The sequence below is a fragment of the Mytilus galloprovincialis genome, chromosome 3 (assembly GCF_965363235.1).
Source record: "Mytilus galloprovincialis chromosome 3, xbMytGall1.hap1.1, whole genome shotgun sequence".
Taxonomy (NCBI): domain Eukaryota; kingdom Metazoa; phylum Mollusca; class Bivalvia; order Mytilida; family Mytilidae; genus Mytilus; species Mytilus galloprovincialis.
In genome coordinates, this window is record NC_134840.1 from 106,295,162 (window position 1) to 106,414,691 (window position 119,530).

At 32.1% G+C, this 119,530-nt stretch overlaps 3 protein-coding genes and 1 long non-coding RNA gene across 4 annotated transcripts; 2 read left to right on the forward strand and 2 right to left on the reverse strand.

Moving 5' to 3' along the window:
• Positions 1–10,203: 10,203 nt before the first annotated feature.
• Positions 10,204–38,019, forward strand: LOC143066867 (2-oxoadipate dehydrogenase complex component E1-like). The gene is made up of 8 exons (XM_076239678.1): positions 10,204–10,237; positions 11,139–11,278; positions 31,033–31,189; positions 33,706–33,806; positions 34,801–35,148; positions 35,731–35,794; positions 36,412–36,497; positions 36,943–38,019. The coding sequence occupies exons 1-8, from the start codon at positions 10,204–10,206 to the stop codon at positions 37,042–37,044; spliced, it is 1,032 nt and encodes a 343-aa protein (XP_076095793.1). The 3' UTR covers positions 37,045–38,019.
• On the reverse strand, positions 20,886–28,595 carry LOC143069703 (uncharacterized). The gene is made up of 2 exons (XM_076244475.1): positions 28,505–28,595; positions 20,886–22,650 (listed from the first exon to the last, which is right to left on the reverse strand). The coding sequence occupies exon 2, from the start codon at positions 22,635–22,637 to the stop codon at positions 20,904–20,906; it is 1,734 nt and encodes a 577-aa protein (XP_076100590.1). The 5' UTR covers positions 22,638–22,650; positions 28,505–28,595; the 3' UTR covers positions 20,886–20,903.
• An 18,592-nt stretch (positions 38,020–56,611) lies between the features above and the next one.
• LOC143066868 (2-oxoadipate dehydrogenase complex component E1-like) lies at positions 56,612–103,648 on the forward strand. Its single transcript, XM_076239679.1, has 16 exons — positions 56,612–56,618; positions 60,634–60,707; positions 65,409–65,546; positions 66,355–66,470; positions 67,548–67,623; positions 68,718–68,909; positions 69,717–69,818; positions 77,416–77,547; positions 78,060–78,180; positions 78,706–78,845; positions 92,154–92,310; positions 98,941–99,041; positions 100,330–100,677; positions 101,255–101,318; positions 101,925–102,010; positions 102,452–103,648. The coding sequence occupies exons 1-16, from the start codon at positions 56,612–56,614 to the stop codon at positions 102,551–102,553; spliced, it is 1,956 nt and encodes a 651-aa protein (XP_076095794.1). The 3' UTR covers positions 102,554–103,648.
• On the reverse strand, positions 84,187–91,813 carry LOC143069706 (uncharacterized). The gene is made up of 2 exons (XR_012976466.1): positions 91,657–91,813; positions 84,187–89,505 (listed from the first exon to the last, which is right to left on the reverse strand). It is a non-coding gene; the product is annotated as an uncharacterized LOC143069706 (long non-coding RNA).
• Positions 103,649–119,530: the final 15,882 nt, after the last annotated feature.

Sequence of the window (119,530 nt, forward strand, 5' to 3'; positions counted from 1 at the left end):
GTACACCTCTGAGGAGCTAACAATTTCTAGAATTAAATTTTTTATTAACCTGATTTTTGGGTTAATATGACTGTAAAAAATAATTGGCGAAGAAAATATCATATGGTGGTGCTCTTGTTTTTTTTCTACGGCCCTTCTAAAATACCTAATTTTGATGATTTTCCCATTTTTCATAATTTTTTACCTATTTTGGGGCTATTTTCATGAAAAAAATTCAAAGTTTCACAATTAAACTTTTGTTCATACTTTCAATAAAGATGACAAGTGGACCAATCTGAATAAATTCAACTTTATAAAAAATATAGGTAGGTGTTAATATAAGAAAGTGTCGTTTGTTTTCTCTTATTTTTGAGTGTGAATTCACATTACAAGACGTGTCACGGTACTTCTCTATCCCAAATTCATCTACTTGGTAATAGGATTTTGTCTAATGCTTAGTCCGTTTCTGTGTGTGTTACATTTTAATGTTGTCTCGTTGTTCTCCTCTTATATTTAATGTGTTTCCCTCAGTTTTAGTTTGTTACCCCGATTTTGTTTTTTGTCCATGGATTTATGAGTTTTGAACAGCGGTATACTACTGTTGCCTTTATTTATCATATTTTGATGCGTTTTTGTGTCAAATTTACCATGCTGTCAATTTTGTAAGTTTGAAGTTAAAATTCATTGGTATCTTCCACTTGTATCACATGTTTTGGAAATAATTCCAGAACGAGATTTCAACGAGACTGAAACGTCAGAAGAATACCTTTAGCTGTTTTTGTAAACTGTCCTACACTAATTTTACTTATTGGTTGTTATTCTGTGGTTAATCTGTCGAAATGTTTTATTATATTATTTATTTCTCTGACTTGTGTGTTCGTCCATTTATTTGTGCTGTGTTCCCGTTATGTAATGTTGTCGTTTTAGCGGTATATTTAACATTGATATTTAGTGTGGAGGTTTGGCTAGCCACAAAGCGTCTTAAAATGTCATGTACTAAGTCAGGAATATGGCATTTGTTATCTAATAGTTCGTTTCTATGTATGTTGCATTGCCTTTTGTTTTTGTTGCACTTCAGTGTTCTGTTGTTTCGTTATTTTCATCTTATATTTGATTCGTTTCCCTCAGTATCTGGTTGTTATCCAAATTTGTTTTCTCTCAATCGATATGTGACTTTTGATCAGTGGTATACTACTGTTGCCTTTATTATGCTTCACGATACAAATGCATGTTATTTCAATCAATAACATGCAGCGATGCATGGATGGATCGGTATTGGTTTTGTTTCATAGGCTCAAAAACATTGGACAAGAATTAAAAGTCTTTTCAGAATGATAATCATTATCTGAGATAATGGAAGAAAAAAACTCATCATAGATACCAGGATTAAATTTTGTATATACGCCAGACACGCGTTTCGTCTACAAAAGACTCATCAGTGACGCTCGAATCCAAAAAAGTAAAAAAAGGCCAAATAAAGTACGAAGCTGAAGAGCATTGAGGACCAAAATTCCTAAAAATTTTGATTAATCCAGCTAAGTTTATCTATGCCTGAGGTAGAAAAATCTTAGTATGCCAAAAATTCTAAATTTTGTAAACAGTTAATTTATAAATGAACTCGATAACATTGCTCTCAGTGCATAGTTCTTCTTAAAAGTTTTGCATGCGGTGCTATGAGCTTGGAACTGTTAATTGTTTTTTTCTTCAGTAAGGCGGATCAGACAAGTTCAAATATATTCAAAGGCAACAATTAAAAAAAAAATGCAATAGGTGTTAATTAATATTATTAAACAATCTTGGTTTTACTCATTGTTGATGGCTAACCTATGATTTCTTACATCGACTTCAATTAAATTCTGAGTTTAGTTGTCTCACTAGCAATCATATCCCATCTCCTTATGTTTATAATCATATGCAGTATAAAATGCCATCTTAGTAGACTTCTGGCAGTATTTCAAGAATTTACTTTCCTTCTACTATTTTCAAAGATTAGTTTGGCATTGTTTTATACTTCAAGGATTTGTTTTCGATGGTCATGGGTAAAACTGTCTTTTAAAAACAGTTTATCCACATAAGATCTAAAATACTATCATAAAATCCCCTACATTGTCACTGCAAAAGGCAGAAGCAATAAAGTGAGAAGACCACATGTCACATTTAAACACAAATACAAATATTTTAAAATATTTTATTGGATAAAGCACATATATTATATGATGATTCGTAATCCAAGTGTACAACATACTTGACATAACAGATTCATAATAGGACAAGGAAGTCCTGTAATTTGATGCCAATTCCAATAAATAACAAGGCCCAAAAAGAGAAAAATAAAAGAGAACATTTACGAGTAAATGCACAGTGGTCTATATCTTCTTTTTATCGTTTGTTTATGACTTCAACAATATTTAAATTTCATGTATTTTACGGTTAAAATCATACGAGCCACGTGGGACTTGCCTTCTCATGTTTAATGGTCCTCTCGTGTTGATCGATTTTAAGAAATCATCGTCTCTGTGGGATCTGAAACCACTTTCACCACTACTTGTCCTAGATGGCGGCAAGTATGAATCTTCATGTTTTAGTTTACTGTCTTTCTTAGAGTTATCAGTGGATTTCAATTCTATTGTCTGTTTTGGTGTTTCAATGTTCATCTGCTTGTCAAACACAGAAACTTGCAGCTGATTACCATGTAAAGTTATATTCCAGGAAGACTTATCCCATGGAATTTCAAATTCAATTACATTCTTAACAACTTTTGCAGGTAGTGCCAGGTGAAAATCAAAATCTTCCAATAACCTTACCTCTACATCTGCTTCTGTTGGAATTTGAGATTCATCAGTGAGAATAATGATTCCATATTTATTTGTCATCTCTAGCACTTGTGATTTAAACGATGAAATCTTGTACATCTCAAAATTCTTCTGAATTTTCTTTACACCTTGTGACGATGAGACGCTTGTTGTGTCTCTTTTTCTTTCTACTACATTTTTTATCATATTAATGTCGTCTTCTGTGAGTGGGCTACACAATTTAAGCTGAAGAACTATTGTAAGAGGTGAGTCAGTATCGATATTTCCAGCGTGTACAATATCTGACAAGAGTGATTTAACAGCTGAACGAAACGACTGTTCACTTTTCAATACATATGGTGTGCATTTGAGATTTAGTATGATACAGCTTTGTTTAGCTGATACCACTTTAAAGTTGTCTTGATTGTCATTTGTGTCACTACGTTTTGTAATGTTTTCAACAACCAATCTTTCATCAATGTTTTTATTATCGATTCGACCAACTGCATCGACCTTTTCAGCATATGCATGAGTCTCCATTGAGATGGCATGTAGCATTTCTATGATAATCCCTAGTTTATCGCATATCTTTCCCTGTTTATAAGCAAGTTCAACGTCATCCTCTTTTAACGCTTTTACATCATGTTGTAAGCTTTCTGTTTTAGTTATGAATTGAGAAACAATTCTACTTCCTGACTCTTTAATGCAGTCCTTTGTTACACCATTTTGATTAATAAATTTACATATTTCCTTCAGCATTTCACCCTCGCGTTCCACTTTTTCTTTAAATGTTTCAATATCAGCACTATCAAACTCAACTTTCTTTAGTTTGCTTATTTGGTCCTTCAGTAGATTTCTCGACGGCGAATCAGTCAGTGTAAAAGACGCTTCACTGAGCTTTATCCACAAACTTTCGAGATCTTTTGACTCGAAAGAAGTTGTATTTCTTACATGACATATTAAGTTTCTTACGGCAACAACATCATTTAAAGAAGAAAATTCTTTTGGTGACAGAGGGAAAAAATTTTCATTGTTAAAGGCCGTATGGTGACCTGTAGTTGTTGATGTTTGTGTCATTGTGGTATTTTGTGGATAGTTGTCTCATTTGGCAATCACACCACATCTTTTTTTTTATATCCCACTCGTACTTTGGTGTGTCAGTGTCAGATCACCTTCTGGCCTCCCGCGATCAGGGTGATCTGACACTGACACACCTGCGTCCTCATGGGATAACTATTAAAGAAATAATAACATGTTATATTTCCGCTACTATTTTTTAAAACTCATGTATGTACAATTTGGTTACGGTACTGTGATTTGAAATTAATCTACATTTGTACAGTATTACTTAAAAAATTAAAGTGTTTGGTATTTTAAATGTAAAATGCCTGCTAAATTTTTATTCTCAGGAAACGACAATTAAAAATCATTAAGGGACATTTTTTTTTTTTTTGAAATATATGTATTAATGTCTATATGTTGCTCTCAAAGGGGATTTTATTATTGGCAATCATTTTGAGTATAATTGTGTAAATAGCACTACCCAAAATATACCCTGTTCTGAACATGCTGAACACAAACATTTTGAAACATATACCCTGTTCTAGACATGCTCCTGTTTTGGACAGTTAATATGTTGAAAGAAAAGCCCTATTCTTACCAGCAGGACATTAAAGTAAAATTACCCTTTTTAGTGGCACACTCATTCTGGTAAACATAATTATATAGCCTAGGGAGTACTCACTAGCCCTTATAATATAATAATTTTTAATACAACATGTACAATAGTATATAAAAATATAAAATAAAAACAATAAATGCATCTTGCAAGGATATTTTTTTAATCTTTAGTTGAGGTTGGTGTCATATGAAAAAAATAGCCTTGCAAGTACATCATGATAATGGCATGAATTAATTGAATGGCTAAGGCCTTTACATAATTTGCTGTTTTGAACATGTAATACTACACTGGGCAAATGGAAATTAAAAAAAAGGTTATTTTTGTTAATCCAAAAGTCTCATGTTTCAGAAAGAACTTCAAAGTCCCAAGAAAATTCTCTCTGCAACGCAAAAATTATATGTTTTGTCCACAGGCACTTGTTTCTATCCATTGGAAGACCCAGTATCAACGTAAGTGCCTGTGGTTTTGTCATGATTTATCATTTATAGATTTTGAAAAGACCGCCAAAAACAGACATTCCGTATAAATTTATCTTTGCGCCTTTCAAACTGTTTGGTATACCAGTTCCAAGTGAATACTAATTGTTAGATACAAGATAATATATTGAACACAAATTACCTGTGGCTATAAAATATAATCGATGACCTTCTTTGTTCAGTTGTAGATGTTGTAGTTGTATCGAACTCCCCGGAAGTATGTAACGGATTGTAAAGTACAAAACGAGTACGGAATTATCCTATTCCGTGCGATTGCGGAACCGAACTATTCAAAACGATTAATTATCAAACCCGGACTCGCTTAAAAAAAATCAAGAAAATAATTTGATATTCTATGTCGGTTGAGTTTAACATGAATTTAATCCTGTGGATTACCATTGTATAATATTTTGAATAACCATTCTTTCATTTTTTTCGATTTTCACAAAGTACAGCCGCCAGATGGAAAATTACAACATGGTGTGCGTCCTTTCCACTTTTGGTATAAATAATGTTTCTCTTCATCTTCGAACTTATAAAGGCAACCCCAATTCTTAGCATTAGATAATATTTTAGAATTCATGACTTTTCTAAAAACCTCAGTAGATATGTCCATAGACAGTTTAACGAGCTAAAAAAACTTTTTTTCGGCTTCAGGTTAATGACGTTTCTATCGGTTGAATTTTTCAAATATCTCCATCCCCACATCGATACCTTGGAGACCTATACAAATATTGTGACAACGTAAGTCAATGTTATTGTGTTTTCGTCGATATTCAAACTGAAAATATCAAGTTTAGAAATCTTTAAATTGATCAATCCCACAAAGAATGAAGGCATTGTCATTACGTGAAAACCCAGAAATTTTCTATATTCTTCTTCCGAGTATATAAGGCCTTAAAGAGATCTCTCGATACTAAGAAAAGACCACACCACTACAAAGAGAAATATCATACGTGGAAAACGGAGATAAACTATATTGGCGTCTTAGCGTTATTGTTTCGACAACAATATCTGCTTACTATAAAAAGCTTGATCGATAAGCATGATAAGGGTCACCTCAAAATATGCTGATGCAAAACAAGTACCTTAAAATTTATTAGTTGAGTACTCGTTGGATTAACAATGGAAGTGATATTTAAAAGGAATAACAACGACTAATTAGCATGTATTAACGGCCTGCAGAGCTCTGTACTAAAGTCTTATGACTTTATCCAATTATAGTCTCAGCGGCAAGACCCCTTTGGGTTACTATCTGTGATACCGCGGTTGTAAATTTTCATCTGAAATTTCTTATCAGTCACGTGATTTTATCGAGTCCAATAATTAAAAAGCACCTGTGTGAAATCTGAGGTTTATTAATAAGAAGGTTGCGCTGTATCACATAAATCCCCTACCTTCAGAAAGAAGTCGTATGACGTAAAAAAGTTGAAAAACGGACGAGAATTGTTCAAACTACAACAGTTTAGCATTGGAAATTGTATTTAATTAAGCATATTTTTGCTTTTTACCGTTTGTTTTAAACTGTTCTAAAAGTATGTTCCGGTTAAAAGCGGATCCCGAGTAAAACAATTAAATACCGATGAATCGATCAGGATTCACATGATGTTTAACAAAATAATGTAGACAAATCTAGACATAGATTTTTTTACTGTTTTAATGTGCAAAGTTTATCGAGATTTAAAAAAGGATATTTACTTTCAAGTATTTTAAATTTATGTATATGGCAAAATGTCATTGATTACATTATTGAAAATGAACAACTAAAACGGGAATAATATGTTCGTAAATATATATATATTTTAAAAAGTGTTTATAGTCCAGTCAAACTAAGTTTTAACCTCAAACAAATTGCAACAGAAAATGGTTTAGTTCTAATCTACAGCATTAAGCCGTAAATATACACAGAAAAGAGTCTCATAAAATCTAACTTGAGGAAAACTCAAAATCAGCATTTTAAATTTCCTATGGAAATTAACATTAGAAGGGGAGATAACGCTGCATAAATGAGTCTTCTTTTGACAGTTTTTGGTTGATTTTTATCAAAAATTATGTAACGTATGATACCTTGATGGGATTATAAGTTCACATTTGACTATATTATATAACCTTCTGCTCATGAATGTACAAAACCGAAGTGTTATGGGTATTTTTATTTTTTTGGGTGCATTTTTTAATAAATAAATTTGGTGTATTTACTGTCTTCTGATTGGTTAAAATTATTAGTTTTATTTTCAATGTTGTCAATTTTGATGGCGACACGCCCACTCTGACGTTGTGTATTCATACGCCAACATGTGTGTACTTTGTAATTGTTAATATAAATAATATAAAATGAATGAGCCTTATTTTTGATAGAAATTTATTTATAATGAATGGCAATAATTTATTTTGATTTTATTGAACCATAAAACTATTTTTTGACCCTTCACATTTTACATAATCCGCTTCGCGGATTATTCAATGGGAAGAGTAAAAAATTAGTTTAATGGTTCAATAAATTCAAAATAGATAATAGCCATTCATTAATTAAAGAAATTTCAAATTTGTGGCTTTGTGACCATTTTGAAAAAAAAATGTGAAAATTTGGTATTGTTTATATCTGTATATTATATTTGTTCAGCATCTGTCGTGTTTAAAAAAAATAATTAAGCAACAAAAAGAAGAATATAGGCTTAATTATTTTCTTATTAAATTTGAGATTCTTTACCTTGACATGTTGGAAAATTCAAGAAATGGTCAATTAATGAATTATGAAATATAGATTGTAGCTTGATAAAAGTTATGAAAACAACTTTAGAGTTGTTTGTTATACTCTACAGACGGCTAAAATATCAAGAATCAATACATTCTGTTGAAAAGAAGCGGTAAATTTATAATTTTGTAACAATTTTTGTTGATATTTCTGCCCTTTTTGCAGAGTTATCTCCCTTTTCAATACACATCTCCATAGGAATTTTAAATTGTGATTGTTTTTAGTCTTCCTCAAGTCAGATTTTTCTGTGTATATTTGGGGTATAATGCTAAAGATTAAAACTTAAAAATCTTCTGTTGCAATTACTTTAAGGTTAGGGTCAAATTTATGCTAGATTGACTAGGCTATTATTGTGGAATACTTGTATTACCATAACAAGCTACAGCAAACATTAAAACAAACCGACAAAATGAGCTTGACGCTATATGTCTTACGGCAAATTCATTTTTACACAAATAAGCTTATATATGAACTATGAATTAAAGGATAGAACCGTTTAGAATTGTGAATATTTCAATTGACTAATACACAAAAGATTGAATGACTCTATTCGGCAGCGTACATTAACGGAATGTAACGAATGGACTATTCGGGTTACTTCGCACGTATATACGACAAAAACTTGTCTGTTCGTAATTCTCTGTGAACACGAAAATGACCGAAAAGAGTTAGTGATTTGATCGATCATATGCGGAGAATCAACTTCCATGCCGCCAGATATTAATCAATTAACGAGTTATTGAAAAATGGGCGGTAACGCAGATGAAAACTTTGAAGTGACGACGTTGTTATTCCTTTCAATATTACTTCCATGAATTTACCAAGCGATACTCGAGTACTCGCTCGATAAAACATGGAAACTCAAAATCATACCCATTTTAGGTATCGTTGGTCGTTGTTTTATGAACGTATAACCCTCAATACCATTACCTCGGACTAGATAATAGTCCATGGAATTTTATGCCACAATTAGTAGCTCATTAACTACATGGACTAATTATGTAAACTGGCATTAATCTAATCAAGTAATTAATTAATATCTATAGACCTTTTTTTTTTTTTTAACTCAAAAACAATATTTGGGAACCGTAAAAAAAACACATTCAATAAACAACATAGGGGTGAATCTTTATTTTACTCATGCCTTTAATCAATTTCTGAGGGTCAAGACGGGGCACATCGAATTAGTTCTTATTCAACAGTTTCATCTAGTCTAAGATTAACTAAAAGTGTAAGATTTGGAAAAGTGCTCTTGTTCATAGTCTACCTCTGTTTGGGAGAACTTTATATGACAGTTAAAAGCAAACTTAGAATCCTATTTTTATTTTTATTTCATTGAGTTTGATTAACATTTAATGTCCCGGAAGGCGTTCTAAAAAAAATGTTTGGTTTAAGCTCAAATCCATATTAGAAAAACGAATTGTTACAGAAGAGTGTCCACGATGGAAATTATATATACATATTTTAGCTAATCTTAGTCATTCCCCTGTTTTTAGACCGTCAGTACATATACTTTCAACAGCCAGACTAATAGTTACCTAAAAAAGTTGCGAAATCGCCTCGTTCCAGAAAAAGTTGACTAAATGACACTGTTGAATAAGAACTAATTCGATGTGCCCCGTCTTGACCCTTAGAAATTGATTAAAATATGAATAAAATAAAGATTATTATCATAAGTTCTGATCATAACCCCTTTGTTGAGTATTGAATGTGGTATTTTTACGGTTCCAAAATACTGTTTTTGAGTAAAAAAAAATTCTAACACGAGATTGATTAGTCGAGTATCATTTTGGTATTCAATAATCGGTTCTACCGAGCGATACTCGAGTACTCAAGTACTCGTTGACATCCCTACTATTGAACCAAATAAATTTTTCAATTCATTAGTATAACAGTCGGGAACTCCATAATATTATGGAATTGGCTAAATTCGACTGCTCCATGAAAATCCATAATTTTATGAGATTAAATAATAGTTCCAGTAATATTATGCGAGCCCATAATTTTGAATATTATTGAATTTCATAACTATTCATGAAAAAATAAAATTTGATGTGTCCGAAAAACAATGTTTTGGGTACTGCTAACAAGTTCCGTATTTATAATTCTTAAAATGCTATTTTAATGATCATCTATTGCTTATATTCATCCGACAATCGTCGCCTTTCTTACGTCATCATTATAAATGCTTACGTTTCGATCGTCTTTCATCTGGAACAGTATTTTGTACAAGAAAGACAACTCGCGTCGTCTTACTAGCCATATTTTTGTAAAATGTGTTATCGTTCCCTTAATAATGAATACATCGTCTTGTAGAAAATGAATGTAGAAAATAAGTGTGTCAGTTGATCTCGTTTACAATACATTAGTTTTATCAGGGGGGGAGGGGGGATGTTATAAAAAAAAATAGTACACATCCTTCAGAGGTCTTTTTAAATTATTAATGACTATATACACATTAGGTATAGAAACACATTACTTTCGCTTGTTTCTACGTCTTGATTCGAAGAAATTTAATTAATGGTCAGACCAACAACTACGATCAGCCAACTCAGTACATGGAATTGTTATTGTTTTAAATTCAGTTTATGTTGCAGACCGTTTCAATGCTACTTATGTGTGTGTTTATATTGGGTAAGGTGGGTATATTAATTCGATTACACATACAACGTATTTTTCCTGTCAACATCAAATTCGAAATGTTCCTTTTTAAAGTCTTTGAAATTTAAATTTTCTCTGTAAATGGTGTACACTTAAAAATGAATGACCAGCAATTAGTTTTTAGCGCACCTGGCCAACAGGGCCAATTAATTGAGCTCTTCTAATCTCTTGGTGTCCCTTATCATCCTTTAAATTCTACAAAAATCTCTATCTCTGAAACTACTATGTCATTTAAAAAAAACTTGTAAAATTTGCTGGATTATTTGTGATGTTCTGACACATCTAGTTTCTTTCAAAATGTGCATTTTCCCTGAATTTATGATTCCTTGGAGAAGTAGTCACTGATGTAGCAAAATGCGATTTTGTTTTTAAATGTTAAAGAATATTGAGTGCACATGGAAAAGTAAAATCACAAAAATACTCTAGGGTAACCAACTTTGATAATACAATCTCGGGATTTAGTGGACAGAATGGAGGGCTAAGAATATTTAGTCATTGTCATGGTAACCGAGGTTTTATTTAATTTTCAAATATATTTAATGTAGGGCAAGAGATTATGCAAGAGATTATTAGTCATCAACATGGTAACTAAATTTATTTTTGTTTCCATACAGGTTTTAATGTAAGGATAAGTGGACAGGATGTAGGTCGAGGTACATTCAGTCATCGTCATGGTAACTAAATTTATTTTTGTTTCCATACAGGTTTTAATGTAAGGATAAGTGGACAGGATGTAGGTCGAGGAACATTCAGTCATCGTCATGGTAACTAAATTTATTTTTGTTTCCACACAGGTTTTAATGTAAGGATAAGTGGACAGGATGTAGGTCGAGGAACATTCAGTCATCGTCATGGTATGATAGTCGACCAGAAGACAGACAGCGTTTATATACCATTGAACCATGTCATTGATAATCAAACAGGATTTCTTGAGGTTGGTGAAAAAATATTGCAAAAAATCAAATAAGATTTCTTGAGGTTGGTGAAAAAATATTGCAAAAATCAAATAAGATTTCTTAAGAAAGGCATCAGTTGGTTACTTTTACCACAAAAGTTATGTTGATAAAAAACCTCCTGATCTAAGATCTAAACTTCTAACATAAATTTCCCAATCTCCTAATCCGAGTTTTACAGACCATCATATGTATGTGTTGGAAAAGTGAAGTAGATAGCCAATTGTAAAGCATTATTTAGCTCACCTGGCTTAAAGGGCCTATTGAGTTATTCTCTTCACTTGGTGTGTGTTGTCTATGTCCATTAACATTTACAAAAATATTCTCCTCTGAAATTGCTGGGTCAGACTTTGATACCATCATCATTGAGGTATCAATTTAAAAACATGTGTCCCATCACCCCAACTGCAAACCAATATGCATGACATGACTTTAGTATGGTCTAATATCTTGGAAACCACTACAGAAAGAGAAAATCTGATGAAACAGAAATGTTCAGAATGATGTCAAGACAGGATCTAAACATAAGTCAAATATGGCTGGTTTAAAGAGAGTTACACAGTTACCTATACAACTAATCTTTTCTGGCGCTCACATGAATTACAATTGGTATCAAATATAATGTAGCAGGCGAGGACTTGAGAAGCTTGACCAAAGTTTTAACTCAATTTATATGAATCAATTCTATTGCTCAGATAGGATACTTAACTTCCTTTATTCATATGAGGCTAACTTCATACAGGAATATCTTAAAAAGAAAGAAAAGAAGTAAGCAGTGTCCGTCACTTTTACTTTTCCCTATATAGATGATGTTCACTCACTAAAAAATTCAAAATTTGGTGACTATGTTAAACCCATCTATCCGATCGAAATAGAGATAAAGAATACAACAGATACAGTAAAGTCTGCTGTATATCTTGACTTGCATCTAAAAATTTACTATGAGGGTTGGTTGAAAACAAAAATTTATGACAAAAGAGATGATTTCAGCTTTACAAATGTGAACTTTCCATTTCTATGTAGCAACATTCCTGCAGAGCCTGCATACTAAGTATATATCTCCCAATTGGTTTCCAATTGATGCGATTTTCCGGGGGTTGTATTTCGTATCAAGATTTCCTGTATAGAGGTTGCTGCTAACAAGGAAACTATTAAACCAATAGTTCCAAATGGTGAAGTTGAAATCATCCCTTCGTAAATTTTATGGACGCCATCACTAGTTGGTTGGTCATTATGGAATATATCATTTTCACAGATGATAGTCAATATTTTCCTTTTGTTGTAACTTCAATCCCATTCTCCTTTCATGAATGTGACCTTCAAAAGTAGACTTATCACTGGGTTTGTACTAACATGAGCAACATGACAGGTTCCACATGTTGAGCAGGATCTGCCTACCCTTACGGTGCACCTGAGATCACCACCAGTGTTTGGTTGTTTCATGTTGCTAAGTCTTGTGTTTTGTTACTATTGTTTGTCTATTTTTCTTTTTTAACCATGGCTTTGTCAGTTTATTTTTGATTTATGAGTTTGGATGTTTCTCTGGTATCTTTTGCCCCTCTTTTGTAGGTTGCTGGTCAATATGATATGAAATGATATGGTCAGTTTAGGCATTTGTTAAAAGCAGCCATATATTTGAATAATTAAATTTTATTCATATAGAGATATTTTAATTGATATTCAGTATAAACAATAAATAATTTTAGATAATAAGATAATTAAAAAAAGACTTCTAGCTGATGTGACAAGAATCTACTCAGTATAGTAATTCATTTCTAAACTCAAAAGATAATATATATCAATAAAATTATTGCAGGATACATATGTCCTAGCTGCGGAATTGTAGCTCTAAGGTCCTTATGTTATTTTTTTACTATTTGCAGACGGTCCGTAAATAATAAAAAAAATAACATACAGACTGAAGAGCTACAGTTCCACAGCTAACTATGTCCGTGCAATTTGATTTAAAGAATTACACTATTTTTATTACAAATATATGAATGTGAGTTGACTATAGGTGTTACCGTTTACCTGTAGCTTTTGTTCAACCAGATTGAAACATTGACAATACAATTGGGACATTTAAATTGACCAGTTGGTTTGTAAGATTAAAATCTACCGTGATGCTACCTGTAAAAAAAAATTATTCACCTAACCCAAAATTTCAGCATGCTTTTTTCCTAAAAAATTTCTTTACCTAGGATTATTCTATCAAAAATTTGAAAGGGTAGACATGTTTTTAGGTTTTCATTGTTTTAAATCCCCAGTATTGAGAATATTTCTAAAATTTACCAAAAAATCTTAATCAGTAAAATATTTTGTTAACTGCATATTAATATGCATGAAAATTAAAACTGTTTTTAAATAATAAATGAATCTTTAAATTTGTAACCCTCATACATAGTATTGTCCATTTGTCAGTGACACATGAAAAAGCTATCCAGGCGATTTCAGTTTCCATTTTCAGATGGATTATATGTTGTGCATTTCTTTATAATGTGCCTTCAAGATTTTCATTTTGGATTATGATATTTGCAGTGTTTTTCTTTGAAATTTATTATAAGAGAATTTTTGTGGAAAAAATACTGTGTTCATTGATGGAAATTCAATTTGCATAATATGGAATAGTTATCTAAAAGGTTATAAATAATCAAACGTGAATGCAAGAAGGAGAAATAATTGCAACACATTCATTATAAATTTTGGGATATATTATAAGATTGATTCACCTGTTTAAATGGAATATATATCATTGGAATTATCATGGCAATGAAACAAAATGTTAAATTCATAAAGTGGATATAGTATAATGTTGTGATAAAGTGAAATGAAAAAGTAAATTAATAATATTCAAAATATTCCTAATGTCGGGATAATATGAATGTGAAATTGGAAGTAATCATTATAAAGTTCTGGACCTTAAATTGTTTGATTGAAATATATACATGTAAATGAAATAAAAACTCAACACTGTGGATATAAAAAATCAAGTGATATAGTGAAAATATATGAATAAACTTATCCAAAATATTTGTAAAGTGAGGATACTCATTCTAAATGTGATAATGGAAATAATCAAATATTGCAAAATTCTGTACCTGATTTTAGGATATATATCATGGGAAATTTAACAGAATACTCATATAGAGAGAAAATCTAGTTATATAGTCAAAAGCATGAACAAATATGCGAAAACTTTCATCATCTTCATAAAATTAGAAAAATGTTATAAATTATTTCTGATAAAGAAAATGGAATACTGGATGATCAGATGTAAAATATGTAGAGTAAATAAAATAATTCATTCAAATATGATTTTGATATTTCAATATGAATATACATTAACAATATGTACAAGGAATATGTCAAAAACAATTTATTTTGAGTTATTTCCCATTAAAAAGCCAAAGAGATATTAAAAAGGTTTTTTTCAACAATATACAAGAAATCTAAGCTCTCATAGTGTTTGGCTATTAAAACATTAAAGAGGAAATGTAGTGAATTATATGACATGCAATTAAATTCCCTTTTAAAAATATATATGTTGCCCCCTTCTAAAATTTTAAAAGACAGTAAAAAAAAATCTCTTTTTCCGTCTAAATGTTATGTTTTTTGGCATTTGAATGATTAATTATTTCAGGGAAAACATCCATTTCCATAACAAAAAGACTTATAACAATGTTAATTTCTTTACCTGTTTTAGGATTGTCTAATACAAAAAACATGAGAATTTTTTATAAGTTTAAAAAAAAACTATCTCAGTTATACTACAACAGTAACAATTAAACAGGTGAAGTGATAGGATAAGAAATACTTCAGGAAAAAAGCATGCTGAAAGTTTTGGGTAGGTGAATGAAAAACTGTACAGGTAGCATCAAGGTAGATTTAAATCTACCAAACCAACTGGTCAATTTAAATGTCCCTATTGCATTGTCAATGTTTCAATCTGGTTGAACAATAGCTACAGGTAAACGGTAACACCTATAGTCAACTCACTGTAGTATGTTTGCAAAAATACACAAAGAGCCCTGCTATATTACTAAGAAAAATTACTTACATAAAACTTCAGAGAATTTGTCATAATAAAAACTAACAATGAAATACAGGTTATACCTTTATACCTTTATTACAGCTTTTACATTAATGCTAGCAAGACAAATCTTTGTTTGGCTTGCTTGCTTTGTTTGTATCAGTGTTTGCTCAAGCATGGTAATTAAGATAGGCGGGGCTTCAGCTTGTATACATCATACTTAGATTGTATTGGACGTTATGTCTGAGGTTAAGGACACTTAATTTTAAAACATCACATGACAAATATTCTCACATGTTTTCTCACCTGTAAAAATACAATAATTTGTCAATGAAAGAAAAATATAAACCTTTTTCTTGTATGAGGCTGAGAAACTGGCCTTCAACATTAATTGACCTAATATTGTTTTTATAACATATCAATCTATTAGTTCAGTCAGTTATTTTCATGTCTGTCCTTCGATTATGCAACTCAAGAAAATATTCCAAAATGGGAAACAATTGTATCGAAAAGAGAAAATCGAGTGCACCTTTTTTATGTTAGTTTGTGTTTGAGATGAATATTTTGTCTTGAAAATGTACAAAACAAGAGTATTTGATGCATCATCTCGCTATCATTTTATATAGCAAAGCTACAGGTTGACTTTATAAAAAAAAAGTAGGTGTGTTCAAATACCTATTTTACTATAAGTGCTTGACGACAGTCTTTAAGTTGGATCTCTGAAGAAAAAAAATTGTCTTCCGTTCTGATTGTGAAAATGAACTGGTGTAATAGGAAGATAATTTAGACGAAGTAGAATCCTGTCTGTATTGTATATTTACAGGTAAGGAAACATGTGAGAATATGTATCATGTGATGTTTTAAAATTTAGTGTCCTTAACCTCCAACATAAAGTCCAATGAAATTTAAGTATGATGTATACAAGCTGAAGTCCCGCCTATCTTAATTACCATGCTTGAGCAAACATTGATACAAACAAAGCAAGCAAGCCAAACAAAGATTTGTCTTGCTAACATTAATGTAAAAGCTGTAATCTGTTTTGTTTATTATAGTTTCCAGACCTTTAGAAACTATCCCTTAACTGCCAAATGTTTACTAATAAATTATCATTTATTAGAAAAGACAAAAGTGGACTTCTTTAAGTGCACAGCTACAATAATCCTTACTTTAAAAGATATTGTCAAACAATTTTAAAAACTTTTTATAAATTTTACAAAACAATAAAATACTTGAAGTAAAAGATCAAAAAGATAGAAATCAGGTTCAAACAGTCTGCTATAAAAGAAATATTCCGAACTTACTTAGAAAATGAAAATGCAAAATTTACAATTTACTCTTATAACTTAACCCCACAAAAAAATTGTGAGAAAATTTAACAAATTTTACTATCACTAATGAGGAGCAAAATAAAATTATAACTTTAACGATCAAGATTTTAGCATAACTGCCCAACAAATGTAAAATTGCGTCTATGTTGGAATGTTGGCAAAATTGGAAATATTTGGATTGCAAGCTTGCTTTCCAACTTGATATAAGAATTCTTAGTTACATTACACAAATTATAATTATATACAATTTTATTAACAGTTATATAATAAAAATATTACATGGTTCTATACAAATTTCTATGGCTACTAAAAATACAAATCCAGTGGATACATAAACAATTTTAAAAAGCTATGTGTGTCATCGACTTATCAAAATGATCAATATCAAGTATGTTGGTCAAGTTGTGATTATAAAAACATCGGCAAAACTTGAAAATGATGTTCACAAAAACCATAAGGAATTGCAAAGATCATGTGAAAACAGTTGCTGAAACACACAAATAGTGTTTTTTATTGAAAAGTCATTCTAAATTACACCTATTGGTTCTACTGCACATGTCTGCATTTCATTTATAAAATTCTTGTAAGATGGGTGAAGTTATTACCAGTGACAAAAGTTGTGTCTCCAAGAAAATATAAGACATTTTAGTTCAAAAATGAACTATAGCTTGTTGTTCTGGGTGAGCCAAGGCTCTATGTTGAAGACAATACTTTGCATGACCTATGATGGTTTACTTTTACAAATTTTGACTTGGATGGAGAGTTGTCTCATTGGCATTCATACCACAAATTCTTATATCTGTAGACAATAGACAATATTTTATTGGCACAAACACATTTTCAATAATTGGTAATGACCAAATGGATACACATGGTAGTAAAATGCACACCAAAATGAGAATATAAAATACATGTATAATGAAAATCTATAGCAATAGATTACTTCTCGCTTTAAATCAATTTACATATACATGACAGAGTGAAGTGAATTACAGGTGTCAGACCACCAATTACTCCCTCCAATTTAGAACGTATGTAAAAGTAGTCCTACTTTGGCACAAAATAGTGCTTTTGATGTCATTGTTTACTTAAACTAACCAACAAATTTGCAGAAATGAAACTTTTGGTGAAAGGGAAATATATTTAGACCATTTTGAGCCAAAATTCACTTGTCTCTGAGTTTGCATTAAAAATTCAGGATTAATGCGCTACATAGTACACTAATTTAAGATTTCCAGAAAACCGGGAGTTATTTTGGTAGTACCTGTCTTTTCAAAATCAGAAATTTGTTACAAGACTTTAAACATTGGTTGAAAATTGGCATGTAGGAAGGTGATACATGTGCAATTCAGGATATACCTGGTTTCCTTGAAGTTAAACTTAAGGTAAAATATTTAGAAAGCTGTGAAAATTGCAAAATTTGGTTGAACAGATAGGGATTTTTAATTGGTGGTCTGACACCTACAATACTCAAAAGCTATTGTTATCAATTTACAATCAACTGAAAGTAAAAATTGTATTCAACAACATGTAATGATCTAATGTCCTAAATGGCAGACGACATTCATATATGGATGATTCAGTGGAATTTTTCAATGATTTGTTAAATTATAAACATGAATTTCAAATTTGTCATAAAATATTTGAGGGTCATAATACCACTATGGTAAAATGACCCTCTCATGGTAAATTGAACCCCCCTTCAGCCCCTGTATAGAAAATTGAACCCCCATGGTTAATTGAACCCCACTTTCTTTCCTTCTAGATAATAAATAGGATATTATACATTGTTCCAAAGCTTATTATAGATTGAAAATCAGACATACAAAACATGGAGGTAAATTTTCCATGGCAGGGAAAAAAATACCATGGGTTGGTATAAGTGCTTTGAACATGCTGAAGTCTTTAAAATTTTAGTATTAAGAAATATGAACAGTTAAAATTGATACAAAACCTACAACCTTTATCAGGAACTGCTTAATTTGGGACATCTTAATGGGACCATTATATTATGAATAACATGTATTTTTGTTTCAAAACAAAATAGCATTAATTTAAATAGACAAATAACAATCTTTAAAATATCATCAAGCATATTTGATAAATATAAATCAGAGGACAACTTGTGTGATCTTCAATTAACTACTACAAATGCGGAATTTACCAAATAAACAAGTAAACATAACAAAGAGATCAGAAGTAAAAGAACCAAATAAAGCATTACTGAAGAACTGGGTAATTCACCGGACACAACAGAATTTATCAGACTTATTGTAACTTTTATTTTGTGAGGGTTGAGATCTCACAAATATGTTTAACCCCGCCGCATTTTTGCGCCTGTCCCAAGTCAGGAGCCTCTGGCCTTTGTTAGTGTTGTATTATTTTAATTTTAGTTTCTTGTGTACAATTTGGAAATTAGTATGGCGTTCATTATCACTGAACTAGTATATATTTGTTTAGGGGCCAGTTGAAGGGCGGCTCCGGGTGCGGGAATTTCTCGCTACATTGAAGACCTGTTGGTGACCTTCTGCTGTTTTTTTTCTATGGTCGGGTTGTTGTCTCTTTGGCACATTCCCCATTTACATTCTCAATTTTATGTTGATGCTGAACATGGATTGCCATTTGAAATAATTCTTGTACCCCTTTGATGCAATTTAATTGTTCTCACCAAGTAATTTTTAGCACAATTACTTCTACCAATAATAAAAAAATAATTATTAAATCAGTGAAGAATATAATTATTATGAAAAAAAGTAAAATCACAAAAATACTGAACTCTAAGGAAAATTCAAATGGAGAGACCCCAATCAAATGGCAAAGTCAAAAACTCAAACACATCATACAAATGGATAACAACTGTCATATTCCTAGGTGTAGGCATTTTCATGATGGATTAAACCTGGTTTACAGCTAGCTAAACCTCTGACTTGTATGACAGTCACATTAAATTCTTTTATGATGACAATGATGTGTGAACAAAACAAACAGACACATTCTTCATTCTCAATTTTACAATAGGTTATGATGTCAAAAATTGGGGTACAGCAGTCAATATTGTGTTATAATCTTAATCACTATAAAAATAAACAAATATATAAACAAATATAACACAATAACACGATGCATAAGTATATATCCACGTCAACATGACATTTGTAAGAAAAAAACACAAAAAGGCATATAGAAAAAGTATATTAGCAAAAATGAAAGACAAGGATACAGAAATAAATTGATTTTCCAGAATCAATATTTTAATCTTTTTTATTTAAAAACTTATGTTCATTTATTTCATATAGACTCCATTTACTTTATATTAGAGAGTTACTATAGTTTAAAGTGAAATAGATAAGCATTAGTTATTAATATGCTCTGCACATGAAAGATACGGGTCAATTCTAACACTTAATAGTATATTTTAAGATTTTTTGTTTTCAATTGTTAGAACCAGTTCTTCTTGTTGGAAACACAGTCTTTTGTCTTGTAGCAAGGACCATACATTTAGTTATATCAGAATATATGAACATGATATTTTAATAACACTATTTGTCAGCACTAGAAGTCATTTTGTAATTTAAATTGTATATCTGTATTACACTTTTCTGAAGCATAGTTGATTCATCTGCATACATAAAGGCAACAGTAGTATACCGCTGTTCAAAACTCATAAATCCATGGACAAAAAACAAAATCGGGATAACAAACTAAAACCGAGGGAAACGCATTAAATATAAGAGGAGAACAACGACATAACACTAAAATGTAACACACATAGACAAAATCCCACGAGAATAACAAATATAACATATATATATAACATCAAAACCAAATACATGAATTTGGGATAGACAAGTACCGTGACACGTCTTATCGCAATGTGAATTTACACTCAAAAATAAGAGAAAGCAAATGACACAACGTTATAATGTAATACACACAGAAACGAACTATAATATAACAATGACCATATTCCTGACTTGGTACAGGGCATTTTTAAAGGAAAAAATGGTGGGTTGAACCTGGTTTTGTGGTATGCCAAACCTCGCACTTTTATGGCCATGTGAAATATAACATCAAAATGACAACACAGGACTACAATATAAATAAATTGGAGAACACAATTGACAAAGAATCACACGAACAACAGCCAACAAAAGGCAACAAGTTCAAAATTTTAACACGCCAGAAGTGTATTTTGTCCACACAAGACCTATGTGTGACGCACAGATACAAGTCTCTAAAAATTTCAATTCAGATTTTATAAATAAAAGCTGTGTAGTAATGATTCCCACTGAATTCATCTGCAACACCTGTTTCCCTTATTTCACTTGACACTATCATAATTCCTGTTTCTCTGTGTATGTCTATATAAACAGGATAAATGATTTCATCCACATCTGATAGTATTGTCTTGCAGGTTTTACCATCTGGTGATACTACCACTATGTTATCGTTTCCTGAGGAAGCTATATAAACAAAGCCATTCTTGTCTAATGCAATTCCTTCTGGACCGTCAATGTCTTGATGCTGAAATGTCCAGAGAAGTTCTCCAGTACTTTTGTAGCAGCAGACTTTGTTTTCATAAAATAATGTACCATAGATATAACCTTCAAATAATGATATTTGTGATGCTCCTACTCCTTCTAAGATTGTTTTAGACATATCACTCAGAATAACAATAGTACTTTTCTGGTCACTGCTGATGACCAACAGTTTACCGTCACTTGCTACTCTATAACAATCATGAGAAAGTTTAAGTGTTTGAATGATTTGATTCTTTTTTAAATCCACCAGTACCGTCTTATTGTTTACTCCTAATGCCACAGCAACTGTATTATTTGTGACATAGCAAGCATCAAAAAGAAATTCTGTGAATGTAATTACTTGTCTTTCAAAGATGCCATCATTACCAAAAAGCAGCAGGGTACAACTTTTATATTTATAATGGCGATTAATAATTAGATATTCACCATCAGGTAATATCCTACAAATGGGTGCACTGTCAGATTTTATATCTTCTGGAATAGTCAGAGGTCTCAACATGGTTGGTTTAATTTCTTCAATTCTAGGAACAGTTGGCACTAAGTTCTGTGCTTGATCTTTTCTTCCTGCATTTAGTCGAAGAGTAGATTGGTTGGTATTAATATTGATATCACCAAATGATTTGACCTCTTTTAGAATTGATTGCAGAGCAGGAGAAATGATAACCTCGAAGTTTTTTTCCTCAAAATTATCTCCACCTTTTAGTTCATCTATGTATTTTGCTGCTTGTGATGTAGTTTTCTCAATTTCTCTCAGACCAACATACATTTGAAGCTCTGTTCCATAGTTTGTCATTTTTGAAAACTCACTTTGTAATTGGCTGATCTGATTTGCTTGTGTTTTCAGTTGCTGTAGTAAAGTATTCATCTTAGATTTCAGCTGTGACTGCTTTGTTTCTAGGTCATCAAGAATTTTTTGTTCTAATTTGTTTAAGAAATCATCTATCAACTTCCTCATAGATCGAATTTGTTCTGCAGCCTTTGTTTTCTGACTATTGCTTGTGTTCATGCGGCTATTCAAATATTTTATAATCTCCTCTAAGTTTTCCTTTACATTCTTCAAATCTTTTTCAAAAAGTTGAACTGAGGCAGATGATTTTACTTGTTTCAGAATATCTGATAGGGGTTTCAGGTCTTGACATTTTTTGTGTTTATCAGTGATGCACTGTACACAGCAGGGACAGGCATGGAACGAACAATAGAGTTCAAACTTTTTGTTGTGGTCTCGGCACTGGCTACTTATTTCTAGCATGAATTTTGGTAATTTATGGTAGTCTTTAGTCGACATAGTTTTATGGTCTTTAGATGCTTTTGATTTTGTGTGATGTTTTTCACAGCCTGCACATAGGAGCACCTCACATTCTGTGCACCATGTGACAGCTTCTGTAGATGTTCCATCATCATCATTACATAGAGTGCAATTGTCACCACCTGATGAGGCCATATTCTCTCTATTTCTGAAATTAAGAGTACACAAAAAATGATTGTTTAAAATTTTTTTGACATAATAACATGTACAAGAATGGACATCAAACAAGTCATTTTACTTGAAATACTGTTAAAAGTAAGAGTTTTGCCGGAAGGAGTAATACCACCAAATCATAGTACGATCTGGTTGCTTACAAAAAGAGTTGAAAAAATATTCCCTTCAATTTGACAGTTGTAGGAAACTAATCTTACATTTAATTGTAGTAAAACAATTTAGGGTCATCAACCAGGGTTGACAAAAAACCGGGTTTTATGAGTATTGTCCAGCCCAGTGGGAAATACTGGGAAAACCCGGGTTTTACTGGGTTTCCCCTTTTTTGTTTGCAGTTTTTTTAAATGTCTTGGAAATTTTGTTACAAACAAAAAACTGTAAGGGCCTTTTCACAGTTACAGAAGAATTAGAACATGAACTTGATGTATTTCTTAACATCATTTTATTACTATATGCTAATGATACTGTTTTGATGTCTGAAACACCACAAGATCTTCAAATACAGTTAGATTTTTTTAATGAATACTGTAACTACTGAAAATTAAAAGTAAATGTATCCAAGACCAAAATATTATGTTTTTCATATGGAAGATTACCGGACAATTTACACTTTGTTTTAGATGAACAAGAAATAGAAATCGTTTTAGAGTTTAGTTATTTGGGTATCTTACTGACAAAAATGGGAAATTATAAAAAGGCGATTAAATTACAAGTTGAAAAAGGGACAAAAGCGATGTATAAGATACTAAAAAGGGGGAAATTTCATGGGCTATCAGTTTCTTGCCAGTTAGAACTTTTTGATAGAGCAGTAAAACCTGTTCTTTTATATGGATCAGAAATATGGGTATTCAGCAACTGTGATTTTGTCGAAAAGGTTCATCTAAAATTTTGTAAGTTGCTCCTAAATCTGAAATCATCCACTCCAAACTGTATGATATACGGTGAGCTAGGTCGTTTTCCACTCTCTATTGATGTAAAATTAAGGATGATATCCTACTGGTCTAAATTAATTATGGGAAAGCAGTCAAAGTATTCATGTATTATTTATAAGCTACTGTACCACTTGTATTGCACTAAACACATAGATTTTAAAAATGGTTAATATGTGTTAAAAATATATTCGATGAGTGTGGATTTTCTTATATCTGGAACACACAGCTCTTTTTAAATGATGTATGGTTGAAATATAATATCAAAGTAAGATTGTGTGATCAATTCAAACAAACATGGAACGAGACTATTCAAAACTGTTCCAACACCTTGAATTATCGTATTTTTAAGAATGTATTGTGTTTTGAGGAATATTTTAATATTTTAGACGAAAAAGATTTTTTGACATTATGTAAATTTAGAATATGTAACCATAAACTTCCAGTCCAATTTGGAAGATGGTACAATATAGAAAGGGAAAAAAGAAAGTATCATTTATGTAAGCAAGATATTGGAGATGAATTTCACTACATTATTAATTGTTCACATTTTAGAGAAGAGAGAAATAAATTTATAAATCGAAATTTTAGTATAGGGCAAAATATTATAGTATTTACTAAAATTATGTTGTCTACGACTAGGACAGATCTCATTAATTTATGTAAGTTTATACGAATTATAAACAAGCGAGTGTGTCCTCCTAAATAATTTCTTTTTGTCTTTGCTCTGGTTGTATATATTGTATATTTATGTTTATGTAGTTAATATATTGTATTATACAAGCACGTCTTCTCTGTACCTATGTATTTGGTGATGAGAATAAAGATATATATATATATATAAAGTGGGTAATACTGGGCAATACTGGGTATTATAAAATACTGGTCTGAATGTTATAGAGGATTCAATGATCAAAAACAAATGTTATACATTTAAGATATATAACCTTTATTGTTTGTCTGGATTGGTAAAACTGTAAATATAAAGCAAACATTTTTTTCTTCAAATAAATATAACTCCTATTAAGAAGTAACAATTACATGTAAAAAAAATACATTTATATGATGAATATGTACTGTCACTAATTAGTAAGTAATTATTCTATGGGCGTATGACATTTGCGCCGATTTTTAAAATTTTCATTCTTTCATTTGCGCCGATTTCATTTTTTCATTTGCGCCGATTTTATAATTGCTCCTAATTAGATTTACAGGTAAGTTAAAATTTGTACATGTACTATACCGTGAAGGTATATTGGTAAAATCTGGTTATAAATATAGGTTTTAGTTTATTTTGAATCATATTATTCCGGAACTTTGCTGTAACACAATGGACATATTGCACACTGTGCACAACAAGCCGAGGAGTCAATTTTTTAACTATCGACGGCCATACACATAAATAAGTATGTGAGCCAGACAAAGAAAAGATGGACTTCGTTATTGACAATTACGACAAATAAATAAGAGACAAAATCACAAGAAAGGAATATATTAGTTTAAACATATTTTATTTGCATAAGTAGCAAAAGGGATTGGACACAAGTTATAACAACATTAGAGACGTCCTCTCCCAATATATTAGATGTGTTGCCTATAAATACTCAGCAAAAACAGATTTGTGATTTTAACGTATTCCGTTTTTATTCATGGATTGGAATGCAGTAAATAAATTATCAATTCGTCATTTTAGTATAAACAGAGTGCTTTAATCTTATGTTTTTATCTCTTGATTTTAAAGTATGTGAATATAGTGTGCACCTGGCTAACGGAAGAGGTCTATAATAGTAAATGAAAAATAACATGACTTGGATTGAGGGTTGTCTTATTTGCACTCATACCACATCTTCTTATATCTATTCACCTGTAATTAATCTGTAGTTTACCTGTAAAAAAAATCAGCGCAAATGAAAAACAAAATCGGCGCAAATGAAAGAAAAAATCGGCGCAAATGAAATGCTGATCGGCGCAAATGCAAAACACCGTTCAGAATAGAATGCAGATTTGTTTATGTAACAATAATCAGCCCTTTCAATTCTATAAGTGTTAATGGCATGATCCCTTAGGGTGTTTATTTAGCAATATGAATGTATAAAATTTGAAATTAACAATTCACTTAAACATTTTTTTTTCTTCAAAGTATGGATTATTGAAACAATGCATGGTAATGAACAAGGTTTCCTTAAATGTGCAAATCTTGTATTCTGTCTACATAGAAGGGAATGAAATTGAATGTTTCATTCTTTTAGAAATGTATGTCAATTGTTATATGTATAAAAAGTATATATTTAGCTGTAATACTATGAAACTACACCAAGTCTTTACTATTTTGTGTTAAAATGAGCCTAAAAAAATCATATTGCCCAGTAATGCCCAGTATTCCCCATTTCTGGGAGTATTGCCCAGCCCGGGAATTCCCAGGTAGGTAATACTTTGCCAACCCTGTCATCAACATATATCTTGGGTGTTTGAAAGCACCATTATTATTTTTTTGGGGGGGTTTTCTATAGAATATTTTGGAAACTTGAGGTTATATGGTTACTAAAGCTTGAACACAGGTAAAACTAGAAGCGAAACTTTAATTGATTAACTTCCAGTGATGGTTATTTTCTTATATGCAACAAAACATTATGTGATTTTTTTTGGTATAGAACTGGACAGGATAAAACTTTACCTATGCCAAGTATTTCTTTTTTTTGAGTAAAGATAAATTATTCTTAATTTTTTGAAAAGTGCAAATTTAACAAAGACTCGTAGGGGTAAATCATTGGTGGTATTAAACCTGAACATTATGTATCAGGTCATTAAATCTTCAAAAACATTCAGATTAAACAAGAAAAAATACTCTCTTAGGATAACCTTTATAAGTAAGTAGGGCAGAAATAGGGAAAAAGGTTGTTGCCCCCTCCCTTTTTTGGGGATTTTTTTTTATTTCGATCTTGTGGCAAGTTTTTATCTTCAGTAGTCTCCGCCCCACTCCAGTTTAAAATCCTAGCTCTGCCACTGTTTGCAGCACAGTAATGTGATGTGGCTTATACAAACTTGACTAAATTTAAAAAATTGATGCCAACATAGATTGTCTATAAAATGTTGATCTGACAATTAGATAAGAACTAGAGGCTCTTAAGAGCCTGTGTTGTCACCTTGGTCTATGTGCTTATTAAACAAAAGGCACAGATGGATTAATGACAAAATTGCATTTTGGTGATGGGGATGTGTTTGTAGATCTTACTTTACTGAACATTCTTGCTACTTACAATTATCTCTATCTATAATGAACTTGACCCATTAGTTACAGAGGAAAACATTTTGTTGAAATTTACAAAAATTTACAAAATTTATGAAAATTGTTAAAAATTTACAAAGTTTATGAAACTTGTTAAAAATTTACAAAATTTATGAAAATTGTTAAAAATTGACTGTAAAGAGCAATAACTCCTTAATGGGTCAACTTACAATTTTGGTTGTGTTAACTTATTTGAAGATCTTACTTTGCTGAACATTATTGCTGTTTACAGTTTATCGCTTTCTATATTAATAATAACATTCAAGATAATAACAAAAAACTGCAAAATTTCCTTACAAATTACCAATTCAGCAATTTGGCAACTGGTTGTCCGATCATCTGAAAATTTCAGGGCAGATAGATCTTGACTTGATAAACAATTTAACCAAATGTCAGATTTGCTCTGAATGCTTTGGTTTCAGAGTTATAAGCCAAAATCTACATTTTACCCCTATGTTCTATTTTTAGCCATTGCAGCCATCTTGGTTGGTTGGCCGGGTCATCGGACACATTTTTGAACTAGATACCCTAATGATGATTGTGGCCAAGTTTGGTTAAATTTGGTCAAGAAGTTTCAGAGAAGTTTTTTGTAAAAGTTAACAACGACGACGTACGCTTACGACAGAAGCTGGACGACGGAAGCCAAGTGATGAGCAAAGTTCACTTGGCCCTTGGTTGGTTGGCCGAGTCATTGGACACATTTTTTTAACTAGATACCCTAATGATGATTGTGGCCAAGTTTGGTAGTTTCAGAGGAGAATATTTTTGTAAAAGTTAGCGATGACGACGGACAAGGACGCCGGACGCTGGACAACAGACGTCAAGTGATGATCAAAGCTTACTTGGCCCTGTGGGCCAGGTGAGCTAAAAATGTTTCAGAGTCAGAAAAATTATTGAAGGTGTTGTTGCATTTTTTTTTTGGTATTCATTTTAAGCATTATTGCTACCAGAGTGGTTTATGTTTAGGAGTTTTGCTACTCAATAGACAACTTTCGAGTTTGATGCATTTCCGTCAAAAACTTTGGTTTAAGTGAACATCATTCATGTGTTTAGGGGCGTTGTCAATTCCGTTCTAATGTTGAGAGAGTGATTGGAAAACTACACAGCTATATTGTACGATTTATTCAGCAACTTGAATTCTCAAAATTGTCTTTCAGCTCTGCTGTCATTAGGGAATTGTGATTAAGAACCTACAGAACAAATGTTATTTCTAGTTTATCCTTCACAATGATGATCACTAAGATGCTTGATAAACATTGATAGTGCAGGGATACAGGCAATCCCCTCTATCTGATAAATGACGCCATGGCGTGTATAATTGATGAGTTTTTTTCGGTAACAGATGAGCTCGAAAGTGGTCTATTGCTTTAACAATGGCTTTACAAATGTAATAACAGGAGGCTGTCAAAATGACAGAAAACCAGGGTTTTATAAAGTGATTGTTGCCATTGTTATAGAAATAAAAGTGCCATAATTTAGTCATGAACAGTAAAATTGAAAATGATCAAAATAAGACTTCTGTGGTTGAAGATCATTTATATGTTGTTTTTAAGATGTTATCTTTTTTTTGTTTTGTTGGATTGCTGTCTCAAAAAAACTCAAAAACAAATTCTTACCCCTAAATAGTTTGATTACTGGTGCTCTGGAAAAGGAATGTCTACAGGGAAGTAAAATGTCCAATAACTGGTACACTAACCTGGTATTGTTTATTTATAGCAAGCTATATATAGATAACCGGGTTTGACATATTCCAATTTAGAATGCTTTCAATAAGAAGTTGTTTAAGATCAAAATATTGTGATTATACTGATATATATTATGCAAGTGTATATTTCCAAACAATGTACAGTTTATTTTTTTTCAAATTTAACTTGAGCAATTCTTGCTTCATACATATTTACTTGAAGGTTACAAATTTTTGCTGTTCAGTTTTCTTTCAATTTTTATACGACCGCAAAAAATTTTTGGTCGTATATTGCTATCACGTTGGCGTCGTCGTCTGCGTCGTTGTCGTCGTCGTCGTCGTCGTCGTCGTCCGAATACTTTTAGTTTTCGCACTCTAACTTTAGTAAAAGTGAATAGAAATCAAAGAAATTTTAACACAAGGTTTATGACCACAAAAGGAAGGTTGGGATTGATTTTGGCAGTTTTGGTCCCAACATTTTAGGAATTAGGGGCCAAAAAGGGCCCAAATAAGCATTATTCTTGGTTTTAGCACAATAACTTTAGTAAAAGTGAATAGAAATCAATGAAATTTTAACACAAGGTTTATGACCACAAAAGGAAGGTTGGGATTGATTTTTGGAGTTGAGGTCCCAACAGTTTAGGAATAAAGGGCCCAAAGGGTCCAAAATTGAACTTTGTGTGATTTCATCAAAAATTGAATAATTGGGGTTCTTTGATATGCCGAATCTAACTATGTATGTAGATTCTTAATTTTTGGTCCCGTTTTCTAATTGGTCTACATTAAGGTCCAAAGGGTCCAAAATTAAACTTAGTTTGATTTTAACAAAAATTGAATCCTTTGGGTTCTTTGATATGCTGAATTTAAAAATGTACTTAGATATTTAATTATTGGCCTAGTTTTCAAGTTGGTCCAAATGGGGGTCCAAAATTAAACTTTGTTTGATTTCATCAAAAATTGAATAAATGGGTTCTTTGATATGCCAAATCTAACTGTGTATGTAGATTCTTAATTTTTGGTCCAGTTTTCAAATTGGTCTCCATTAAGGTCCAAAGGGTCCAAAATTAAACTAAGTTTGATTTTTAACAAAAATAAAATTCTTGGGCTTATTTGATATGCTTTATCTAAATATGTACTTTGATTTTTGATTATGGGCCCAGTTTTCAAGTTAGTCCAAATCAGGATTCCATATCAAGTATTGTGCAATAGCAAGAAATTTTCAATTGCACAGTATTGCACAATAGCTAGAAATTTAATTGCACAATATTGTGCAATAGCAATTAATTTTCAATTGGAGTTATCTTTCTTTGTATAGAATAGTAGTTGATAATATATGTTGGAAATTTGCCAGACGTGACTATGATGTCATTTTCTATTTTTATTTGCCAATAACTTTATGTAAATAACTTCATCCGAAATTTGCCAATATAAAATGTTGCTGATGAAGCTTTATTTCTTTATCTTATCTAAAATGTTTTTAGATAATGTATGTTGGACATTTGCCAGACATGACTATGATGTCATTTTTTATTTTTATTTGCCAATAACTTTATGTAAATAACTTCATTGGAAATTTGCCAATATAAAATGTTGCTGATGAAGTTTTTTTTATTGTTTTATACAATAAACAATGTATATTCACTTTTACTACCAACCAATCTTTACCATTCAGTGATAAAAGCACTTTATTTTACATTTTAATATTTTATGATGTATTTAAAAGAGTAGTTATTGTTGCAAACTCCATTAGAAATTTGAATTGATATCAGTTTTGGAAAAAGGGAAATAGGAATGTGAAAAAAAAGGGGGGGGGGTTAAATTTTTCTCATTTCAGATTTCATAAATAAAAAGAAAATTTCTTCAAACATTTTTTAAGAGGATTAATATTCAACAGCAAAGTGAATTGCTCAAAGGCAAAAAAAAACTTTTAAGTTCATTAGACCACATTCATTCTGTGTCAGAAACCTATGCTGTGTCAACTATTTGATTGTTACTAAGTTGAAAAACTTGTGTCTAATCCATTTGTCTCTTTTTGGAACAATAAAATATGTTTAAACTAACTATTTAATTTTAGATTTAAAAAGTTTGAAGAAGAAATCTTTAATTGATTTGTAAAATCTTGACATTTGTTTTGTGTAAAAAAAACCCATGTAATGTCAAAAATTTGATCACAATCCAAATTCAGAGCTGTATCACGCTTGAATGTTTTGTCCATACTTGTCCCAACTGTTCAGGGTTCGACCTCTGCGGTCGTATAAAGCTGCGCCCTGCGGAGCACCTTGTTACACTTGTAGTAAAGCTTTCAACTTCCATATGGTAAGAGTATTAGGTGCACCCTAACAATCTTACTTTATTTATTTGCAGTTGGCCAATAGCTCTCTGTCTGATGAAGCTGTGATAGGATTTGAGTATGGTATGAGTATAGATGTCCCCTAACTATTGTACTTTTTTTATTTTCAGTTAGCTAATAGTTCTCTGTCAGAAGAAGCCGTGTTAGGATTTGAGTATGGTATGAGTATAGATGACCCTAAAAGTTTAGTTATATGGGAAGCACAGTTTGGAGACTTCTTCAATGGAGCACAGATTATGATAGATACATATATAGCTAGTGGAGAGTGTATGTATATCAAATTAACTGTTGTATTTTAGAGGTTGATAATTATTATTTCCCTTATTTTTGTGCTATGTTCACATTTCCTGAGCAGTGTGAGAAAAATATTTCTCATCACTATTGAAATATTTATTCTCAGCAATTGATTAGTTGAAACTTAGTTATGACGTTTTATTTTCTTCTGAAATATCCTGTTGTGATGTCATGAAAAAAGGCAACCATGTCTGATGACCTCACATCTAAAGAACAAAAGTTTCTGCTATCTTTGAAAAGAATGATAAATCATTAGAGACAGATTCCACCACTATAACCCATGTATTACGATATTTCTCAACTCTCAACCCTTAAATTTTAATTTTTAAACTGTCTTGAGTGGAGAAATAACTTAACACAATTTGTTGCAGTAATGGAATCTTTTTAGCCATCACTTGGCGTCCGTCCTCGTCGTCGTCGTCTGTCTGGTGTAAACTATTTCAAATATCTTCTCCTCTGAAACTACTAAACCAATTCCACCCAAACTTTAGCTGAATGATCCTTAGGGTATCAAGAATAAAGTTTGTGTTTTATTTATTGTTTTGTCAAAAAACATGGCCGCCATGGCTAAAAATAGAACATAGGGGTAAAATGCATTTGGCTGATATCTCAAAAACTAAAGCAATTAGAGCAAATCTGACATGGGTTATTAGGTTCATCTGGTGTACATAAGGTAACGTTCTATCAGCCCTGAAATATTCAGATGAATCTAATAACCCATTGTTTGGTTGCTGCCACTAAATTGGTAATTTTAAGGAAATTTTGCAGTTTTTGGTTATTATCTTGAATAGTATTAATGATAAAGATAAACTGTAAACAGCAAATATGTAAAGCAAATTAAGATCTACAAATAAGTTAATATGACCAAAAATGACCCCTTAAAGAGTTATTAACCTTTAAGGACAATTTTACAAAATTTGTTCATCATGTTTTCTAACGTCCGTCGTTGTCGTCGTCTGTCTGGTGTAAACTATTTCAAAAATCTTCTTTTCTGAAACCACTGAACCAATTCCATCCAAACTTTAGCTGTATGATACTTAGGGCGTCTAGAATAAAGTTTGTGTTTTATTTTCTGTTTCGTCAAAAAACATGGCCACCATGGCTAAAAATAGAACTAAGGGGTAAAATGCAGTTTTTGGCTTATATTTCAAAAACCAAAGAAGTTAGAGCAAATCTGATATGGGGTTAAAAGTGTTCATAAGGTAAAGTTCTTTCAGCTCAGAAATTTTCAGATGAACCTGATAACCCAATGTTGGGTTGGCTTGCTGCCACTAAATTGGTAATTTTAAGGAAATTTTGCAGTTTTAATAGTAATTATTATAAAGATAAGCTGTAAACAGCAAATATGTTCAACAAAGTAAAATATATATTAAAGTTTATTAATGATTAAACCAAAAAAAACAAACTAGGATGAAATTGGACACTTACACTCTTAAACGAAAGATAAATGCCAAAAAATCAAGGTGAGACACGGTTTTGGAGGTCAAGCTGTGTTGTACAAGAATCTATAAAATATTTTGGAATGCTATGAAGAACAAGACGCTAAATTCATTCAAGTGTGGACATCACAATATAGCAACTAATTACATTATAATTATGTCATAATGAAATTATCACAATTTTAAAGATTAATCTTTCTTCTTTCTTTTGGTACCTCATTTATAAAATATATAGAAGGATGAAATGAAGAAATTACATCAGTTTATAGTTAATGTTTGATTGGGAGTGTGAACAAATATTTGTATTGTGCTACCTTAATATGCTCGTAAGGGAAACAAGGAACATTATCCTCATACAAAAAAATAAGATAGTTCTAAATAAATGTCCAAAAAAAAAAAGGAATGTATTACAAAGGATAATCATAAGATATACTGGAATTTTTCTACCGAATTTTGGCTGTAAAAAAAATGCTAACATTCCAATTTTCAATAACAGTTAACAGCAGATACATTATCACAATAACTGATAACAAAAAAACTAAAAGCCCAATAACAGCTAACAAAGAATAACACAATAATAGCTAACAGCAAATATATTTTCAGAATAACAGATAACAAAGAATTAAAATGCCCCATAACAGCATAACAGCTAAACCCCTTGCCCCCCCCTCATTATTGTTTGGTAAAAAGGTTCACACTATAAAAATACTAACTGTTTACAAAACTTTATTTATTTTGAAATCTTAAGAAATTTCTTCTAAAGGAATAGATAACCTTAGCTGTATTATTAAGCAAAATCTTAAAGAATTTTGTGTTCTCAATGTCCTCAACATTGTACTTTATTTTGCCTTTAACCTTTTCTCTTTAGAGCGTCACTGATCAGTTTTATGTAGAAAAAACACATACTGGCATACACAATTTTAAGCCTGATATATATGATGAGTTTATTTCTAACCTATATTAAATACCTGTTGTAAGAAGTTATATAAAAAAAAGCGTCACTGAAAGTCAAACTCATTAAACTCATTGACATTAAACATCTTATTTCAGTGAAATGGTTATTACAGAGCGACTTAGTGATGTTATTACCTCATGGTATGGATGGAGCAGGTCCTGAACATTCATCCTGTAAAATTGAAAGGTTTTTACAGGTAATGTCAAAAGGTCAGGGTCATTTATGTCAAAGGCTGAGGTATGTAAAATGGTTATTTCAAAGTGACTTAGTGATGTTACTACCACATGGTATGGATCGAGCAGGGCCTGAACACTCATCTTGTAAAATTGAACGGTTTCTACAGGTAATGTCAAAAGGTCAGGGTCATTTATGTCAAAGGCTGAGGTATGTAAAATGGTTATTTCAAAGTGACTTAGTGATGTTACTACCACATGGTATGGATCGAGCAGGACCTGAACACTCATCCTGTAAAATTTAACGGTTTCTACAGGTAATATCATAAGATCAAGGTCATTTATGTCAAAGGTCAAGGCTTGTAAAATGGTTATTACAGAGCGACTAAGTGATGTTATTACCTCATGGTATGGATTGAGCATGACATAAATACTCACCAAGTAAAATTGAAAGGTTTCTACTGGTTATATCATAAGGTCATGTTCATTTATGTCAATGGTCAAGGTTTTCTAAATGGATATTACAAAGCAAGTTATTGATGTTATTACCACATTGCATGGATGGAACAGAACCTGAACGCTTATTATGTAAAATTGATTGGTTTTAAAAAGTAATGTCATAAGATCAAGGTCATGTATGTCAAAGGTCAAGGTTTGTAAAACGGTTATTTCAGAGTTACTTAATGATGTTACGAACAAATGACATAAATGGAGCAGTACCTGAACACTCACCAGGTAGAATTGAAAGGTTTCTGCAGGATATTTCATAAGGTCAAGTTCATTTATGTCAAAGGTCAAGATTTATTTTCAAGAGAATTTGGGACATCTGATTTTTTGTAAAAAAAAATTGAAAGTTATAAAAAAATATGTTTTTACCAAGTAATTTTTCCATTAATTTTAAAAAGAAATGTACAGCTTAAAATTGTGTAGCAAAGCCTTGCATATTGATCTAAGATTGAGATTTGAGTTCAGTGACTTCTTTTTGTCCTGTTTTAAATTTTAAACACTTATTTCCAGGCAACAGACAGTAGTGAACACAAAGTAGACGGAGACAATGTCAACCTTCAGGTTGTCAATGCTACAACTCCAGCTCAATACTTCCATCTTCTCAGACGTCAGGTGGTTCGGAACTTCAGAAAACCATTGGTGGTGGTAGCTCCTAAAACAATCTTACGTTTACCAGCAGCAACCTCTACCTTAGATGATATGTTACCTGGAAAAACATTCTTACCAGTGATTGGTGATAAGAAAGTTAAAGGTGACAAGGTCAAAAAGATCATTTTCTGTAGCGGAAAACATTTCTATACATTGGATAAGGAGAGGGATTCCAGGAAGTTAGAAGATGTAGCACTTGTTAGAATAGAGGTACTTCTAAAAAGTAAAATCAAAGAAAATTCAAAATGGAAATTCCCTTATCAAATGGCAAAATCTAAAGCTCAAACACATCAAACAAATGGACAACAAGTGTCATATTCCTGACTTAGTACAGGCATTATCTTAAGTAGAAAATAGTGGATTAAACCTGGTTTTCAAAGCTAGCGAAACCTCTCATTTGTATGTCTATGACATTTGCAGAAAATATCATTACATTGACAATGATGTGGGTCTTTGTGGGAACAAAACAAACAGACACAATTGGCAAAAAAATTGGAGTAATGCAGACTGAAAATTATGATTCTATTTTTTGAGAACTTTTTTTTTTAATTATGTGGTTTGAAAAAAAAATCCATTAAAACATTTATTTTGTATTCAATACACAAGAAGGAGATTTTCATACACTAGAAATGATTTTGACCCTGATTTTCCAGTAATTGAACCTTTACACATAATAGAGGTAGTGTGTCATGGTGTCCTACACTATATTGACACATAATATTATGTCTTTGATATATTTAAAAGAGATTATTCTCACCACTTACTAAAAAGATAACTAACTTTTCATTGTAGAGTCTATGTCCATTCCCAGCAGGGGAAATTCAACAAGAAGTAACCAAATATCCTAATGCTACAGGTATATATTAATTATTACAATTTATACAACAATGATTGTTTTTTTTAATTTGCATAATGATAAAAGAAGGTGGTAAAAAAAAGAATTTAAAAAAAATTATAATCAAACAGATTCAAGATGCTTATTTATTACTTTACAAAGTTCTCCCTCAGAGCCTTTTTTAACAGTACTTAGCATCAAATGAAACACTAAGATAATTCAAAACACCTCATCCCTATCTGGAAAACTGTCCTGGTTAACCTGAGAATATGTTCCATTTGAACTATTGACATCATACAACAATCACTTTTCCATTTTGGCGTCAGATATTTGGTATTATGACTTTAAAATTTTACGGGAACCTTTGTGATGTCTAGTAATGGTGAAAAAAAAGCGATACAATGTATGGAGATATACTATCTATGTCGGTCTTCAAACACAAAACACCAACCAATACATGCCATTTCTAAACTCAAATGGAGTATAATGACACCTACTGTTAGATTGATTGATTGATGGTTGCTTTACACTACAGCAGCACACAAGGTTACATCACAACCAGCTAACAGTTAGAAGAATATTTCAAAGTATTTCAAGCAAGAATTCTTTTTACAAGGATATTCATTGTTGTTTTTCAGATTTCCTTTGGAGTCAAGAAGAACATAGGAACATGGGAGCATGGACATTTGTCTCTCCAAGGTTTAATAATTTAGTTGGATGCCAGGTTTGTTTTAAAATATATTTATATACAATGTAATTAGTTCCAAGAAATACTTATGAATCATTTCAACTGATTGGTCATTTGATAATATACCAGAAATAAATAAATGTCAAAAAAATTGCTTAAAGATACATTTTTCATGTTGGATGGTATTTTATAGAAAATAATAATTTCTGTTTTTTATTTATTACTTATTATTAGCTGGAGACGTGAATTAAACAGACAAAAAAGCATAACAAAATGGGCAAACAAAATTTAAAGAGAATAATAGTTATAATAGGGTGCTAAAATTTTAAAGAATAGACTATTATGAACAAAAATAAAAAGACTAGAGAAAAATGTAGAAAAAATGTGAAATACAGAAATTAAGAAACTCCATCCTGAACCTATTTCTATGTCACTTATAAAGAGGACTTTACTTACTGAACTTATATTTATTATATTGTAGTTACGATATGTTGGAAGAGATCATTTAGGTTCTCCTGCTACAGGTATTGGTGAAGTACATAGACAAGAAAGTATACAAATCATAGAGGACACATTTAGTTAAAGAACACTTATGTAAAGATTATGTTCAGCATTAATGTATATGTGGGATAACATGTGTATGAAGTTTTGTAATTGACCATTGTACTAAAATTACCGGTGTACATTACATCACAAGTCTTAAAAAGGCAGAGCTATAACTTACCAGAAACTGATTTTATTTTTAATTCAGTGACAAATTTTATAATTCAAAAATATCATATTCTAGGCCATCAAAGAATTTGCCACTGGATGTTAAGATATCTATTAATTGGAACTCATGCAGTCCCACCTAGTCTCTATATTTAATGAAAAATCAAAATGAACCCATAAATGCCTTGAATGTTTATTATTTTGTTTAGGCCTTCTAAGTTTCAAGCCAGTTTATATGTTAAAACTCTCATCTAAGAACATTTTTAAAGAATAACATAATTTTGTATTGATACTTGTGAATAATATATTAGAATGAGTTATGTTAAATCAGTTATACTAAAACTCTTGCATTAACGGTGTCAGTTTATATGTGTAATTCCATTCATTCAACAAACATTTCTTTGACAATTTTGGCAGGCTCTACTGAACAAAATTATTTAATATTTAGCTAGAAACTTATTGGTGATGGCTTTTAATGTGGTTTTGTTCCTGATTTGCAAAACACAATAAAGTTTCTGTTTGACAATAAGTTGCACCTTGAATTTTGAGCTGTAATGTGGGATATAGGCGAATTGCATTTGTGCCAATTTTTATTTTACAAAATCCAATCTTTAATTTGCGTCAAAAAATATTATCTACATCTGCAACAGTAGAAGTTAAGATAAAGTACGGCAAAAAACACTACATTGGTGTATTTGCATTGATTTGTATGTTTTATTATCTAATCAGTAGTGTTTTTGTATTTTGAAAAGTTTTTAGTGATTTGCTCTGTTATATTGTTTTTGTATCATATTAATCAGCTGTGATATTTTGTCTAATACTGACCTGTAATAAAAGATAAACAGGGTATGGTATTTTAATGTTTTATGCCCAAATAAAGTTATGTGACTCTTTTTATACGACCACAAAAATATGTTGGTTTCGTTTCATGATTTGGTGTTGTTGTCGTTGTTGTCCGTAGATACAATTGGTTTCAGGACATTAGCTTTAGTTTAAGTAGTTGGATCTCTATGATATTTTACAAGAAGGTTCACTACCACAAGAGGAAGGTTGGGATTGATTTTTGAGGTTATAGTACAAACAATTTAGGAATTAGTGGCCAAAACAAGCATTTTAGTAGTTTCTGGACAATAAGTTGTAAGTGTACTGATACCTCTGAAGGTTCCATATCACAAACGTAACGCTGGGATAGAGTTTTTGGGTAGTTGCCCCAAACATGCAGGAAAAGGTCCAAAAAGGGGTAAAAAACAAGCATTATTATTTTGTTTCAAGATAATAACATGTGTATAAGTTTATGGACCGCTTAAAAATTGTAGTACAAGGATCCATGCCTCAAAGAGAAGGCTGGGATTGAGTTTAGGGGTCATTACTCCAAGGGGGTCAAAACGATTGGGAGAATGATTTTTTTGAGATATCTTGAAGACAAGTTCAATGACTTTTTTGTAGAGCCTTCGATTTAAGTCAAAAAAGCTAGACATACCAATCCTACATACCGTCATTGAAGTTGGTGGCGGCGGCGTCCACAAATATTCACTCTGTTGTTAAAGTTTGTGAAATTTAAATAACTTTCTTAAACTATTCTGAATTTGTACCAAATTTGGACAGAAGCCTGTTTATGATCATAAGATAGTCTCAAGAAGTAAATTGTGTAAAAGTGAAAAACCTGTTTTTAAATATTTTACTTATAAATGGACTTAGTTTTTCTGACAGGAAACACAACATTCACTCAGAGGTTAAAGTTTTTGAAATTTAAATAACTTTCTTAAACTATCTTGGATTTGCACCAAACTTGGACAGAAGCTTGTTTAAGATCATAAGATAGTATCCAGAAGAATTTCTTTTTTAAATTACATTTTTCCGTGTTTGACTTATACATGGACTTAGTTTTTCTGCAAGGATACCATTCATTCACTCTGTGTTTAAAGTTTTTAATTTTTTTTTAATTTAAAATTTTGAACCTGTTTATCCGTATCTTACTTATAAATGGACTTAGTTTTTCTTCAGGTTAATATTACATACAGTCTGCAGTTAAAGTTTTTAAACATTGAATAGATTCATAAACTATCCTGGAGTTTAACCAAACTTGGACAGAAGCTTCTTACAATCAAAAGATTGTATCGATAAGAACAATTTTATGGATTTTTTCCCTCATTTATGTTGAGCCTACGATTAACAGCAAAAGTAGGCGAGACACTAGGTTCCGTGGAACCCTTACACATTTTTTAAAGCTTGCTAGAAGTACCAGCCGGAAATAATAATCCTTCTACAATCGTGATTCAACATCCAATTCTGGTAGAATATTGTACATCTAGAACTTCTTCATAAAAAAGAGACAAATGATACCAAAGGAATATAAGTATTCAAAGGCAAAAATAAAATAAAGATAAAAAAATTACAATTCCATCGCATCAAACAAACCACGAAAAACATTATTCTTAACGCAACAAGATGCACTTGAAACTAGGCAAAACGAACCCCACCAACTCTAGGGGGATCTCAGATGCTCCTGAAAGGTAAGAAGATCAAATGTTGCACTCGTTGTGTAGCTCAAGTAAGTACTTATCCTGTCATACGTCTAATTCGGTAGATCACGTTCAAAGAGGACAGGAGGATGAAAGAAAACACATGTTATGGAATAACGTATTAATTTGGATATTTACATGTGCTGCTGGAACGTGCTACATAGAAATGATAAGTTCACAACAGGAAAGCTGAAATCATCACTTTTGTAGAAAACTTTGTTCTCAACTTACATTCAATGCCTATATATGAGATAAAGGAAATTATAGATAAATATTCATATTACTTTTTTTTTCATCAAATTGTGAGCCAACACTTGTCAATACATTCCAGCTTTCCAACAGTTCATGACGATTGAAATAAAGAGACTTTTAAATCGGTATTAAATGTTCCTATTCAAACCCTTTTAAGCATATCTTGACAACAAATAAGTCTTTCATATACGACAACTGTCCCATCTATACAATGATACTGTTTATTTCTTTTTGATATTTTTATAGAATGTCACACAGTTTAAAGCAAGTGTGACAAATATGCATATAAGAAATACAAACTATCCCATTTACAAGTTTGTTTTCATGTCTTTTTTAATGAACTTATGCTTGAGAATGATTGTGTGAGGGATAATAGGAAGGCATTTCATATTTCATATAGAAGTCACCCAAGATATATATTATTTTGTAACTCTTATTATAGATGTTTGATTTCTTGATTGATAACATATTTGTTACGTTCAAATGACATGTTTTTCAACAGACTGTCGGCATTCCAACGGGAACAAATTGTGCCCCTCTTCTTGTCGACTTGTTTCTTTATTATTATGAGGCTGACTTCATACAGGCACTTCTTAGGAAGAAAGATAAAAAGTTAGCAATAACCTTTGAGTCTACTTTCCGCTATATAGATGATGTTCTTTCACTAAATAATTCAAAATTTGGTGACTATGTTGAACTCATCTATCCCATCGAACTAGCAATAAAGAATGTGACAGATACAGTTAAGTTGGCCTCATATCTTGACTTACATCTTGAAGTTTATTCTCTGAGGATCGTTTGAAAATAAATCTTTACGCAAAAGAGACGATTTCAGCTTTTCAATTGTGAACTTTTCATATCTAAGTAGCAACATTCCAGCAGCACCTGCATACGGGGTATATATATCTCCCAATCGATACGATATTCCCATGCTTGCATTTACTATCAAGATTTTCTTGATAGAGGATTGCTGCTCACAAGGAAGCTTTTAAACCAAGAGTTCCAAATGGTGAAGTTGAAATCATCCCTTCGTAAATTTTACGGACGCCATCACCAGTTGGTTGACCGTTAATGAATAACCGTTTCTCAAATGACATCTGATCTGATATGTTCCTTACGTCTTTACTACAACCCCCTTCCCTTTCATAAATGTGATCTACCGAATTAAACTATTTACCGGATTTGTTATAATATTATCAGCACAACGGGCGCCACACGTGGAACATGATCTGCTTACCTTTCCGGGGCACCTGATATCACCCCTAGTTTTTGATGTGATTCGTGTTGCTTATTCTTTAGTTCTCTATGTTGTGTCATGTGTACTATTGTTTGTTTGTCTTTTAAATTTTAAGCCATGGCGTTGTCAGTTTATTTTCGATTTATGAGTTTGACTGTCCCTCTGGTATCCTTCGCCCGTCTTTAATTTGGGCTCTGAAGGTTGCTTTATTTTGTTGACTCTTTTCCTGTTTGTCTGTTTGTCTTTCATTATTTTTAGCCATTTTTTTTGTATTTCTCACAAAGATATAAAAGTGCTCTGTATATCCCAGTTTTACTGAAGCGGAATATGGAATATGGATCAACGTTTGAATTACAAAAAAATAAGTTCATCAAGACTCTTTTTACTTCTTAGTCTTCAGTGTACGTGAAGAAGATCAACCTTAGTTATCAATATGCCGTGTGCAAGAGAGATGATGGTTAATTCTAATACCTAACATTATTTTACTCAATGATTTATGCAGAACATTGTTTTATATTTTTAGAACCAGTTATTGGTTTGAACAGTCTTTCGTCTCGACATTAGCTACAATCATGCACTTTATGAGAATTCATGAAGATCTTAATTTCTTAAAACTATTCCTCAACGCACTTGAAGTCTTTTTTTAAATTTTAAATTACATATCTGCAATACACTTTTCTGATGTATGCATAGTTATGTTGTCTGCATACGAGTTTCTAAAAATTTAGATTTCAGATTTTATAAACAGTAGCTGTTTGGTAAAAATCACCTCTATCATCCTTTATAACTTTTGTTTGCTTTATCTGACTCGACATAATCATCATTCCTGTTTCTCTGTTTATGTCGATATGTTTAGGACAATTAATACCATCCACCTCTGCTAGTATGTCTTACAGGTTTTACCATCTGGGGTTAGTATCACTATTCTGTTTTTCCAAGAGAAGCTATATAAACAAATCCATTCTGGTCTAATGTAAGTTCATGTGGATTGTCAATGTCTTGATGCTGACATGTCCATATAAGTTCTCCAGTACTTTTATAGCAGCAGATTTTGTTTTCCGAGCAAATATTACCATATTTTTTTTTTTTTTGAATAATGAAATATAAGCGACGCCAACTCCTTCTAAGATTGTTTGAGACATATCATTCAGATTAACAATAGTACTTTTGTCCGCACTGCTGATGGCCAATAGTTTACCATCACTTCCTACGCAATAACAGTAATGAGAAATTTGAATTGTTTGAATGATTTTATTCTTTTCTGTATCCACCAGTACTGTCTGGTTTGCACTATCTAATATGACAGCCACAGCCACTGTATTATTTCTGACATAGCAAGCACCATATGGATATTCTGTGAATGTTATTACTTTTCTTTCAAAGATACCATCATTGCCAAATAGCAGGAGTGCATGACTGCTTTCATCAATAAATTTATAAAAAATTAGATATTTACCTTTATGTAATATCATACAGACAGATGGCAAGGGATATTTCACATCTTCTGGAGTTGTCAGAGCTGTAAACAGGTATGGTTTAATGTCTTCAATTCTAGGAACAGTTGGCACTAAGTTCTGCGCTTGATCTTTTCTTCCGGTATTTAGTCGAAGGGTAGATTGGTTGATATTAATATAGATATCACCAAATGATTTGACCTCTTTTAAAATGGATTGAAGGTCAGATGAGGTGACTACCTCGATGTTCTTTTCTTCAAATTGGTCTCCGGATTTTTAATTCATCTATGTATTTTGCTGCTTGTGATGTAGTTTTCTCAATATCTCTCAGACCAACATGAGTTTGTAGCTCAGTTGCATATGGTGTCATTTTTGAAAAATCACTTTGCAATTGGCTTATCTGATTGTCTTGTGTTTTCAGTTGTTGTAGTAAAATGTTCATCTTAAATTTCAGCTGTGACTGCTTTGATTCTAGGTCATCAAGAATTTTGTTCTCTAATTTGGGTAAGAAATCATCTATTGACTTCCTCATAGATCGAATTTGTTCTGCAGCTTCTTTTTTCTGACTATTGATTGTATTAATCCTGCTGTTCAAATATTTTATAATGGCCTCCAAATTTTCCTTTACATTCTTCAAATCTATTTTAAACAGTTGAACTGAAGCAGATGATTTAACTTGCTTCAGAACATCAGACAGGGGTTTCAGGTCTGGACATTTCTGGTGGTTATCAGTGACACACATGACACAGCAGGGACAGGCATGGAAAGAAAAAAAAGTTCAAACTTTTTCTTGTGATCTCGGCACTGGCTACTTATTTCTAGCATTAATTTTGGTAATTTATGGTGGTCTTTAGTTGACATGGTTTTATGGTCTTTAGATGTTCTTGAATTTTTGTGATGTTTTTCACAGTCTGAACATAGGAATACCTCACATTCTATGCACCATGTGACAGCTCCTGTAGATGATCTATCATCGTCATAACAGAGGGAGCAAAAGTCCTTACCTGGTGAGGCCATATATTCTCTTTTAACTTCTTAAATTTAGAGTAGAAAAAATAAAGTTTGCCTGAACATAAAGTATCAGTCTTTAAATCTGCCAAAACATTCAGTTCAATCAGAAAAAAAATACTCTATTCGAAGGAACACTAATTGATCATAAAATGTTGATCTGGCATTTATAATACTTAACAAGGAATTTTATTCACTCTTGCAGTTTGGTTTTTAAATTATTGATACCAGAGGGATTTATGTTTAAGATTTATGATCTACAATCGCTTAAGGGTGTTTTAAGGTGAGGTTTTGGAATAAGTGTCAAATGTTCAGACTCCTTGGTGTTTTTGCATTCAATACAAGGTATAATACTTTGCCTCATAACACCTATTTATCTTTTAACATAAGACTTAATAGCTCATAAAAGGTCATTTGACAAAGTCAGTAATGGGGCTATTTACTGACCAAAAGTGCAGTCATAATAATTTAATTTTTATTTGCTATCAGTCAATAAAATTTAAGGTATAAAACTTTCATTTGAGATAATAAATGAGATTTTTGTGAGTTTATGCAGTGTTTATATCAGGCCATGTTATCTGCCATATACATGGTATGCCGCAATGATATAAGGGGTAAAAATCAAATAATGTCATTAAATCTTCATGACGACAATTTTTTGGGAGTAGTCATGAACCTATGTTTTAATGTTTAACACCACAGAAACAACTTACTGTGCATTTATAACAATTTATAACATTTTTTATATGAAATCATATTGTCAGGGTGATTCCTCCTCCTACAGTTTTAATGCTAGGAAGTTTTTACTTTGCTGTCTGTTTGTACAAAAATTGAAGATGTGCATGTCGTTAGGGTTTTGATTTTTATCAGTATTTACACTTTTGGGAGATAGTTGAACTTTATAATTTTTGGAGTATATACTAGCATAAGATGTGCATAGCATTTCTGGATAACTTCTCCTACAGTTTTATTGCTAGGAAGTTTTTACTTTGCTGTCTGTTTGTACATATATTGAAGATGTGCATGTCGTTAGGGTTTTGATTTTGATTTAAAATTGTTCTTTTGGGAGATAGTTGATTTTTTTGTTTAGTATTCATTTGTATAAGAGGTAGTCCCACAGTGAACCATAAACCATGTAACATAAACTATGTGCTCCTATGCTCAATTTTGTGTATTTTAAAATAAAACTTTGCATCTGCAGGGATGCATCTCTCCCAGACACAATAATATCTCAAAGAAATTCTTACACTAACTTTGTTATAATACAGTTTCTTAAGATTTTTTTTTTTGGGGGGGGGGGGCATCACTTTGTCTAGTTTTTAATAGGTTTACACATTTACCTAAACAACTAATCTTCCCTGAGGCTCTCATGAATTACAATCAGTATGAAATATAATGTAGGGGGCAAGGGCTTGAAATGCTTGACCAAAGTTTTAAATTTATTTATATGAATCAATTATATTGCTCAGATAGGATACTTAACTTACTTTATTCTTATGAGACTAACATCATACAGAAACTTCTTAAGAAGGAAGGAAAGAAGTTAGCAGTACTCTTTAACTTTACTTTCTGCTGTAAAGATGATGTTCTCTTACTAAATAATTCAAAATTTGGTGAATATGTTGAATGCATTTATCCCATCAAACTTGAGAAAAAGGATACAACAGATACAATTAATTCTGCCTCATATCTTGAATTACATCTAAAAATTTACAATGAGGGTCAGTTGAAAACATAACTGTACGACAAAAAAGATGATTTCAGCTTCTTAAATGTGAATTTTCTTTTTCTATGTAGTAACTTTCCAGCAGCGCCTGCATACTGAGAATATATCTCCCAATTGATATGATATTCCTAATGGTTTTATTTCCCATCATGATTTTCTTTATAGCGGTTGCTGCTCACAATGAAGATATTAAACCAATAGTTCAAAGTGTTGAAGTTAAAATCGTTCCTTCGTAATTTTTACAGACGCCATCATGAGTTGGTTGGCTGTTATGGAATATCCGTTTCAATGATGATAAGGATATGTTCGTTTCGTCATACAAACAATACTTTTCATTTTTTCATGAATGTGACCAACCGAAATTAAAGGTTCCACATGTGGGGCAGGATCTGCTTACCCTTCCAAAGTACCTGAGATCATTCCCAGTTTTTAGTGGGTTTCTTATTGCTAAGTCTTGTGTTTTATTACTGTTGTTTCTCTGTCATTTTTTCTTTTTTTAGCCATGGCGTCGTCAGTTTGAATGTCCCTCTGGTATTTTTCTCCCTCTTTTATAGGCTGCTGATCAATATGATAAGAAATGATCTGGTTAGTTTAGGCTTTTGTCAAAAGTAATATATTTGATTAATTAAATTTTATTAAATAAAAGATATTTTAGTAGATATTCAGTATAAACAATGAATAATATTAAGAAATAAGATAATTAAAGAAGACTTCTAGCTTATTTGACAAGAATCTACTTAGCATAAATATTCATTTCTAAACTCAAGAGATGATTGCAGGTTTACTGTGTCCTAGCTGCGGATTAGTAGCTTTAAGGTCCTTATGTTATGTTTTTACTATTTGCGGACAGTCCGTTAATAATAATAAAAAAATTACGTATGGAATAAAGAGCTACTGTTCAACAGCTTGCTATGTCGGTGCAATTTGATTAAAAGAAAAAAAACTATTGTTATAAAACATATATGAACGTTTTAGTATGTTTGAAAATATACACAAAGAGTCCTCCTATATTAGTAAAAAAATTACCTACATAAAACTACAGGGAATTTGTCATAATAAAAACTAACAATTAAAAACAGGTTTTACCTTTATTAATCTGCTTTGTTTATTATAGTTTCCAGATCTTTAGAAACTATTCCTTAACTGCCAAATGTAACTACTATGTATTTAATTATCATTTATTAGAAAAGACAAAAGTGGACTTCTTTAAGTGCACAGCTACAATAATCCTAACTTAAAAAGGTATTTTCACTAATTTTTAAAAACTTCTTATAAATTTTACAAACAATAAAATACTTGAAGTAAAAGATCCAAAAGATAGAAATCATTCTCTCGAGAGTCTGCAAAATCAATTTGACTAAAAGAAAAATTATAACTATAACTATCAAAGATTTTAGCATAACTGTCCAACAATTTCAAATTATTTTAATGGTGGAGTGTTGGCAACATTGGAAAATTGTTGGATCGCACGCTTGATGTCAAGCTTAATATTAGAATTCTTAATTACACAAATTATAATTATAGAAAATTTTATTAACAGTTTAATATATAATAAAAATATTTTACATGATGCTAAAAAAAATCCTTATGTAACTCAGAATACAACTCCACCGGATAGCAAAAAGCAATGTGTGTCTACCGCAGATCAAATATCAATATTATGGATAATTATTATTAACTTCTGCAAAATATTGAAGAGAATGATCACAAATATCAAAAGGAATAACAAAGATTATGTGAAAAGAGTTTACAAAACTCACAAGCAGTGCTTTTATTGAAAAGCCATCTTAAATGACACATGAATTATACTGTGTTTGTCAGTACATTTCATTCATACATTTCTAGTAAGGTGTGTAAGCTAAGTTTGTTATAAAATATTCAAATGACAATAATATAGTTTTTAGAAAAAGAATTATCAAAGTAATTACTGTTAACTAAGAAATTATTGCGACATTCTAATCATTATAAAAATGTGATATCATTTAAATTCGCATTTTGAAATTCTTTTATATGAATTAAACAGGATTTGTTCTCTATGTTGCAAAGAGTAAAATTACATTTTAGTATAAAATGACAAAATTGCAAAAATAAATTCATGCAATTATTTCTGAAATTACAGAACCACAGGTTTCATGATTTTACTTAGGTCATTAAATGATTATGATGAAACTTATTTGTCCCACTTATGAATATGTTTTAAACTATATCATTACCCATTAGTTTTGCTACTGTTTCTTATATAATAGGACTTGCATAAAAATTACATAAAATTAAACTATATGCTGCATTGATACAAATTAAACATACAATAAAAATATATAGTATTCAGTTATCTTGACACAAAGATTAGTCTCATAACACATGTATCAGTTTGTGCCCATACCTAGGTTTGTACTCTACCTTTTAAACAAAATTCACCAAACAAATATGCAGACACATATACATAATAAAAAAAAAAAACAGTTATGCCAAAATTTTAGTGTTAAGAAATATGAACAGTTAAAATTGATTTAAAAAAAACTACAGCCTTTATCAAGAACAATGATAGATATTTTCTTAGAAGACACTGCTTAATTTTGGACTTTTTAATGGGACCATTATATTATGAATACATGTATTTTGTTTCAAAATTAATCAGCATTTATGTATTAAGTGAAAATCAACCATTAAAATATGATTAAGCATAAATATAAACCAGAGGACAAATAATGTGATCTTCACTTAACTTCATTTAAATTCACAAATTTATAGTTTACCAAATAAACAAGTAAATATAACAAAGAGATTAGAAGTAAAAGAATCAAAGCATTAAACAAGAACTGATAAAATCACTGGACACAACAGAATTTATCAGACTTATAAAACTTATTACATAAGAAATAAAAAGAAAACTGTATAGGTATGAAAATAATACACAGCACAAAAAATACCTAAAACAATAGAACTCTCTATAAACTAGCAGCTACCAGTACATTAAATGACCTCAAAAATTATTTTCATGTATCATTATCAACCTTGAAAAAGGGATTGGGGAGGATTTCCTGTCATCAGACACATTCTTCTTTTATTTTAAAACAAATTAGTGCTTGAGTTTGACTGTATAAGGAATGAAGGAATATTATTCTGTAAAAAAGACCATGACTATACAAACCATTTGTTTTGTTACTCTTCTTTGGCCTTTTGGTTTTCCTTAAACAATATTGGTAATTTTCAGTTATTTCTTTTATATTTTTACTAAGATATAAGAGGTCATTTATGCATGAAAAAATATTTATGGATAGGATCCTGATATATATTTATTGTTATGCACCCAAGTTTTGCCTGTTGCTATCCTTAGATCATTATCTCAAATAAGTCTTGTTGCCTGTTATGCAATTGTGAAATTGAGGTCAAAAGTCAGACCTAAAAATATTAATATTTCAACCACAAGGACAAAAAGGCGAAATTTTCTGATATTTATTCAATAGAATGCTACAAAAACGATTCAATCATAAGCATATGCTATAGACATTGTTTAAACGACAAATTTGACTACTTATATGAAGAGCTACCATTACAAAATGGCGTTGATTTGGAACCTTCTGATTTTTTTTTATTTATGACATAGCAAAAGAAGAATTGGCCTTGACCTTTTCACATCCATAAACAATTTTTCACTTCAGTATATTACAGAATTATTTTCGAAACTATAAAACACCAGTTTACCAAATTATTTCAATATTTTTTCTATCTTTGAAAAAAAAAAAAAAATTCAAGCGGTGAAACAGTGTTTTTAATTTTGCATCTAAAAGGTTGGGTATTTTGTGAAAATTAGTATCTAGTTATATATAAATACATATTGTGTATTTCCAAAGTCTGGACAGATCAATTATAACACAAATAATACCATAGTCACCTTTGGCGAATGCGAGGTTTAAAAAAAATCATAAGTGTGACTTCCATTGATTTAGCATTTCGTTGAGTGTAAAACAAAGTCAGTTTGGTGCCTGAAAATTGCCTAGGTGGGATTATCCTGGTAAAAAAGTTTAGATTCATCAATATTTTAGGGAAGTGATGGAAAATAATACAATGTAATGCCAATTTGCTAATGTTGTAATTCAAAATCAGTCATGACCCTTATATGACTTATCTTTTAAAAGCGACATATAATAGCTCTAGTGTTCATTAAATAGGGACATGAATCAATCTCTTCGTCATCATATGCGGATTCAGTACGTGTATTAGCATTACAAAACACTTCCCTTTTTTGGCAAGAACAAGTTCGGCACAGGTACAAAGTTTGTTCAAAGCCAACACAGTTTGTGAGCACAAAGATTTACCTTTGCAGGTACGAAGTTAATCTTGTAAGTAATCTGATGAAATTTGTCCCATGAAAAAAAGTTGGGGTTAATTCATTTTTAGCTCACCTGGCCCAAAGAGCCAAGTGAGCTTTTCTCATCACTTGGCATCAGGCGTCCGGCGTCGTCGTCCGTCGTCGTCGTCGTCGTTAACTTTTTAACATTTTGAACTTCTTCTAGAGAACCACTGAATGGAATGAAACCAAACATGGCATGAATGTTCCTTATAAGGTGCTGACCAAGTGTTGTTACCAAGATGGCCACTAGCGGGGGACTTAGTTTAACATAGGACCCTATGGGAAATGCATACAAATGACTTTTTTTTAGAGAACCACTAAATGGAATGAAACCAAACATAGCATAAATTTTCCTTATGAGGTGCTGACCAAGTGTTGTTACTTTGTAGCCGATCCATCATCCAAGATGGCCACCAGCGGGGGACTTAGTTTAACATAGGACCCTATGGGAAATGCATACAGATGACTTCTTTTAGAGAACCACTAAATGGAATGAAACCAAACATAGCATAAATGTTCCTTATGAGGTGCTGACCAAGTGTTGTTACTTTGTAGCCGATCCATCATCCAAGATGGCCACCAGCGGGGGACTTAGTTTAACATAGGACCCTATGGGAAATGCATACAAATGACTTTTTTTTAGAGAACCACTAAATAGAATGAAACCAAACATAGCATGAATGTTCCTTATGAGGTGCTGACCAAGTGTTGTTACTTTGTAGCCGATCCATCATCCAAGATGGCCACCAGCGGGGGACTTAGTTTAACATAGGACCCTATGGGAAATGCATACAAATGACTTCTTTTAGAGAACCACTAAATGGAATGAAACCAAACATAGCATGAATGTTCCTTACGAGGTGCTGACCAAGTGTTGTTACTTTGTAACCAATCCATCATCCAAGATGGCGGCCATCGGGGGACTTAGTTTAACATAGGACCCTACGGGAAATGCATACCTTTGGTATAATGAAACAGCCACCAGCGATCATGCATTGTCAGTTAATTGAAAAGTGTTATCTTGACCTCTCTTCACTTTCATCTAACGCATTCTGAAATCAATTGTGGATTGACAAACCTGAAAGTCGTGCCATGGAATGAAAAGTTCCTTACTATCAATTGTCTCCATGTTGATGACTATATTGTCGGCATCTTTTTGTATCAAACCCCCTTGGTGTTTTAAAACAATGCCATCTGGAGCGTTAACACCGTCTTGATTCAGTCAAACTCGTCAGGTATAGTCTTACCTCTGCATAGGAAACACAAAAGTGAGTACAAAGTTTCTATAAAAAAAGACGGACGAAAGATACCAGAGGGAGAGTCAAACTCATAGATAGAAGATAAACTGACAACGCCATAGCTAAAAATAACTAGAGGCTCTAAAGAGCCTGTGTCGCTCACCTTGGTATATGTGAATATTAAACAAAGGAAGCAGATGGATTCATGACAAAATTGTGTTTAGGTGATGGTGATGTGTTTGTACATCTTACTTTACTGAACATTCTTGCTCCTTACAATTATCTCTATCTATAATGATCTTGGCCCAGTAGTTTCAGTGGAAAATGTTAGTAAAAATTTACAAATTTTATGAAAATTGTTAAAAATTGACTATAAAGGACAATAACTCCTTAGGGGGTCAACTGACCATTTTTGTCATGTTTGACTTATCTTTAGGTCTTACTTTGCTGTACATTATTGCTGTTTACAGTTTATCTCTATCTATAATAATATTCAAGATAATAACAAAAAACGTCAAAATTTTCTTAAAATTACCAATTATGGGGCAGTAACCCAACAACCGGTTGTCGAATCCATCTGAAAATTTCAGGGCAGATAGATCTTGACATGATAAACAATTTCACTCCGTCAGATTTGCTCTAAATGCTTTGATTTTTGAGTTATAAGCCAAAAACTGCATTTTACCCCTATGTCCTATATTTAGCCGTGGCAGCCATCTTGGTTGGATGGCCGGGTCACCGGACACATTTTTTAAACTACATACCCCAAAGATGATTGTGGCCAAGTTTGGATTAATTTAGCCCAGTAGTTTCAGAGGAGAAGATTTTTGTAAAAGATTACTAAGATTTACGAAAAATGGTTAAAAATTGACTATAAAGGGCAATAACTCCTTAAGGGGTCAACTGACCATTTCAATCATGTTGACTTATTTGTAAATCTTACTTTGCTGAACATTATTGCTGTTTACAGTTTATCTCTATCTATAATAATATTCAAGATAATAACCAAAAACAGCAAAATTTCCATAAAATTACCAATTCAGGGGCAGCAACCCATCAACGGGTTGTCCGATTCATCTGAAAATTTCTGGGCAGATAGATCTTGACCTGATAAACAATTTTACCCCATGTCAGATTTGCTCTAAATGCTTTGGTTTTTGAGTTATAAGCCAAAAACTGCATTTTACCCCTATGTTCTATTTTTAGCCATGGCGGCCATCTTGGTTGGTTGGCGGGGTCACTGGACACATTTTTTAAACTAGATACCCCAATGATGATTGTGGCAAAGTTTGATTAAATTTGGCTCAGTAGTTTCAGAGGAGAAGATTTTTGTAAAAGTTAACGACGACGGACGACGACGGACGCAGGACGACGACGGACGACGACGGACGCAGGACGACGACGGACGCAGGACGACGGACGCCGGACGCAAAGTGATGGGAAAAGCTCACTTGGCCCTTCGGGCCAGGTGAGCTAAAAAGACAAACAGACAAATAATAGTTAGGAAGACACAACATAGAAAACTAAAGACTAAGCAACACGAAACCCACCAAAAACTGGGGGTCATCTCAGGTGCTCCGGAAAGGTAAGCAGATCAATGTTCGTGACCCATATTCCCATATGCATATTCATGATATATCTGCACGGCTAATCCCAAATGTAATGGGACGAATGTTGCTACAGAAACGATTGATTTTGTAATTGCCATACATTTACGAATTTTTGTTATCTTTAGGAACAATACACGGTTCAAAAGCGCCATTGTGTTATTTTTCATCAATAACTAACAAATGAACTTAAGAGCCTAGGCTCCGTGTTGAAGACCGTACTGTTACCTATAATGGTTTACTTTTATAAATTGTGACTTGGATGGAGAGTTGTCTCATTGGCACTGATACCACATCTTCCTATAACTATTAACAAGCGATGCAGGCATCTTTTCCATAGAAACACCCAACGAGGACATACTCTATATTTCATATCCCTTGGCCCGCTGTGTCTGAACTGTAAGGTGTCACAATATCTAGTTAGTTTGTTCTGGAGTTTCGTAGTTTGGTAAGCATCAAAGACAATCTAGGGTAAAAGTGATCGGCATATTTTTTTAGTTGTAATCTCTGTCCTGCATTTTTATTTTTCACACTAATTGGTCCTGCCTTTTTTTTTAGTTTATCCTGACTTTTTTTTATCTTAATTGTCATCCTGACTTTTTTTTTTTGCAAGTGTCTCATCCTGACTTTTTTTTTCACTCAAGACTCCTGTCCTGTCTATTTTTTCAAATTTCATCACTGATGATTCACACAAGGAAAGCAGAATATCAAGAGAAGTTGGTTGTATAGCATTACCTTGTCACACACCAAATCTCTGCGAAGCTTCAATAGTATGTACAATGTATTTTTCCACACAATATCAACTAGTCATTATCCGGAAAAACATCTTATCCGAAGGATTTGCTTAACTTTTATAGAAAGTCAAAATTTTGTTAACAAAAATATAACTTATTTACAGAAAAAACATGAAAGAACTACTACATGTATATATATATTCAAATCAGTCAAAAATAAATTAACTTATCCTAGAAAATGTACATAATCACACTATCAAATTCATTGTGAAGGAAAACAAATTTGGTGGAGCTGATTGACGGATAGGAAATTTCCGTAATTTATAAAGGTACAAATGATGTTCTTATTTTTGAGTATTTGACAAAATTGTTTGGAATTTGCCCAACAAAATTTGCATGCAGTATTGCAATAATATATTTTGTCCTCTCAAATGTCAAATACTGTTTTTGAATCATATGTTTTCTCGATTTAAAAGAAAAACGTGTTAAATTTCTATCTAAAAAACAGCCAACTTTAAGTTTGAAAGTTTTACTTGTGGATGGTATTATATTTATGTCTTTATCATTCCTATGATTCTTGATGATATGTGCATCGAAAATATTTACGAAAATAGCGGGAAATTTAACCCAAAAAAATATTTTCGGATATTAAGGTAACTACCCAAAACCGTAAATTGAGGGGTACCCCCATTTAAGAGATATAATACAAAAATGCGACCATATAACTTTTTACGACCAGACGGAAATTAAAGTATAGATATTATTCTAATATTTAAAACAATTTGCAGCAGTGTGTTATTCCGGAACATTAAACTTGTTAACTAAGCGTCATTTTCGATGTCAGTTGCAGTACTATAAACAATATTTACAATTACAAGCAGTTGTAAGAATTGGTTACGGAAAGTTATTTCATAGCAGTTGTAGAATACAACTATTATGAGATAATTTTCTGGAACCTATTTCTAAAATCATTTTAAGTATAGTAACTTGTGTTCATCTATTTCATCTAGACTTTATTCACTTTATATCAAAAAGTAATAAGAGTCTAGGTGAAACAGATAATTCTAACACCTAAATTTTTTTCACTCAATGATTTTTGAAGAACATTGTTTTCATTTTTTAGAACCAGTTCATTTTCCTGGAAACAAAGTCTTTTGTCTTGAATCATCATGCACTTTATCAGCATTTATGAACATCTTATTTTCTTAACACTATTTATCATCACATTAGAAGTTATTTTGTACTTTTAATTGCATATCTGAAATACACTTTTTTGATGTATGCATAAGTGTGTTATCTGCATACAAGTTTCTAAAAATTCACAATTCAGATTTTATAAATAATTACTGTGTGGTAAAAATCACCACTATACTTCTCTGCACGTGTATTCTCTATATTACTTGACACTATCATCGTTCCTGTTTCTCTGTGTATGTCTATTGAGACAGGATAGTTGATTCCATCAGCCTCTGATAGTATAGGCCTACAGGTCTTACCATCTGGTGACACTACCACTATGTTGTTGCTTTTACGAGCAGCAATATATACAAAGCCATTCTTGTCTAATGCAATTCCTTCTGGACCGTCAATGTCATGATGCTGAAATGTCCAGAGAGGTTCTCCAGTTTTTTTGTAGCAGCAGACTTTATTTTCAGAGAAAATGGTTCCATAGATATTTCCTTGGAATAATGATATACTATCTGCCTCAATTCCTTCTAAGATTGTATGAGACATGTCATTTAGATTCACAAAAGTACTCTGGCTGTCTTCACTACAGATGACCAAAGTTTTACCATCACTTGTTACACTATCACAATCATGAGAAATTTCGATTGTTTGAATAACTTGATTCTTTTTTATATCCACCAGCATTGTCTTCTCTTCTGATGCGACAGCCACTATATTATTTCTGACAAAGCAAACACTACTGGTATTTTCTGTGAATGTAATTACTTTTCTTTCAAAGATGCCATCATTACCAAATAGCAGCAGGGCATTACTTTTATATGCATCAAGAGTTAGATATTTACCATCAGGTAATATCCTACAGTCAGGTGCACTTTCTGATTTTTTATCTTCTGGAATTGTCAGAGTTCTCAGCATGGTTGGTTTAATTTGTTCAATTCCATGAACAGTTGGAACTAAGTTCTGTGCTTGATCTTTTCTTCCGGCCTTAAGTCGAAGAGTAGATTGGCTGGTATTGATATTAATGTTGCCAAACGATTTGACATCTTGTAAAATTGATTGCAAGGTAGATGAAATGGTTACCTCTAAGTTCTTTTCCTCCAAATTGTCTCCACTTGTTAATTCATCTATGTATTTTTCCGCTTGTGATGTAGTTTTCTCAATATCTCTCAGACCAACATACGTTTGTAGCTCAGTTGCATATTGTGTCATTTTTGAAAACTCATTTTGCAATTGGCTTATCTGATTGGCTTGTTTTTTCACCTGTTGTAGTAAAGTGTTCATCTTAGATTTTAGCTGTGATTGCTTTGATTCTAGTTCATCAAGAATTTCTTGTTCTATTTTGTTTAAGAAATCATCTATCGACTTCCTCATAGATCGAATTTGCTTGGCAGCTTTTGTTTTCTGACTATTGCTTGTATTCATCCTGCTGTTCAAATATTTTATAATCTCCTCGAAGTTTTCCTTTACATTCTTCAAATCGTTTTCAAAAAGCTGAACTGAGGCAGATGATTTGACTTGTTTTATAATGTCTGCCAATGGTTGCATTTCTTGACATTTTTGGTGTTTATCAGTGACACACAGGACACAGCAGGGACTTGCATGGAAAGAACAATAAAGTTCAAACTTTTTCTTGTGGTTTTGGCACTGGCTACTTATTTCTAGCATGAATTTTGGTAATTTATGGTAGTCTTTAGTTGACATGGTTTTATGGGCTTTAGATGTTTTTGACTTTTTGTGGTGTTTTTCACAGTCTGTACACAGGAACACCCCACATTCTAAACACCACCTGACAGCTTCTGTAGATGTTCCATCATCATCGTAACAGAGTGTACAAAAGTCCCCATCTAATGAGGCCATATTTTCTCTTTTAATTTCTGAAATTTAGAGTAGAAAAAAAAACCAGTTTTTGAAAAATTTCAAATGACAAATGGACAAATGCATACTGCACTATCAGCAAGAATCAACCTGACCAAGAGAAAAAACACTAACATAAAAATATCCCATGTGATAACATTACTTATAGCATTACTTATAATTATTTTCAGATTTAGAATTATAAAATTGGACAATCTGATTAGATCCTTAAATTTAAACATGATCCATTTATAGAAATAAGAAGATGTCAGGTATGTTCACATATGGATCCTTTGAATAAACATATCCTTATTCCTTTGAGGCAGACAGGAGCTTCTAAATTTTTTTTTAAATCAGCTAACAATTTCCTTTGACTTAAAGTTCTGATACATAGATAATGTCCTCTCACTAAATAATTCAAAGTTTAGGGACAATGTTGAACTTGAATGCAACTATCCCATCAAACCTGAATACCACTCACATTTAGACACTGACAATGAGTGTCAGTTGAGAACAATTCTTTATGACAAATGAGATGATTTCAGCTTCCTAGTTGTGAACTGTCCATTTCTGTGTTACAATATTACAGCAGAGCTTACATATAGAGTATGTATCTCCAAGTTTATATGATATTCTAGGGCTTGCTTTTCCTGTCATGATTCTGTGTAGAGTTTTGCTTCATACAAGGGTGCTATATTAAACCAAGAGTATTCTAAGAAGGCAAGAGGGTATGCATTATTGTGATAACAAGTAGTCATCAAACATGTCATTTCTCTTGAAATGCTTTTATTGTAAAGAGTTTGCCTGATCATAAAGTATCAGTCTTTAAATCTGCCAAAACGTTCAGTTCAATCACAAAAAAATACTCTTTTGAAAGGAACACTAATTGATCATAAAATGCTGATCGGGCATTCACAATACTTTTAAAACAAGCAATTTTGTTCACTCTGGCAGTTTGGTTTTAACATTATTGAAACCAGAGGGATTTATGTTAATGATTTATGATCCAGAATCCCTTAAACAATGGCCTTATAAATGTTATAACAAAAGACTGTCAAAATGGCTGTATACTAGGTTTCCATTACATTTATTACTGCTATTGTAATGGCAATAAAGGGCCACACGAGATATAAGCTCCTGAATGGTGAATACGAAAATGATCAATATTTACCTTCAGAAGATTGAATAATTTACACAGCTTTTCTGTGGTTGAAGATCATATGTTGTGCTGCAGTTTTTCTGTTGGATTGCTGTCTCATTTTATACCTTTAATCTCAAAACAAATATTTTGATTGCTGGCGCTCTTGAAAAGGAATTTCTACAGGGAAGTAAAATGTCTAATAACTGGAACACCTACCTTGGATATAGGTTAATTAAAGGTAAATGTTTGATTGGTTGGGTGTATTCCAATTAAGATATACTAGTCAACAAAAGAAACGATACAAGGCAATGTATTTTTTTTAATATATTATTTCTATATTTTCCAAGGTAAGTAATAGCCCAATTAATCATCCTTGGGGGCACTCAGCTGTTCCATCTGAGTTTTTGGACCTTGATGGAATTTTATCACTGGTCATTTCTAAAATTTCATTCATCCCCAAGCATTTCGGGGACAAATTTGATCTAAATTATTCCAGCGCCAGTTTGATAGACCCATGCTACTCTACTAGCACATGGGCTATCCCCTGATGCAGACCCTGCACAACCCGGCTGCAGATGAGATGTCTATTCTCATCCTCTCTGTGGAGACACTCCACTTCCTGACTGGCCCATTGTCGGGCAGGCAGGTTCTTCCTCACACTGAAGGTTGCAAGCTGACTTGCTCAGGCAGGAACTCAAAATTTAATTTTGTATGCTGAGTGTTTCTCAAGGACCAAAACTGTTTTGATTGTTTATAATAAAATTATTATTCTAACATATCTTCCTGCTTTAAGCCAGTGTGACTTGCAAGGATTATGTTTTGGTTAACACACAGATATCTCTTATGTAAAATTTGGTTTACTGTGGATTCATTTATTTTTGTGGGTATCAATTTTCGTGGATTGCTGAAAACTTGCATATTCGTAGATACTTGAATTCGTTGTCTTGCCAATCTCTAAAATACAAAGCCTATTCAAAATATGTTATTCGTGGACTAGTTGAATTCGTGGTTCACATGTTCCAACGAAACCCACGAAAATTGGTATCCAACGAATGTTAATGAATCCACAGTAGTTATGTTTTGAGCTGGTAATTGGTGTACATACTCAAATATGTGGGTTGCTGTCTTGACTTTAATTGAGATTTGCTCTATCAGGAGAGTTTACTTGAACTAATTATTGAACTTCAGGACTTCTCATCAATACATCCAGAAAATATTTACCTAAATTACAGCTGTAAAATACAGGTTGATGCATGTGATCGTTTAACTTTTCTTTTCATCAATGGAAGGCTTACATTATAAACTTTGCTCTTTGGGATAGGTAAATGAATATAACTCAAAATATTTAGTATGCCTGCCATTGGTGACCTACTGACACTATACATTTATAAAAGAAGTTTTTGCATACCACTGGACAACAACAAAATAATAAACAACCATCTTCTTAAACTACAGGAAATATTTACACCTATGAGATTTCAGAAAAGATTAGAGACTACAAGAAAATTAAAATATGAGACAATTATACAGACTGACTACATACAACAAGTTTGTATAAATTGGTCCAATATTTACAGAGTGTTATTTTGTTATCAAAACTATTGATTTAAAGCAAATACACTAAATAAAAATTGTATATTTGCAAATGAATGTTTTTTTATAGTTTTTCTTAGTCATTATATTTTATGATAAATTTAAGTTCAAATTTGTGTATGGTTTCTTTTGTTGACTAGTATATTTTAGTTGGCTTTCAATAAAAAGGTATATCAAAAAGATCAAATCATTGTGATAATATACAAGTGTCTACATGGTCTAGTGACAGCGTGTCATTTAAAACTGCAAATGCATTTTGAAACAATATACAGTTTATTTTTACTTCAAATCTGGCTTGAGAAATTATTGCTCCATTCATATTCACTTATTTGTAGAACAATTTTGCTTTTAAAGTTTTCCTTCAATTTATCAAAGTTTTGAACTTCTATTAATTTAAATGATTTTTGTAGAGCCTGCGACTTTTGTCACAAAAATGAGACATAGCGATCCTATAGCCTATAGGCGGCAGCAACATCGGTGGCAGCGTCGTCCCAAAATATTCATTCTGTGGTTAAAGTTTTAAAAGTTTAAATAACTTTCTTAAATTATCCTGGATTTCTACCAAAATTGGACAGTAGCTTGTTTATGTATACAGAAGTAAATTTTGGAGAAAAAAAATCCTGTTTATCCATATTTTACTTATAAATAAAGTTAGTGTTCTGGCTGTTATCATTACATTAACTCTGTGGTTAAAGTTTTTAAAATTTTAATAACTTTCTTAAACTATCCTGGATTTGTACCAAACTTGGACAGTAGCTTTTTTATGATCATAAGATAGTATCCATAAGTTAATTTTGTGTCCGTTCATCTTGTTATCCTTCCTTTTCAAACATTTGCAAAAAGTTATGTTCTTTTTATGTGACATCATCAGGCATTGTTGCCTTTTTTCAGAACTTTGTAATAGGAAATTTAGAAGAAATCAAGAAAATTAAACATCATAATTAAATTTCTACAAATCAGTTGCTGAGAAGTGATAAGAAATATTTATCTCACACCACTCAAAAAAATAGCACAAAAATGATATGGTATTATAAAATAAGAACTGTGGATTCATTATTATTCGTTGGATACCAATTTTTGTGGGTACAGATTAACCACGAAATTAAATGTTAAATGAATGACAAATTTTCTATAGGCTTGTATGCAAACCTCAGCAAAACCACGAAATTAAATATCCACAAACATACAAGTTTTCATTATCCATGAAAATTGTTACCCACGAAAATAAATGAATCCACAGTAGTATGTTTCCATAGAGACCAGAGTGTTAACATATACAGGTTGCAGTATGAGATTCAACAATGAGAAAATCCATTGATTGATTGTTGGTTGCTTAACGACAACGTCCAGTAGTGAGAAAATCCATACTGTATAGTAAGCAAGTTTAATTACAGAAAGCCTCAGAAAGAGAAAGGGTTTTGATCTGTGATTAGCCAAAATATTAATCATGTACAAATAAATGTTGGTTTCAAAGAATTAAGTTAAATTACTCTTGTAAATAATTTGAAATTACTAGACTTGTTTAAACTGACTGTAGACTTGTTTCTTTGTAGATACATCAGAAGATATACAATATCATGGAAAAGATATCCATGTTTCACTTATTCCAAATCCCTCTCACCTTGAGGTAATTTTATTTAAAATTTTAACAAAATTGAAGTACGGGTAGTGTTTTTTTTTTCCTTTTCACTTATTCATGATCCTTGAAATTCATTTCTGCTTGTACATGATGCATATCTAAATAATGGAGAAAGTAAATTCTGTATGACAGAAACAGTGGAACATCTTCATAGAGGAAAGGGAATTTGACAATTTGGGAAGAGTTTGTTCTAGAATTTGGTATGAATATTTTTCTAGAAAATTCTAAGATTCAGATTTTATTAAACATGTTAGAGCACAGAGCAAAAAATGGGATTTTAGTCGGAGAAGTTTTTTTTAATAAATTGAAGCTATAAATCCTGTTGTGTATGACACACTAATCAAATTAATCTTTGGATACACTTTTATGTATCTGAAATCTAAAATTGAACAAATATAATCATTTTAGATTTTAGACAAAACAGCACAGTCAGGTCAGCAGCTTAATTAAAGATTTTATATAATTATATATAAATATATAATTAAAACACTTAATTATAAAACTGCTTAAACTTGCAACTGCAAAACAATTAATCTCACTTCATGCAGATCCTATATTTAATTTCCATGGCATTATATACTAATGGATAATTATACCCCCGCTTTGAAAAAAGGGGTGTATACTGTTTTACCTCTGTCTGTCCTTCCGTCAGTCCGTCAGTCCGTCAGTCCATCAGTCCATCAGTCTGTCAGTCAGTCCGTCCGTCCCATGAATATTTTTCGTCACATTTTTCTCAGGAACTACACTACCAGGATTTCTGAAATTTGTTTTCAGGCTTGATATAAGTCAGCTATACTGTGTGATGGTTTTCAGATTCATCACTCGACAACTTCCTGTTTACTGAACACTTGTATCATTTTTACACCTGATAGCCAAGTTGTAAATTTTTCGTCACATTTTTCTCAGGAACTACAATACAAGGATTTCTGAAATTTGGTTTCAGAGTTTATATAAGTCTGCAATACTGTGTGATGCGTTTTCAGATTCATCACTCGACAACTTCCTGTTTCCTGAACACTTGTATGATTTTACATATGATAGCCAAGTTGAAATTTTTCGTCACATTTTTCTCAAAAATTACTATACAAGGATTTCTGAAATTTGGTTTCAGGATTTATACAAGTCAGCTATACCGTGTAATGCGTTTTCAGATTCATCCCTCAACAACTTCCTGTTTACTGAACACTTGCATATTTTTACACTATTAAAATTATCCACTTGCGGCAGGGGTATCATCAGTAAGCAGTAGCTCGCAGTTTCACTTGTTATTCCCCTTTTTTACAGATTTGAAAAAAAACCTTCTTTACTCCCCCAGCAGCTAGGCAACTTTACCCTTGATTCCTTGACCATCTGTCCTTTTTTCTGTCCGTCCCAAAAGTATTTTCACATATTATTAGCATGCTTCAGCAGGGGGGGTTTCATGTCTTCAAACACATTCTTTTTTTTTGTAAGCAATGTATTTTCCCTTAGGTTTTTATTTGAAAATTTTGTAAGTTATTTTTTTAGAAAGTTTATCAATGTATATCAAAATACAATTCATAAATGATTGCCATTATAATCATTATAATAAGTTGGTAAAAAATATTATTATCGTAGGACTGATCCTTGTTTGATGAAAAATAAGAATGTATTATACATAAACTTGCAACACCAAAAAGCTAACACGCAGCAGATCATTCAATCTTTTTTTATCCACAATAGCATGTATATTTATATTCTACCTCTATATCCTGTTGATTATTATTTTGATATAAGTGTCAAAATTCCTTTACTGACTAAAAGAAAGATGCTGAAAATATAATGCAGCAGTTTATAAGAATTAAATTAATGTTATATTCAATTAAAAATATTCTTATCAACTATATATTAAACATGTATGTAAAGAAATTTCATTAATGTTCAGAAAAAAATATTTTTATATTACTTTTTAGCTCACCTGGCCCAAAGGGCCAAGTGAGCTTTTCCCATCACTTGGCGTCCGTCGTCCGTCGTCCGTCGTCTGTCGTCCGTCGTCTGTCGTCCGTCGTCCGTCGTCGTCCGGCGTCGTTAACTTTTACAAAAATCTTCTCCTCTGAAACTACTGGGCCAAATTACACCAAACTTGGCCAAAATCATCATTGGGGTATCTAGTTTAAAAAATGTGTCCGGTGACCCGGCCAACCATCCAAGATGGCCGCCATGGCTAAAAATAGAACATAGGGGTAAAATGCAGTTTTTGGCTTATAACTCAAAAACCAAAGCATTTAGAGCAAATCTGACAGGGGTAAAATTGTGTAACAGGTCAAGATCTATCTGCCCTGAAATTTTCAGATAAATCGGATAACCTGTTGTTGGGTTGCTGCCCCTGAATTAGTAATTTTAAGGAAATTTTGCTGTTTTTGGTTATTATCTTGAATATTATTATAGATAGAGATAAACTGTAAGCAGCAATAATGTTCAGCAAAGTAATATTTACAAATAAGTCAACATGACCGAAATGGTCAGTTGACCCCTTTAGGAGTTATTGCCCTTTATAGTCAATTTTTAACCATTTTTCGTAAATCTTAGTAATCTTTTACAAAAATCTTCTCCTCTGAAACTACTTGGCCAAATCAATCCAAACTTGGCCACAACCATCTTTGGGGTATGTAGTTTGAAAAATGTGTCCAGTGACCCAGCCATCCAATCAAGATGGCCGCCATGGCTAAAAATAGAACCTTGGGTAAAATGCAGTTTTTGGCTTATAACTCAAAAACCAAAGCATTTAGAGTAAATCTGACATGATGTAAATTTGTTTATCAGGTCAAGATCTACCTGCCCTGAAATTTTCAGATGAATTGGACAACCCGGTTTTGGGTTGCTGCCCCAGAATAAGTAATTTTAATGAAATTTTGCTGTTTTTGGTTATTATCTTGAATATTATTATAGATAGAGATAAACTGTAAACAGCAATAATGTTCAGCAAAAAAAGATTTACAAATAAGTCAAGATGACCGAAATGGTCAGTTGACCCCTTTAGGAGTTATTGCCCTTAATAGTCAATTTTTAACCATTTTTCGTAAATCTTAGTAATCTTTTACATCTTCTCCTCTGAAACTACTTGGCCAAAATCATCATTGGGGTATCTTGTTTAAAAAATGTGTCCGGTGACCCGGCCAACCATCCAAGATCGCTGCCATGGCTAAAAATAGAACATAGGGGTAAAATGCAGTTTTGGGCTTATAACTCAAAAACCAAAGCATTTAGAGCAAATCTGACAAGGGGTAAAATTGTGTAACAGGTCAAGATCTATCTGCCTTGAAATTTTCAGATAAATCGGATATACTGTTGTTGGGTTGTTGCCCCTGAATTAGTAATTTTAAGGAAATTTTGCTGTTTTTGGTTATTATCTTGAATATTGTTATAGATAGAGATAATTTGTGAACAGCAATAATGTTCAGCTAAATAAGATCTAGAAATAAGTCAACATGACCAAAATCGTCAGTTGACCCCTTAAGGAGTCGTTGCCCATTTTATTCAATTTTTACAATTTTCACTAATATGGTAAATTTTTGTAAATTTTTACAAAATATTTTTCACTGTATCTAAAGGTCCAAGTTTATTATAGATAGAGAAAATTCTAAGTACCAAGAATGTTCAGTAAAGTAAGATCTACAAACACATCACTATCAGCAAAACACAATTTTGTCATGAATCCATCTGTGTCCTTTGTTTAATATGCACATAGACCAAGGTGAGCGACACAGGCTCTTTAGAGCCTCTAGTTTGTAAATTAAAGTAATCTTTTACAAAAATCTTCTCATCTGAAACTACTGGGCCAAACTATTCCAAACTTGGCCACAATCATCTTTGGGGTATCTAGTTTAAAAAATGTGTGGCGTGACCTGGTCAACCAACCAAGATGGCCGCCACGGCTAAAAATAGAACATAGGGGTAAAATGCAGTTTTTGGCTTATAACTCAAAAACCAAAGCATTTTGAGGAAATCTGACATGGGATATAAATGTTTATCAGGTCAAGATCTATCTGCCCTGAAATTTTCAGTTGAATCGGTCAACCCGTTGTTGGGTTGCTGCCCCTGAATTGGTAATTTTGAGCAAATTTTGCTGTTTTTGGTTATTATCTTGAATATTATTATAGATAGAGATAAACTGTGAACAGCAATAATGTTCAGCAAAGTAAGATCTACAAATAAGTCAACATGACCTAAATATAGTTCTCTATTACTAATGGGCAAAGTTCATTATAGATATAATTGTAAGAAGCAAAATTGTTCAGTAGAGTAAGAACTTCAAACACATCACCATCACCAAAATACAATTTTGTCATGAATCCATTTGTGTCCTTTGTTTAATATGCACATAGACCAAGGTGAGCAACACAGGCTCTTTAGAGCCTCTAGTTTTAAAATATCACTGTTTGAAAATCAATCAGGTTTGGAAAAAAAAATGCCCAAATTATACTACAACTAAACTTTTAATATTTTGGAGTAAAATGGAATTAATCAACACTGACCCCCTCATCCTCAATATAACTATATACATTTTTATTTTTAAACTTTTTTTTATCATTTCATTAACATCCAAAACCATGTCTCTTTATTTGGACAGTCTTGTTGCAATTGATCAGACTCATTCTAATTATCAAAGGTTAATTGGCTGCGATTAAAGTGAAATCATTTAGTTTAACATGAAATAAAATTTGATTTTAGGCCAACAATCCTGTTGCAGTTGGTAAGGCTCGTTCTAAACAACAAAGGTTAAAAGTCAGAGATTATAGTGAAACAGATACCTCAGGTCAGAGAGTATTATGTGTTCAAGTACATGGTGATGCTTCATTTTCTGCCCAGGTAAGAGTTTTATTTAAGAATTGAATGCTTCTTTTTGTAACTTCATTGGGGTGTAAAAGCGTTGACCGAAGTACATTTTGTATGAAGCGCTTCCGCGCTTTATTCTAAAAATGTGCGCACGGTCAACGCTTTTACAACCCTATGAAGTTACAAAAAGAAGCATTCAATACTTATAATTACATTTTTTTAGCTAGGAGAATGAAAACACGAATTTTGTAATTTTTCATTTAATTCCCCTGTGCGCTTTATTGTGTGATACAATTGCTTAAGGAATAACACGTGATGTGCAGTTAGCCATTCAGAATAACGTATTGTAATGAAACATACATCTAATGTAATTATAAGTTTACAATGGATGTTTAAGATATTGAAACAGTTTATTAGTTTATTAGAGTATTTATGAAATCCACAACAATAACTCACTTAAACTAAATGGATAAGGTGTAAGGCTTCTGCACAAATATAGCATTTGGTAGTAAGATTAAAAGACTGCCTTATGATCAGAATTATGTATTAGGGAAGGATGGCACTTCTTTGTTAGGGAAGCTTTCTAGAGAGCTATCACATCGAGACTGTCTCAGTATATTGTTCTAGGTATAAGCTTTGATACTGTGAATTCTTAATTATTAGTTAGATACCAATTTTCATCATGTGTATAGGTTATACACGAAATTAAAAGTTCACCGAATGACAATTTCCAATAGACATGAATGCAGACTTCAGCACTACCATGAAATAGAATATCCACTAACAGGCAAGTTTTTTTTAATGCTAATATCAATTTTATAATATGTTTATTGTTTTTAAGGGTGTGGTAGCTGAGACATTTGGTTTTGCCGAATGTCCCCATTTTAATGTTGGAGGAAGTATACATATCATTGTTAATAATCAGCTGGGATTTACCACAGAACCTAGTAGAGCAAGGTAAAATATACAAGAGAGGAAGGATGTACAGTATTGTTTTGTCAGCTTATGAAAATTGATTTGAACATCTCTGAGCTCAAGCTCAAAATATACATATCAAACTTACATGGGTGCACACATCTTCGCTAGCCAAGGGTTACGATCCACTCCCGCTCTCCACCCTTGGCGGATTGAGCCAACATTTGTGATAACAATGTTGCGCCATCTATCGGAAGATAAAAATCACGCCCATTCCGAATACATTATTATTGACCAATGGTAGCACTTTAACTTTTCCATTTTGAGGTAAAATCACGGTAGCGTCTAGATTCTTCACACTTGGTAAAGCCGGAAATGAAAATATACGTCAACATTCATGCATTTGTGCATGAAACATACACAGGAACTTCTATTGGTTGATTAAAAACATTCAAGTTGTCACTAAATAGTCTTTTTTAGGGATGTGCAGACTTTTTGCACAATAAACACGTGGTAATTTTTTACAAACAATTTCTACATTGACACGTGATCATCTTATAGGCGCTTTTTGATTGGATGCAGCGAGTTTTGACTGCAACCAATAAAAATCCTTACCTTGTGTCTCCGAAATTTTATCTCAATCAGCCAAGGGTGAAGAGAGCGGGAGTGGATCGTAACCCTTGGCTAGCGAAGATGGGGTGCACATTAGTCATGCAAAGAACATTATATCTTATTCAAGCATTTACTTTGATACTTACATTTTGGTAACAATATAAAAAGTATATCACAGCTGTTTTAAAATAAATATTTTGATTTTCTTAAAATAAAAAAATAAAACACTTTTATTTTGATTTAAAACTAAATATTCTATAGATAGTTGTCTATTATGAAAGCACAAGTCTTACTTCAGATGTCTTGTTTTTTTATGTTGTGAGATTGCTATTTTATAATCTTAAGCACAACTTTTATTTATATGGTTTCAGCTATAACGCTGACATGGTTAATTTTATAGGCATATAGACAGACATCAGAACACATATTTTTTTAATTTAAAATGAAGTTAATAACTTCCAAATGTCAGTATAGTCTTGCTATTAAATCACGATATTACTTTTTCAGATCTTCTTTGTACAGTAGTTGTCTGGCAAAAATAAATTCTTATCCTGTTATACATGTAAACGCTGATTATCCAGAGGTGAGATTTTTTCTTTTTTTCTGGTATTTTACCTTTTATGCCCCACCTAAGATAGTAGAGGGGCATTATGTTTTCTGGTCTGTGCGTCTGCCCGTTCGTCTGTCTGTCCGTTTGTTCGTTTGTCTGTCCCCCTTCAGGTTAAAGTTTTTGGTCGAGGTAGTTTTTGATGAAGTTGAAGTCCAATCAACCTGAAACTTAGTATACATGTTCCTTGTGATATGATCTTTCTAATTTTAATGCGAAATTAGAGTTCTGACCCCAATTTCACGGTCCACTGAACATAGAAAATGATAGTGGGAGTGGGGCATCCGTGTACTGGGGACACATTCTTGTTCTTTATTGTGTTTTCTGCTTTACTGCACTTTAATCCAATTGTATTAGAGTTTGCCTATATTTCATATTAGAAACACATTTTATTTCAAAACATTCTTTTTTCCTGTGATTCATTATTTCTAAAAGAGAGGTAAAAGATACCACTAAAGGGACATTACAACCCACAAGTAAAAAGACATGAGTAATCTCAGGTGCTCCAGAAGTGTAAGCAGATCCTGCTCCACATGTAAATGGAAAATGCAAAGGCTTTAATACTTGTGTAAATACACATGAAAAAGTTGGAATAAAACCTTAAGTCAATCACTAAGTTAAGGGACATTAAAACTCATAAGTCAAAAACATGGTTAATCTCAGGTGTCCCAGAAGAGTAAGCAGATCCTGCTCCACATGTTTTAATACATGTGTAAATACACATCTAAAGTTGGAACAAAACATTAAGTCTAGCACTACTTATTCATACAAAATTAAAACAAAAAAAGTCTTTTTGTTTTTGATTGGGAGGTAACATCAAATTAATTAGATGTCTTTTATACATATATGCTTTTCAATTTATTAATCAGAGTTTCCAAAAAAAGATTTAAGTACTTTTGTTAATTTTAATTTTCTAGTTTGAATTTTGCACGTAAAACTTAGTTTTATTTAAATTCTTCTTTTTGGAGAGTCCAGTTTAATCTTATTTGACACCCCAAAAAATATTTGTGTATATTTTGTATGGAAAATGATCATCAGACCTTAAAGATAATACGACTTTTGTTTTGTAGGAAGTTATAAGAGCTACATCTCTAGCTATGCAGTATCAACAAAAATTTGGTAAAGACGTTATAATAGATTTTATTTGTTTCCGTAAATATGGACACAACGAACTTGATGATCCAACCTTTACACAGCCCACCATGTATAATATTATAAATCAACGAAAAAGTATTCCAGACATGTTCTCAGAACAGGTTATAGTGAGTAAAGTATTAAAGTTCATGGTTTTATGCCTTCATTCTCAAAGTGAGAGCCTTTATATTCATATTTTCTTTCATAAGATTCATGATTTGTGACATATTTTTCTCATGACAAATTCTTGGCTTTCAAGTGTGTGGGTTTTAACATTCCTGGGCCCTGGGGAAAGTCATTTCAGGATAGAACCAAAGAGTCACAATATTCAGAAAATGTAATTTCATAACATGTAAAATGAAAATAAATGAAACAGAGTCTGCAGACCTATACTTTCAAATTATTATCAAGGTTGAGTGCTATGCTGTCTGCATGTTTAGAACTATTAATGCAACAACTGTTTTAGGGTTTCACATGATGAACCTGAACTTTTTTTACAGAGACAAATCAAGTTATATTTTATGATGAGACAAATTCCACATTTAAATTCTAATTCGTAAACTCAAACGAACATAAAATATCTATCAAATAACCACAAACTCTCACATGGGATACGCCACTTGCAGATACATATTATCATAAGACAAGTTATATTTTATGATGGGACGAATTCCACAGTTAAATTGAAAATGTGGGAAAACTGAAGCAATCTGTGATTGAAAGATGCAGAATTTTACAAGTTATTGTATGAATTTTTAAGCAAGAAAGTATTTTATATAATCTTCTTGCGAAATGATCCACTGTTCAGAACCGTAACATAACATACTTTATGATCCCTTAACTACTTTTTTTCCAATTCTTCATAGGTGATCTATTTTTTGACCAATGAATGTGGCTGTATACATTTATATTCTTTTGCCTCTTCTTATCTCCAGACTGATGGTATATGCAATAAAGAAGTTTTAGATAAAGAAGTTGCTGATTGGAACAAAGAATTATCTAATAATTTAGATATGGTGGAAAAACATGTGCCAAAGGTTTGTTACACTTATACACAAAGATAAATGTGTGCCAAAGGTTTGTTATACTGATGCACACTAAAACACACAGATAAAAGTGAATAAAATATTTTAAGTCTTTCATACAAAATTAAAACATGTACATTTAATTTGTGAAAAATTTAAACTTACTGGGTAAATGAATTGATATTGCTATTTTTAAACTCATAAGCCTGTATCCTGTTGATACTCACGGTTGACTCATTTGTTGGCATTTCACAAGGTCATGGATTTCTCAAACTGCTTATGATGTTAGTCAGTCTTGTCATTGCAACTCCTCTGAAACCATACTGAATGTCTTGAAACTTTGTAGATTAGAAGGACATACTATAGCTATATGTAGATGTGCATATAAATAGGAAATTATGATTCAGATTTTTATCTAGGAGTTATGCCCTTTTGAAACTGGAGTTTTGGCCCAAATATACAACTGCAAAATTTTGTCATTGCAACTCCTCTGAAACCACACAATAAAAAATTGATAAAACTTTGTAATTAAGGTCAAGGATCAGTAAATAAACTAGTTCATAGATTTTTTTAAAACTTAGAACTCAATTAGATATTGAAAATATACATCAGAAAATGTAAAAAAAAGTATATGTCACCGACTTCGTTTTCAAGAAAAATCCATTTTTAAAATGGTCCGAGAGGGTACTAAATTACATTGAATATATAGGGTAAATCTATATTTTTCTTCTACAATTTTCGGTTTCTAGTATAAATCACGAGAACCGCTCCATAGAATTTTTTTTTAAATTAATATTTTTTTCCTCTTTGTCTTACGAATTAGATGATATTAAAAAAAAATATGGTCACCGACTTCGTTTTCCCTGTAGAAGCGACACAAACCCAACATTTTGACAAAAAAAAAAAAACAACATAAAAATTCGTGACGTCGTAATTTTTATTATATAACGTCAAGTTATCATGCTAATAATTTCCAACGTTCTTCGTGTTGATTATGCACGATGATTATTTGTTTCGTATTAATAGATTCTTTTTATCATAAGAGTCTGGATAATTATCATAAATTTTTATTTAGTATTACCAATATTCTTTATTCATTATATTTTAGCACCTCATAATACACTTTTTCTTTTTTTTCTTTTTTGCATTTTATTCTGCAATTTTTACCCATTATTCTGTATTCCGTAAACCCCAATCAGACCCTCTTTTATGGAACATTTTAAAAAGAAATTATACGTTGTAAAAATGTGATACAAGTATGTTCATTATCAATATACATATCTAAAACAATTACTAATTCCGACAAAAATACGTTGTAAGTACATGAACCCAAAAATGGTAAAATCTTAAAAATAGAAATCATCAGGGTTACTGTATACAAGTTGACGCAATAAAAGATGTAATTGAAGCTATATTTTTTATGCCCCCTCAACTACCCCTGTACATCTGTCCGTCCGTCATTCCGTCTGACCGCCCGTCCTTCCGTCCGTCCGTCCCCCTTTATAGTTTATAGTTTTTCCGCAAAACATCTAGTTTGAATCCTAGAACGTACTTTGCTGTCTGCATGTGGTCAGGGTTTTGATCTTTATTAATATTTGCTCTAATGAGAAATAGTTGAACTTTGTCATTTTTGGGTAACCATTTTATAAATCTCTTAGACTATCTTGTAAGTCATCTGTTTACACTTTAACTCCATTCCGATATATGATTTGGCCACTTTTGAAAAAAAACGTTTTTTTTTAGCAGCGGAACATGTAAAAGCTTGTGTTTTGGTACTATATCACGACAGAACGTGTTCTGTCCATATACTGCTGCTTAACATCGCATATATAAACAAACATTAGATCAATGATTCTACAAATTCTTGAAAGAGTGTCGTGTGGTTTTTTATACATCTTCAAGTTAACAAGTAAAACACGCAGACAAACTGACATCTTTGTTAATATCTTACTTGTTCTGTATAAAATTTATTGTATACAAGTCTACATAAACGTTTTAAAAAGTTTACTAAATGGTTATTGTTTCATAAGTGTACATATGTATGCTCGAAGTATATATAGAATCAGTACATGATACACAACATGCGACAAATAAAGGGGAAAAGGGGGGGGGGTAGTAATGACAGGAAACTAAATTAAACGAAGGCTTTGATGAATGTAAACTTTAATAAAACTGGGAGTTACATAAGGGGAACAGGAAAATAAGAATATATTGAATATATTGCATCACTTACAACAACCTTTAATTGACCAGTGATTTTTTATTCATTACTGACCAGCAACACCGAGATAATCCAACGATTTTTAAGGGTCCATATGAAGTGTGGACCTAAATGTTCTTTATCTTTAGATATAACGCTTATTCTGTAAAATCTTCAATTAACGATTTTGTAAAATTCTGTACATGGTCTACACTATTATATTAAATAATTATTTTATTTTCCGTTGTTATTCTTTATAATTTTGCAAACTTTTTTATTCAATTTTGACATTCGCCAGTATTCCTTATTCTGCAACTCCCTTTGAGATCTAATTATATGTGACAATAAATTATTGTGCTTCTCTCTCTGAATTTTGCTTTCTCTCAAGACATTTGTAGTCTTTGTAGTACAGTGTATTTTCCAGGAAATACATCGTGTAAAAACATTTCCGAGGAAACCAAATTAACGGAGGTTGAGACATATGACATAAAAACAGATGTACATATTTATGTTTAATATGTCTACAACCCCCCCCCCCCCCAACCCGAAAAAAAAAACAAGAAAAAAACAATCGCACACAGGCTGAGACATGACTGGTAATATTGTTTTTTGTTATTTAGTCCATCTACACAAATGAGGGGGGACCTTAAACGGGACTCCGGGATCGGGTGTTTTTCAACACGGGATTTCAGGATTGATTCTTTATGGATCCGGCTATTCTTTTTTCGAATTTCGGTATGGCGGGATTGAAATATCTATAAATTTGGGACGACGGGATTTCATGTTTTTAAGTCCGGGATTTCAGGATCAGGACCCCTGCAGCCCCCACCCCACCCCCGTCAAATGCATATCATAAGATGCCTTTTCCTTTTTAATTTTCTTTTGGCCTTGTGTTGTTGTCTGGTTGGTGTCTTATTAAAGTACTGACTACTTACGGGATTTACATTTAACTTTAGGTACTGAAAGTCTGTGACACTGTGCATATTTTTCAGTCGGTATATATAGTAGTACTTTGATATAGAGGTGATCGATATTATCTCGTTCTCAACCTACAAGTTTTATGAGTGAAATAGAATTGAGAACAGTTCTATTGTATATTTGAGATGCTACTTTCAGCTAGGGTACATTTTTTTTATTCGGTTAATTTTTACCCATATATATATATAACAATTTCCTTTGAGGAGACAACCATACGAATCAATACTATTAGGATACTAAGCCCTGTATAAATCTTCAAATCATATACTATTTATACATGTATCTATTTAAAGATTTGTGTTCTATTTTTAACATCAAAATTGCGGACGTGAAAGAAAGCACCATTACAAAAACAAAAAATAAACAACGTTATATTACAAAATGTAGCGATGGATTAATGATCGTGAAACATCATTTTTGCTTATTATACGACCGCAAAATTTGAAAAATTTTTCGTCGTATATTGCTATCACGTTGGCGTCGTCGTCTGCGTCGTTGTCTGCGTCGTCGTCGTCGTCCGAATACTTTTAGTTTTCGCACTCTAACTTTAGTAAAAGTGAATGGAAATCTATGAAATTTTAACACAAGGTTTATGACCACAAAAGGAAGGTTGGTATTGATTTTGGGAGTTTTGGTCCCAACATTTTAGGAATTAGGGGCCAAAAAGGGCCCAAATAAGCATTTTCTTGGTTTTCGCACTATAACTTTAGTTTAAGTTAATAGAAATCTATGAAATTTTGACACAAGGTTTATGACCACAAAAGAAAGGTTGGGATTGATTTTGGGAGTTTTGGTTTCAACAGTTTAGGAATTAGGGGCCAAAAAAGGGCCCAAATAAGCATTATTCTTGGTTTTCGCACAATAACTTTAGTTTAAGTAAATAGAAATCTATGAAATTTAAACACAAGGTTTATGACCATAAAAGGAAGGTTGGTATTGATTTTGGGAGTTTTGGTCCCAACAGAATAAGGGGCCCAAAGGGTCCAAAATTAAACTTTGTTTGATTTCATCAAAATTGAATAATTGGGGTTCTTTGATATGCCGAATCTAACTGTCATGACTGTGTATGTAGATTCTTAACTTTTGGTCCCGTTTTCAAATTGGTCTACATTAAGGTCCAAAGGGTCCAAAATTAAACTTAGTTTGATTTTGACAAAAAATGAATCAGTTAGGTTCTTTGATATGCTGAATCTAAAAATGTACTTAGATTCTTGATTATTGGCCCAGTTTTCAAGTTGGTCCAAATCGGGGTCCAAAATTAAACTTTGTTTGATTTCATCAAAAATTGAATAAATGGGGTTCTTTGATATACCAAATCTAACTGTGTACGTAGATTCTTCATTTTTGGTCCTGTTTTCAAATTGGTCTACACTAAAGTCCAAAGGGTCCAAAATTAAACTTAGTCTGATTTTAACAAAAATTGAAATCTTGGGGTTCTTTGATATGCTGAATCCAAAAATGTACTTAGATTTTTTATTATGGGCCCAGTTTTCAAGTTGGTCCAAATCAGGATCTAAAATTATTATACAGTCGACTCTCGTTATGTCGAAGTCAGCCGGACCAGAGAAATATTTCGAGATACACGTAGTTCGACTCAAACGAACACCGGAAGTTCGACAATCTAAGGGACACAACTCTTGCTTAGCTTGGTAAAGCTAAAATAAATCCGGGTGAATATGACAAGGGGATCGATATTCTAGCATGAGATCGATGTATTTGTATGTCACAGTCTTTTATTATTATAATGACTGTTATTTTTACTTATTCAATTGTTTCAATTAAAAAAAATCCTATAGCTTTTCCAAGAGAGTAATTTCCAATCGACAGTTTCGAAATTCAGATCGCTAATACTAATAGCTGACAAAATTGTTTATTCTCGGATACAAGAGATTTAAGAAAATTTTGATTTCTATTCCTTTTGTTTTATCTCACTCTTTGTTTTCAAAAGAACATATAATAAAATTAAAGGCGCCTTTTGAGTAGTTTTTAGGTGATCATCAACGGAAGCCATAATCCTCACTTTATACACACCCAAGCTCATTAGTGTAAATCACAAATTAATTGTTTTGTAAACAATTTAAATACTTTTTCATGAACATTAACAATTTATCACTAATTATTTATAAAAATTCAATAAAAGATAATCTTAGGTAAACACTCATGGAAATAGCATGTCATAAATCAATACAGTGGTCAGTGACCGGCAATTTAATTACACGTGTATTGTCAGATTAACTCTTCAATCCATTTAAATCCCGGAGGTCATGTTTTGACATATGTGTATTAGTTCGAGATAAAAAATGAATTTTGAATGCTTTTGTTAACCTTGGGACCGTAAATTTAGTTCGACTCAACCGAAATTTCGACTCATCCAATATCGACTCATCAGGAGTCGAATTACATACTTTTGTATGGAATAAAGTTCGGGACCACGTGAAAACTTCGACTCATCCGAAATTTCGAGTCAACCGAGTTCGAGACAACGAGAGTTAACTGTATTAAGTATTGTGCAATAGCAAGTCTTTTCAATTGCACAGTATTGTGCAATGGCAAGAAATATCTAATTGCACAATATTGTGAAATAGCAAATTTTTTTTAAATTAGAGTTATCTTTCTTTGTCCAGAATAGTAAGCAAGAAATATCTAATTGCAAAATATTGTGCAATAGCAAGATTTTTTTTTAAATTGGAGTTATCTTTCTTTGTCCAGAATCAACTTAAATCTTTGTTATATACAATATACAATGTATATTCACTTTTTACTACCAACTGATAAATTAAAATAATCTTTACCATTCAGTGATAACAAGCAGTTTTTTTACATCTTAATATTTTATGATGTATTTAAATGAGTAGTTATTGTTGCAAACTCCATTAGAAATTTTAATTGAGATTAGTTTTGGAATAAGGGAAAGGGGGATGTGATTAAAAAAATTGGGTTCAATTTTTCTCATTTGAAATTTCATAAATAAAAAAGAAAATTTCTTCAAACGTTTTTATGAGAGGATTAATATTCAACAGCATAGTGAATTGCTCTAAGAGAAAACAAAAATTTTAAGTTCATTAGAACACATTCATTCTGTGTCAGAAACCTATGCTGTGTCAACTATTTAATCACAATCCAAATTTAGAACTGAATCCAGCTTGAATGTTGTGTCCATACTTGCCCCAACCGTTCAGGGTTCAACCTCTGCGGTCGTATAAAGCTACGCCCTGCGGAGCATCTGGTTTTTAATTTGTTATAGTCTAAAAACTGTGTATGAATATTAAACTATTGTTCCAGCCGTGAACAAGGTTAATTAATTTAAGTGTATTATAGTTTAGTGCCATCTATGACTGACTGACAGCTGCGGCGAATTTATGACCAGTATTAGTTTATGTGGTTCATTTCCTTCTCTCTAATTTAAAAATATTTTTACTTGTTCCGACTGGTGTGATAATTTTCAAAATATGGGGGAATCTTACCGTACTTTACTAAGTTTTAACTTTAGTATTAATCTCCTAAACTTGCACCCCTTCTGCTTATTTTCTGCTAGACAATGTCTTTTCCCAGTGAATTAATATAGGGTTTTTGAAAGGACAGTTTTGACATACTACATATAGAATACTTCCGAGACCACACTGTTTTTTTCTCATCACAATAGTGAGCAACAGTTTTCACACTTGTTTTAACTGGTCGGCAGATATACAAACTCTACCACCCTACGTACTGATTTTCATTTTGAAGATCGTCTTCAGGACTGTTTTCATATTCATTTTCAATATTTAATATTAGAAAAACAAGTTCATTCTCCTAGAAGTAACATACTTTCCGTCAAATTTACCGTTGACATTGTCCCAAAGAAAAGTCGCCAGGTGCAATTTTAACATTGCAAAATCTGGTCAAAGGGACGTAATTCGTACTAAACGTCGCAATATTTCGCGGAATCCGCTAGACGGCGTTCATTTACTGTTACTTGACCTTAAGGAGGACATGATACGAAGATGTGCATAACAAAAAAATTGGATTTTCATATAAGTTAGGAATCTGGTGAACTTTGTTTGCCTAGTAACAGTGTTGGGGTGGGGTTTGTGAGTATGCTCACAGATGTTCTTTCATTTATTAGTTATAACTAGCTTTCAGTAAATTTGAGCACTCTTATTCTGTGTGTTTTGTTATGTTAGTTTTTTTGGTGGCTCATATCAAACTTTTGAGTTAAACTGTTGCACTGATTTTAAGCACATGGCCAAGTAAGCTTTTCTCGTCATTTGTTGTCCGTCCTCTGTTGTCTGTTGTGTAGTTAACTTCTAAAAATCTTCTCCTCTGAAATGTCATGACCAAATATAACCAAACTTGATCATAATAATATCAAGGGTATTTAGTTTTAAAAATATGTCCAATCCAAAAAATATTGAAAACAACAAAGAGATGAATCGAAAACTTTTTTTTCAGGCATTCCATCTGCAATCAGACTGGTCAATATGTCAGCAGGCTGGAGATGTTGTAACAACATGGGATACTGGTGTCGCATTGGATACTTTGAAATTTGTTGGAGCAAAATCTGTTTCTGTCCCTTCAGATATGGTAGGTTACTGATCTGAGCGTCACTGATGATTGTTATGTAGACGAAACGTGCGTCTGGTGTATTAAATGAAAATCCTGGTACCTTTGATAACAATTTACTGGATACTGGAATCTTAATGTATACACATTCCCCATTTACTTTCTCAATTTTATTTAAATTTGTAAGCAGTATATTATATCTGTCTCCTTCAATTATTGAAGATTACCGATGAAAGAATATTAAAAATTTCATTAATTATATGCTCTCTTCATTTAACTTATGCATTTTGTTTTGTTATGATTGATATTCCTTGATTTTTTTAATTATTATTTTGCTTATATTCCCTAAAAGATGTTGCAAATTTAATTATTTTACTACAATAAACTCATCAAGGATTAAAATTATAATAAGTACAATTGAACAATCATGACAATGTTTAAAATTCTGATTCCTAAAATACCTAACTTCTGAAACTAGAAATTTTAAATTTGATTTGAATACTTTTCACAGCAATTTAAACTATGTTTTGTAGAATGTTCATCCAACTATACAGAAGACCCACCTAGACAGACGATTACAGAAAATACAAGATGGGGGAGACTTAGACTGGGCTACAGCTGAAGCTTTAGCTATTGGTTCTTTGTTGTATCAAGGTATGGAGTTGACTTAAAACTGAATGACCAGCAATTGGTTTTTAGCGCATCTGGCCAACAGGGCCAATTAAGTGAGCTCTTCTCATCTCTTGGTGTTCCTAGTCATCCGTTAAATTCTACAAAAATCTCCTTCTCTGAAACTACTATGCCATTTCGAAAAAACTTGTAAAATTTTTGCTGGATTATTTGTGTTGTTCGGACACATCTAGTTTCTTTCAAAATGTGCATTTTCCCTGAATTCATGATTCCTTGGAGAAGTAGTCACTGATGTAGCAAAATGCGATTTTGTTTTTAAATGTTAAAGAATATTGAGTGCACTTAGAAAAGTAAAATCACAAAAATACTCTGAGGAAACCAACTTTTTTAATACAATCTCGGGATTTAGTGGACAGAACGGAGGGCTAAAAATATTTAGTCATTGTCATGGTAACTGAGGTTTCATTTAATTTTTAAAAATATCTAATGTAGGGCAAGAGATTATTAGTCATCAACATGGTAACTTAATTTATTTTTGTTTCCATACAGGTTTTAATGTAAGGATAAGTGGACAAGATGTAGGTCGAGGAACATTCAGTCATCGTCATGGTATGATAGTCGACCAGAAGACAGATAGCGTTTATATACCATTGAACCATGTCACTGATAATCAAACAGGATTTCTTGAGGTTGGTGAAAAATTATTGCAAAAAATCAAATAAAGATTTCTCGAGAAAGGGATAAGTTTAACAAATTTAAATTTCTTGAAGTTGATATATATTCAAAATTGATTTATTGTCTTACAAGCATCCTTTGTTGTGGAAGGCATGGTATGTATTCAGTTAAAACCAGATTTTCAGAGAATAATGTTTGTGGATATTAAAATAAAATCATTGAAATGATTTAAGAAACAATAAGTTTACCCTAAATTCTTCATTTGGTATAATGATAAATGCACACTATTGTGATGAGCTGTTCTGCAACATGTGAAAAAAAAAAAAAAAAATCAAACTAACTAAAAAAGATAAACTTGAAATAAAGCTTTGCCAGCAATAATAAGATAATAAACTCAAACGATATTTTAAAATAATCTTTTAGAACTGATCTCTATTTTACAAAAGAATAAACAACAATAAGTTACTATTCAAAAGATAGAAATCTGTCTCCTTAGAGTCTGCTTTAAAATGAAATATTCCTTCCTAGCTTAGAATAGTATAATTTACAGTTTTCCATTACAATTTAACCCAGAAAAATTGAGTTTGTAAGAAAAATTTACCATTCTGACAAAAATTAATGAAGAGTAAAATAAAATACCAATTTAAATGGTCGAAAATTTTAACAGAACTGTCCAACTAGCTTAAAATTAGGCCAATGTTGGAATGTTGGCAAAATTGGAAAATTGTTTGATTGTGTGCTTTCTGTCAAACTTAATATTTGAATTGTCAATACATTACACAAAATAAATAAAAAAAACAGTAGAAAAACTTAACTCAGTAAAACTTGGTATGAATAAATTTTGAGACCGCTGACAAAGATTTATGACAATAGGATATATATTATAGACAATATGTTAAATTCTATATTCAACTTTGCATGTTAAATTTTTACATTAAAAGTAATAAATTTTAACTAACAACATTTGGGTTTTTAAATAGTAAAATATTGCAATACATTACTTTTTTAATGAGTTACTATTTAATATATCATGTATTAAAAGCAATAGAATACTTCTCAAATGAGTATAAAATGGTCTTGGCCAATTGCAAGTAAGACTGAAAATAATTTAGGGTCAATTCAGGCTGCAGCACATATATATTTTTGAAAATGCGTACTGAAACTGAAACTATAGGAAATAAAAGTTTGTTTCTTTATTTTCATTTCTATACTCAGGTTACCTGATACAAGAAATCTAAATACAAAAAGGTTCTTGCATACAATTTTTTTTCCAGACAGTATACAAAGATTTTTCTTTTTTTAGTGAAATTTTTTATGTAATTTTAGTCTCGATAGGCATATATTTGAAACATTTGCTGTCCCGTACAGAAGAATAAAAAAGATATTACCTGAAATGAAACAGGTACAAAAGACATTGTAAAGTGCTTTTTGGGGAAGACAGCTTCAAGCCGTCAATCCCCAATGGGGGTTGACCAGAGTGACATTCCCTCACATCATTCATTTTGTTTTTATAGTGTGGAAAACCCCCCAATAAATCTTACTAAGAATGATGAGATGGGGAGACACAAATGAATAAATTGACTTTAAACACTTTTTTACACATTTCCCTTCTGTTTCTCTCGAAATCATCGTATATTGAGCTCTCCTTTACACTATTTACGTTTCTTTTACAATCCGGAAAAATCAGTATGACGAGATATTCTAAATATATCCAACCTACATTATATTTTATAGTGACGTCATTGTTAGAATGCCACACTACGCATAAGCAGGGATATCCTTCACTGGTTATTTAAATCATTCTCAAAGATTATACACTTATTAAAAAATAGTATTTGTTGAATTTAAACATAATGATGTTTGCTGTAGATGATTTAAACATCAACATGCAATACTTTAATTTGTAGGTCAACAACTTTCAAAGTAAACAGGAAGTCCGAGGGGCTAGTACATGAGATCGGGGAGAGAAACGATCTTTTCCATTTTTTTCTGTAAAACTCTGTTTTGAGAATCTTCCTCCAATTCAGGAGCACCTCAATTTATGAGCTAATTATCCACTAAAATAAACACTTAAAATGTGACATTTAGTATATGATAAGTAGTTTTTCATTAAAACTAAATTTTGTGCACCAACATAATCATTGTAATAGTTACAAAAAAATTAAAATTGTTGCATTTTGTAGTTTAAACCTATTTATTCATGAAATTTTACAAATATTTCAAAATGTAGGATTTGGAAACAAGATTCACACAGTTTACATCAATCATATTGTTATCTTTATTAGTACCTGTATCCCTGTGATGAGAGATATAACTGGGAACTTTATCAATGGAAATTTAAAACTGAATAGATTTTTCAGTCCTAACTTTCTTAAGAAAAAAATTTAAAATTTTAAGAGTACTGTCACAAAAAATGGAAAATGGCCCTAGCCTACAGTTCAGTCGTACACTATTAAGATTTCAAAAATAATTGTAGTTGTTGTTAAATGACAGAATTCAACTAGTTAAATTTTAGATAATTAACTATCAACTTTAATTGAATGTTTAGATTTAGAAGATGCAGATCTCTTCCATTGGTCTAAATTGAATCCTAAACTAAAGAAACGAAATTACATTAAACAACAATTGATTCCAATAGTGTCAACCTTCCATATGTTCTAGCTGTTCTTTTTTTCATTCTTGATATGAAGACTAGATAAAGATAACCCCAACCCCCACCCCAAAAAAATGAAATAGAAACAAGGGCTGTCTTTCCCCTCAGAGCTATTCAGCTCTTTGATTATTCAAATTTAGTGAAATCTTTATTATGATCTTCAACTTTTATGTCCCAAGCTCCTCACATTTAAATTGCTCCAAATAGGGCATTAGACGAGGACCATTCATATAACACATTTTGTCTGAGATAATCTACCTTCTGTAGATTCAGAGTTCATAAAGGAATACTGTAAATTCAAAAAAAATTGCATGCATTTATTATTTTAATTTGTCATTTTAGACTAAACGCCCAGTAGTCAGCACTTCAGTTTTAACATGAATTATCATTAATATGGTCATATTTATAAATTAACTGTTTACAAAACTCTTGAATTTTTGAAATACTAAGGCTTTTCTACCTCAGGAATAGATTACCTTAGCTGTATTTGGTCCTCAATGCTTTTCAACCTCGTACTTTATTTTGCCTTTTTAACTTTTTTGAATTCGAGCATCACTGATGAGTCTTTTATAGATCAAAATCGTGTCTGGCATAGATACAAAATTTAATCCTGGTACACATGTATCTATGATGAGTTTTTATGCAATTTTAATTTTGCGATATTGTGAAAATCCTGTTTAAAGCATGTAAAAAAATGCAAAATGTGAGTTTAAATTTTTGCGATTATAAGCCTGATCCATTTTTCGCACTAATAAAAACTTTGCAGTGATTTCAGAATTTACAGTAATGCATCATGATTAAAGCCTACAAACACAAATATTGACATATGAAAACCTGTCAGAGAGCAAGTCAGAATGCAACTTATGCCTTAAAATTGAAAAAGGTTTGGAATGCTATTTTTGACCATTTAATGCCAAAATGGTGAAAGTTTTCCTGACAATTCTAAAGTTTATTCTAAAGTCTTGTTAGATTATGAGCGCTGTAAGCTACAGGAAAATTTGGATAGTTTATGTGAATGGTTGGAAATTTGGAAATTAAAATTAAATGCTGCTAAATGTAAAGTATTACATATTAATCCTGACAATGTCGTTATACCACATGTTGTACCATGTTGGATGAATCTGGAAATTTTATTGCATTATCTGCAGTGAATCATTTATAAATCAATAGTGCGTCCGCTGTTAGAATATGGTCCAAGGACACAGTTATCTTCCTTTGGTTTTCGTTGTCTACGAATATAGTCCCTAGTGGAAACAGTGTATAACTTGCGTGTTTTATTTGATTTGAATTTATTGTTTAAAAGAAATGCACTACGAAATAACTGTGTTCTCGAACCATATGCGACAGGTGTCTGGTCACCATACCTTTAAAAAGACATCTGCAAACTGGAATCTATACAAAGAAGGGCCACTAAACTGGTAAAAAATATATATCATCTTAGTTATGAAGACCGACTTCATTTATTGGGTTTTTCAACCTTGTCATGTCGTAGGGATAGAAATGATATTATACAAGTCTACAAAGTGTTGCATTGTATAGATGATATTAACTGGATATGCCTATTTACTTTAGCACCATCTAATAATACTAAAGGTCACTCCTTAAAACTTAAAAAAAAAAAACAGTGTAAGACGACATTTTTTCAATTATACTGGATCAGTGGAATAACCTGTCAGATTTAACTGTGACGGCAAAGACTTTTAATATTTTAAACTAAAAGTCTGCATTAAATGGCAAAATTATGAACCTGTATAAATGTATAAATTCATATATTCGTTAAGTGTTTAGCTGCGCACACCTAAATAACTTTTATTTTTAATAAGTCAAATAATATATTATTATGAGACTAGAAACTGCATTACGATGAGGGGTCAGTAGAAGCTGATGGCTTATTTTATGACCCAAAAATAAAGGTATAAAGGTATAAATCATTCAGAGAAGATTCCCAAGTACAGATTCTATATTTACTGATTTCCTCTCTTAGGCCCGAGAACAGTTATTTTTTAGTGCATTTCTTTAAAATATAAAAATCCCAACAGTGTCTTGTACTCCTTTTGGGACAAATTATGTCAAAAATTATAGAAAACTTCATCAGCTTTAACTCAAAATATGAGCAATTTTATGTTGAGGGGGTCTTGAAATCTTTTGACAACTTCCTAAATGCTAATTTTTAACATTTTTCAGCTGGACCAAATCACCATTTTTCTTTAAAATTCATGACATAAATTTTTTTACAGTGTAATATCTCCCCCTTCTTGCTATTTGAGGCATAAAACATGGAGAAATAAATTTGGAAGAGGTATTCAAAAGATTTGGCAAGTAACACACTGTCCACACTAGGGACTATATTTGTGGATAACGAAAATCAAAGAACGATAACTGTGTTCGAAGACCACAATCAAGCTTGAGTGGAGGCATTGGTGTTATCAGACACATTCTTCTTTTATTTTTGAATGAAGTAGTGCTTGTGGCTGATTGCATAAGGGATAAAGAAAAATTATTTCATAAAGAAGACCCTGTATATATGAACCCATTATTTTGTAACTCTTATTTGGCTTTTGTGTTTTCCTGTACAATATTAGTTATTTTTCAGCAATGCACGTAGAGTTTAAGGGGGACTATCGAACATGCACAGCCCAAGGTACAGGGGGTCAGTCTTTCGCAAGACTTAAGCAATGGCAGGCAAAACTATAAAGCAAGCAGCAAGTTGTAAAAATTTTATATGGTAACTGGTTGAAATAATAATAATGATGCCAAAACAATTTACAAATAAATAAAGTCCAAATGTTCCAATTAATAAAGTCACTAATTTCACTAATTCATTCACAGTATAAGTTTAGAAGTCCAAAATGTTCGAAATATTCCAAGTTAAAGTTGTCTGGCTTGAAGAGTTGTGTTGAGCTGTCTTTTGAGTTGGCGTTTCTCCTGAGTAGCTGAGCCTGGTTGGCTTTGGAAGCAATCCTATCTGGATAACACCGACGAGACTACACTGACCAATAACTGTTCGACTCTGATATTTAAGGCCACTGCTGAAAACTGCTCATAAATGACAGACATTGATAATTGAGATAATTTGGGTATTAATAATATTGTTTACAGGTTACAAGAGCGCAATTATTTGTTTACATTTTACCGGCAAGTTTTTTACCCCAAGATGGTACTCAGAATAGAATCCTATACGGCTTATCCAATTACTGAATTAGGTTTAAAAATTGCCGAAAATCATATTCACATTTTACAACGGTATAGAAAATATCTTAAATTTCTGCACGTCGGAGCCATTAAAAATATGCCTTTTTCCTTAAGAGAAAAAAGTAGACGATCTTTTTCAACTGCATTTTAAGTCAAATTGAGCCGCATGACCCTGTATATTTTTTTTGAGTGTAATGCAACACTGGCATTTCTAGTAACAGGAACTGCTACCTCTTTTCCCTAGTTTGTGTAGTCTTCGAGAAAAAAATATACGGAACACTAGTGATACCCTATGGAAAATGCATTACGAATAACTGCGCTCTTGTAACCTGCAATGTCCTAAGGTGAAATATGAATAATTTCATTTACAGAGATACAATTTAATTACATTTATAATCCTAATTAAAACATAATATTGCTCAGATTAATTATTGACAATTGACAAGATATCAAAGTGTTGCTCAGAGCAATTATTTACAAGCGACATGTTTCACAAAATTTATCTGAGTAATTAAATTAAAGTTTTTGATAAACTATTTCATAATTTCATATTTTCTAAAATAATAAATTTTCTCAATAAAATTCACTTTAAAAACTTTTACCTAAAAGAACACCTATAATAAATTCCCCCTTCTCCAATATGTTTGTCCTCAAACATGAGAAAATACACATATATGTACAAAAGCATTAATTGTAAAGAAAATATATACAATATAATCATGGAGAATAAATTGATATACACAAGAAAATGCATAGATAAAGATAGAATTTTTTGCAAGATAAGATGAAAAATTCAATATTAGACAAAATTGCTAGACTAAGAAAATTGCCAGATTAAGAAAATTGCCAGATAAGATATGAAAAGCAAGACTGAAAATGAAAAATAAGACAAGACATATGCAAAGAAGAATTCTAGACTGAGAATTTCATAAAAACAAACAATTTTTTTGGCTGTATGCTCCTTGTATAAGGTGGTCAGCCCTATACAAGTGCAGGGTGTGAAGTTGAATGACCAGTCCACATCCAAATGGTTTTTAACATTAATATATACTTTTAAAACAAAAATGTAACATACAAAAAAAAACAAAACTAGCTAGTATTATGATAAAAGTATAAACAAAACATCCAAAAGCATATTTACAATACCGGTATATATCTTCTTACATAATTAACTTTATTCTATATACATGTCATTCATTATTTGCCAATCTATGTGGCTATACTCAATAATATTCTCATTTATACCAATCTATATTCTCATTTACCTAGGTGGATCCAGGGGGGGGGGGAGGGGGGCCTGGGGTGCCCGCCCCCCCCCTTTTGTGGGAAAAATTTGTTGATTATATAGGGAATCATTGAAGCATGACTGGAGTGGGCCCCTCCTTAGATAAGTCAGTGCCCCCCCCCCCCTTAGGAAAAGTTCTGGATCCGCCCCTGATTTATACCAATCTATGTCGTTTAACTCTATAATTTTCTTATTACAAAATGTACCAATCTATGTGGTTTTATTAAAAAATCAATTCTTTGCCCATCTTTGTGGCTTAATAAAAATAGTAGCTACAATTCATTATTACATTATATAAAACACTATCATATTTGACAAATGTACATGTACTATTCACACATTTATCTTCTCCTCATACTTATTTCAATTTTGTACTGTGTTTCTAATACATTGATAAAGTTATTAATTGACGCATTTAACAGACTATCAAACTTATCCCACTCTGGTGCAATGACTGGATTCCTGTATCCCGATAAATATTCTGTTGTACCATCTATGTTGTATCTAATTTCATGTATTTTTCCATCGGAAGCTATTTGAAAACTGCAGTCACGTTGATTTTCCTTTCCTAATCTTTTCTCCATAGCATAATGAATGTCTTGTTGTAAAAGAGCTTGTTCGAAACGTTCCTTATGATCTATTTAAACTTGTCATGCAGTATTTGGTGCTGAAGTCATTGATTCATATTTTGTAGTATTTCTAGATTTAATTAAAAAGTATGGTCGGTTGTTCACAATTCTTATGGCTAATTAATAACTGTTGATGTTCAATTCTTTGATCTTGTCCATTGATGGTTTCAGTTTGAGTGCTTATGTCGGCTGTGACTTTAGTTGAAATATATTGTACACTATTAACAGCTGGATCTGGTTTTGTGAAAAATTTGTGTTTTTTCTGCTGTAATGGCCATTTTCTTTTCTTACCACTCATTGTACGTTGTGCATGAAATTCTCGTATTAGTTTTGCTGGGACCTTGCATGGAAAATACCATTCTGTGTTCCTTGATTTATCGGTAAACTTAAGTTTATAATATAATGTACCATTACCACTGACTGATGATAACACTTGTTGAACTTCCTCTTCTTTGAATGCTTTGCACTTATTGTTCTTACAATCCTGACACGATGGTTTGTTGTCTTTTACTGGTGCATTTACGGTTGAATCTCCTGAAGGGCCTGCAGTTCTCTTATTTGTTTCACTATTTTGTGGTGGTTGTTGTTTTTGTTTCATCCATCCAAGCTATTTAAACAGTGATGCTGATGCTGAATATGGATTACCATCTGTAATAAGTCTTTTAGCCCTTTTATGCAATCTAATAATTCTCACTAGGTTATTTTTTTAGCAAAATCACTCGAAACACTAATCAATCAGTTGGAGAATTCAACAGATAACTTTTTGGAACCAATATTTAAAAATTCCTTAGTTTAGTAAACCTATATGTTCATCTATTACATCTTAACTATTTAATTAATGTTAAAAAGTAAATACAGTGTATGTTGAATAGGTTAAAATAAGTTATTAATATGCCCTGAGATGAAAGATGAGGGTTAATTTTAATACTTTTAAAAAAAAAATTCACTCAATGATTTTTTAAGAACACTATTTTCAATTTTTAGAAACTGGTTCTTCTTTTGTCTTTATCCTATGACCATACACTTAGTTTTATCAGAATATATGAACATGATATTTTAATAACACTATTTGTCAACACTAGAAGTCATTTTGTACTTTAAATTGTATATCTGTATCACACTTTTCTGAAGCATAGTTGATTCATCTGCATACAAGTCTCTACAAATTCACATTTCAGATTTTATAAATAAAAGCTGTATGATTCCTACTAAATTCAAGTACAACACCTGTTTCCCTTATTTTACTTGACACTATCATCATTCCTGTTTCTCTGTGTATGTCTATATAGACAGGATAATTGATTCCATCCACATCTGATAGTATTGTCCTACAGGTTTTACCATCTGGTGATACTACCACTATTCCGTTGTTTTTACAAGAAGCTATATAAACAAAGCCATTCTTGTCTAATGCAATTCCTTCTGGACCGTCAATGTCTTGATGCTGAAATGTCCACAGAAGTTCTCCTGTACATTTGTAGCAGCAGACAGTGTTTCCAAAGAAAATGGTAGCATAGATATTCCCTCCAAATAATGATATATGCCTTGCTCTTACTCCTTCTAAGATTGTTTGAGACATATCATTCAGAGTAACAATCGTACTTTTATCCCTACTGTTGATGACCAATATTTTACCATCACTTGCTACTTTAGTACAGTTGTGAGAAAGTTCAATTGTTTGAATAACTTGATTCTTTTTTAAATCCACCAGCACTGTCTTGTTTTTTACTCCTAATGCAACAGCAACTGTGTTATTTGTGACATAGCAAACATTAAAAGGATATTCTTTGAATGTAATTACTTGTCTTTCAAAGATGCCATAATTACCAAATAGCAGCAGGGCATAACTTCCAATTAAAGAATTGCAATTTAGAATTAAATATTTACCATCAGGTAATATCCTACAGACAGGTATAATGTTAGATTTTATATCTTCTGGAATTGTCAGAGTTCTCAACATGGTTGGTTTAATTTCTTCAATTTTAGGAATAGATGGAACTAAGTTCTGTGCTTGATCTTTTCTTCCTGGCTTAATTTGTAGTGTTGATTGGCTGGTATTAATATTAATATTGCCAAACGATTTGACCTCTTGTAAAATTGATTGCAGGGTAGATGAAATGGTTACCTCTAAGTTCTTTTCCTCCAAATTGTCTCCACTTATTAATTCATCTATGTATTTAGCTGCTTCTGACGTAGTTTTCTCAATTTCTCTCAGACCAACATACATCTGTAGCTCAGTAGCATATTGAGTCATTTTTGAAAACTCACTTTGCAATTGGCTTATCTGATTGGCTTGTGTTTTCAATTGCTGTAGTAAAGTGTTCATCTTAGATTTCAGCTGTGTATGCTTTGATTCTAGGTCATCAAGAATTTTTTGTTCTAATTTGTTTAAGAAATCATCTATCGACTTCCTCATAGATCGAATTTGTTCTGCAGCCTTTGTTTTCTGACTATTATTTGTGTTCATCCGGCTATTCAAATATTTTATAATCTCCTCTAAGTTTTCCTTTACATTCTTCAAATCTTTTTCAAAAAGTTGAACTGAGGCAGATGATTTTACTTGCTTCACAATATCTGACAGGGGTTTCAGGTCTTGACATTTTTTGTGTTTATCAGTGATGCACTGTACACAGCAGGGACAGGCATGGAACGAACAATAGAGTTCAAACTTTTTATTGTGGTCTCGGCACTGGCTACTTTTTTCTAGCATGAATTTTGGTAAGTTATGGTAGTCTTTAGTCGACATAGTTTTATGGTCTTTAGATGCTTTTGATTTTGTGTGATGTTTTTCACAGCCTGTACATAGGAGCACCTCACATTCTGTGCACCATGTGACAGCTTCTGTAGATGTTCCATCATCATCATAGCATAGAGAGCAATTGTCTCCACCTGATGAGGCCATATTCTCTCTATTTCTGAAATTAAGAGTACACAAAAAAATGATTGTTTAAAAAATAATAATATGTACAAGTATGGACATCAAACAAGTCATTTTACTTGTAATACTGTTATAAGTAAGGATTTAACTGGAAGGAGTTGAAAAAATATCCCCTCCAATTTGACAGTTGTTGGAAACTAATCTTACATTTGATTGTAGTAGAAAGATTCAGGGTCGGTCATCCACATATATCTTGGGTGTTTGAAAGCACCATTATTATTTTACTTGGTGTTTCTATAGAATATTTTGGAAACTTGAGGTTACATGGTTACTAAAGCTTAATGTACACAGGTAAGATTAGAAGCAAAACTTTAATTGGTTAACTTCCAGTGATGGTTATTTTCTTATATGCAACGAAACATTATGTGATTTTTTTTGGTATAGAACTGGACAGGATAAAACTTTACCTATGCCAAGTATTTCTTTTTTTTTAAGTAAAGATAAATTATTCACAATCTTTTGAAAAGTGCAAATTTAACAAAGACTTAGAGGGGGAAATCAATGGTGGTATTAAACCTGAACATTAATTATGTATCAGGTCATTAAATCTTCAAAAACATTCAGATTAAACAAGAAAAATTAGTCTCTCGGGATAATCTTTATAAGTAGGGCAGAAATAAGCCAATCAGAGCGCTCTCCATATCATGGTGTTTAGATCGCAAGGCCCACAACTATTATACCCCCATATAGAGGACAATTATTTTTCGCGTTTATCTACATGTTAACTACGATTATACTACTTTAATTTATAGTCTAAGAGACTCTCTGTATTCTGTCTACTGTTTTCTTTGAAATGTTTACTATTTAAGGGGTCATACCAGTTGCATATATATTAAAATAAGTAAAACATGTGACACAAGTACAACCAATCGTATGATAGATAACAAAAATGAAAAATAAATAAGCCATTCAGAGCGTTCTCCATATCATGGTGTTTAGATCGCTAGAATCACAACTATTATACATCCTTAGAGAGGACAACTATTTTTCGCGTTTATCTACATGTAAACTACGATTATACTACTTTAATATATAGAGACTCTCTGTATTCTGTCAGAGACTTTCTATGTTAGTATAGAAAGTCCCTGATTCTGTCTACTGTTTTCTTTGAAATGTTTACTATTTAAGGGGTCATACCACTTGCATAAATAAGTAAAACATGATCAACTTCATCTAAAACTACCTCGACCAAAAACTTTAACCTGAAGCGAGACAGACGGATGGATGGACGACGAACGAACGCACGGATGCACAGACTAGAAAACATAATGCCCATAAATGAGGCATACAAATTTATTGTTGAAAGGGAAAATAGTGATTTGGCAAAAATGAAAGTAATGTAGAGATTAAAGGAAAGCAGGACTTTTTAGGGAGCGTCGGGATCGGGTGTTTTTAAGCTCCTGTTTTGGGATTGATCCTTACGTGATCCCGGAATATATTTTTCGATTTCGGGATATGAAGTTTCTTTAAATTCTGCATCTATCTCGGAATTTCATGGTTTTAAGCTATGGATTTTGGGATCAGTACCCCTCCGACCACCCCTCAAATTAGCCTTAGTCGGTCTTGGTCATTTATACAAGATTCATATCCTACCATTGGCATGTTAATAAGGCTCTCAAAAGAAAAAGCACTGATGGATTGTCCTAGAAGCATATTTTATTACACTAATAATGGTCTATATATAAGCAGTTACATTTATTTCATGTTTGAAATGGTGCAAATTTTTAATTTGATTTGACTTTTACTTTAAGAAGCATTGTAGCAAAGGGGAAGAATAATCGTGGTCTGAGGCCAGAAACACGAGATAATTGAATTAAACAGAAAGGAAACAAATTTCGGACTTTGGAAAAAGGGAGAGAGCTTTTCATACCTTTTATGAAATTCTCCATACATAATATCTTTGACAAAACAATCATCCTACAATAGTTCACAAGCTGTATATGCCCGCGATTTCGCGGTTGTGTTCTAGTAGTTATAAAAGTGCCATCATTTAGTCATGAACAGTAAAATTGAAAATGATCAAAGGTTGAAGATCATTATGTTGTATTTTAGATGTCTTCTTTTTTTTTGTTTTGTTGGATTGCTGTCTCATCATTTTATACCAATAAACTCAAAAACACATTCTTACCCCTAAATATTTTGATTGCTGGTACTCTGGAAAAGGAATGTCTACAGGGAAGTAAAATGTCCAATAACTGGTACACTTACCTGGTATTGTTTATTTATAGCAAGCTATATATAGATAACTGGGTTTGACATATTCCAATTTAGAATGCTTTCAATAAGAAGTTGTTTAAGATCAAAATATTGTGATATATATTATGCAAGTGTCTATTTCCAAACAATGTACAGTTTATATTTTTTCAAATTTAACTTGAGAAATTCTTGCTTCATACATATTTACTTGAAGGTTACAAATTTTTGCTGTTCAGTTTTCTTTCAATTTTTACACTTGTAGTTAAAGTTTTCAACTTCCATATGGTAAGAGTATTAGGTGCACCCTAACAATCTTACTTTATTTATTTGCAGTTGACCAATAGCTCTCTGTCTGAAGAAGCAGTGTTAAGATTTGAGTATGGTATGAGTATAGATGTCCCCTAACTTTTTTAGTTTATTTATTTTCAGTTAGCTAATAGTTCTCTGTCAGAAGAAGCCGTGTTAGGATTTGAGTATGGTATGAGTATAGATGACCCTAAGAGTCTAATTATATGGGAAGCACAGTTTGGAGACTTCTTCAATGGAGCACAGATTATGATAGACACATATATAGCTAGTGGAGAGTGTATGTATATCAAAATTAAATGTTGTCTTTTAGAGGTTGATAATTGTTATTTCTCTAATTTTTGTGCTATGTTCACATTTCCTGAGCAGTGTGAGAAATGTTCTCAGCAATTGATTAGTCGAAACTTAGTTATGACGTTTAATTTTCTTCTGAAATATCCTGTTGTGATGTCATGAAAAAAGGCAACCATGTCTGATGACCTCACATCTAAAGAACAAAAGTTTCTACTATCTTTGAAAAGAATGATAAATCATTAGATAAACAGATTCCACCACTATAACTTGTGTATTATGGTATTTCTCAACTCTCAACCATTAAATTTTAATTATTTAAACTGTGTGGAGTGGAGAAATATTGTAACACAATTTGTTGCAGTAATGGAATCTTTTTTATATTATAAGAAAAGTAGGTCAAATTAAAAACTCAAATTCATTTTTAGCTCACCTGGCCCAAAGGGCCAAGTGAGCTTTTCTCATCACTTTGCGTCCGGCGTCCGTCGTCGTCCGGCGTTAGCTTTTACAAAAATCTTCTCCTCTGAAACTACTGGGCCAAATCAAACCAAACTTGGCCACAATCATCATTGGGGTATCTAGTTTAAAAAATGTGTGGCGTGACCCAGTCAACCAACCAAGATGGCCGCCACGGCTAAAAATAGAACATAGGGGTAAAATGCAGTTTTTGGCTTATAACTCAAAAACCAAAGCATTTAGAGCAATCTGACATGGACTATAAATGTTTATCAGGTCAAGATCTATCTTCCCTGAAATTTTCAGATGAATCGGTCAATCGGTTGTTGGGTTGCTGCCCCTGAATTGGTAATTTTGAGGAAATTTTGCTGTTTTTGGTTATTATCTTGAATATTATTATAGATAGAAATAAACTTTAAACAGCAATAATGTTCAGCAAAGTAAGATCTACAAATAAGTCAACATGACCAAAATGGTCAGTTGACCCGTTTAGGAATTATTGCCCTTTATAGTCAATTTTTAACCATTTTTCGTTAATTAAAGTAATCTTTTACAAAAATCTTCTCCTCTAAAACTACTAGGCCAAATTAATCCAAACTTGGCCACAATCATATTTGGGGTATCTAGTTTAAAAAATGTGTGGCGTGACCTGGTCAACCAACCAAGATGGCCGCCACGGCTAAAAATAGAACAAAGGGGTAAAATGCAGTTTTTGGCTTATAACTCAAAAACCAAAGCATTTTGAGGAAATCTGACATGGGATAAAAATGTTTATCAGGTCAAGATCTATCTGCCCTGAAATTTTCAGATGAATCGGTCAATCGGTTGTTGGGTTGCTGCCCCTGAATTGGTAATTTTGAGGAAATTTTGCTGTTTTTGGTTATTATCTTGAATATTATTATAGATAGAGATAAACTTTAAACAGCAATAATGTTCAGCAAAGTAAGATCTACAAATAAGTCACATGACCAAAATGGTCAGTTGACCCGTTTAGGAGTTATTGCCCTTTATAGTCAATTTTTAACCATTTTTCATAAATTAAAGTAATCTTTTACAAAAATCTTCTCCTCTGAAACTACTGGGCCAAATTAATCCAAACTTGGCCACAATCATCTTTGGGGTATCTAGTTTTAAAAATGTGTGGCGTGACCTGGTCAACCAACCAAGATGGCCACCACTGTTAAAAATAGAACATAGGGGTAAAATGCAGTTTTTGGCTTATAACTCAAAAACCAAAGCATTTTGAGGAAATCTGACACGGGATAAAAATGTTTATCAGGTCAAGATCTATCTGCCCTGAAATTTTCAGATGAATCGGTCAATCGGTTGTTGGGTTGCTGCCCCTGAATTGGTAATTTTGAGGAAATTTTGCTGTTTTTGGTTATTATCTTGAATATTATTATAGATAGAGATAAATTGTGAACAGCAATAATGTTCAGCAAAGTAAGATCTACAAATAAGTCGACATGACCAAAATGGTCAGTTGACCCGTTTAGGAATTATTGCCCTTTATAGTCAATTTTTAACCATTTTTCGTTAATTAAAGTAATCTTTTACAAAAATCTTCTCCTCTAAAACTACTAGGCCAAATTAATCCAAACTTGGCCACAATCATATTTGGGGTATCTAGTTTAAAAAATGTGTGGCGTGACCTGGTCAACCAACCAAGATGGCCGCCACGGCTAAAAATAGAACAAAGGGGTAAAATGCAGTTTTTGGCTTATAACTCAAAAACCAAAGCATTTTGAGGAAATCTGACATGGGATAAAAATGTTTATCAGGTCAAGATCTATCTGCCCTGAAATTTTCAGATGAATCGGTCAAGTGGTTGTTGGGTTGCTGCCCCTGAATTGGTAATTTTGAGGAAATTTTGCTGTTTTTGGTTATTATCTTGAATATTATTATAGATAGAGATAAACTTTAAACAGCAATAATGTTCAGCAAAGTAAGATCTACAAATAAGTCACATGACCAAAATGGTCAGTTGACCCGTTTAGGAGTTATTGCCCTTTATAGTCAATTTTTAACCATTTTTCATAAATTAAAGTAATCTTTTACAAAAATCTTCTCCTCTGAAACTACTGGGCCAAATTAATCCAAACTTGGCCACAATCATCTTTGGGGTATCTAGTTTTAAAAATGTGTGGCGTGACCTGGTCAACCAACCAAGATGGCCACCACTGTTAAAAATAGAACATAGGGGTAAAATGCAGTTTTTGGCTTATAACTCAAAAACCAAAGCATTTTGAGGAAATCTGACACGGGATAAAAATGTTTATCAGGTCAAGATCTATCTGCCCTGAAATTTTCAGATGAATCGGTCAATCGGTTGTTGGGTTGCTGCCCCTGAATTGGTAATTTTGAGGAAATTTTGCTGTTTTTGGTTATTATCTTGAATATTATTATAGATAGAGATAAATTGTGAACAGCAATAATGTTCAGCAAAGTAAGATCTACAAATAAGTCAACATGACCAAAATGGTCAGTTGACTCCTTTAGGAGTTATTGCCCTTTATAGTCAATCTTTAACCATTTTTCATAAATCTAAGTAATCTTTTACAAAATCTCCACTGAAACTACTAGGCCACAATCATCTTTGGGGTATCTAGTTTGAAAAATGTGTCCGATGACCTGGCCATTCAACCAAGATGGCCGCCACGGCTAAAAATAGAACATAGGGGTAAAATGCAGTTTTTGGCTTATAACTATGAAACCAAAGCATCTAGAGCAAATCTGACAAGAAGTTAAATTGTTAATCAAGTCAATATCTATCTGCCCTGAATTTTTCAGATGAATTGGACAACTGGTTGTTGGGTTGCTGCCCTCCAATTGGTAATTTTTAAAGAAATTTTGCCGTTTTTGGTTATCTTGAATACTATTATAGATAGCGATAAACTGTAAACAGCAATAATGTTCAGCAAAGTAAGATCTACAAATAAGTCAACATGACCTAAATGGTCAATTGACCCTTTAAGGAGTTATTGCCCTTTATAGTCAATTTTTAACAATTTTCATTAATTTGGTAAATTTATGTAAATTTTTACCAAATATAGTTCTCTGTTACTAATGGGCAAAGTTCATTATAGATATAATTGTAAGAAGCAAAATCGTTCAGTAAAGTAAGAACTTCAAACACATCACCATCACCAAAATACAATTTTGTCATGAATCCATTTGTGTCCTTTGTTTAATATGCACATAGACCAAGGTGAGCGACACAGGCTCTTTAGAGCCTCTAGTTTTTTAGCTCGCCTGGCCTAAAAGGCCATGTGAGCTTTTCTCATCACTTGGCGTCCGTCGTCGTCGTCGTCGTCGTTAACAATTTTTCAAACATCTTCTCCTCTGAAACTACTGAATGGATTTGAATGAAACTTAAAATGATTGTTCCTTAGATTATCCTGCACAAAGTGTGTGCTTCGATTTTTGATCCGTCAAAAAACATGGCCGCCGTTACTTAAAATAGAACATAGGGGTCAAATGCAGTTTTTGGCTTATATCTCAAAAACGGAAGCATTTAGAGCAAATCTGACATGGGGTAAAAATGTTCATTAGGTCAAGATCTCTCAGCCCAGAAATTTTCAGATGAATCAAACAAACCATTGTTGGGTTGCTGCCACTTAATTGGTAATTTTAAGGAAATTTTGCAGTTTTTGGTCATAATCTTGAATATTATTATAGATGAAGATAAACTGTAAACAGCAAAAATGATCAGCAAAGTAAGATCTACAAATAGGTTAATATGACCAAAATTGTCAATTGACCCCTTAAGGGGTAAATGTCCTTTAATGACAATTTTTCACAATTTGTTCATCATATTTGCTAACTTTAAAAAATCTTCTCCTCTGAAACTACTGAATGGATTTGGATGAAACTTAGCATGATAGTTCCTTAGATTATCCTGCACAAAGTGTGTGCTTCGATTTTTGATCCGTCAAAAAACATGGCCGCCCTTACTTTAAATAGAACATAGGGGGAAGTTTTTGTGTTTTGGTCTGTTTTTCTTATACTATATGCAATAGGTCTACTAAAATTGGTTTATAGAATGATTGTAAGGTGTACATGTCTAGCTGACAGGTGTCATCTAACCTTGACCTCATTTTCATAATTCAGTGGTCAAAGTTAACTTTTTTAGTTTTGGTCTATTTTTTTAATACTTTATGCATTAGGTCAACTATATTTGGTGTATGAAAATATTTTATGATCTATATGTCGGTTACGCAGGTTTTATTTGAACTTGACCTCATTTTCACAGTCCATTGCTAAGTTTTAAGTGTTTGTGTTTTGGTCTCATTTTCTTTATTTATAAACAGTAAGTCATATATATTTGTAATATTGAAGAATTGTTAGCTGTACATGTTTGCCTGGCATGGTTCAATATGTTCAATAAGGCATTGTTTACCAGGTGAGCGATTCAGGCTCTTGAGAGCCTCTTGTTTTCTTCAAATTTTAGTCTAAATTTTTTTTTTAGCTCACCTGGCCTAAAAGGCCAAGTGAGCTTTTCTCATCACTTGGCGTCCATCATCCGTCGTCGTCGTCGTCCGTCGTCGTCGTTAACTTTTACAAAAATCTTCTCCTCTGAAACTACTGGGCCAAATTAAACCAAACTTGGCCACAATTATCATTGGGGTATCTAGTTTAAAAAATGTGTCCGGTGCCCCGGCCAACCATCCAAGATGGCCGCCATGGCTAAAAATAGAACATAGGGGTAAAATGCAGTTTTTGGCTTATAACTCTAAAACCAAAGCATTTAGAGAAAATCTGTTTGTTAAACAGGTGAAGATCTATCTGCCCTGAAATTTTCAGATATATCGGATAACCCGTTGTTGGGTTGCTGCCCCTGAATTAGTAATTTTAAGGAAATTTTGCTGTTTTTGGTTATTATCTTGAATATTATTATAGATAGAGATAAACAGTAAACATCAATAATGTTTAGCAAAGTAAGATTTACAAATAAGTCAACATGACTGAAATGGTCAGTTGACCCCTTTAGGAGTTATTGCCCTTTATAGTCAATTTTTAACCATTTTTTGTAAATCTTAGTAATCTTTTAAAAAATCTTCTCCTCTGAAACTACTAGTCCAAATTTATCCAAACTTGGCAACAATCATCTTTTGGGTTAGTAGTTTGAAAAATGTGTCCGGTGACCCGGCCATCCAATCAAGATGGCCGCCATGGCTAAAAATAGAACATGGGGTAAAATGCAGTTTTTGGCTTATAACTCAAAACCCAAAGCATTTAGAGCAAATCTGACAGGGGGTAAAATTATTTATCAGGTCAACATTTATCTGCTCTGAAATTTTTAGATGAATCGGACAACCCGTTGTTGGGTTGCTGACCCTGAATTGTTAGTTTTAAGGAAATTTTGCTGTTTTTGGTCATCATCTTGAATATTATTATTGATAGAGATAAACTGTAAACAACAATAATGTTCAGCAAAGTAAGATTTACAAATAAGTCAACATGACCGAAATGGTCAATTGACCCCCTTAGGAGTTATTGTTCTTTATAGTCAATTTTTTACAATTTTCATAAAATTTGTAAATTTTTACTAACATTTTCCACTGAAACTAATGGGCCAAGTTCATTATAGATAGAGATAATTTTAAGCAGCAAGAATGTTCAGTAAAGTAAGATGTACAAATACATCACCATCACCAAAACACAATTTTGTCATGAATCCATCTGCTTCCTTTAATATTCACATAGACCAAGGTGAGCGACACAGGCTCTTTAGAGCCTCTAGTTTTCATGAGCCACTCAATCTCTTTATAAAACAAACTATAGTTCATCATTAGAGAAATTATTGTTTGGTAAAAATGTTCACACTATAAAAATACTAACTGTTTACAAAACTTTGATTATTTTGAAATCTTAAGAAATTTCTTCCCAAGGAAAAGATAACCTTAGCTGTAAAATAGACAAAATCTGAAAGAATTTTGTGTCCTCAATTTCCTCAACTTTGCCTTTTAACTTTTCTGTTTAGAGCGTCACTGATCAGTTTTATGTAGACAAAAATTTGTCTAGCATACAAAATTTTAAGTCTGATATATATGATGAGTTTATTTCTTACCTATATTAAATACCTGTTGTAAGAAGTTATATAAAAAAGCGTCACTGAAAGTCAAACTCATTAAACTCATTGAAATTAATCATCTTATTTCAGTGAAATGGTTATTACAGAGTGATTTAGTGATGTTACTACCACATGGTATGGATGGAGCAGGTCCTGAACACTCATCCTGTAAAATTGAAAGGTTTTTACAGGTAATGTCAAAAGGTCAGGGTCATTTATGTCAAAGGTCAAGGTATGTAAAATGGTTATTACACAGTGAGTTAGTGATGTTACTACCACATGGTATGGATGGAGCAGGTCCTGAACACTCATCCTGTAAAATTGAAAGGTTTTACAGGTAATGTCAAAAGGTCAGGGTCATTTATGTCAAAGGTCAAGGTATGTAAAATGGTTATTTCAAAGTGACTTAGTGATGTTACTACTACATGGCATAGATAAAGCAGGACATAAAAACTCCTCATGTAAAGTTGAAAGGTTATACAGTTTATATAAAATGATAAAGGTCATTTATGTCAAAAGTCAAGGTATGTAAAATGGTTATTACAGAGTGAGTTAGTGATGTTACTTCCTCATGGTATGGATGGAGCAGGACCTGAACATTCATCCTGTAAAATTTAACGGTTTCTACAGGTAATATCATAAGATCAAGGTAATTTATGTCAAAGGTCAAGGCTTGTAAAATGGTTATTACAGAGCGACTAAGTGATGTTATTACCTCATGGTATGGATGGAGCAGGACCTGAACATTCATCTTGTAAAATTTAACGGTTTCTACAGGTAATATCATAAGATCAAGGTCATTTATGTCAAAGGTCAAGGCTTGTGAAATGGTTATTACAGAGCGACTAAGTGATGTTATTACCTCATGGTATGGATGGAGCATGACATAAACACTCACCAAGTAAAATGGAAAGGTTTCTACAGGTTATATCATAAGGTCATGTTCATTTATGTCAATGGTCAAGGTTTTCTAAATGGATAGTATAAAGCAAGTTATTGATGTTATTACCACATGGCATGGATGGAACAGAACCTGAATGCTTATTATGTAAAATTGATTGGTTTTTAAAAAGTAATGTCATAAGATCAAGGTCATGTATGTCAAAGATCAAGGGTTGTAAAACGGTTATTTCAGAGTTACTTAATGATGTTACGAACAAATGACATAGATGGAGCAGTACCTGAACACTCACCAGGTAGAATTGATGGGTTTCTACAGGATATTTCATAAGGTCAAGTTCATTTATGTCAAAGGTCAAGGTTTATTTTCAAGAGAATTTGGGACATCTGAATTTTTGTAAAGAAAATTTGAAAGTTATAAAAAAATATGTTTTTACCAAGTAATTTTTCCATTATTTTTAAAAAGAAATGTACAGTTTAAAGTTGTGCAGCAAAGCCTTACATATTAATCTAAGATAGAGATTTTGAGTTCAGTGACTTCTTTTTGACCTGTTTTAAATTTTAAACACTTATTTCCAGGCAACAGACAGTAGTGAACACAAAGTAGACGGAGACAATGTCAACCTTCAGGTTGTCAATGCTACAACTCCAGCTCAATACTTCCATCTTCTCAGACGTCAGGTGGTTCGGAACTTCAGAAAACCATTGGTGGTGGTAGCTCCTAAAACAATCTTACGTTTACCTGCAGCAACGTCTACCTTAGATGATATGTTACCTGGAAAAACATTCTTACCAGTGATTGGTGATAAGAAAGTTAAAGGTGACAAGGTCAAAAAGATCATTTTCTGTAGCGGAAAACATTTCTATACATTGGATAAGGAGAGGGATTCCAGGAAGTTAGAAGATGTAGCACTTGTTAGAATAGAGGTACTTCTAAAAAGTAAAATCAAAGAAAATTCAAAATGGAAATTCCCTGATCAAATGGCAAAATCAAAAGCTCAAACACATCAAACAAACGGACAACAACTGTCATATTCCTGACTTAGTACAGGCATTATTTTAAGTAGAAAATAGTGGATTAAACCTGGTTTTCAAAGCTAGCGAAACCTCTCACTTGTATGTCTATGACATTTGCAGAAAATATCGTTACATTGACAATGATGTGGGTCTTTGTGGGAACAAACAAACAGACACAATTGGCAAAAAAATTGGGGTAATGCAGACTGAAAATTATGATTCTATTTTTTTAGAACTTTTTTTTTTTAATCATGTGGTTTGAAAAAAAATTCCATTAAAACATTTATTTTGTATTCAATACACAAGAAGATTTTCATACACTAGAAATGATTTTGATCCTGATTTTCCAGTAATTGAACCTTTACACATAATAGAGGTAGTGTGCCATGGTGTCCTACACTGTATTGACACATAATGTTATGTCTTTTATATATTTAAGACATTATTCTCACCTCTTACTAAAAAGATAACTAACTTTTCATTGTAGAGTCTATGTCCATTCCCAGCAGGGGAAATTCAACAAGAAGTAACCAAATATCCTAATGCTACAGGTATATTTTAATTATTGCAATTTATACAGCAATGATTAATTTTTAATTTGCATAATGTTAAAAGAAGGTAGTAGAAGAAAGTATTTAAATTTTTTTATAATCAAACAGATTCAAGATGTCAATTTGATTACCTTACAAAGTTCTCCCTCAGAGCCTTTTTAAACAGTATTTAGCATCAAATGAAACACTAAGATAATTCAATACACCTCATCCATATTTGGAAATCTGTCCTGGTTAAGCTGAGAATCTGTTCCATTTGAACTTTTGACATCATACAACAATCACTTTTCCATTGTGGCGTCAGATATTTGGTATTATGACTTCAAAATTTTACGCCAAACCTTTGTGATGTCCAGTAATGGCGAACAAATAGCGATACAATGTATGGAGATATACTATATATGTCGATCATCAAACACCAACCAATACATGCCATTTCTAACCTCAAATTGAGTATTATGACACCTACTGTTAGATTGATTGATCGAAGGTTGATTGACACTACCACAGCACATAAGGTTACATCATAACCATCTAACAGAAGAATATTTTACAGTATTTCAAGAAAGAATTCTTTTTACCAGGATATTCATTGTTGTTTTTCAGATTTCCTTTGGAGTCAAGAAGAACACAGGAATATGGGAGCATGGACATTTGTCTCTCCAAGGTTTAATAATTTAGTTGGATGCCAGGTTTGTTTTTAAATATATTTATATGCAATGTAATTAGTTCCAAGAAATACCTCTGAATCATTTCAAATGATTGGTCATTTGATAATATACCAGAAATAAATAAATGACAAACATATTGCTTATAAATACATTTTACATGTTGAACGGTATTTTATAGAAAATAATAATTTCAGTTTTTTATTTATTACTTATTATTAGCTGGAGACGTGAATTAAACAGACAAAAAAGCATAAGGAAATGGATGAAATTTAAAGAGAATAATGGTTATAATAGGGTGCTAAAATTTTAAAGAATAGACTATTATGAACAAAAAAAAGAAGTCTAGGGAAAAATGTAGAAAAAATGGGAAATACAGAAATTAAGAACCTCCATCCTAAACCTATTTCTATGTCACTTATAAAGAGGACTTTACTTACTGAACTTATTTTTATTATATTGTAGTTACGGTATGTTGGAAGAGATCATTTAGGTTCTCCTGCTACAGGTATTGGTGAAGTACATAGACAAGAAAGTATACAAATCATTGAGGATACATTTAGTTAAGGAACAATTATGTAAAAATTATGTTCAGCATTAATGTATATGTGGGATAACATGTGTATGAAGTTTTGTAATTGACCATTGTACTAAAATTACCGGTGTATACATTACATCACAAGTCTTAAAAAGGCAGAGCTATAACTTACCAGAAACTGATTTTTATTTTTAATTCAGTGACAAATTTTATAATTCAAAAATATCATATTCTAGGCCATCGGAGAATTTGCCACTGGAGGTTAAGATATCTATCAATCGGAATTCATGCAGTCCCATCTAGTCTCTATTTAATGATAAATCAAAATGAACCCATAAATGCCTTGAATGATTATTATTTTGTTTAGGCCTTCTAAGTTTCAAGCCAGTATATATGTTAAAACTCTCATCTAAGAACATTTTTAAAGAATAACATAATTTTGTATTGATACTTGTGAACAATATATTAAAAATGAGTTATTTTAAATCAGTTATACTAAAACTCTTGCATTAACGGTGTCAGTTTATATTTGTAATTCCATTCATTCAACAAATATTTCTTTGACATTTTTGACAGGCTCTACTGAACAAAATGATTTAATATTTAGCTAGAAACTTATTAGTGATGGCTTTTAATGTGTGTTTTTTTTCCTGATTTGCCAAACACAATAAAGTTTCTGTTTGACAATAAGTTTCACCTTGAATTTTGAGCTGTAATGTGGGATATGTGCGCATTGCATTTGTGCCAATTTAAAAAAAAATCCAATCTTTAATTTGCGTCAAAAAATATAATCTACATCTGCAGCAGTAATAGTGAAGATAAAGTACGGCAAAAACACTATATTGGTGTATTTGCATTGATAAAGTACGGGAAAACACTATATTGGTGTATTTGCATTGATAAAGTACGGGAAAACACTATATTGGTGTATTTGCATTGATAAAGTACGGGAAAAACACTATATTGGTGTATTTGCATTGATTTGTATGTTTTATTATCTAATCAGTGATGTTTTTGTATTTTGAAAAGTTGTTAGTGATTTGCTCTGTTATATTGTTTTTGTATCATATTAATCAGCTGTGATATTTTGTCTAATACTGAACTGTAATAAAAGATAAACAGGGTATGGTATTTAAATGTTTTATGCCCAAAGAAAGTTATGTGACTCTTTTTATACGACCACAAAAAAAATTGTTGGGTTTGTTTCATGATTTGGTGTTGTTGTTGTTGTTGTTGTTGCCCGTAGATACACGTGGTTTCAGGACAATAGCTTTAGTTTAAGCAGGTGGATCTCTATGATATTTTACATGAAGGTTCACTACCAGAAAAGGAAGGTTGGGATTGATTTTAGAGGTTATAGTACCAACAATTTAGGAATTAGTGGCCAAAACAAGCATTTTAGTTGCTTCTGGACAATAACTTGTAAGTGTACTGATATCTCTAAAATTGTACCAGAAGCTTCCATATCACAAACGTAACGCTTGGATAGAATTTTGGGTAATTGCCACAAATATGCAGGAAAAAGGTCAAAAAAGGGGTAAAAACAAGCATTATTATTTTGTTTCAAGACGATAACTTGTGTATGAGTTTATGATCGACCGCTTAAAAATTGTACTACATGGATCCATACCTCAAAGAGAAGGCTGGGATTGAGTTTTGGGGGTCGTTACTCCAAGGAGGTCAAAAAGATTAGGAGAATGATTTTTTGAGATATCTTGAAGACAAGATCAATAACCTTTATGTGGAGCCTTCAACTTAAGTAAAAATAAAGCTTGACATACCGATCCTAAATTCCGTCATTGTAGTTGGCAGCAGCATTCACAAATATTCACAATTTTAATAACTTTCTTAAACTAATCCTGATTTGTACCAAACTTGGATATAAGCTTGTTTATAATCATAAGATAATATCCAGAAGTAAATTTTGTAAAAAAAACCCTGCTTTTTCCGTATTTTACTTATAAATGGACTAATATAAAAAAAAAAAAGAAGATGTTGTATAATTGCCAATGAGACAACTGTCCACAAGAGACCAAAATGACACAAACATTAACAACTTTAAATAACAGTACGGCCTTCAACAATGAGCAAAGCCCATACCGCATAGTCAGCTATAAAAGGCTGACTATGACTAAGACAATGTAAAACAATTCAAACGAGAAAACTAACGGCCTTATTTATATAAAAAAATGAAGAAAAAAAAGATGTAACACATAAAACAAACGAGCACCACTGAATTAAGGGCTACTGACTTGGGACAGGCAATAATTAAATGATGTGGCGGGGTTAAACATATTAGCGGGATCCCAACACTCCCCTAACCTGGGACAGTGGTATAAACATACTGCATAAAAACGAACTATAAAAATTAGTTGAAAAAGGCTTAACTCAACAGATGGACAAAAATACAAGTTGACGCGGTAAGTTTTTCAGATGGACAAAAATACAAGTTGACGTGGTGAGTTTTTCTTCTAGAAAGCATTACATTTACTCTGTGGTTAAAGTTTTCGAAATTTTAATAACTTTCTTAAACTATATTGGATTTGTACCAAACTTGGACAGAAGCTTGTTTATGATCATAAAAAAGTATCCAGAAGAAAATTTTGTAAAATAAATAAATTTTTCCGTGTTTTACTTATAAAGTAAAGTAAAGTAATCTTTATTTAAAGTCTTAAGAGCTCTTTAAACTGACTGATATTAATAAACAAAACATACTTGTAATAACATCAGATACACATACAACACAAACATACAGACAGACAGCACATATATATATTAATACATAGATAGCACATGTAGAATAAAAGCTAAGCAAGATATATATTAAAACAAATGTCTAATATCAGCACATATATAGTAGCACATGGTATTTATATCAGAGTAAACATGCAAAATTAAACACTATAAGCACAAGTAAAAGACTGCATGCAGCTATAGAAAAGATAATGCATAAGCAAAAGAAATAAATAACAAAAATAAAAAAAAAAAACTGCAAAAAGATAAAACATAAAAACAAACAGCAGGCTTATACATGGACTTTTTTTTTATGCAAGGATACCATTCATTCAATCTGTGTTTAAAATTTTTTTTTTTTTAAAAAGCTTTCTTACTGTATCTGGAAGGAAATTTCGTTAAAATGTTAAACCTGTTAATTAGTGTCTTATAGATATAGGAAGATGTGGTGTGACTACCAATGAGACAACTCTCCATCCAAATGACAATTTAAAAAAGTAAACCATTATAGGTCAATGTACGGCCTTCAACACGGAGCATTGGCTCACACCGAACAACAAGCTATAAAGGGCCCCAAAATTACAAGTGTAAAACCATTCAAACGGGAAAACCAACGGTCTAATAAATCTTATTTATAAATGGACTTTTTTCTTCCGGTTAATATTACATACAGTCTGCAGGTAAAGTTTTTAAAACATTAAATAGATTCATAAACTATCCTGGATTGTTACCAAACTTGGACAGACGGAATAGGAATAATTTTATTGATTTTTTCCCTTATTTTTGGTGAGCCTACGATTAACAGCAAAAGTAGGCGAAACACTAGGTTCCGTGGCACCCTTACAAATTTTTTAAAGCTTGCTAGAAGTACCAGGTGGAAATAAGAAACCTTCTACAAGCGTGATTCAACATCCAATGCTGGTAGAATCTTGTACACCTCGAACTTCTTCTTAAAAGAGAGACGAATGCTACCAAAGGGATACAAGTATTCAAACTCAAAAGGCAAAAATAAAATAAAGATTACAAATTGACAATCCCCTCGCATCAAACAAACCACGAAAAACATTATTCTTAACACAACAAGAAGCACTTGAAACTAAGCAAAACGAACCCCACCAGCCCTAGGGGATCTCAGATGCTCTTCAAAGGTAAGAAGATCAAATGTTGCACTCGTTGTGTAGCTCAAGTAAGTACGTATCCTGTGATACGTCTCATTCGGTAGATCACGTTTAAAGAGGACAAGATGATGAGAGAAAATACATGGAATAACGTATTAATTTGAATATTTACATGTGCTGCTGGAACATGCTACATAGAAATGGTAAGTTCACAACAGGAAAGCTGAAATCATCACTTTTGTAGAAAACTTTGTTCTCAACTTACATTCAATGCCTTATATATGAGATAAAGGAAATTATAGCTAAAAAATCATATATTTTTTTTCCCCATCAAATTGTGAGCCAACACTTGCCAATTGCATTCCAGCTTTCTAACAGTTCATGATGATTGAAATAAAGAGACTTTTAAATCGGTATTAAAATGTTCCCATTCAAACCCTTTGTTACTTTAGCATATCTTGACAACACATAAGTCTTTCATATACGACAACTGTCCCATCTATAAAATGATACTGTTTATTTCTTTTGGATAGTTTTATAGAATGTCACACAGTTTAAAGCAAGTGTGACAAATATGCATATAAGAAATACAAACTATCCCATTTACAAGTTTGTTTTCATGTCTTTTTTAATGAACTTATGCTTGAGAATGATTGTGTGAGGGATAATAGGAAGGCACTTCTTATTTCATATAGAAGTCACCCAAGATATAATTATTTTGTAACTCTCATTATAGATGATTGATTTCTTGATTGATAACATATTTGTTACATTCAAAGGACATGTTTTTCAACAGACTGTCGACATTCCAATGGGAACGAATTGTGCCCCTCTTCTTGTCGACTTGTTTCTTTTTATTATTAGGCTGACTTCATACAGGCACTTCTTAGGAAGAAAGATAACAAGTTAGCAATAACCTTTGAGTCTACTTTCCGCTATATAGATGATGTTCTTTCACTAAATAATTCAAATTTGGTGACTATGTTGAACACATCTATCCCATCGAATTAGCAACACATAATATGACAGATACAGTTAAGTTGGCCTCATATCTTGACTTACATCTAGAAGTTTATTCTATGAGGATCGTTTGAAAATAAATCTTTACGCAAATGAGACGATTTAAGCTTTTCAATTGTAAACTTTTCATATCTAAGTAGCATAATTGATACAATATTCCCATGCTTGTATTTACTATCATGATTTTCTTGATAGAGGATTGCTGCTCACAAGGAAGCTATTAAACCAAGAGTTCCATATGGTGAAGTTGAAATCATCCCTTCGTAAATTTTACGGACGCCATCACCAGTTGGCAAAAAAATAAGTTCATCAACTGAAGACTCTTTTTACTTCTTAGTCTTCAGTGTACGTGAAGAAGATCAACCTTAGTTATCAATATGCCGTGTGTAAGAGAGATGGTGGTTAATTCTAATACCTAAAATTATTTTACTCAATGATTTATGCAGAACATTGTTTTATATTTTCAGAAGCAGTTATTGGTAACAGTCTTTCGTTTCGACATTAGCTACAATCATGCACTTTATGAGAATTCATGAAGATCTTAATTTCTTAAAACTATTCCTCAACGCACTAGAAGTCTTTTTTTTTTCTTAATTACATATCTGCAATACACTTTTCTGATGTATGCATAGTTATGTTGTCTGCATCCGAGTTTCTAATAATTTAGATTTCAGATTATATAAACAATAGCTGTTTGGTAAAAATTACTTCGATCATCCTTCTTAACTTTTGTTTGCTTTATCTGACTTGACATAATCATCATTCCTGTTTCTCTGTTTATGTCGTTATGTTTAGGATTGATACCATCAGACTCTGATAGTATTGTCTTACAGGTTTTACCATCTGGGGTTAGTATCACTATTCTGTTGGTTACAAGGGAAGCTATATAAACAAATTCATTCTGTATGTTCATGTGGATTGTCATTGTCTTGATGCTGACATGTCCATAGAAGTTCTCCAGTACTTTTATGTCTTTTATAGCAGCAGATTTTGTTTTCCGAGCAAATAGTACCATAGATATTTTTTTGGAATAATGAAATATAAGCGATGCCAACTCCTTCTAAGATTGTTTGAGACATATCATTCAAATTAACAATAGTACTTATGCTGATGGCTAATAGTGATAATAATCACTTCCTACTCCACAGCAGTAATGAGAAACTTGAATTGTTTGAATGATTTTATACTTTTCTATATCCACCAGTACAGTCTGGTTTGCACCATCTAATGTGACAGCCACAGCCACTGTATTATTTCTGACATAGCAAGCACCATATGGATACTCTGTGAATATTAAGACTTTTTTTTCAAAGATACCAGCATTGCCAAATAGCAGGAGCGCATGACTTCTTTCATCAATACATTTATAAAGAATTAGATATTTACCTTTAGGTAATATCATACAGACATGTGGCAAGGGGGATTTCACATCTTCTGGAATTGTCATAGTTCTAGACAGGGATGGTTTAATGTCTTCAATTTTAGGAACAGTTGTTACGAAGTTCTGTGCTTGATCTTTTCTTCCGGCCTTTAGTCAAAGAGTAGATTGGTTGGTATTGATATCGCTAAATGATTTGACCTCTTTTAAAATTGATTGCAGGTCAGATGAGATGACTACCTCCAAGTTCTTTTCTTCTAATTGGTCTCTGGATTTTAATTCATCTATATATTTTGCTGCTTGTGATGTAGTTTTCTCAATATTTCTCAGACCAACATACGTGTGTAGCTCAGTTGCATATTGTGTCATTTTTGAAAAATCACATTGCAATTGGCTTATCTGATTGGCTTGTGTTTTCAGTTGCTGTAGTAAAGTGTTCATCTTAGATTTAAGCTGTGAATGCTTTGATTCTAGGTTATCAAATTTTTTTTCAAACAGTTGAACTGAAGCATATGATTTAACTTGCTTCAGAACATCAGACAGGGGTTTCAGGTCTTGACATTTCTGGTGTTTATCAGTGAGACATATGAAAAAGCAGGGACAATCATGGAAAGAAAAAAAAAGTTAAAACTTTTTCTTGTGATCTCGGCACTGGCTGCTTATTTCTAGAATGAATTTTGGTAATTTATGTAAGTCTTTAGTTGACATGGTTTTTATGGTCTTCAAATGTTCTTGACTTTATGTGATGTTTTTCACAGTCTGTACATAGGAATACCTCACATTTTCTATGCACCATGTAACAGCAAAACAGAGGGTGCAAAAGTCCCTACCTGGTGAGGCCATATATTCTCTTTTAATTTCTGAAATTTAGAGTAGAAAAAATAAAGTTTGCCTGAAGATCCAGAATCAGTCTTTAAATCTGCCAAAACATTCAGTTCAATCAGAAAAAAAAACTCTTTTCGAAGGAACACTAATTGATCATAAAATGTTGATCTGGCCTTTATAATACTTAACAAGAAATTTTATTCACTCTGGCAGTTTGGTTTTAAAATTATTGATACCAGAGGGATTTATGTTTAAGATTTATGATCTACACTCTCTTAAGGATGTATTTAGGTGAGGTTTTGGAATAAGTGTCAAATGTTCAGACTCCTTGGTAATTTTCCCCATAACACCTGTTTATCTTTTAACATAAGACTTAATAGCTCATTAAAGTCATTTGACAAAGTCAGTAATAGGACTATTTACTGATCAAAAGTGCAGTCATAATAATTAAACTGTTTTATTTGGTATCAGTCAATAAAATTTAAGGTATAAAACTTTCATTTGAGATAATATATGAGATTTTTGTGAGTTTATGCAGTGTTTATATCAGGCTATGTTATCTGCCATACACATGGTATGTCGTATTTTTTTATATAGCAACTTTCCAGCAGCGCCTGCATACTGAGAATATATCTCCCAATATTGATATGATATTCCTAAGGGTTGTATTTCCCATCATGATTTCCTTTGTAGCGGTTGCTGTTCAAAATGAAGATATCAAACCAAGAGCTCAAAGTGTTGAAGTTAAAATCGTTCCTTCGAAATTTTTACAGACGCCATCATGAGTTGGTTGGCTGTTATGAAATATCCGTTTCAATGATGATAAATGATGTGTTCCTTTCGTCATACAAACAAAACTTTACCCTTTCCATGAATGTGACCTACCGAGATTAAAGGTTCCACATGTGGGGCAGGATCTGCTTACCCTTCCAAGGTACCTGAGATCATTCCCAGTTTTTAGTGGGTTTCTTATTGCTAAGTCTTGTGTTTTATCACTGTTGTTTCTCTGTCCTTTTTTCTTTTTTAGCCATGGCGTCGTCAGTTTGAATGTCCCTCTGGTATTCCCCCCTCTTTTATAGGCTGCTGGTCAATATATAAAAAATGATCTGGTTAGTTGAGGCTTTTGTCAAAAGTTAATATATTTGAATAATTAAATTTTTTTAAATTAAAGATATTTGAGTAGATATTCAGTCTAAACAATAAATAATTTTAAGATATAAGATAATTAAAGAAGACTTCTAGCTTATTTGACAAGAAGCTACTCAGCATAAATATTCATTTTTAAACTCAAGAAATGATAAATATCAATAAAATGATTGCAGGTTTACTATGTCCTATATATAGCTAGCTGCGCAACTGTAGCTCTAAGGTCCACAATGAAATAAGGGGTACAAATCAAATAATTTCATTAAATCTTCATGACGACAATTTTTGGGAGTAGTAATTAACCTATGTTTAACATCACAAAAACAACTTACTGTGCATTTATAACAATTTATAACATTTTTTTTATGAAATCATATTGTCAGGGTGGGAAAAGCTAAAAACAGCACATATTCAGGTTTAAGGCTCTGAATTTGCAATATGTGACTTTTCGTCCCAAAAAAGATTAAAATATGGCTACTTTCATTTCAAATGATCAGTTAAGACCAAAAAAATCAATTGTATTCTGAATTTTGGGTTTCACCGCATTTCTCTTAAAGGAGTTAGACCACCAATTAAAAATCCCTATCTGTTAATCTAAATTTTGCAATTTTTACAGCTATCTAAATATTTTACCTTTAGTTTAAATTCATAGAAACCAGGTATATCATGAATGGTACATGTATCAGCTTTCTACATGCCAATTTTCACCATACCTTTAAAGCCTTCTAACAAAATAACTGACCTTGGAACAGAGGTACTCCAAAAATAACCCCTGATTTTCTGGAAATCTTAAATTAGTATACTATGGAGCGCATTAATCCTCAATTTTTAATGCAAACTCATAGACAAGTAAATTTTGGTTTAAAATGGTCAAGATATATTTCTCTTTCATCAAAAGTTTCATTTCTGCAAATTTGTTGGTAAGTTTAAGTAAACAAGGACATCACAAGCATTATTTTGTGTCAGAGAAGGGCTGATTTTACATACGTAATAAATTGGAGGGAGTATTTGGTGGTCTTACACCTATTACCGCAAAACTTGGTGGCTCACTTTAATTGTTCTAGAGTTATGTCCTTTATAAATGGAAAAATTCCAAAAAATTAGTTCCGTTTACTTTAGCTTTCCTCAACCAAATGTTATGAAACTTATAAAAAAATCTTATTTCATTTGTGTGTTTAGTCTTAGGCCCATTTTGAAATAAAGTGCTGTTCAATGAAGTATTAAACACCATGACTAAGGATATAGTTTAATAATGATTTTTATGCCCCCACAACTGCAAGTTCTGCAGCATATTGTTTTATCCCTGTCCCTCCATCCGTCCTTCCATCCATCTATCCGTTTTCACATAATGGGTATATAGTTAGTCCGCATAACTCCTCCTACAGTTTAAATCATAGAAAGTCTTTACTTTGCTGTCTGTTTGTACATATATCGAAGGTGTGCATGTCTTCATGGTTTTGATTTCATCAGTATTTACTCTTTTGGGAGATAGTTGAACTTTATCCTTTTTGGAGTATATACTAGCATAAGAGGTGCATAGCATTTCTGGATAACTCCTCCTACAGTTTTAATGCTAGGAAGTTTTTACTTTGCTGTCTGTTTGTACTTATATTGAAGGTGTGCATGTCGTTAGGGTTTTTGGAGAAATTTGGACTTTTTTTTAGTATTCATTTGTATAAGAGGTAGTCCCACAGTGAACCATAAACCATGTTACATAAACTATGTGCTCCTATGCTCAGTTTTGTGTATTTTAAAATAAAACTTTGCATCTGCAGGGATGCATCTCTCCCAGACACAATAATATCTCAAAGAAATTCTTACACTAACTTTGTTATAATACAATTTCTTAAGATTGTAGTAGGTTTTTTTCGGGGGGGGGCATCATTTTTAATAGGTTTACACATTTACCTAAATGTCGTCAGTTTGAATGTCCCTCTGGTATTCCCCCCTCTTTTATAGGCTGCTGATCAATATGATAAGAAATGATCTGGTTAGTTTAGGCTTTTGTCAAAAGAAATATATTTGAATAGTTAAATTTGATGAAATTAAAGATAGATGAGTAGATATTCAGTAAAAACAATAAATAACTTTAAGAAATAAGATCATTAAAGAAAACTTCTAGCTTATTTGACAAGAAGCTACTCAGCATAAATATTCATTTTTAAACTCAAGAAATGATGTCCTAGCTGCGCAACTGTAGCTCTAAGGTCCTTATGTATTTTTTTTACTATTTACAGACGGTCCTCACCTTATTGTGGTTACAAACATATGAAAGTTAGTATGTTTGCAAAAATACACATTGACAAAAAGCCCTGCTATATAACTAGTAAGAAAACTTACATAAAACTTCAGAGAATTTGTCATAATAAAAACCAACAATGAAATACAGGTTATACCTTTATTAATCTGTTTTGTTTATTATAGTTTCCAGACCTTTAAAAACTATCCCTTGACTGCAAAATGTAAACTACAATGTATTTAATTATCATTTATTAGAAAAATCAAACGTGGATATCTTTAAGTGCACAGCTACAATAATCCTAACTATAAAAGATGTTTTCAAACAATTTTAAAAACTTTTTATAAATTTTCAAAGCAATAAAATACTTAAAGTAAAATCAGGCTCTCAAAAGTCTGCAAAAACAAATTTGACTAAGAAATAAAAGTATAACTGTAACTATCAAAGATTGAAGCATAACTGTCTAACAATGCTAAATTATGTCAATGGTGGAGTGTTGGCAAAATTGGAAGGGCTGTATAGCCAGTCAAGGTCGTTAAAAACTTCCATTTGTTGATTGCACACTTGCTGTCAAACTTAGTATTAGAATTCTTAGTTACATTACACAAATTTTTATTATATACAATTTTATTAACAGTTAAATATATAATAAAAATATTTACATGGAACTAACAAATAACCTTATGTTACTCAACATACAACTCCACCGGATACATAAACAACTGCAAAAAGCAATGTGTGTCTTTGGCAGATCAAAATGATAACATGGATAGTGATTATCAACATCTGCAAAATATTGAAGATAATGCACACAAATATCATAAGGAATTACAAATATCAGGTGAAAACAGTTTACGGAACTCACAAAAAGTGCTTTTATTGAAAAGTCATTATAAATGACACATGGGTTCAACTGCGCATGTCAGTATATTTCAAGACATGGAGGGAAACAAAATAGTGCATTTTTTTCTGAATTTTTTTCTGAACTCAATTTTTTCTGTTTGATTATAGGTTTATGCTGAATGGAAACATATATATAGACTTTAAAAAATCTTGCATCTTTTGGAGGATATCAATCCAGGAAAGTGGAAGGATATCATGTTTACTGGAAGTGGTGCGGCCTAGTAAAAATAGCAAACAGAAAGTAGAAAAAAATGTTTTAACTTCAGGATTACGTAACTTTTTATTCTTCGTGGCAAGACCCTCTTTTTTTTGGATTAAATCACAATTTCACATTAGTACATACATGATATGAACATGAAATTTTTTTTCTATGTAGCATTTTTTATTTTTTTATTTTCAAAGATCAGCTGTTTTGCATGTAAGCCTATGGAGCAGTCAATTACAAGACTGCAACCGTAAGGTGTGTGAGCTAGGTTTGCTATAAAATATTCAAAGGACTGTTATACAGTATTTCTAAACAAAATTATCTATGTAATTCAGGAATTATTGCAACGTTTTAATTATTTGGAAAAATACGATATCATCTAAATTTGCATTTTGTAATTCTTTTATATGAATTAAACAGGATTTTTCTTCATATCTCTAAGAGTATGATGGCATTTTAGTATAAAATGACACATTGCAATATTAAATGCATGCATTTCTGAATTTTCAGTATCAGGTTTTATAATTTTACTTATGTCATTAAATGATTACGATGAAATTTATTTGTCTCACTTATGAATATGTTTTAGATATATACATGTATCATTACCCATTAATTTTACTACTGTTCTTACATGATAGGACATACATAAAAATTACATAAAATTAAACAAATGCTACATTTATACATATTAAACATACAACAAACATATAGATTATTCATGTCTGAACACAAAGATCAGTCTTATATCACATGTATCATATTGTGACAATTCCTATGTTCTATAATCTACATTTCAAAACAAAATTCACCAAACAGTTACCATTTTCTATATTTGAAAATGCCTGTACCAAGTCAGGAGTATGACAGTTGTTATTCATTCGTTTGATGTGTTTGAGCTTTTGAATAGGGACTTTCCTTTTTGAGTTTTCATCGGAGGTCAGTATTTTTGTATTTTTTCTTTATACATATTGACAAAAAAAAAATAGTTATGCCAAAATTTGAGTGTTAAGAATAGCGAACAGTTTCAAAACCTACAACTTTTATCAGGAACAATGATAGATATTTTTTCTGACAAGACACTGCTTAATTTGAGACTTCTTAATGGGAGCATTATATTATGAATACATGTATTTTGTTTCAAAATGAAATAGCACTTATATATATTAAGTGAATAACGACCATTAAAATATGATAAAGCATAAATATAAACCATAGGACAAATAGTGTGGTCTTCACTTAACTACTTATAAGGCCACAAATGCTTAGTATACCAAATAAACAAGTAAAGATAAAAAAAAAATTAAGATAATTAGGAGTAAAAGAATCAAAGCATTAATTACTGAAGAACTTGGTTATTCATTGGACACAACAGAATTTATCAGACTTGGAGTAACTTTTATTTAGCCTGGAATAATATTGGTTATTTCAGGCATTTCTTTAAACTTTTGACTGAGATATGAATGGGCTTTATAATTCTGTTTTATCAATCCAAGCTGTTTACGCAGTGGTGCTGAGGCTGAACATAGACTGCCATCTGAAATAAGTCTTGTCCATCCTTTTATGCAATTTAATTGTTCTAATTAAGAAATTTTTAGCACAATCACTTCTAACAATAATAACAATAATTAATCAGCGAAGAATATAAGTATTTAAAAAAAAAGTAAAATCACAAAAATACTAAACTTTGAGGAAAATTTAAAACAGAGAGTCCCTAATAAAGTGTCAAAATCAAAAGCTGAAGACATATCATATGAATTGACAATAACTAATAAATTCCTGGGGACAGGCATTTTCTTATGTAAAGAATGGTGGATTAAACCTGGTTTTATAGCTAGGTAATTATAAACCTCTCACTTGTAAAACAGTCGCATAAAATTTCATTATATTGACAATGATGTGTGAACAAAACAAACCAACATACATGTTAAAAGTAAAAATGTCAAGAAAAAGGAGTACAGCAGTCAACATTGTTTTATCATCGATATCTTAATCACTATAAAAACAAACAAATATGTAAGCAAACATTTCCATAGCACAATTACATGGCAGGATTTATCAGTATAGGGCCATGTCATATGTGAGAAAGGAACACAAAAAAGTATATAGACAAAGCATATTAGCAAAAATGAAAGATAAGAATACAGAAATATTTTTTTTCTTTCTAAAACCTAATTGTTTATTTTTAGATTTTTTGTTTTCAATTGTTAGAACCAGTTCTTCTAGTTGGAAACACAGTCTTTAGTCTTGTAGCAACGACCATACATTTAGTTATATCTGAATATATGAAGATGATATTATAATAACACTATTTGTTAACACTAGAAGTCATTTTGTACTTTAAATTGCATATCTGTATCACACTTTTCTGAAGCATAGTTAATTTATCTGCATACAAGTCTCTAAAAATTCACATTTCAGATTTTATAAATAATTGCTGTGTGGTAAAGATCACCACTCTTCTTCTTAACACTTGTTTTCTTTACTTTACTTGACACTATCATCATTCCTGTTTCTTTGTGTATGTCTATATACACAGGATAATTGATTCCATCCACATCTGATAGTATTGTCTTACAGGTTTTACCATCTGACGATACTACCACTATTTTGTTGTTTCCTTTAGAGGCAATATAAACAAAGCCATTCTTGTCTAAGGCAAGTCCTTCTGGATGGTAAATGTCTTGGTGCTGAAATGTCCACAGAGTTTCTCCAGTACTTTTGTAGCAGCAGACTTTGTTTTCCATGAAAATGGTACCATAGATATAACCTCCAAATAATGATATTTGTGTTGCTCCTATTCCTTCTAAGATTGTTTGAGACATATCATTCAGATTAACAATAGTAATTTTCTGGTCACATCTGATGACCAGCAGTTTACCATCACTTGCTACTCCAAAACAATCATGAGAAAGTTTAATTGTTTGAATAACTGTATTCTTTTCTACATCCGCCAGTACTGTCTTGTTGTAAACTCCTAATGCGACAGCAACTGTATTATTTGTGACATAGCAGGCATCATGAGGATATTCTCTGAATGTAATTACTCGTCTTTCAAAGATGCCATCATTACCAAATAGCAGCAGTGGATGACTCTTATTTAAAGAATTGTGATTAATAATTAAATATTTACCATCAGGTAATATCCTACAGACAGGTGGAAATTCAGATTTCATATCTTCTGGTATTGTCAGAGTTCTCAACATTGTTGGTTTAATTTCTTCAATTCTAGGAATAGCTGGAACTGAGTTCTGTGCTTGATCTTTTCTTCCGGGCTTAATTCGAAGAGTAGATTGCCTGGTATTAATATTAATATTGCCAAACGATTTTACCTCTTGTAAAATTGATTGCAGAGCAGGAGAAATGATAACCTCTAAGTTTTTTTCCTCAAAATGATCTCTGTTTTTTAATTCATCTATGTATTTTGCTGCTTGTGATGTAGTTTTCTCAATTTCTCTCAGACCAACGTACATTTGTAGCTCAGTTGCATATTGTGTCATTTTAGAAAATTCACTTTGCAATTGGCTTATCTGATTGGCTTGTGTTTTCAGTTGTTGTAGTAAAGTGTTCATCTTAGATTTCAGCTGTGTATGCTTTGATTCTAGGTCATCAAGAATTTCTTGTTCTAATTTGTTTAAGAAATCATCTATCGACTTCCTCATAGATCGAATTTGTTCTGCAGCCTTTGTTTTCTGGCTATTGCTTGTGTTCATCCGGCTATTCAAATATTTTATAATCTCCTCTAAGTTTTCCTTTACATTCTTCAAATCTTTTTCAAAAAGTTGAACTGAGGCAGATGATTTTACTTGCTTCAGAATATATGACAGGGGTTTCAGGTCTTGACATTTTTTGTGTTCATCAGTGATGCACTGTACACAGCAGGGACAGGCATGGAACGAACAATAGAGTTCAAACTTTTTTTTGTGGTCTCGGCACTGGCTACTTATTTCTAGCATGAATTTTGGTAAGTTATGGTAGTCTTTAGTCGACATAGTTTTATGGTCTTTAGATGCTTTTGATTTTGTGTGATGTTTTTTACAGCCTGTACATAGCAGCACCTCACATTCTGTGCACCATGTGACAGCTTCTGTAGATGTTCCATCATCATCATTACATAGAGTGCAATTGTCTCCACCTGATGAGGCCATATTCTCTCTTTTTCTGAAATTAAGAGTACACAAAAAAAAATTGTTTAAAAAAAAAATGGACATAATAACATGTACAAGTATGGACATCAAACACGTTATTTTACTTGAAATACTGTTATAAGTAAGAGTTTTGCCGGAAAGAGTTATACCACCAATTCATAGTACGATCTGGTTGCTTACAAAAAGAGTCAAAAAAAATGTTCCCTTCAATTTGACATTTGTAGGAAATTAATCTTACATTTGATTGCAGTAAAACAATTCAGGTTCATCAATATATACCTTGGGTGTTTAAAAGCACCATTATTATTTTACTTGGTGTTTCTATAGAATATTTTGGAAACTTGCTTCCCTTTACAAATGTTATAACAGGAGGTTGTCAAAAAGACAGAAAACCAGGCTTTAATAAAGTGATTGTTGCCATTGTTATAGAAATAAAAGTGCCATAATTTAGTCATGAACAGTAAAATTGAAAATGATCAATAAGGAACTCAGAAGGTTGAGAAATTTATGCAATCTTTCTGTGGTTGAAGATCATTATGTTGTTTTTTAGATGTCTTCTTTTTAGCTCACCTGGCCCGAAGGGCCAAGTGAGCTTTTCTCATCACTTTGCGTCCGTCGTCCGTCGTCGTTAGCTTTTACAAAAGTTTCTCCTCTGAAACTACTGGGCCAAATTAACCAAACTTGGCCACAATCATCATTGGGGTATCTAGTTTAAAAAATGTGTTGCGTGACCCGGCCAACCAACCAAGATGGCCGCCATGGCTAAAAAAAACATAGGGGTAAAATGTAGAATTTGGCTTATAACTCTGACATCAAAGCATTTAGAGCAAATCTGACATGGGGTAAAATTGTTTATCAGGTGAAGATCTACCTGCCCTGAAATTATCAGACGAATCAGACAACCAGTTGTTGGGTTGCTGCCCCTAAATTGGCAATTTTAAGGAAATTATACCGTTTTTTGGCTATTATCTTGAATATTTTTATAGATAGAGATAAACTGTAAACAGCAATAATGTTGAGCGAAGTACGATCTTCAAAGAAGTTAATATCTTTTTACAAAAATCTTCTCCTCTTAAACTACTGTACCAAATTTAACCATACTTGGCCTTAATCATCATTGAGGTATTTAGTTTAAAAAATGTGTGCAGTGACCCAGCTTACCAACCAAGATGGCCACCATGGCTAAAAATAGAACATAGGGGTAAAATGTAGATTTTTGTTTATAACTCTGAAACCAAAGCATTTAGAGCAATTCAGACGGGAGGATAAATTGTTGTGCAAGTCAAAATAT

Excerpts from the sequence above, each read along its gene's own strand:
- LOC143066867 (XM_076239678.1), top strand. The coding sequence starts at position 10,204 with ATGGTCAGACCAACAACTACGATCAGCCAACTCA. Across the intron at positions 35,149-35,730 it reads TAGCACTTGTTAGAATAGAG|AGTCTATGTCCATTCCCAGC; the intron begins GTACTTCTAAAA and ends TTTTCATTGTAG. Across the intron at positions 36,498-36,942 it reads ATAATTTAGTTGGATGCCAG|TTACGATATGTTGGAAGAGA; the intron begins GTTTGTTTTAAA and ends ATTATATTGTAG.
- LOC143069703 (XM_076244475.1), bottom strand. The coding sequence starts at position 22,637 with ATGGCCTCATCAGGTGGTGACAATTGCACTCTATGTAATGATGATGAT.
- LOC143066868 (XM_076239679.1), top strand. Across the intron at positions 92,311-98,940 it reads ATATATAGCTAGTGGAGAGT|TGAAATGGTTATTACAGAGT; the intron begins GTATGTATATCA and ends ATCTTATTTCAG. Across the intron at positions 99,042-100,329 it reads AAATTGAAAGGTTTTTACAG|GCAACAGACAGTAGTGAACA; the intron begins GTAATGTCAAAA and ends ACTTATTTCCAG.